The sequence below is a fragment of the Schistocerca cancellata genome, chromosome 8, assembly GCF_023864275.1.
Source record: "Schistocerca cancellata isolate TAMUIC-IGC-003103 chromosome 8, iqSchCanc2.1, whole genome shotgun sequence".
NCBI lineage: Eukaryota > Metazoa > Arthropoda > Insecta > Orthoptera > Acrididae > Schistocerca > Schistocerca cancellata.
This window is the reverse complement of record NC_064633.1, coordinates 271,520,506-271,664,684: the sequence shown is the minus strand read 5'-3', so window position 1 is coordinate 271,664,684 and position 144,179 is coordinate 271,520,506. Positions and strand designations below refer to the sequence as shown.

Below are 144,179 nucleotides of genomic sequence, written 5' to 3'. Positions count from 1 at the left end.
ATTTTTTGTAATATTCAACCACTTATCACTTTTAGTGAAAAGCGGCGAACGGTGAACAGACTAAGTTTTCTTTTAGTTGCCTATTTATCTTACTATGTTGATTCTATGTATATTCAAACTGAGTCAATTTTTTTGAGTCTTTGCCCGATTTCTAGGTTTATTACAGGAAGTAATACATGTGGCCGATCTTCCAATCTGCCCACAACTGAAACTGTCGCGTACATCAAAAGTAACAAATGTGTGACAAGAGGCAACGTCCTGCTGCAAGCAATAATAAAGATCGTTGTTGTTGTTGTGGTCTTCAGTCCTGCGACTGGTTTGATGCAGCTCTCCATGCTACTCTATCCTGTGCAAGCTTCTTCATCTCCCAGTACCTACTGCAACCTACATCCTTCTGAATCTGCTTAGTGTATTCATCTCTTGGTCTCCCTCTACGATTTTTACCCTCCACGCTGCCCTCCAATGCTAAATTTGTGATCCCTTGATGCCTCAAAACATGTCCTACCAACCGATCCCTTCTTCTAGTCAAGTTGTGCCACAAACTTCTCTTCTCCACAATCCTATTCAATACCTCCTCATTAGTTACGTGATCTACCCACCTTATCTTCAGCATTCTTTTGTAGCACCACATTTCGAAAGCTTCTATTCGATTCTTGTCCAAACTGGTTATCGTCCATGTTTCACTTCCATACATGGCTACACTCCATACAAATACTTTCAGAAACGACTTCCTGACACTTAAATCTATACTCGATGTTAACAAATTTCTCTTCTTCAGAAACGATTTCCTTGCCATTGCCAGTCTACGTTTTATATCCTCTCTACTTAGACCATCATCAGTTATTTTGCTCCCTAAATAGCAAAACTCCTTTACTACTTTAAGTGTCTCATTTCCTAATCTAATCCCCTCAGCATCACCCGATTTAATTTGACTACATTCCATTATCCTTGTTTTGCTTTTGTTGATGTTCATCTTATATCCTCCTTTCAAGACACTGTCCATTCCGTTCAACTGCTCTTCCAAGTCCTTCGCTGTCTCTGACAGAATTATAATGTCATCGGCGAACCTCAAAGTTTTTACTTCTTCTCCATGAATTTCAATACCTACTCCGAATTTTTCTTTTGTTTCCTTTACTGCTTGCTCAATATACAGATTGAATAACATCGGGGAGAGGCTACAACCCTGTCTCACTCCTCTCCCAACCACTGCTTCCCTTTCATGCCCCTCGAATCTTATAACTGCCATCTGGTTTCTGTACAAATTGTAAATAGCCTTTCGCTCCCTGTATTTCACCCCTGCCACCTTCAGAATTTGAAAGAGAGTATTCCAGTTAACGTTGTCAAAAGCTTTCTCTAAGTCTACAAATGCTAGAAACGTAGGTTTGCCTTTTCTTAATCTTTCTTCTAAGATAAGTCGTAAGGTTAGTATTGCCTCACGTGTTCCAACATTTCTACGGAATCCAAACTGATCTTCCCCGAGGTCCGCTTCTACCAGTTTTTCCATTCGTCTGTAAAGAATTCGCGTTAGTATTTTGCAGCTGTGACTTATTAAACTGATAGTTCGGTAATTTTCACATCTGTCAACACCTGCTTTCTTTGGGATTGGAATTATTATATTCTTCTTGAAGTCTGTGGGTATTTCGCCTGTCTCATACATCTTGCTCACCAGATGGTAGAGTTTTGTCATGACTGGCTCTCCCAAGGCCATCAGTAGTTCTAATGGAATGTTGTCTACTCCCGCGGCCTTGTTTCGACTCAGGTCTTTCAGTGCTCTGTCAAACTCTTCACGCAGTATTATATCTCCCATTTCATCTTCATCTACATCCTCTTCCATTTTCAGAATATTGTCCTCAAGTACATCGCCCTTGTATAAACGCTCTATATACTTCTTCCACCTTTCTGCCTTCCCTTCTTTGCTTAGAACTGGGTTGCCATCTGAGCTCTTGATATCCATACAAATGGTTCTCTTCTCTCCAAAGGTCTCTTTAATTTTCCTGTAGGCAGTATCTATCTTACCCCTAGTGAGACAAGCCTCTACATCCTTACATTTGTCCTCTAGCCATCCCTGCTTAGCCATTTTGCACTTCCTGTCGATCTCATTTTTGAGACGTTTGTATTCCTTTTTGCCTGCTTCATTTATTGCATTTTTGTATTTTCTCCTTTCATCAATTAAATTCAATATTTCTTCTGTTACCCAAGGATTTCTATTAGCCCTCGTCTTTTTACCTACTTGATCCTTTGCTGCCTTCACTACTTCATCCCTCAAAGCTACCCATTCTTCTTCTACTGTATTTCTTTCCCCCATTCCTGTCAATTCTTCCCTTATGCTCTCCCTGAAACTCTCTACAACCTCTGGTTCTTTCAGTTTATCCAGGTCCCATCTCCTTAAATTCCCACCTTTTTGCAGTTTCTTCAGTTTCAATCTGCAGTTCATAACCAATAGATTGTGGTCAGAATCCACATCTGCCCCTGGAAATGTCTTACAATTTAAAACCTGGTTCCTAAATCTCTGTCTTACCATTATATAATCTATCTGATACCTTTTAGTATCTCCAGGATTCTTCCAGGTATACAACCTTCTTTTATGATTCTTGAAACAAGTGTTAGCTATGATTAAGTTATGCTCTGTGCAAAATTCTACAAGGTGGCTTCCTCTTTCATTTCTTCCCCCCAATCCATATTCACCTACTATGTTTCCTTCTCTCCCTTTTCCTACTGACGAATTCCAGTCACCCATTACTATTAAATTTTCGTCTCCCCTCACTACCTGAATAATTTCTTTTATCTCGTCATACATTTCATCAATTTCTTCATTTTATCAATAAGGATCATCTCCCTCAAAAAGCGAAATAAGCTATGTAATGACGTCTTGACACACAACACCGTTCTGTGTTGTTTCCAGTAAAATAGGGTCCCACTATTCGACGATGCGATACGGCACAAAACACTCCAATTTGTTGACATTGTAAGGCGGTATCATGAAAGATTTGTGAATTTTAGACTGCCCAATTTCTACTGTTTTGGCTGTATTTCTACTGTTTTGGCTGTTTACGTATACACTTCGGTGAAAAAATGTCAACAATCAGAACTCGACGATAATGTCGACAAATGGCCAGAACCATGCAGTCCACAGTATGCTAGACGCTTTTCTCTATCCGACACCCATAGCTGCTGCCCACTACGAAGTTGATATGCACGAAATTTTAACTTTTGCATAACTTTATGATTACGAAATATGACACTGAACAGACAGTCTCGTTGTGCTTTTCGAAGGCGAACTCAACATCACATCACTCATCTTCAGCACCTGTCAAAATGTCGAAGGGATGGGTAAGGGGGGGGGGGGTCCGATTTGATCACAATTTTCTTTCGGGAGACCATCATACAAATAATACTTAAAAACTAAACTAAACTCCGTCCGAACAGGCCATGAAGACCCAACGGTACCGACAGGCCGCCGTGTCATCCTTAGCAGACAGGCGTCACTGGATGCGGATATGGAGGGGCATGTGGTCAGCACACCGCTCTCTCGGCCGTGTATCAGTTTACGAGACCACAAATAATACTGGGACTATAAAATTAAGTAAGGCAAGCTTTTCTTAAAAAATTGTAGCATACATTCTCAATAGCATATATAATCGGAGAAATACCCAAATATTTCTTTATTGAAAGTATTATTTTGCCCTTTGGACCACTGGCGATAGAATTTTGAGCAATTTTTTAAAGAATTGCAAACCATAGGTCGGGCAACACAGACTAATCAAAGTATATTTTTATGCGCCGATTTTAATTTAATGTTAATTTTAATCATGTTTACCGCTCCACTCCCTTGTGAAATACTGTTAACCCAATGTTCTACCAGTCTCCAAATAACGACCCCAGTGTTAATATTAAACTTCTATACATAGGTAATTAGGATACTATAGGAGTGCGTGCATATTTGTAACATACCGTAACGCTAGTGGACGAATCAAAATTGGTTTTCCTCTTCGTTCTTGTTGCAAGCTATCACAACGGCATTAAGCACAAAACGATAAACTGCAGCACTTACATTAAATTCAACTGCAAGTAAGAACTGAACTGATTAAGTAAACAACAACTGAGCTCAAATAAGGCCAACAATGTACAGTAATTTCTCTTGGCTAAAGTAGGAGAGGGCAATCGCCGATGGTGCTATCGATATATCGAGAGTTTAAATCTATCTATGGCCTTGTTTGCTATCGATAGTATGGGTCCCTTTTTCGTCGTATAATTGAAAAGCAAAATAACTTTCTGTTTCACTACACAATTAGATCGTGTGTAAAGTACATTTAGGTGATAAAGGAGGGGGGAGGACCCCCAAACACTTACTGATCCATTCTTCCGGAAATAGGCGCTTAAAATCTTCATTGCTGAATTTTTCAGCAGTGCAGCGTCTGGATATTTCCCACAAAATGCGCATACAACAGGTGCATACGAACGTTTGACAAAATACTAGAAAAATGAAAACTTGTTGCTCATAGGAAAGCAACATGTTCACATAGCAATGAAAAGCACAATACAATAGACATCATGTGATACATTGCACTGGCGCTCAGTTTGTTGTCGCAGTTTTGTCGGTAATACCTGTGGTGCTATCTTGCGATGGCTGATCGAATGAATGCAATGCAACTCCAATTTACGCACATTTCTTTTCATGTGTACGACTATTTAATCGATTTATATTCCTGCCATAGTTTAGTCCCGTGGAAGCAAAAAAAAAAAAAAAAAAAAAAAACAGAGTGTCGCCATTTTAAGTAGCCCAAAATATTAGCAGCGTACTGGTTACGAGTGCTTCCTTTTCGTTGTTTCTATCATGTGCACGTAATAACTGTTTTAAATACCATAATTATAGGGCTTGCATGAATAACATAGTGGCAGGAAGGCAATTTCGAACTTCCTTCTGTCCTTGAATGCGTATTTGCTTTAGTAATACGACACAGTCAGAGTGACATCCGCAGTGAACTATGGGAGTATGAATGCTGTGACCCTAATGTTTGGGGATAGTTAAGATGGCGGACATCGGTTTTAAGTACTTAAAGCCACCTCCCATCTTTTTTTAACTCCAAGTTTAGACCGCACAAAGACACAACGTTTCATTGGATGTCAAAGATGAAATAATATATGAATGCGACTGTATAATTTCCGTTACAAATGAATGGTGATATACAGAATACAATAGCCAATTTTTCCAAATTTTCTACAGACAGGTTCATGCATTTATCAGGTGGAACATAGAAAATGACCTTTCCGCGTCACAGGAAGTGATGGGTGCATAATCAGTGTAGAAATTTCGGACAAAATCAGATCAAGTTGAAAGATTTTTTTGCATTTTCACCACAAAATATATTTTGTCAACTTCATAAATTCAAAATCAGAATCTGATCTGATATCTTTGCTGCAACACCCAATTCTCCATAGGATGATTCCAAAGATTTTTCAACTTCTTCAATGATTTTTAGAGATCCCACCATTTACCTGTGGCTTACATCATTATCGCCGCAGGCAAACGTGAAAAATTTAATTTGTTGCTTCCATTCTGTTTTCTTTAATGGCACTTCTCGTCCTTAGCACAAGTTGCGTTAGTGGCTTCAATGGCTCTGAGCACTATGCTACTTAACTTCTGAGGTCATCAGTCGCCTAGAACTTAGAACTAATCAAACCTAACTAACCCAATGACATCACATACATCCATGCCCGAAGCAGGATTCGAACCTGCGACCGTAGCGGTCGCTCGGTTCCAGACTGTAGCGCCTAGAACCGCACGGCCACTCCGGTCGGCTTGGTGGCTTCAAAACTGTCTACCATCCAGAAGTGGAATAAAGCACTTAGGGAGTAGTAACCTTAGGCTTTTCAATAGAATGAAGCAAACAGATATTAACTTCAATAAATTTGTGGTAATTTGCGGTTTCTTACCGACTTAAGCCGGTCGTAGTGGACGAGCGGTTGTAGGCGCTTCAGTCCGGAACCGCGCGTCTGCTACTGTCGCAGGTTCGAATCCTGCCTCGGGCATGGACGTGTGTGATGTCCTTAGGTTAGTTAGGTTTAAGTAGTTCTAAGTTGTAGGGGACTGATGACCTCAGATGTTAAGTCCCATAGTGCTCAGAGACATTTGAACCATTTTACCGACTTAACTTCGACAAAATTATCACTGTAAAAGATGGTAGTATTCGCCCAGATACCGCATGTGGTTCAAATTGGTTGTGATGGCAAAGCTAAATCTGGCACCAGCAACACGTACACGTGCTTTCAAGAATACCTTCAATAGGATAAAAGTCAGCTTACGACTTAATTATTACTGTCGGAATTAACAAACCGTTGAATTTTATGTCTATTTACCTTGTTTGCGGAGGACATAAGCATTTTGAAATTGTCATGTTTGAGATGTGTTGTTTCAGCGACACAATGTAGCGCGCGTTTTGAACAGGTAACGCGCTTTAAGTTAGGATTAAATAAGAGATTTTAATTGCTTTCCCGGTCTTCATCAAATACTGGACAGCATTGCTTAGCACCATAGGACTCTTTTTTATTGAAATTTATTGACATATAGTATATTGACTTCTGCCAAGCCGAACTAGGATACTTGAGTTCAGTATGAAGTTTAGGGACAGGAACTTTTCTAGAAATTCCTCTTCATGTTCTGCACTTAGGGCTTAATTCATATGAAAAAAAACACCAATGGAGGGTGCTATCATGTAACTTACAGCAACACATGCACAGAGGCCACAATAATTGTGTAATATACTATTATAAATGTCTAAATACATGGAGTTTATCGATGAAATCTTCGAGATACGCATTTACTGCAGAAGTGGCCGAACGAGCAAACATGTTTGCAGCATGCATTTGCATGGCAGTCTGGGCTCTAATCGTTACGAATAAGACAACATCCCGGCATTAGTTTCCATTTTTTAAAAATATATTATGCCACTATCCGTCATTCAGTCTTGTCACGCCAACATATGGAGTTTGAAAGACGGCACACAACAGAACTAATGCACAATGGGACTTAAAATTAAAATTGCAGATTTGTTTATAAGCAACTGCACCTTTTTCAACAGTTTAGGAAGGAGGGCGAGATTACAATATAACGTCCTGTCGATGAATAGACAATCGGAAACCAAGTATACTATGTGCTCGGCGATGGGAATAATGGAGTCAGGAGATCATCAGTGCTTCTTTCAAAGAAACCATCCCGGCATTTGCCTTAAATTTTCTAGGGAAACCAGAGAAAACCTTGACGTGGATGGTTCCATGGAGGATCGACCCTGTCTTACCGCATGCACATCCATTGTCTTAATTATCTGAAATATTTCGCTCACCAGCAGTTTAATATCTTCGTGGTTCTTCTGCGAAATGTACGTTGGGGGTAGTAGAATCGGTCTGCAGTCGGCTTCAAATGCAGGTTCTCAAAATTTTCTCATTAGTGCTCCTCGAAAAGAAAGTCGCCATCCCTCCAGGGATTCCAACTGGTGTTTGCAAAGCATCATTGAGAAACATAGCAATGGATGTCTCGTAATGATATGCCGCATTTCCAAGTCCAGCAGAGATGAATGTCCAGCGATAACAGCTGTAATCTGGCGTTTCGTGAGTGAAATAGTCTGCTTTGCTGAAACGGCCTCCAACTTGACATTAAAAGCAATGGTGTAAATATTTGCGCACTGGTGTCACGATAACAATCGCCACTGTATCTGCAAAGAAGGTCGGTGTCAATAAGATAAGAAACTTAATCGAGGTAACACGAATGCTTTAGTTTTAAGAAATTCTTGAAGGTATAGTGCTGATAAAAGTCTTTTACTGAGCAACTTGATTACGTCACTATGGGAATTCCATTACATCTCCTTGTGTCAGTTCGTAATAAATTACAGTGTCTGTGACTTACGTTTCTTAATAGCAGCAGCACTAATTCCCTGCGAGGGAAAGATTTTTCACCAGCCGCTACCTGACAATGAAAAATTTCATCTACCCTATTCTTTCGATAGACTTCTGTTATACGACACAGCTTCGTAAAAGGAATAGACACTGTAAAAATTTGCGAATTTGGCATGACCATAGTTGTTTTCACTGCTTGTGAAGCTTTTTAAATCTGTAGTAAGTGATTAAAAGTGCTTCTACTGACAAAACTAAACTGATTTTGAACGAAATATATGTTCAAAATTTATGAAAAGTCTTTGATGCTTTATGCAACGTTGTATACGATATATTAAAATAGTTTCATGTTAATCAGCAATATGACCCAGACATAGAGTATATGAATTAAACATCTAGAGAAAAGATTATAAGACAAAAAGTAAGCATGTATAAGGTTATCCCAGAACGAGTAACACGTTCCAAATACCGTGAATACAACGTTCGAAATGATTACAATAATAATGAAACGATAAGGGGGATTTCTCGAAAACGTGTGAATCAGAAAAATTGGACGACGTTGCAGGAAATATAAGGAGTATTCAAATGAAAACGAAGCAGACAGGAAAACGTAAGTAAACTGTTTGTTATTTCAAAAGAAGTCGTCATAACTATTAACATATCCATTCCAACGTGAGGCAAAGACTGCCAGTGCCTTCATAGAAAAAGTTTTTGGTTGTCCACGGAACCATGATTGTACCCTAGAGTGCTCTTCTTCATCCGAAGCAAATCGAAGGCCTCGTCATCTTGTTTCAGGACCCCAAAAATATGAAAAATGCATGGGGAGAGAGGGGGACTTCATGGATGATGAATAAGGGCTTCCCAGCGATATTTCTGTAGCGTACTCGAAACAACCTTGGGAACTTGTATGTCTGTGCTTTTAACGAAATTAAGTTCCATAATCATAGAACAAAAACAATCACAGAATTTAAAATCTACTGCAAATCACAGATGTTAGCCCACAAATAGTAAAAGCTAACATTTTATACCAGATAGTTGATTTGAATAAAATTACTAAAATTTTATGTTCCAAAATTAACAAAGTAGAGAATGCAACAGCTAATGCACACTAGGAAGTGGCGAAACGCCTCAAAGTGGCCAGCCTTGGCACGATTCACATTCAAACGAAATGGCGTACCCGCTTCAGTCCCGAGATATAGTGTATTACGACACCTCTAGGTTTTATTTTTTCCTCGGCCGCATATGCTACTGAAGCTTCTCTGGCCTGTTGTGTGATACACGATACACGTCGCACTTGACACAACTCACTTGTGCGTCCTTCTGCCGAGAGCTACGAGGTGGCAGCACTGGCTGGAACTTTGGCATCTTCGGCTGCACGACTTGTCACAGCGAAATAAAGTTAAAGACATACCTTTTTTCTATTTACACATGATTTCGCTTGCTTTAAAAAGTGTTATAAGAATACAGACATTTCTTAGTTTGTTTTTTTTTTTGGGGGGGGGGGGGGGAGGGAGTCATCGGTCTATTTGCTGGATGTATTCCAATCTCTGTCTTCCTCTGCAATTTTTGCCCTCTACAGTTTCCTCTAGTACCATGGAAGTCATCCCCTCATGTCTTAACAGAAGTCCTATCATCCTGTCCCTTCTCCTTGTCAGTGTTTTCCACATATTCCTTTCATCTCCGATTCTACGCAGAACCACCTCATTCATTACCTTATCAGTCCACCTAATTTTCAACATTCGTCTGTAGCACTACATCTCAAGTGCATCGATTCTTCTGTTCCGGTTTTCCCACAGCCCATGTTTCGCTATCATAGAATGCTGCACTCCAGACGTACGTTCTCAGAAATTTCTTCCTCAAACTAAAGCCTATGTTTCATACTAGTAGACTTCTCTTGGCCAGAAATTCCCTTTTTTCCGTTGCTAGTCTGCTTTTGGTGTGCTCCTTCCATCATTGGTTATTTTACTGCCTAGGTAGCTGAATTCCTTAACTTCATCTACTTCGTGACCATCAATCCTGATGTTAAGTTTCTCGTTGTTCTCATTTCTGCTACATCTCATTACTTTCGTCTTTCTTCGATTTACTCTCAATCCATATTCTGTATTCATTAGATTGTTCATTCCATTCCGCAGATCTTGTAATTCTTATTCATTTTCACTCAGGATAGCAATGTCGTCAGCGAATCGTATCACTGATTTCCTTTCACCTTGAATTTTAATTCCATTCCTGAACCTTTCTTTTATTTCTATCTGCTATATAGCTAGAGAAGGCCGAAATGCACGCGTTTAACTCAAGCGGCTGGCGTGAGGTCTGAAACAGGATACGTAATGAATTCTATAAAGAAAAGTACGTAGCTGCTGGAATATTTAACTTTAATCCATCATTTGTATACAGCATTCTTGATGATACAAGTGAGACTCTCTCTAGAAATGGTTAATGGCGCCTTGCTAGGTCGTAGCCATGGACTTAGCTGAAGGCTATTCTAACTGTCTCTCGGCAAATGAGAGAAAGGCTTCGTCAGTGTAGTCGCTAGCAAAGTCGTCGTACAACTGGGGCGAGTGCTAGTACGTCTCTCTAGACCTGCCGTGTGGTGGCGCTCGGTCTGCAATTACTGACAGTGGCGACACGCGGGTCCGACATGTACTAATGGACCGCGGCCGATTTAAAGCTACCACCTAGCAAGTGTGGTGTCTGGCGGTGACACCACACTATCATTGCTTCTTCGATGTACAGATTGAACAGTTCGGGGGAAAGACTACATCCTTGTCTTACATCCTTTTTAATCGGAGCACTTCGTGCTTGGTCGTCCACTCTTATTATTCCCTCATGGCTCTTCTACATATTGCATATTATCCGCCTCTCCCTATAACTTGACCCCAATTTTCCTTTTCGAACACCTTGCACCATTTTACATTGTTGAAGACTTTTTCTAGGTCGACATATCCTATGAATATGTCTTGATTTTACTTTAGTCTTCCTTCCATTACCACCCTCAACGTCAGAATTGCCTCTCTAGTGCCTCCACCTTTTCTAAAGCCAAACTGATCGTCATCTAGCGCACCCTCAATGTTCTTTTCCATTCTTCTGTGTATTATTCTTGTCAGCAACTTGGATGCATGAGCTATTAAGCTGTTTGTGCGATAGATCTCGCACTTGTCAGCTCTTGCAGTCCTCGGAATTGTGTGGGTGATATTTTTCCGAAAGTCAGATGATATGTCGCCAGACTCAAACATTCTAGAGACCAACGTGAATAGTCGTCCTGTTTTCACTTCCACTAATGATTTTAGAAATTCTGATGGAATGTTATCTATCCCTTCTGCCTCATTTGATCTTAAGTCCTCCAAACCTCTTTTAAATTCTGATTCTAATACTGGGTCTCCTATATCTTCTAAATGGACTCCTGTTTCCTTTTCTACCCCATCATACAAATCCTCTCCCTCATAGAGACTTTCAGTTTATTCTTTCCACCTATCCGCTCTCTCCTTTGCATTTAGCAGTGGAATTCCCTTTGCACTCTTAATTCTGATAAGAACAAACCTGTCACTGAACTGTTCACAGTACCACACTCTCTGCCCTACCTTCCTATTCGTAACGAATCCTACTCCCGTTTTACCAGTTTCTGCTGCTGTTGATATTATCCTATACTCATCTGACCAGAAATCCTTGTCTTCTTTCCATTTCACTTCACTGACCCCTACTATATCTAGACTGAGCCTTTGCATTTCCCTTTTCAGATTTTCTAGTTTCCCTGCCACGTTCAAGCTTCTGACATTCTACGCCCCGTTAGCCTTTCGTTGATTATTCAATATTTTTCTCACCTCCCCCTTGGCAGTCTCCTCCCGGACATCCGAATGGGGGACTATTCCGTAATCTTTTGCCGATGGAGAAATCATCATGACACTTTTCAATTACAGACCACATGTCCTGTGGATACAAGTTACGTGTCTTTAATGCAGTGGTTTCCTTTGGCTTCTGCATCCTCATGCCGTTGATCACTGCCGATTGTTCCACCTTTAGGGGCATTTTTCCACACCTATGACAAGAGAGTGCCCTGAACCTCTGTTCGCTCCTCCGCCCTTTTTGACAAGGTTGTTGGCTGAATGAGGGTGACTTCCTATGCCGGAAGTCTTCGGCCGCCGCTGCTGATTATTAATCAAAATTTATGTAGTGGCGGGATTCGAACCCGGGACCGAGGACGTTTTGATTACTAATCAGCGACGCTACCCATTTTTTTTTAATCTCATTTTGTTCGCTTTTGTTCGTTGCGTCTACTCGGGGCGGACGTCGTAAGACATCCATTAATGGTCTTTGTTGATCGATTGACTCAGTTTTTTTTATTACAGAGGGCATGTAACGCTCTGACCGAGCACGCTGAGCTACCGTGCCGGCTAACCCTTAGACCTCACTTAATAGCAAAGTTCAAATGAACGTTATAAAGGATTTATAAGCTTTAAACTTTTGAGTATTTTGTATATATATATATATACTTGCCTGATAAAGCTATCGTTGAGTTGGTTGACAGAATTCATCTAGATGAGGCTGACATGGAGTTTGACAAATTTGATAAAGAAGATGAAGTCTTGATGCAATGAGATGAAAGTGAAAAAGGGCGTCAGAAGAATACTCAGTGTTTCTTGCTCAGATTCGAGAAATCCACATGTTATTTGGTCTCACACGTGCCGAAGTGCAGAGCCACGCCTCTTCACACAGCATTCTTCTATTGTACGCCACTGTATTTTGCTCTGTGGAATTCAAACGTGTATATTTTGTAACGGAAGACATCAACCATATATTCAGGACAGTGGAAATTAAAGTGTCCTGTGGTGCCTCTCCTGCTTTCAGTCGGTCGGTTTGACATTCCCCCCCCCCCCCAACCCCCCCTTAAGGGGAGACAGAAGGCAAGTGGGCTTCAAAAATTCGATTTTTAGATTTTAGGATATTTGAAATGCGTGGTCTCTCCTGCGTGAAACTGTTTTTGTTTTATATAAATACGACAACTTTTTTGTGAGATATGATTGTTTTCCTGACGCTCTGTGCAATCTGACATTTAAATGCCACGCCTTCCTTTTTGCGCCATGCAGAGATAATGCACAGCATTTTTTTACTCCTTGTATATTATTTCATTCTTCTATTGTTTTATCGCTTAAGTGTTTCCTACCCTGCATCTATTATCGATACTCGTTTATCCGATCGTGTTTGTTATTGTTTTCGAGCGTTAATGGTTGTACTTAGTGAAGTTTGTTGTGAATGAAGTATGTGTTGATTTGCATTTTCTTTGGTTCCGCGTGTTTTCATAAAAATGCTGCGAATAAAGAAATTCTTCATGGGAAAACCAAAAATTTAAATGAATGTGTGAATTCTGTCATTTGGAACTGGTTACAACCCTAAAATTTGCCGTTTATGATGCTATTTTATGCTTCAATGATGGTGTAATTAGAAAACTGGATGTTTTGGAGTTATTGGGCATAAAATCTAGTGGAAATACTGCAAAATCCTTGGTGCAAATAGATAAAGAGAATCTGCAAAGCAGATACTGCTAATTTAAAATCCACAAACGAAGCCAGACAGAAAAGGGGACCAGGAGAAGCAAAGGTGATCAATATGATTCAGATGATGCTCAGTATGGTGCAGGAAAATATTAGTGGTAAGTAATTCTCATTAATAACTATACTAGAATTGCTATATTAAACTTTAAACGGATTTTTCTCAAAACTACTTTTTTTGCTTTGATAAACTAATGGGGTTATAAACATGAAATTTGGTCACTTTGTACTGCATACGGTTATTACAAGTAAATTGAGAACCACCAAACAATCAGAAACTGTTTTCTAATAATTACTGTACAAAAAAGTTAAATTTTACTAGTGAAAGATTAAAATTTTTTTTCTTCAAAACCATAAGAGGTAATATGTTCATTTTACTTGTAAATTGAGGCATATATGTTATATATACATATGCAGCAAAAATTTCATTGTTTTATCACTTATAGTTCTTTTGAAAAGTGTACCTATTCAAAGGGTAAAATAGCATTGGCAGAATAGGGATAAAAATTGCCTTCCGTCTCCCCTTAAAAAACTCACAAATAATACTGGGTGGGATTATTTGTGACCGAGAGAATAAGAATTCTTCAAAAAATTTGCATTCTTTAATGTCTATTAGCTAATAACTTACTCTTATGTGTGACAAAATTAAATATAGGAAACATAAAACCAATAAAGACAAGACACGAGCAAGATAGTACACACTTCTTCAGTCCTCAGGTCCCACTATTTGTTTTCTCTCTAATCTTGCTATAGCTTTACACGAACTTTCTGTGAAAGTTCTATTACATCATCAAAGTTCGTCAAACGTTTTGCGACATGAAAAATTAAAACATCGTTTTCTAATACTGAAAAAAGCTGTTAATACGAATAGTACCCAAGACTGGTGTGGTTTCTCGATTTGATTACGTCTATTTTGACACTATCTGCTAGATAAAACGAAATAGGCCTTTCTAATACTGTAGCAATTATAACACAAGCCAAATAAGCGAGACTGTTTTGGCACAAATAATGATTCTTATCTACCTCATTTACATAACTAACACGACAGAATATAACCCACGAAGTACCAGTATCAAATGCCTATTAGGCCTACTACAGGCAAAAAGTTTTCTGTTAGGAAATAGTTTCACACATCATTCATGTGTTTCTCAAGCAAGAGATCGAAAAGTAGTAGTAGCACGAAATTATTATATAAATTTGGAATAGTCATATTCTTCCATATAATTTGTAGATGTTACGGTTTCTTCTCCTTCCTCGTTCTAACAAACTATCTTGTCATCAATAATTCTGTAACTATTCCTGCCATTGTCAAAACTTATTTTCTGGTTAACTTAACTAACCGTGCCAGACTCACCGGGTTAGTTATCCCGCGTTTATTCTCGGTTAGGCATCATTACGTATTCGTACAACGCGTTTTCCGCGCTATTGCGAGAATACAACTTAAGCGGCTACTAACCAGGCACTGTACAACTGGCCGTTTGTAGTCTAGCGATGTGGCAATAATTTTCTGTGAAAATTTCATTTTAGTGGATACACCGAGATGATAATATGTAATCCTTCTTACTTGTTATTCCTGTTAGTCGTATATTTCCACTCTGGTAGTCTGAGTCTATGGATTTCGCAAGTAATTATAACAACGCTAATCATTCGCACACCCAATCAACCATATTTCTAGATGGGTCGGGGATTCCCCTGGTAAAGGCATCACGTACACTATGCACGCATTCAAAAATCAACATATGATTCGTTCAGAAATCAACTTAGGATGTGTTCAAAAATGTTCAAACTAAGTGCGTGTGTCGATTTCGTCCACGTAGAGGAGTTCCGAAGCTTGTATTTTTGTTCACTAGCCGAACGAATTGGAGTATGCGTGTGTACATGGGAAAAGATTGATACCCCAGGTCACGCGTCATATCCGCCGCACTTTCACCAGTACTTCGCGATGATACAAAATGAGATACACTTCTCTAGCTTTTTTTCGATGTCCTCCATTACACGTATCTGGTAAGCTTGGTAAAAAGCTACTTCAATTTCCTGATTTTTAACGTTTCATGTAAAATTCGCAGGCAATTGTATTCTTTCAAAAAGTGTCTTCTTGTCATTATTTCTGTCTGTACTTCTTTCTGCTCTAAGAATAAGAATGTACTACAAAATCTGTAAACTTTTTATGCCACTCACATAAATTCTTTAACTAGCAATACTCATTTGCACCAGGGTGTCTTTTTATTAAGATCATACAATAGTGACATTTTCTTCTCTTCCTTTTTCAAGGCACAAATAGTTTCTTTCACTTGCAAAATCCGAAAATTCAGAACCATGGAAAGTAAAAAGAGAAGACTGGCAACTACCACTCACATGAGTAACTTAGAGAAACGCTGCCTTCTGAACTCCCAACTCTGTGTTCTAAGATAAGGCCTTCTGTTAAGAAAGCAGAGTCGAGAGCATATCAGAAATTATCCAACAGGCACACACCGTCAGGTGGCTTGCGGAGTATGGATGTAGATGTAGATATTTATCTAAAAGTGCTTGAAAAGCTGGTGCTAGCAAACAGTTGTTTTGTGGTGCCAATTTTAAATTTGAGAGTGACAGTCCTAAATAATGGAGAAGAAAACTGGGAAAAGGCTATAAAGATATCACTTTGACTTCCTCAATTTGACTTCCTCGCTCTGACTTCCTCAATTGCAAGTGTGATATTAAGCTTTGCTAGGATTTGAGGCTCCGTGTCCAGATGGTGCAGACTAAACTTGAAGCGCACGTCTTCTTCTCTTGTTCTAAGAATGTGATGATCCCTGTTAAAGATCTATTGTTTATTGAAGGTCAAAGAGAGGAGGTTGGATTTGCTGGATAGCATCAAATTGGGTTGCCAGATCTACCTGAGCAATGAAGACGAAAAGAAGAAGAGGCAAGAAGGTGATCTAAGAAGAATTTCTGAATATAAGTAGAAAAGGAAAGAAGAGTTAACATTACAAACAAATGAAACTTTTCTCCGAAGAAGATGGAGAAACAACTGATGCTAAAGATGAAGATCCTGAAAATCCTTTGCAGATACCATGTGATGATTCTGATGTACCTTGTACTTGAAGAACAAGTCAGTATAATACATTGCAATTGGGCTATGTTGCATTACCAAGTGTTAGGTATGGTTTGGGTCTACATACTACAGCTGTCATTATAACAGCGGCATATTTGGATAGTGATTAATAACTGAAGGAGACAGGAGACATGTGGCTGATCACAATAAAGCAAAAGAGGCCCAAAAGTCATGAAATCACTTGATGAAGAATTTAATGCTCAATACTGGACAGGCTAAATTGAATGTATCTCCTTTGATAGACGCCAAGTTTCCATTAAAGTTCCCTTACAAGCAGGTAACTCAAGTCGTCAGTTCTAAGTATTGTGAAAGAAGAGCATTACACTGTTTGCATTAACTCAGGTGGAAGGTATCTGCCATTTTACTCCAGAGAATGACTTACCAAAAAGCATACCTGCTGAAGTTATTGCTAACGAACTTGTGGATTTCATAAAGATAAACAGGATGATAAAAGTTTGCAGGCTACTGGTGGTGACTGTACGAATTTTAACGCTGATTAGGAAAGGGGAGTCATGCATTAGGATAAGACAAAGCTGAAATGTAAAGAGATCTGGTTGGTCTGTGCTCTTAATACTAATGAGCTACCTTTGTGCCAGTTGTTCAAACGCATGGGTGGGAAAACTTTGTCTAACAAGAATTAGAGTGGTAAGATTGGCAACTTGATACCGCAACAGAACTTCATTTTGTCAGAATATCTTTTCCAGAGCCTTTGGTTCCATTGAGTGACATTGTTGTTAAAGACCTCTCTACAGATCAAGCCTATGGTTACAGGATAACTCGACTATGAGGACAGGTGCACTTCCAACTGATGTAGTATTATCAGAACTTAGTCCTGCAAGCCAATCACAGTACTTAAAACTGCAAATAGGGTTTGGTCTTAAAGGCAACAACTTGAAGGCATTACAATTGCTTGTGGAATACATTGTTAGCGTTTGCTACCCCAGTTGGTTTACAATTCAATTGAAATTCTCTTGAGTGGAAGTAACCTGCCACATCCTTTGCCAACTGAAGCTCCCAAAAACCCAGAAGAACGCAGTAGCAGATATTGTTTTGCCAGCAATCAAACGTTCATCGTGGTTCACATTAAGTGAAATGCTTCAGGTTGTTTTATGCTCGAAAGGCCAAGAAGAAAGGAAAGCAGGGACCCAGAAAATAATTTAATAGAGGAATGAAAATGATGATACATCAGACTTATCTGTTCAGACTAGGAAAACACCTGCAGTAAATCCATATATTCATTTCTGGAGCTGATAAACTGGCCAGAAAAAGTGCATGAACCCCTACTTACTCGTGAACTCAAAATAGAAATAATAAAGATTGGTCAAGAGCCAGTAAAAGTTACAAAATGCCCATGCCATGGACAGTCCATGGAGAGGTTTTTGAAACGAGTAACACAAGCTTCTGGCAAAGTGTATACTCTTGAGAAACGTGAAGGTTGCGTTAGAGGCCAGGAAACAAGCAGAACAATGATGTCTAGGAATGAACCGAAGCAAAATTTGATGGATACTGTTGGTTGAGCTTTTTCACATTTTTTGCAGCGTATTTTCAGTGTTTGATGATAGAGGCAGAATGTAAAGGAGAATGTATGAGTTAGTTATACCACCTTTAGAGCAAATTTTGGTGAGGTTTATATTAATTCATACCCTTTTGTCGGAAATTTCAATATACATTATATCAAGCGCAAATTTGCCAAGTCAAATGTTTATTAATAAAGAAAAACCTTTTAAATTAGGATTTTACGCATCGCAAGGCATAGTTTTGGAAGCCTATCATTCACAAAAATCACGAAATTTTTATTTTCGCCCTCTAAAATGACACAGCCTAATGCTGTAATACTTCTGAAGAAGAGAAAAAGCGTTGTGTGGGCATACTCTTTTAGAAGATTTGTTGCAGCGACTAAATGTTCTGCCAGGAAAAATGCACTCTTTCACTCACCGTTACACGTGGTTTAAACGTAGTTATAGGGGTTAATCATGTTATTTCGCCCCGTTTTATGCGTCTGCAGAGATATTATTTACAACATGATATACATTTAGCAATATATAGTCATTACTAACTTAAACGAGGTATATTTCTATACAATGTTTGCCCAGTAGTAAAATGCAGAACTGCTGTAACACACAGCAGTACATATTAGCTTACATGATACTTTAGACATGAGGAACAAAGAAGATATGTAAACGTTTTGTCTGTTCTTCATACTTAACACTCCTTTAGAGATATGCAGTCAAAAATCCTATGGTATAACCAAAGTAACATAATGTGTGTATTACACATCTAAATATTTGTATACACACTCTGACTTCTCCCTGCATTGTGCTGCCACCTCGTGGGAACGAAGTAGATGCTGTGTCTATACACATCTTGAAGTAAGGTGGGATGAGAGAGGGGGGGGGGGGGCGCAGTGGGTGGATTCATATGATATAAACTAGCAGGGATAGCTGGGGGCATGGGTTGGTGCCAGGTGTCTGGTGCAGTCCTTACTTCACAACGTCACTACCGACAGGAATTTGTGAAGGCTATGAGCACTGGAAGAGTGTGGCCTTGCGCCTGGTTTTTATGTCCACTGGTCACAAGTCACAAGTGACATGCAAGATGCTAAATAATAAAAGTGTTATAATCTTTCCCTTCCTTTCCTTCCTTCTTTCCTACCAGATACAGTGGCAATTGCTCCATTATACATCATTTTTTTCAAAGTGTTATCGCTTGTTGCCTCCGTCAGGTAGCTGGAGACAACACACACAAAATGGAGCACTGCCTGGGGTCTGTTCGCACGGCTGCAACTGTGGGTGGTATATCAGCATGCTCTGAGCTCCACCCACGCCCTACTCTACTTACATCATACAGCATCGCTGTAGAGTAGTGGGGTCTCTGTCAATGCAATGCCTGTAGTCCGGCAAGATGGTGTGAGCCTCCCAGTGCATAGTTGTAGGTGATGAAACAATGCCTCATCGAGGATTCTCCCACTTCCTCCAGGCTACAGTCCGCCCCCCCCCCCCCCCCAACCTTTCGTAATTCCAGCAGCTGCTCGCAGGAGGGTGGCAGCAGAGGGGAGGTGGGGGTGTTGGAGACAGTGTGGTATTTGCTTAAATGAAGATGCGGTTGTATCCATCGTATCCTACTATGCTGGGCCGTACAGTGATAATTCTGAAACATGGAACAGGTGCTGTCAGTGTAATTCGTTCATCCGTCTACACTGTATAGTTGTTTCGTGGCAAGAGTGCACGTGATGTGTTATGTTTGGTTTGTCTATAGGCAGTGTGATAATGTGCTTCATCCACTGTGACAATAATTGGTTTAAGAGGCACTATTATGCGTTTTAAGGAATTCCCACTGTTCTTGGACAATTAATTATACTAAATGGGTGATAAATTATAGCGATCAGGGCACCACAGTGGTCCTAACTGGGTAATAAGCAGGGATAATAATTTATAGCAGAATAACTGGCTAATAAAAAAATAAGATGGGAGTGCAGTTTTCTGATAGGAATTTGGAACGACTATTTTTGGATGAAAAACTTGTCAGTCATTTTTGGATCATATATTATACTAATTAGGCAACAAACTATAAAAAAGGCTGTGGCTGAAATATATAAGACATGAGCGCAATGAAAGTGCAGATAGTAAATGGGACTCAGTTCACAAAATAGGAAAGGAATAACTATTGGGGGGGACCTTGGTGGCCAGTTCTGGGTAATAAATTACTCTCACCAGCTAGTAAGTCGTAGAGAGGATGTGACAGTCATAAATTATAGTAACAGGGCAGTAAATTATACAAGGAGTGTGAGTGAAAATAATATTACTAACTGGGTGTCCTCTTGGATAAATCTGGCTTCCATGCAGGTTGTACAAACTTTACTGACGAATAGGATAATGCATCTTTGAATTTCCCGCCATTTATAAGTCACTAAATTAGCATAGAGAAGGGGAGGGGCGAAGGGGAAAGAGGAAGAGTCATTGGGAAGGAGAAGGGTGGTGACCTTTGACCTTTACCTTGGAGAAATCAGTCAACAAGGTAGACTGTGCCAGCTTGTATCAGGCCCCATTACTGATGGTTATCTGGCATTGCTTGGTTCAACGTTCTCTATCCTACGCTGACCTTGCAAATTTGTCATCAGTTTTATAATTGATCAGATTCAGCCCACCACGAATTACTCTCTTGTGCCAACCTCTTCATCTCACAGTAACACTTGCACCCTACCTCCTCAGTTTCATTTGAATGTTTCCAATTTTCATTTGCCCCTGCATTTTTTTACCCTTTGCAGCTCCCTCTAGTATCATAGGTATATTTCCTAAAGCCTTAACAAATGTTCTTTCATCCAGTCTACTAGTCATATCTTTTTTTGCATATATTCTTTTCTCAACGAGCCTATGGAAAACCTCCTTGTTGTTTATCTTATCAGTGCCCTAATTTTCAACATCCCTCTATAGTAACACATCTCAAAAGCTTCGATTCTCTTCTTTTTTTGTTTTCCCACAGCCCATGATTCGCTACTATATTATGTTGTGTCCCATACACACCTTCTTAGAAATTTCTTATTCAAATGAAGACCTATGTTTGATACTGGTAAACCTCTTTGCTTCTGATAATCCTACTTGCTTTGTCCACCATGTGGTATTTTGCTTCCAAGGTAGCAGAATTCATTCACTTTGTCTCGTTCGTTGTCACGAATTTTGATGTTAAGCTTATCGCTAATCTCATTTCTGCTACATTTCGTTATTTTCATCTTTCTTCAGCTCACTCTCGATCTGTATTCTATACTCATTAGATTGCTCATTTCACTGAACAGATTCTCTAATTCTTCTTCACTTACACTGAGGACAGCATTGTCATTAGCGAATCTAATCATTGATATCTTTTCACCTAGAACGTTAATGCCACTCTTGCACCTTTTTTTTTTCTTGCTGCGTTTGCTTCCTCAGATGTTCAAATGTGTGTGAATTCCTAAGGGACCAAACTGCTGAGGTCATCGGTTCCTAGACTTATACACTACTTAAACTAACTTACGCTAAGGACAACACATACACCCGTGCCCGAGGGGGGACTCGAACCTCCGGCGGGAGGGGCCTCGCAATTCTGATATGGCGCCTCTAACCGCGAGGCCACTCCGCGTGGCTTGCTTCTTCGATGTATAGATGGAATAGTAGGGACGAGAGCCCAGAGCCCTGTCTTCGATTCTTTCGAATGCGATTATTTAGTTCTTGGTCTTCCACTTTTATTTTGCCTTCTTGGATTTTGTTCAAATTGTATATGACAGGCCTTTCCCTATAGCTTACTCCTGTTTCCCTGAGAATTGCAAACATATTGCACCATTTTAAATTTCGTTTCTAGTTCGACAGATTGCATGAACGTGTCTTGATTTTTCTTAAGTCTTCCTTCCATTATCAATCACAATGTCAGAGCTGTCCCTCTGAGGCCTTTTACCAGTCCGAAAGCCGAACTAATCATCGTGTCACAGTGTCTCAATTTTCTGATCCTATTATCAGCATGTATTTCTACCCTCCCTAATCGACGGATATGTATGATGTAGAGGTGGCTTCAGAAGCCAGAAGTTGCACTGCCACCGACGTTTCTACATTGTCCAATCACGCTAATGTGACCAGCTGCCAAAAGCATGCACATACCACAGCACAGACCGCAGCAAGACATGCTGGAAGAGAGGCAGTGAGGTTCTGGAAGGTACCGACGTGCCCATCTGCACTAGTTTTCTCTGTTAAGGATCCATGGCTCGAAGAAACTGATCGAGGTGGTCCCAAAGATGCTCGATTGCGTTTAAATCTGGAGGATTTAGTGGTCAGGGGAGTAAAATAAACCCATCCTCATGCTCTATCCTTGGGAGTGTTGATTCATTGTGGCTTCCATAAGAACGAGATCACCCAGGGAAAGCCACGAAAACATTTCCACCACCACAACATATGTTTGCTTTCAGATGTTCCATGCCATACATGCCAATTGTGCATATTGGAGCATAAAAAGTGATTAAACTGAAAAGACCAACTGTCGTCATTAAGTGTACGTCTAGTTGCGGTATTATCATGAAGGTTCCAGCCTTCGTCGCCGATGAGCGGCAGTCAGCATAGATGCATCAACCAGACGCCTGCTCTGGAGGCCTGTACATACCAAGGTTCACTGAACGGTCGTTGAAGATACACTGTTGGTAGCCACTCGATACATATGAGTGTTAATACTTTCGTATTAAATCAACAGGTCCAATCCTCCAAACTTGCGTTATTAGTAAATATAAACGTCGCATGGCATACTTGGCTGGGATATCCTGTAGGAGTGTAGGCGTTCAGGTGTCTAAAACGGAAAGATACTGGTATTTTATATTCTCTTCCATTGTGCATATTTCTTTCGCGAAGCTTGATGGTGTTTTCTAAGTGACTATTTAATTCAGGTGTCTGTGTTGAGTGTATGTGGAGAGTAGCTTCGTGTCTAGGGAGAGGTATATATTTTAATCCAGGACATTGGCGCAAAGTGTGATGATTAGAAACTTGACGCCACCTCACTTTTATACTTGTCGGTTGACTTTTAGTGGGGACGTTTTTTCCCACCACCAAGAGATGAACCGACTACCCTCGAGTTGGCGACTGTCGTAAAGTAACTATTGTTGGCCACGCCTACAGAGTGGAAATGGGGAAAACCCGCCGCTTAAAATCGATACCGGTATTTTAGTTCTGAATAACCGTTATTTTTAGGTGTTTGTTTAGTCTCGGTTTTGATAGGCTTTTTTTACCTACAACCGGGTAAAGAAAAAAAAACATATCAGTTTACCATAGCTGCAGGGCTAAAATTTTTGGTTTTGCGAATAACGTTTTCTCGTAAAATTTCCATTGCTTTGACTACTGGCTTGTTACAAAAAATATGAAAAGCGAACAGTGCTCTTATAATAACAACGCCGACCGTTAGAAACTAGCAACAAACACATGACAAGAATCGGTACAGCATTGCTGCGACAACGATGATCTGTTGCCTTGTGCCGTGGCCCATTAGACGGTATCAATGGCGCCCATACCATAGTCTGTAAGGGGGCGGGATGGACCTCGGGATATGGAGTACTTGTAACAGTTTTGGAAGACAGATGGCGACTTGTAAGTAGCCGTAAAAAGTTCTATTTCCGAGCTTGTTAGAAACCCGCGTAATACCGACTTTTAAAACGTTTTCCTGAAAGAAAAATACCTGACCACACTATATCTTTTTTTACCTTCTCTGAGTGCTAAGGTAGGGGGAGGTGGGCGGCGCTTGGGCAGTATGCGAATACGTGCATCGTGGAAGGCCTGCGTCCACATGGTCTATACATTAGTTGCTTGCTATCGCCCTAGGACATAGGTTGCAGAATGACACCATCTCTAGTTTGTAAATATTTTACGAAGTACAGTAGCAAGGAAGTACAATGCTCCATTTGCTTTAAAAGATTAAAAATGGGAGGAGACCCAACAAACCAACTACGTCATATAAGGAGAAATCACCCACAATGTTCCTTGAGAGAGAAGGTAAATTTGATTGATATACTTATAATTTTATTGAGATGCTATTAACTTGGGATAACAATTGAACCCTTAATTTTGTGGTTGCTTCAGGGTGAAAAATTGCTCTTCCAAACGTGCCGTTCCGCGCATGTCTCCTTCGCCTTTGTCGTCTTTGCTGGAGACAATGAGATCGAATTCTGTCACAACCTCATCCCCATATCGATGGAGATCTACTCCGTCACCTTCATCAGAATTTTTCAATTTTTCGTGCTGAAAAGAAAACGAAAATAGGTTATTTCAGAAACAGATTATTTTCAGCTGTTTTAACAGTCAGCTTAATCTGGAGTATAACCTAAAACCGATTGCTTCAGCGATAATCGCCATCCCTACTACAGAAGGTTTCAAATTTTCAAGCTGCAAACCTCGTTTGATGTCCCTTACGAACATATTTTCAATAGCAGGCGTCGATGTGTAAGTGAAGAAAAACGTTTCTGGATGCCTAGGAACATCGAATCCACTTACCATATTTTAAGGACTGTAAGACGCCCCTTAATTTTCAAGCAACTTTTTTTTAAAATAACAATTTTACCACTTTTATTATTAGATTGCAAAGCCAGGCTACAAAAATTCTCAGTTTGTAAAACCGAACTGACTCTTAGAATCCCTGAAAATCGTCGTATGAACTTTCTTCTTCTTCTACTTCCTCTTCGTCATCATCGTTGGTCTTCACTGCCATCGAGAACGCTACTTCTGCCGCACTTCTTGAAAGATTTAACAATAATGTCTTCTCTCACTCTAGATCACAACTGTTCCACCCGCTGACACACTTGTTTGATTTTAGGTGGTTTTAAAGCTCCCTTCTGGGTGAATTCATGTTGGGTTTCATTCATCATCCATTTGTTACATTCCTCTCTCGTATACACTTTATGAGACATCAAGAGGCTGCAATTGTGAAGTGAGTGCTGCCGGAATAACAGAAAGCTTTGTATTTCCCTGTCTCAATTTCTCTTTCACAGAATTTTTCAAATGACTACTAAACTGATCTATCAGAAGAACTCTTCTGCGATAAAGTTCCTTTCTATCTCTTCCACACTCTTTTAATCCATAATTTCACACCAGCTTCGTCCATCCAACCCTTGTCATGTACGGAAACACCTGGCGGTATTTCAGAAGATTTTGGCGTTGTTTTGCGCTTGAAAATGATCACTGGATTAAGTTTGGTACCGTTAGCATAACATGAAAGGACAACAGTGTAGTGCATTTCTTCTTGTCCACTTGTTTTATCGTTACAGTTTTATCACTTTTCATGGCAACAGTTCTGTTACTCGGCACCTCACATGCCAGAGAAGTTTCGTCCATATTCGTTATTTGGCTTACTTTCACATTGTTTTCTTTTGACGTTGAATAATAAAGCGACGGAAAGATATTACTTTCTCTTCATACTCTTGTGTCATGTTCTGAGATGTTTTGGTTTTGGTTCGCATGCTAAGCACATGAAGCTTCATAAACCTGTAGCACCAAGCAACTCCAGCCTTAAAATCTCTTTAGGTTCCACTCTAGCGCTGGCTTACGAGTGTGTATTTGAATGATTTTTGTATTAATTCTAATGTCCTTTTGACGGTGTCCTTGAATCCATTTCAATACGTCATCTACTAGTTGTGGCTATTTTGCATTCAATCCTCTATTTGTACATTTAGTATTTTTTCAGTTCTTCTTTAGCAGGCCGCCAAGAACGAATTTTTTTTTTCTGTTGGTGGAGGGCCGAAATGCCGCTCAGCCGCTCTGTTTCCATGTTCTTCTGTATATGCTATTACCGTACTTTCAGCTTATAGCCCGCATGATATGAATACCATTATTTTGTCCATTATGAAACTAGCTACTAACAAAAATATTGTACTGTTACAGGTAACAAAAACCACTTTCAGTTCAAGTTCATTGGCACCGTAAACTGTAGTGACACAGCATAGGCTAGACAATGTACTGGATTTGTGCTGGGGGGGGGGGGGGGGGGGGGAGCGGTAGGGAGACAGTGTTAGCGAGCTTGTGAATCCCCGTTACCATTTTTATAAAAGACATCGTATTTACGCCAGTGACTGTAACACTTTCTTTATTTCACGACAGCAATTTCGGTCTTAGGCCATTATCAAGTGAAGATGTTATGGCTACTAAGCCATGTCAACCTAAATGAACTGACACATTTATATGTCGTTGTCATTACCATTAAATACATTGGTGACGCTGTTCCATAGTGCGAGCACACAAATCCATATGTCATACTCATGTTCGTCGCATCGGTACGCTGCTGCCGCCAGTGGAATACACTGTTACTAGATAGAGATAGGTTGCTCGCGGTATCGAATATATGGCCATTTTTAAAACTGACGGGAATCTTAAATCAAACACTGGATATTTTTATATTAATGTTTCCATAAGGTGAGGTTCAACAGCCGTAAAGTATTTTATAAATTGCATTTTAACCGTCAGCTGTTCATTTGTCCCATTATTCATCTACCCGTCTTGTTTCTCCTGTGATGTCAGTTTGCTTGACATAAGATATGACTGTCGGTATTCTAAAAAAATTTGTTTGTACAATTGCATTGGATAATTTCGATATTGTTTAGCTTCAAAGGAATATGGGATGCTTTCAACTAATCTGTTGTACCCAAAAATATTTTTATTGCCAGAATGTTCTGGAACAAGTTAGAGGTAAATTATGTGAAGATGCAACAACGGTAACCTCTTATCAACAGCCTACCCTGTGTAGTCTCCTCGCATAGACAATGTTTACGACCATGTGTGCCGGTCATTCACCTACGGTACAGCACACCAACGTAAATCTCCACGTTTAGCAGCACGAAAAATCAGAGGCTCGTTAAAAGTAGAGTGACAGCAGTTTATTCACGGATGTAGGAGGGGGAGGGGGCGCTGTTACAAACCGGAGCCCATCCCCCCCCCCCACCTCCCCAGAAACGAACCCTAGACCCGTACCTGGCGCACAAGTCGTTCATGCACTACATGCATAGAACTGCGATACCGAGAAAGCCACATCGCCTCTCGTTCGTGTAGAGCAGACGATTAAAAAATTGGCGGGATTGAAAATCTCGCCAAATCTGCAATCTGTACTCGAATACGCTGTTTGGTGCCGGAAATCTGAAAGCTGGGGACGTTCGCTACGAAAAACCCCACCGAACTGAATGCGACATGAGGGAAGATGCGTGTCAGTTGTGTAGTTTGTGTAAGTGTCGAAGGACTAATGTACATTATAATGATGCAAGTGGCCGTCCATCTGTAGTCAGCAAAGAACTGGTGTAGAAAACTTACGGAAAAGCCAGTGGAAAGCGGCATAACCCAACCGTCGAATGACTTCCCGACCTTTTGTTTGTTTCGCAATAACGGTACCACAAAACTACTTTATGAGGACCACATAGCTCTATGGATGATTGAGTCTCTACTACTGAACAGAATAATGACCTTTTAAAGCACATGAAAAATGGCTTGACCCTCAAAGCTTTGACGTTATCTCTCAGATGTTGTCACAGGTAGCCTGCAATTTTAGGTGGCAGAATTTTATTCAGAGGGCGCCTCCCAAGTTGTTGAGAGATACGACAAATGCTTAAACGTAACTGGTAATTACGTAGAGAAGTAATACGAAGTTGTATTTTTACGATTTTTGTAATGATTTTGGCTCGTTCATTCCAGGTTTTTTTCTTTATAGCCCAAGAGAAGTTAGATTCGGGACAGAAGTGCAACTAACATGCTGACGCCGAACTTCGTCGCTAACTAACCCATCTGGAGAGTAGTCAAAGAAATCCTCCAGTTCTGAACGTTAGCACATTAGACTTTGAAATACAATATGTTTGGTGTGTGTAACCGCGAACTTGTGGCAGATTTATAGCGGGGTATCACGAAAATTGGAATTGACTAAGAAACACGTTGTAATAGCAAATGACGATATGACGAAAGATTATTTTTTTTAGCTAAAAATGAAGTTTCGATTTTGATCAGTGCACTTTACCAGCCGTGTTCCACCCACTATGAGAGATTCCAAAATATCCGTGTACGGCAGCCATAACGTTTCAGTCGGATTTACACGTTTACCTGTAATAAATTTCTTTAGAGGTGAGGATGTATGTTACCCAAAGTCGCCTTATCTATGTACTAGGGTGGATGTTACAACAATCACAGCCTCAAATCCCTCATTATTCTCACTGAGTAAGAATTGTTGTAGCAAGGTGTAGGTCTATTGTGCTGATGAAAGACGACTTTTTCTTTTGGAATCTGGGTTCATTCTCAAATACGCTTCCTTACAGTTGTTTCAGAGATAGGACTTACGAAATTTTTAAAAATATCGGGAATCCGATATATCGGTATTTAAAAAACTATCTTTAAAGGACATTGACATATCGAAAAATATGTAGACCTGTCGAAATATCGACGGACAAAATATCGGCGTACCGGCCTACAAAAACATCGGCAGCACCTTGTAAATACACTGCCAGTTTTAGACTTCTACATTTCAGAACTGATTTACTGTTAGGTATTCATTACATTAAGAAGCTACCAGCCTGCTTATTCCCCTTAGAGGAGTAATTGAAAGGAAGACGATGTACGTTCACGCTTGACGATAACCAGTTTGCTAACAATGGTAACTGCACTTAAGTGGCACAATACAAGGTGTCCGATGGATCCATCGTTGGGTTTCGTCACATATCGGGTTTGTCCGGAACACTTCATGTCGACTTCGCTGTTGTTTCATTTCTGCAACCGCCAATGACCTAGCAGTTGAAGTGACAAAATTGCGTGGTGAAGATAAATGTTACAGTTTCTGTTGGTAGAGCCGAGCGCCGATTACGTCAGCATTTCCCCTTACACGTCTCTGCCCACCGCAAAAGAGCAACCTTGTTATTTAGATTTTTGTTAATTTTCAGCGACTGTTTTTGAAGATTACCGATGTGAAGAAATAGCACACTAGTGGCGTTAATTTTTTTTTACCCAATTGGAGTGCTGTTTCTTCACAGCGGAAATCTAGTTATTGTATTCACTCCTCCATCCCCCCCCCCCTTTCCCCCATCCAGTGCAGTAGTGAAATCGGATTTCTTCTTTGTACCACCTGTACTTGTCCCACAGATAAAGACTGAGCTCAAAAACTAGTAAGACTCCTTCATACAATGAAAATAAAATTACGTTCTACTAAAATTTTAAAAGAACAGTTTCAAATATTTACCGAAAATGGCGATAGAAATGTAATATAAAATAAAAATGTCGGCACTCGATATTACCGTGTCGATATCGATATGTCGGGGTAAAAATATCGCCGATTTATATCGATACTTTTGGAAGAAAATATCCATTTATACATTTTTTATTAGCCGCCATGACCAGGAGACTTGTGTAGTATTCTCCGTTGCAAAGTAATCACTAACAGGAACCACCTTGCATCCAACGATACAAATGCCGTAATCTTTCTGGCAGACAAAAAGATCTTAGCTTTTTCGGTGCTCGGTCTCGGCTTGCTATACTGCTAGTTTATTTTTGGCGTGAAGTAGGGGACTAACATCTACGATAGCAAATCGGCGCCTAAGCCCAGAAGGCTTGTCTCGAAACGTTGGAAATATCACCAAGAAATTCGTTTTCACATTTACGCTTTGGAAACATTTAGTGAATGTGGTACCAGTTTTGTACCAAGTTTTCTCGTAGCCAATTGTTAATGTACCATAATCTTTTTTCGGACGCACCTATGCATCAGATATTTCATCACGCCTTGATCGTTGATCGTCCAATGCCATATTGTGCAGTTTCCGAATTTTTAATCTGTGGTTGTTGTTTCGGGACGTACTTGACGTGGATCATCAGCAAGATAGGTACGGCCACGTTGTATTCCGTCTCCCATTTCTTAACTGGTGAAAATAAAGGAGCAGATTCCATAAATTAGAATGGCTTTACGTTGGTGACAATTTTATGACGGCACGGCATTCCATTTCAACAATCTGAAACATGCACAATACGATTAATTTTAAGAAATCTAGTATCAAAACTATTCTGCATGTTATGTTTACACTTCATTACGGCACTGGACAATTTATACACACAGAACACAAGCAAAATGTTATTGATATCCATTTTACCTCGTTTCAGAATGACAAATTTTCACTTTGTCCACGTACATCGATAATCATGTTTGACGGGATGCGATTGTTCAGTACATGTAATACCAGACAAAACGACTGGACGGGAGCTGGGATCAATAGGACGTTGACGCTAGCGGCGCTGAGTCAGCTGGTCGGTACAGCTGTACTCGCTCTCTTCCTGTCACCTTGTCTGCGAGCATTGATCCATCGTAACCTGCTGCAGGCGTCCGAGACACTGTCATCTGTCTGCCTGATTATATATACATACACATACGAGGATAATCCAAACGAAACATTAATTATTCATTATTATGCATATGAGGTTATAAATTAGAGATATTTTATTTTTCGACGTAATCCTCATGACAAGTAATGTACGTAATTCATCGCTTTGGAAGTGCATGGCTACCTCATGAGAATAATTCCTTTGGTCGTGAATGCAACCATTCATGCACGCGGTTTTTATCTCGCCATCGCTTCAGAAATTCTTGTTTCCTAGCGCTTCACTGAGCCGTCCAAGCACGTGAAAGTCACCCGGGACAAGATCTGGTGAATAAGGGGGGAGGGGAGGGTTCGACACATCCAGATGTCATATTACATGTTGTAGCTACGGTTGGATGGGCAGAATCGGGACGAGCATTGTCGTGTTACAACAAAACACTTAGCATAATTGAACATAAATTAATGGTTATTTTTAATCCCATTTCCACGTAATTTACCACAATTGTCCCTTTTTCCGAAAAGAGAATGACTATGCATTAGCCTGTTGCTGGTTGAGTGTGGATTTTTTGTTTTGCTTTTGTTTTGGTCTAGAGCTTTGGCGCCATTCAGGTTGGTGATACTGTAACCTGGCATTATCCCCTGTAACTATTCTGTCCAGAAATCCGTTACCTTCGACCTGGATACGACGCATTTGTTGCTCACAGCCATAGATGCGACGATCTGTCTGCTCAGCAATCATCTAACGTAACAACCATCTTATGGATATTTTACTGAACCGCAATGCATTACGAACAATATCGCGTGTTGAACCAACGCTGTTATCCAAAAGAGTGGCTACTTCGTTTATAGTGATAAGCTGGTTTTCTTTCATAAGCTCTTACAAGGCGGCAAAGTTTTTGTCTGTCATTACGTGGTGTGGCTGTTCTGGGTGCGGAACGTGGAACGTCTTCCACAGAAGCTCTGTTTCTTTTAAACTTTCTGTCCTACTCGAACACTTGCGGAGGGAATACACAGTCACCGTACCATTCTGCGATGCATTTCCACACGTTTAACAACTTCACTATTAATACCACAACACAGATCGCTGTTCCAATTCAGTGGCAGTCGGCATTAGGGAGGCCGTCTTTGCACTGAGTCAGCCTCCTTTTCTGTGACGGAACAAAAGGCTGCCGAATGTTGGTCATTTTTCGAAACACAAGGATAACTCAGGCCAACTGTCAAATAGGAATTTTGTTACATTTGTAAGGCTTTCATTTGAGTCACTTTCGTATAATGAAGTACTGGACCAATTCGTGTTACGCAAGACATTATGCGTAATACAGAGAGATAATCGTAATTATACTACAATGTATCAATTATCAGAAATGCTCTTCTAATTAAGACTCTGACGACTGAACTGCTACAGATACCCCACAAGTGCAGCCACAAAAACAGGCTATTGCAGTTGCGAATACTTTTTAGTTTTCTCTTATAGATAATGTTTAATTACTACCTAAACCCTTCCTATTACACAACGTTCGTAGAGTTTTCCTTCTGTAAAATGTCAGGCAGCATGTACACATCTAAATTTAACACCCCGCATTCTGCCTCTCTTCATTCTAACCTAGACTTCCACTTTGCAGAGACATCTTTGTATAAGATTTTATTAAGAATTTTTTCATTACCTTATAATTTTTCTAAAGTGGCCTGGACATCTAGCCAGGGATTGTATACTTCTGTTCCTCTACCACTGAGATAGGAGATATATTGTGAGTTGCCCTCCCCCCCCCCCCCTTTTTTTTTCTTGTAGACACTGGTTGGTGTTTGAGGTGAGTAGCAATACTGTATGACGTATATTCACGTCAGATGATTACTTATACATACAGAGATGCTATAGGTATCTGTTCGTGTAGTGTTCATGTTGAAGGTTTTGTCGCTAAATGGTCCTTATAGAACTGTTTTGACATCTGGTGTTACGCTAGACACCTCGACAGTACATATTGAAATGAGACATGATTCTTATATGATGCACAGTGCTGTCTTTAGTTATGTTCTCATCCTGCAAATATTAAACATGCATAAGCTGTGTAATACCTGTAATCCTTCAATTGCAGCTAGACGTCTAGTGAATATTCATACGCCGAGAAAATTATGTTAACCTGATAATCACAGGTGTTCAGTATACATCATTAATACCCTTCTTTGCACATAATGTATTACGTCCCATATAAGATATAAAAGAAGACAACATTCGTATGGCATAGTATCTGAGGTTTGTATTGACACTTATATAATATTTGAAAAATGTAGCGTAGTAATTATGGACCATTGTTACAGACGTAAGGATGCATAAGCGTTCTTTGATGTTTATTACACTCTTCATTTGAAAAATTTTAAAAGGAAACTCGCCTAACGACGAACGTAAAACTACGGGACATCACACTAAAAGGCAAATACAGATGGTCGTCTTCAGATATTCGTCAGTGTATGTAAGGAAGTCGTCTAGATGTATATATTGCTTGGGAGATGAACTGGTATGGTTTCTCTTACACTTGGTCTTTTAGCCCTGATTCTGGTTAACATTTTACGTTTTTATGATTTATAATTTTATACATCGTATGTCACGCCAACGGTTTGCTTATGTACATTCCAGAGATACTGTGTCTTCTGTACCCAGCATTAATTTACGCTGAAGCGCCAAAGAAACTGGTATAGGCATGCGTATTCAAATACAGAGATATGTAATCAGGCAGAATACGTGGATACGGTCGGCAACGCCTATGTAAAACAACAAGTCTCTGGCGCAGTTGTTAAATCGGTTACTGCTGCTACAATGGCAGGTTATCAATATTTGAGTTTGAACGTGGTGTTACAGTCGGCGCACGAGCGATGGGGTACAGCATCTCAGAGGTGGCGATGAAGTCGGGATTTTCCCCCACGACCATTTCACAAGTGTACCGTGAATATCAGGTATCCGGTAAACATCAAATCTCCGACATCGCTGCGACCGGAAAAAGATCCTGCAAGAATGAGACCAATGACGACTGAAGAGAATCGTTCAACGTTACAGAAGTGCAACCCTTCCGCAAATTGCTCCAGATTTCAATGCTGGACCATCAACAAGGGTCACCGTGCGAACCACTCAATGAAACATCACCGATATGGGCTTTTGGAGCCGAAGGCTCGCTCGTGTACCCTTGATGACTGCACGACACGAAATTTTACGCCTCGCCTGGGCCTGCAAACCGACATTGGACTGTTGATGACTGGAAACACCTCATGAATCCATGGACCCTGCATGTCAGCAGGGGATTGTACAAGCTGGTGGAGGCTCTGTAATGGTGAGTGGCGTGTGCAGTTGGAGTGATATGGGACTCCTGATACGTCTAGATACGACTCTGACACGCAATACGTACGTAAGCTTCCTGTCTGATCACCTGCAATCATTCATTCCACTGTGCATGCTGACGGACATGGGCAATTCCAGCAGGACAATGCGACACCCCACACGTCCAGAATTGCTACAGAGTGACCCCAGGAACATCCTTCTAAGTTTAATCACTTCCTCTGGCCATCAAACTCCCCAGACATGAACATTATTGAGCATATCTGGGATGTCTTGCAATGTGCTTTTCAGAAGAAATCTCCATCCCCCGTGTTCTTACGGATTTATGGACAGCCAGGCAGGATTCATGGTGTCAATTCCCTCCAGCACTACTTCAGACATTAGTCGAGTCCATGTCACGTGGTGCTGCGGCACTTCTGCATGCTCGTGGCGGCCCTGCACAATATTAGGCAGGTTTACCAGTTTCTTTGGCTCTTCAGTGTTGGAGAGTTGTTGGAGTGCGACCGCCCCCTCTCCCTCTTTCACTTACATGTTTTTGCTTGATGTATGTTCGCATCAGCTGGCAGCATGCATACAGTGTGACGGTGCTAGATGTGTTTTTTCCTTAGCTCTCATGTGAGGGTTTGTCACTGAGGGGCCCTCATGGTCGATACATGTTTACATACCATTTGCTTCGACACGAGGTCAGACTGGATCCGCCTCCATGGAGCTCTCATAATAGGGACCTTTCGCTATACAATGTGGCAGGCAGTCGGTAATACGTTCCCTCGATCTTGTACACATGATATCTGTTATGCTTTTCAGTACTTGTAATCTGTTAATTATACTTAGATATCGAGCGACATACTTATATAATGGTAAGTTTATTGTTGAATAAACACAAGTGTTCTAAATACATCATTTACACCCTTCTTTGTATATTGTGTTATATCTGTATATAAGTTGTTAAGGAAGATAGGAATCGCATATTTCTCTTAATTTACATCATGTCGTTGGACGACAAGGAACTTATAATGACCCAATAAATTCTGAAAGTATAATGCAATAATATTGAATTATTGATTTAGATACAGAAAATGCATTAAACAGTTTTGAAAAGAAAAGACAGCATACTTCTTTTTCAGTGTGACGTTGTCGATAAAAAATGTTCAACATTTCTATGTATTTCTTAGATTTCTATTATTTCCTGTATAAATTCTAAATACAATTCGATAATATTTTAATTCCATTTGATGAGATAAATCATGATAAACGTTTCTCACTCATATCCCCATCAGGCGACGTATATGATGTTGATTAATATAGTAATTCCGTGGTTAAAATCACATATAAGGTTGTTATTTTTTAACTGTGGTCAGTTTATTATGTTATGTGTATATCATGGTTTTTCGAAAATAAAAAACTAAAAATACATTGCCTAACCATTATGATGAGAAATTCGAAACATAACTATGGACATTGAAATTTAAGTTGTGAACATGGCAAAGAGTACACCAGAGTACTGCCATCCTGCCTGAAGAATTTCTTTTCAAATTCTTTTCTCCCTTTAGCATTCTGCGAGCCTAGTTCTTGTTCCCTAAAATGTCATACACATCTTAACCTACAAAATTATCAGAGGTACATACATTGATTATATGCAAAATTTCTATAGTTCTCTGATTTGGATTGTATAATAATGTAAATAAAAACGGTCCTTAATGATGTATTACCAATTGTATGAAATTATATATCAATGTCTTACTCTGTATACAAGACGAATATCCAGTCAACCGCACCTGGTGGATGTACGTTGTGGTCGTTGTGTTTATACCACTCCTCTGTCAGTTGTCAGCTGGTGGTGAACAAGAATACTTGTTATCGGCGCAATATGCTTACGTTTATGTTTGTACATAATATTCTTACATTTGACATGGCGATGTCTAGTGATCTTCATGGTAGTGGGAAATGCATTTGCAATCTGAAGCGACTTTCAACACTGTTGGTCAATGTCTTGTGACAAAATAAGATATGTTATAATTCCATAGCTTATGTACTAAGACAGTTCATCAATTTATAACATCATGACTGTAAAATATTTCATATCAACTTCTGTTCATTCTATTGCAGCACAGCTCTGTCGAAACCGGTTATCCAATAAAATGATTTTTAGCGATCTTGGCTTGTAAACTTTCCGTATCTCAGTACCTCATAGCAATAACATGATTCCGGATGGCAATCACGGCCCTACATTGACACGATGGAACAGGAAGACTCCAATGCCTGGAATCGGAGTGTCTAATACGTGCGGCAGTTACGATCTGACGGCGGTCAGATGCGCTGGTATCGTGTGTCTTGGCCATCCTGCAATCGACAGTTATAGTAGTTAAAAAATGTTTCAAATGGATCTGACCACTATGGGACTTAACGTCTGAGGTCATCAGTCCCCTAGAACTTAGAACTAGTTAAACCTAACTAACCTAGGGACATCACACACATCCATGCCCGAGGCAGGATTCGAACCTGTGACCGTAGCGGTCGCGCAGTTCCAGACTGTAGCGCCTAGAACCGCTCGGCCACTTCGACCGGCATTATAGTAGTACTTGGTCTAACATCATCTCAGTCATGAGAGACCTTTAATTGTTCCGTTTGTCGAGGCGACTCTACCTCTCCAACACAGTGGCTATCTCTATTATCGTATAGCGCCCAACAGAAAATATCGCCAGCTTTTTCAGATTGTTCGTAGTTGACAAAGATGTTCGTAGAGATACATTCTCTTATGGCATTTGCTGAGACATTCAGAGGACTTGTCATGTATTCAGCAAATGTACTTCGCGTCAAATATAGGTTGCGGGAAGGGTACCCGTTACCACTGAAGTTGTTGTTATGAGGTAGTTGGCTTGCACGTAGTGCATATGCAGCCTTGTCACCCGGCTAAATAGGGTTAAACAACACTGTGATATAAGATGAAGGCAACACAGATTAGCAACAATTTACAGGAATTTTTGAATGGAAACATTACAAATACTTAACTGTACTACGACGGTGGTATGTGGCAGTAGATCAACGTTCACTTGCATTGCGCTTGTTTTAACTCTAGCCAAGTCCTGAATCCAGTGAATGATAATTACGATCACATGTAGAAAGTTTAGTTTGGCTCTACTTGACGGCAGCTGATGCTGTCTACAGATACTGTTGATTTTCCTAATACTGTCATTAATATTGTGGATGAAACCAACTGTGTGGGGTGGTGCATTGACTTATATCCACATTTGTTGGATAGATGTCCACTTGCGAACAGTTTGAGTGTCGTACAGCGGAAGCGTGAAAAAGGTCTTTCTTTCTGGTAACTAGCCTTAGCAGTTGTACCTCAATACGAGATAGTTTGGCGCTCTTCTATGTATAGCTGTGTGCCGTATCCTCTGGAGAACACAACAATTAGAAAACGATTAGAGCTTGATGATGCACTGTGTTGTTCGAATATGGAAGTGATGTATCATGTATAACTGTTGGCATCACTTACGTACCTCATTTAGAATGATTTAAATGTAAATTTAAGAAAGTACAAAATTATGGTCAGTAAATGAGACCCATGACAGACTGCAGTCTGTTCAGAGGCAGTAGCTAAGAAGACGTTCTCCATCTCAACTGCTTGTCAAGTGCTACTCTAATGCCATGCCAAGTTGGATTAACTGATAAATCGAAAATATCTAAGAAGGACCCCGTGATTTGTGGCAGGTTTATTTGCCGGTGTAAAAACATTTACAAAGATTCCAGCACGTGAAAAAGTGTCACGCAGAATATGGAGAGATACATTTAAAATTTAAAGGTTCTGTGTTTACCGAATATTCTATTACAGCTCACTACATACGAATCACAGACAGTCTGTAATGCCAAGTTAGAACGATTAGTTAACGCAGACAAACTCACAGTCATTTTTCCTGTGCTTTGTCCATGAATAACAAGGCAAGGATAGCATGGACCATATGCAATATGCACTGTGTGTGTTTACTAAGAATCGAAATGCGGGGTATGAACATGCATACAAAAAAAAAAAAATCACTCCGTCTTCAGGGTCACAAGTGGCCCATCGGGACCATCCGACCGCCGTGTCAGCCTCATCTGAGGAAGCGGATAGGAGGGGCGTGTGGTCAGCACACCGCTCTCCCGCTCGTTATTATGGTTTTCTTTGACCGGAGCCGCTACTATTCGGTCGAGTAGCTCCTCAATTGGCATCACGAGGCTGAGTGCACCCCAGATGCGTACAAGCTGCCTGACATTTTGTAGAAGGAAAACTCAGCAAGCGTTGTGTAACCAGAAGTGTCTGAGGTAGTACCTAAATATTATCTCTGAGAGGAAACTAAACAGTATACGCAACTATTACAACCTGTTTTTGTGGCTGCACCTATGTAGTTTCTGCAGCAGTGTAATCACCAGAGTCTTAATTAGAAGGGAATTTTTGATAACAGATATGTTGTAGTGTAATTACAGTTACTTGGTTGTAGTACGTATAATCTATCATGTAACACGAGAGCTGGTTCTGTATTTCAGTATATGAAGGTGACTCAATTGAAAACCTTACAACTGTAATATAAGTCCTATAAGTTGTAGAGTCGGTTTGACTGTTGACAGGAGTTATCCCTGTGTTTCGACAAATGATCAACAGTTGGCAGCCTTTTGTTGTACCACAGAAAAAGATGCTGTGTCAAGGCAAAGATGGCCGCCCCAAAGACAACTTCCACTGCGTTGGAGCAGCGATCTGTGTTGTCTTTTTTTTACTTTAAAATTTTTTCTTTAGTTAAGCTGTTAAACGTGTGGAAATGCACCACAGGATGATATCACAATACGGTGGCTTGCGTGTGCCCTTCAGCAAATACGTGCGTGGTGCATAATGATTAAAAGAGACACAACTTCTGTGGAAGACTATCCACGCCCAAGCCAGACACAGCGCCCACTGACGAATGAAAACTATGCTGCAATGGAAGAGTTTGTGAAGGATAAGCGGCTCGTTACTGTAAACGAATTAGCAACTGTTTTGGATATGAGTGTCGGTTGTGTGTGTGTGTGTGTGTGTATGTGTGTGTGTTGGGATCTTATGGGCACCCAACGGCGAGGTCATCAGCGCCCTTACACTTATTAAAACAAACGAATGATGAGTGTTGGTTGAACACACAATATTGTACGTGACGCGCTGCTATTCAGTAAAGTGTCCATAAGATGGTTGCCACGTCAAATGACTACTGAACTGACAGAGTGTCGCGCCTGTGCCTGAGAGGAACTTATACATCATATCCAGGTCGAAGGTAACGAATTTCTGGACTGAATTGTTACAGCATGGGTACACTACCTCCAACCTGAAACTAAAAAATCGAGCAAGCAAAAAGAAAAATCTACACTCAGCCATCAGCAGGATAAGGCATACTCACTCTGTTTGCGATTCAGGAGGGGAAATTTTGGCGCATTACGTGAAAATGTGATTAAAAATGTCCATTAATTCAAGTTCAACTCTGCTACGAGATCACATTCATCCTGCCATCAAGGACAAAGTGAGGACTTCTGAGTTCAGGTCTGTTGTTGCAACACGATAATGCTCATCCCCATATCGCCCATTCAATCGTAGCAACAATGCGGAATATAAAATATGAATGTGTCAAACACCCCATCGTACTACATCTTGTCCCGGGTGATTTTGCATGTGCTTGGATGGCTAGATGGGAGACAAACATATCAGAAGCGATGGAGAGATGAAAAATACGGTGCGCGGATGGCTGCAGTCACGACCAAAACAATTTTCTCATCAGGTATCCATGCACTTCTCAAGCGATGTATTGCATGCATTATGTGTCATTGGGTCTGTGTCGAATAATGATGTATCTGTAGTTTATCTGTGTAACCTCATATGCAGAATAACAATTAATTAGGGTCTTCATTTGAGTTATCCCCGCATGTTTATGTATATATAACCACACAGACAGATGAAAGTCTTTCTGACGTCTGTAACAGATGACAAAGGATCAGTGCTCGCAGACATGGCGACGAGAAGAGAGCGAGTACAACTGTACCGGCCAGCTGACTCAGCGCCGCTAGCATCAACTTGTGCTGACAGGAACAACACGACGAGTCATAAACCAAACTACTCAGGGATTGGTTCTTTGTTTCGTTCTACTGGATTCTCGTTCTCGTGTAGTCGTTTTGTCTTGTAATACATCAATGAATAACCGCATCATGTCAGATGTGACTAGCGATATGCCGGCCGCTGTGGCCGAGCGGTTCTAGGCGCTTCAGTCCGGACCCGCGGTGCTGCTACGGTCGCAGGTTCGAATCCTGCCTCGGGCATAGATGTGTGTGATATCGTTAGGTTTAAGTAGTTCAAAGTTTAGGGGACTGATGACCTCAGCTGTTAAGCCCCATAGTGCTTAGAGCCATTTGAACCATTTTTGTTAATTATCGACCAATGTCTGTGGCAGCATGTCAACTACATTGCTATCAGGAATCTGTTGGGTTACAAATCATTATGACTGAATAATAAAATAATAACGTTCTAGATGAGGTGGAGGTGGTTGGCGAGGGTGGTGGTGGGGGTGGGGGGTGGGGGGGTGGGGAGGCTGTACCGTCTACTGATACCCACAACTGCATTGGTAATGCATTTGCAAATTCTGCGAATGCTAGTTGATACAATTCCGCATTGTCTATAGTGCTTATGCATGACAACTGTAATATATATATACACTCCTGGAAATGGAAAAAAGAACACATTGACACCGGTGTGTCAGACCCACCATACCAGGAACCGCGGTGTTGGCCGTCGAATGGCGCCAGCTGCGCAGCATTTGTGCACCGCCGCCGTCAGTGTCAGCCAGTTTGCCGTGGCATACGGAGCTCCATCGCAGTCTTTAACACTGGTAGCATGCCGCGACAGCGTGGACGTGAACCGTATGTGCAGTTGACGGACTTTGAGCGAGGGCGTATAGTGGGCATGCGGGAGGCCTGGTGGACGTACCGCCGAATTGCTCAACACGTGGGGCGTGAGGTCTCCACAGTACATCGATGTTGTCGCCAGTGGTCGGCGGAAGGTGCACGTGCCCGTCGACCTGGGACCGGACCGCAGCGACGCACGGATGCACGCCAAGACCGTAGGATCCTACGCAGTGCCGTAGGGGACCGCACCGCCACTTCCCAGCAAATTAGGGACACTGTTGCTCCTGGGGTATCGGCGAGGACCATTCGCAACCGTCTCCATGAAGCTGGGCTACGGTCCCGCACACCGTTAGGCCGTCTTCCGCTCACGCCCCAACATCGTGCAGCCCGCCTCCAGTGGTGTCGCGACAGGCGTGAATGGAGGGACGAATGGAGACGTGTCGTCTTCAGCGATGAGAGTCGCTTCTGCCTTGGTGCCAATGATGGTCGTATGCGTGTTTGGCGCCGTGCAGGTGAGCGCCACAATCAGGACTGCATACGACCGATGCACACAGGGCCAACACCCGGCATCATGGTGTGGGGAGCGATCTCCTACACTGGCCGTACACCACTGGTGATCGTCGAGGGGACACTGAATAGTGCACGGTACATCCAAACCGTCATCGAACCCATCGTTCTACCATTCCTAGACCGGCAAGGGAACTTGCTGTTCCAACAGGACAATGCACGTCCGCATGCATCCGGTGCCACCCAACGTGCTCTAGAAGGTGTAAGTCAACTACCCTGGCCAGCAAGATCTCCGGATCTGTCCCCCATTGAGCATGTTTGGGACTGGATGAAGCGTCGTCTCACGCGGTCTGCACGTCCAGCACGAACGCTGGTCCAACTGAGGCGCCAGGTGGAAATGGCATGGCAAGCCGTTCCACAGGACTACATCCAGCATCTCTACGATCGTCTCCATGGGAGAATAGCAGCCTGCATTGCTGCGAAAGGTGGATATACACTGTACTAGTGCCGGCATTGTGCATGCTCTGTTGCCTGTGTCTATGTGCCTGTGGTTCTGTCAGTGTGATCATGTGATGTATCTGACCCCAGGAATGTGTCAATAAAGTTTCCCCTTCCTGGGACAATGAATTCACGGTGTTCTTATTTCAATTTCCAGGAGTGTATATGGAGCGATTCATAACAGGCTGGATTCTGCAGTGAGAAAAAAGCTTACAGGTTAATTCCCGGCGATGTATTTTCGCACTATTACGGCACACCATACTGATGTGTACAGAGAAGATTTTCACCTCCCGACAACCTCATATACAGCTACAATATTTCTCTCTTTCTCCATGTGAACATTCACACTCCGCGTTCGTAAGGCCTGACGCCGCATCCTCCTCCACTCCGCCCCACCCTCACCCCCCACTAACTCTCTCTCTCTGTCTCTCTTTAGGAGGGAGTCAGTGGCACCAGTGCTTTTTGAAATATGTCGTTCACTACTGTCGGAAGTCTGACCGACATTTTGATCGTAAATACACCTCAGATGACAACGACAGCGAGGAGTTGCAGTCACTTGATACAGAGATGGAATCAAGTTCTGGACTAGATCGCCCCGTAATATTGGATGATTAGTCTCCGACAGACAACGCTGGAGAGCAGTTAGTGGATAAATTCATCATACAGTGCTGCGCTCCATACACACGTTCATAGAAGTTCCCTCCACGTTTCCATTTTACTTTCAATCCATATTCATAAAGGAATCTTATGATTGACATGCACTGCACGTTATGCAGATTCCAACACGAAAATAGTTTACTGGTTGGTATGCGTGAGATATTCCAAATCAGGTATCTTTCCTGTGGCATCGCACATGACAATGGCTTTATTTTACAATTCAGAGCTCAAGGTCGAGTGACATGGAAAGAATCTGAGCAGATGTTCCCGAAATGTTACTAAATTATTGTGGTCTTCACTCCGAAGAGGCTCGTCCCACTATTCCATCCTGTGCTGGTCTCCATTAGAAACCCACTTACCGTATTCTGTCCACAATTTTTTTTTATTTACCATCCAATACCAAATTGGTGATCTCTTCTTCTAACTATACCATAAATTTCCTCTCTCTCTCTCTCCAGTTCGAGTCAGTACTCTATTCAAAATGGTTCAAATGGCTCTGAGCACTATGGGACTTAACGTCTGTGGTCATCAGTCCCCTAGAACTTAGAACTACTTAAACCTAACAAACCTAAGGACATCACACACATCCATGCCCGAGGCAGGATTCGAACCTGCGACCGTAGCAGTCTCGCGGTTCCGGACTGAGCGCCTTAACCGCGAGGCCACCGCGGCCGGCAGTACTCTATTATTAGTCACTCGATCTACTCATCTAATCTTTAGCATTCTTCTGTAGCACTCTCCTGTCTCATAGCATAAGGTATAGCTTACTCCTTTTTTGTCCTAGAGCCTTCCATGTTACCTGCTTACCTCATTAAAACAATCTGTGTTGTGGGAGAGGGGTATTAGTTATACTCATATATAAGGCATTGGCGTCGATGATGTATTCGAATTCGCGGATGCGCAAATGGATGAGTTACTGGAGATAGTTGAGTAAGACGTAACTGACACCCTACCACAATATATGGAAGCGTATCATGACGAAAATAAGGCGAATGTACTAATAATGAAAATCGATGAGTAGGAGGATGCGGAGTAGAGTATGGATGTTTCGTCCATGCCATTTATAACTTCTCAACTTGAATTATTCATAAAACTGCGATTTACTATATGTAATGGATTGGTGCACAAGTTCATAGCGTTTCTTCATAAATTTAACAAACATGACGGTGACACATAACAAGAGACTCTACTAATCAATAACATATTCTCCTTCACTATTTTCAACAGTCTGCCAACGCTGGCTAGCTTTTCGATTCCACTACTGTAGAAGTCACGTGGTTTTGAGTACGGAGAGCACTTTCACCCGGGAAGGAAGTTCCTTGAAGGCTGTTCGATAGAGAGAGGAAAAAGTGAAAATCTGAGGGCGCAGGGTCAGGTGAATAAGGTGAGTGTGGACGGCTTCCCCAGCCAGCTCCTGTACATCGTTTATTGCCAGTCAAGCAGCATGCGGGCGGGCGTTATCGTGGAGTAGCGTCAATTAACGCAGTCCCCCTGGTCATTGTTCTTGGACTGCGTCTGCAAGACGTCTCAGTTTTTGACTGAGGTGGTAACACCTCGGGGAAGCATCTCGTAGTTCACCACACTGCCACTGTTCTACCAGTTGCACAACATTATCTTCTATGGGTACGACGGCCGGAGTGCCCGAGGGTTCTAGGCGCTACAGTCTGGAACCGAACGACCGCTACGGTTGCAGGTTAGAATCCTGCCTCGGGCATGGATGTGTGTGATGTTCTTAGGTTAGTTAGGTTTCAGTAGTTCTAAGTTCTAGGGGACTGATGTCCTCAGATGTTGAGTCCCATAGCGCTCAGAGCCATTTGAACCATTTTTCTGTGGGTACGTATAGGTGTTTGTACGGCGAGTTGCTGCTTTGTTTGGGCTCAACCATTCCTTAGCTTTCCTTATGTTAGCATATAGACACCATTTCTCATCGCCAGTAACTATACATGATAGGAATGGTTGGTGTTGTCCACGATCCAAATTGATGACGAGCAAGTAGAGATGCACATATTGCCACCCGCTAGTTTTTGTGGTTGGAGCATGCGGCACCCATATACCTGATTTATAAACCTTCCCCATCACATGCAAATGCCTCACCAGATCACAGTTCATCACATTTGCTAGTTCTCGTTGCACTGACATGGGTCATTGTGTATTATTGCGTTTAAACGATCTTCATCCTACCCCGAAGGTCTTATGAACGTGGTGAGTCCCTAATGACAATGCTCCTTAAAACGAAAAAACCTTTTTCTTGCCGTTCTCTGTCCAATGGCATTGTCCCCTTACACGTCGCAAATGTTTCATGCTCCCTCCAGAATTGTCACCACTCTAGAGAACTCAAACAGAAGAATATGTTGGAAATGTTCCGATTTCCCGACTTAGCACTCCATTTTCTCCCATCCACAGCTCCAGTCACTATCTCCAAATGACAATAAGTAAATAGCAACAGTCTACTACAAATAAAAAATGATAATCGATAAATTAACCCTATCATCCAGAATACCAACATGCAAAACAAAAACGCTACGAACTTACGCATCTAATATCATGCCAATGCTGTGGAGTGCAGTGTCCTAGTGTTTTTTGTCTTTTCCTGGATACATTCTCAAATGAAAGGAGAAGGATGAGTTCTTTTTACAAACGTTGTTTTTGTAATGCATAAATAAAAAAAGTTTTTTTTGGTTTGACCATCTGAATAGCTGCGTAAAATGTAACTAGTACGATTTCCAAATCCCACTACGTCTAAAGAGGTTGAATGGTTTTAATGTGTTAATATAAATAGAGAAAAAAGTTCCTTACTAATCATAATTAGGGCATCAGACACTTACCTTAATTCAGGTGATAGTGTAGTCATTCTACCTATAGTTTTAAATATATACCTACAAACTAGGAGGAGATTGCAAGCACAAACAACGTGGGTGCTGTATTTTTTTAAGCTACAGAGACATTTTTTCTCCATCAATCCAGGATATTGATAACACACCACGAAATTCTATATAGAGACACCAAACTTGCATTTCAAGCATGTAGCACACTTCTGTAGTCCGCTGCAGAACATGATACAAGCTCTGAAAATGAAAGATGTAACTGAGGACTTGACATTATACAGTATATTTCAGCAATAGCAGGATCGTGGTTTAGTAGAATCTCTGACATCAATTAACAAGCGTTGTTATTTTTGCTTAACATTTATACCAATGGAAGGTGGTTACAAAGAGAATGTAATTAATTTATGGTCGAAATAATGTGTGATATGTATTCACACAATACATTCTTTTGACTAGATAGTTGGTGACAGTGAGGGTCGGGTTCTGAGTCTTACAACCATATCAACTAGCAGATCATTAATAGTATTCTGCTGTAGGTGATATATAAATATTATAGAAACTTTGCCAGTCTTAGAGGTATTGGTTGTATTTCATGGCGAGTCGGCTTATCATGGTACTGAAATTTCCTCAACATCGAGACGCTACATTGATCTTGATATCCGTGCGTCGCAGACATTACATTGCATAGTGGTTCGTAGAACTTAAAACGCACTGCACAGCTGACACATGCAGTGCGACCGCTCACTGAAGCAGTGGACGCCTGTGACCTGAATAAATAAATACAGAATATCATTTGTTGATAACTCTGAGGAATCGAACATGGAGGAAAAGAAGAAAGTTCACTTTCTGACTGATGAGTGTGCATCTGTTCATATATTCTTCAATATTCAGAGAGGAACGCACAGGTCCCTGGCTACATGCAGCCATCGATCGCAGTCATTTCTGACGCCACAGAGAGAATGTCTCTAAAATTATTACTCCAGTTCTTCATGAGCAGCATATGAAATATAGATCAAATACATGCCTGAAGCCTGTAAGTGATGTTATAGGGGAACAGAACGATAGAGTGGTGCTGATATCAGAAGATTTCGATGTTGAGCAAAGGCGGTTGTGCACGATCATAATGCAGCTGGTCTCAACACCCGAATGTACAGACTTCTGGCAAATTGAACTAAGTTTCTTTTTCTTCATTCAGATGGGTCAATATTCTCATACACAGGACGTCTACTGTGAGGAGGTGATAAGGTTACTTCAAGAAAGGAGTTTGTGACATCCTGAGGAATACAAGGACTGAAATTACAACTGTATTGGAGCACCCAAATAGGCAAAATCTTTAGCGGAAATTTTAGGCCTTGTATTATAAACTAAAAAAAAATTGATGATGTTGGAAGGGTTTTATACCTTAAAGTTTTTTTGCGGGGGCGGGGGTTGTGGTTGGTGGCTATTAGCTATCTACAAATTATTATTACTGCTTACTGACGTTAGTAGGGCAGTGATCTGTTATGAGGTGGTTTGAAAATGTGGGGTACCATATATAATTCCACTTTTCAGTCCTTGTGTTTGGAGTGTCTTATTGTAAAATTTAAATTTTGTCTGGTTTATCCAGTAATTAAGGAAAGGATGTACACTACTCACTGCCTTTTTGTTAAGGCAGATAACTCAGGGGAGTGATATAGCAACCAAAAAAAGGTGATGGTAGAGCTAGTTGCATTATTTATTTTAAAAGATGTATCATGGCTCAAGCATTATTATAAAGTTTTCTCCATTTATTGTGGGTGCATTTAGAATGGAGATATGACCACATTCAATCCCTGATTCAGTAATTCACTGTAGTTCAATATTTGATGTGTGAGGCATTGGGATAGGCCATCCTAAAAATACAACATATGAGCGAGGTTAGCTTTCTTCAAAGGCTGGCTGTTAGTTATTAAGCAGAGCCCTGAAAAACTAAGTGAGGCTGGATTCTTATATATAGGTGATGGGGTCCAGGCTGCATCCTCTTCTAGGGTTGCTAGGAAGAAACATTCGATCTGTGGGTTGAACATGCTGTTTGGTTTTCGAAGTGCCCGTTCATAATCGCTGTAAAGGTCAAAGAATTTGTGGATACTATTTGTCAGAACAAAGATGCGAAAATTATTGCAAGACAAGTGGCTTACATTAAACCTCAATATTTTTTTTCTTAAAACAGCATCTGAGTGTCACAAAACTGTAAGAGGTTCCATCACTACCCACCTGTGTAAAAGCTTCTCCCAGGAAGAAGTAGCAGTAATGTTCATCCCATGTAGGCATATTGTTGTTTGTGTTAAATGTGGACCTCCGCTTTCCTCGTCCTCTCTGTGCCAGAGACCTATTTCAGCAACTGTAAGAGCTTTTTTTGTAGGAATTAGCATTATTTTTACCATCTATTGCTGTTGAAATATGATCATAATAAACACATTAATTTTAGTGATACACAGTCACTTAAATACAGCTTTCCATGAGTTTATAGATATGTAAGCAGGGCCATCCTAGATGAATGTTTTTCTGTATATGAATCTAAATAAAAATAAAAATATGAGACTCCACATTATTATTAGTGTGTGTATGAACTACCCCCACACTAGATTAAATTTTTGATATGACGCTGAATGATTTTCTTTCTGTTCAAATGGCTTTGAGCACTATGCGACTTAACTTCTGAGGTCATCAGTCGCCTAGAACTTAGAACTAATTAAACATAACTAACCTAAGGACATCACACACATCCATACCCGAGGCAGGATTCGAACCTGCGACCGTAGCGGTCGCTCGGCTCCAGAATGTAGCGCCTAGATCCGCACGGCCACTTCGGCCGGCTTTCTTTCTGTCACACCAGAAACTGCTGCATATCTCATATGTAGACTGAGGGTCAACACATAGTTGGAGAGCTGGTACATAACCTCCTTGTCTTTATGGTAAGTATTAATATTTATTACAATGTTACAAGTCCAGGAAGTAAGGATCCAAAACAAATTCTCATGTTTTGCTCATGTTAGAGAGATGTGTGAATATTTTACCAGCTGGTACTGCAGCGCATTGCTCTGGTCCTCTATCCCCTCTAGACTCATGTGACGAATTCATGTAAAATCATCGTTAATAAAGCATTAGAATTACTATCTGCCGGATCTGGTTGATGGGGAATAAGACAATTTTGAACTAAAATATTTTTTTTATGCATCTGTAAAACCATACACTGAGGACAGTGAGTGATCATCTTTAGCAAAAAGCAGTGATAGTGGGAACACTTGTGCCATAGCACTGTCAGAGCTGCATCCTCCACAATATACATCTCTTGATTACAGAGTAAATCCAATAAAGTATCACCACATGTCTTTCCATACTCGATGCGTTCATTGCTACTTATTGTTTGGTGGCGATTTCAGAAATGGCAAATAGTTCCAGAAAATACAACACACTGTCTTGGGGAGCTCCCTCAGCTGAGTCATATTCATACCTTTCTGGTACAGTGACGTTGTTTCCTGAACAGTATTCGTGCTTATACATCTCCTAATTTCTGGGTATCCGAATAAACTGTCATGTGCTTTCCCATCATCACGTCTCTCTAGTCGTGCTAAAGGCACCTGAGAATACATTCCTCTGATGGATGCTTGCAGGAAAGTTCTCCCTACTCCACATAAGTGAATCATCAATTGGGCGCAGGTGATCTGGACAAGTGTACAAACAGTGAAGGAATAATGGAATTATCTGCAGTGTTGTAATTATTAACCCCTTTTTTCTATAATAAAAAATTAATATACACATCCGTAAGCAATGTAAATAAAAAAGAAAAAGTTATTATCAATAAAAGGACGTTCTCATGACTTGTTGGCCATAATATAGCACACTCACCGACTGTAATGCCAATATTGGTAAGAAGGCAACACTTCACCTCAATACACACATCCTTAAACTATGTTAGGAAAAAAGTAAAAAAAATACTATCAATAAAAGGAGGGTTCTTATGAGTAGTTGCCTGTAATATAGCAAACTTAAGAGTTGTAATGCCAATATTGGGAAGAAGGCAACACTTCGCCACATATGTTGTAAAACAGCCTGTGCTCTTGGAATCAATATACATGTCGTGGCTACTGATTATTAATGTTTGCTAGTAGAATTTTTTTCAGCATGAGGTAGAATGGTGCGTTATTTAATCGAGTGCTTTGATAGTTTATTTATCTTCACAGCACACAAGCTGGTGGTGACATGTAAAATTACAGGTATGAGGCGAGCTCATGGCATGTCTCTCATGGACGCATATCAGCATCTGCGCTATCTCCCCATGAGTCTGGCATCATTTTGCTCTGCTACATGCCTTGGATGTGTCACTTCACACACACACACACACACACACACACACACACACGCACGCACGCACGCACACACACACACACACACACACACACACACACATCATGCTGAGCATCTGATGAATAGTTAGCATAGTGTATTATTGTTTAACAAAAAGAACATTATGGCAGTGTCCCACCAAAGTGCATTATTTTCAACAAAGAATTCGAATACTTGGAGAGTTTATTTCCAATGATTTTTTTCTCTGGCTTCCTGAATTGGTGCTGTGTGAAGATGGGATGGTTGCTAAGTGCATGGAACTGATGTTGGCGGTACATGTGTGTCCTAACCAAGGTCATCGTGATCAGGGTGTAATATACTCTTCGCTGGCGACAATATCTCGACCACAAAAAACTGTTCGACACTTTCCATCATCTGGATCTGATATTTCTCTCTTCAACTTCACAATTATTTTATCTTAATGCTGTTACTGCCTATTTGACTTAAAAATGCTCACATCAACTCTTGTCAGTAGATGGAAATGAGCGTATGGCGTCAGTGGCCGGGAGTTCCCAGTCGGGAAGTTCGGCCGCCAAGTGCAGGTCTTAATTGAGTGCGACGCCACATTGGGCGACCTGCGCGTAAGCAATGGGGATGAAATTATGTTGAGTACAGCACAGCATCCAGTTTCTGAGGGGAGAAAATCTCTTTCCCCAGCCGAGAATCGAACCCAGGTCCCCCTGCATGGCAATCCAAAGCGCTGACCATTCAGCTAATATGGCGGACCTCGTCAGTAGATACAACCATACAACATTCTTCCAGTAATCAGACCCACTGGATTTATGTGCTCTTGAAAATGGAACTCACTTCCTTCCATTTGATTTTACTGATGCAAGGTTTTCTAGGGGCTTCTTGATTTCTCTAAGTATCTGTCAGACAGAAATGCAGGAGGACTATTTCATGATTGATTTTTAGTATGTTTTGTTCTGATTATATATAAGTGGGTATTTCCCAGATATTTAGCTTCTTCTCTGAAGCCTCCGTCAGTATCCATGCCTCGCTGCCATACATAAGAAATAGTTTGATCATTGTTTTGTAAAGTGTCAGCTTTGATTTTCTACTTAGGTTCTTACTTTTGAGCATGGAGTATTGTGCTCTATATGATCTGTTGGCAGCCTTAATTCGATTTGCTATATCTGCCTCCACTTTGTTTGCTGATGTTATTACTGAGCCAAGATATATAAAACTGTCTACTCCTCCAAAGCTGTACTCTTTTAACTGGATTTTTATCATCTATGTTTCGTCTAATTCTCTCAGTTACCATGAACTTAGATTTTGCCTCGCCAATTTCTAGACCAAGGTTCTTGGCAGCGGCTTCAAACTCTCTGAAAGCTGATGTAAAAGCCTCTGTAATTCTAGCACTGATTACCACATCATCTGCATATGCTACCCCATTATTACAGTGTATGGAAGTTCACTGTATCTGCCATCGATACTGGGTTCTTAGGTGCTCCTCAGTTGTCTATATGAAGGCGGTAGAGCAGCTTGTGATGGCTTTTTTCTTTTCTTTTTTTTTGAAATGATGAATACAATGTTCTCCAGCCTCCAAAAAACTTGCTGATTTATTATGTTATTTGTTGTAAAATAAATATTTATTGATGATTATGGCTTCAGTGACTTGACAAACACGCTGTTTTGGGAATGTAGTTACTCGCAGAATAGCCCTATAACAAAAATTCTTCCTTTCAATCTTTTTCTGCTGTTAGTGTTTCATAGCGGTCTTACACGGTGTTTATAACTAAACTTTCAAGACTTGAGCTAATGTAGACGAAAAAACTATTTCACCGTAAGAGCATCAAGCTTTATAGGGATGACATTCAGACTGTTTACCATTTGGTACAGTGAAACACATGCACACATTTAACACGAGTCTCTACAAGGTGAGCATGGCTTAGTTTCACTGGGCGGAGAGACTGTTTCTGCAGAAGAAAGCAACAATTTCCATTGATGCAGCACATAGATGATACCTCTCATCTAGGGATAACATTACTTCAATGTCACTATATCGTGGATTTTCGAATACTATCACTGCATAAAACTCACAACGCACATACAGATGTTCTTGTAAACAGCATTGTTTGTGATGAAATGAAAGTTCTCATGCAACTGGGTGGGTGATTTATCGATAGCTATTAATAAATTGTATTTAGTGGAGTGTTGGTAGCAATTTATTTCCAAATATAGATGTTAATGGATGCAAGGAAAATAATTATTTTTCCCTTTTTTTCCTCAAGCAACATTCTGGCCAGGAGTGACAATGACATAACCATTAATGCCGATTTCTCTCTTCTGTACTATCTCATGACACAAAATAACACTGTCCATGCCATTTCTGATTGTAATGCTCACTACATTCAACAAATTTGACGGTTCATTCTTCCATTTGTTGTAAAATAAAGTTACTTGACAACCACTCTGTTATAGAGTCTATGTGATCCTATAACTAGCTCATGTTAATGCTGCCATTCATTATACAGCTTGGCTATGTTGATATCAGGAACTATATATATATATATATATATATATATATATATATATATGAAATTACAGATTTACAGGAATAATGCGCTGTGGGCTCTAGGCAATGTAATTACAGACATCGCCACAAACTCGAGCATAAGTGGTGCACGGCGTAAGTGCAGCGTCGATGTCCACATCGATGCTGGCATCTTAGCAGTGCGAGAACATCCTTCCGTTGATTGGACAGTTTTTAAAAAATAATTTGTTACAAAAATTGATCAATTGTCCTCTCACAACAGAGAACAGATTTCGATTAATTTCTATTGGATGAGAACAAAATTGCAGTGTGTGTGTGCAGGGAGGAACTTAATTCACATTGGACAACCTCATCCTCCACCTTCATTCCATCCCCTCCTCTTGTCTCCCTTGGGTGGACTTGCCACATGGCGATAGTGACCTTCAGAATGAAATACAAAGCTGTAATATAACAACGCTCAACAACTGCTGAGTCAGCCGTTTGGGCTCTCTCTCCCACTGCCCCTTTACTCACCGGCCAATGGACGAGGCGGCTACATGTTTACGGTAGCTACCGTAAGACAGCCGTCGGAAGACGCACAAAGCGAGTGGCGAATATTATGGTCAGTATTATTCGCAAAGCGAGGCGCAGACACAGCCACAGTGGGAATTAGTGTTGTGACAAAGCAAAGTCGCTATCCAGTTAAAAACATTTTCGCTGTTAGCTCGCAGCCCAGCTACGAATTTGGTCGCGGAAAACGTCTTCGTGGGAAGTCGAGACGGCTTGCTATTACGTCATTAAATTTGTTGACGATGAGGAAGAAAAAAATGGTTTAAATGGCTCTAAGCACTATGGGACTTAACATCTGAGGTCATCAGTCCCCTAGACTTACAACTACTTAATCCTAACTAACCTAAGGACATCACACACAGCCATGCCCGAGGCAGGATTCGAACCTGCGATCGTAGCAGCAACGCTGTTCCGGACTGTAGCAATTAGAATCGTTCGGCCACAGCGGCCGGCGATGAGGAAGAAAAGAAGTGACGGAAAGTGCAAGAAAAATATTAAACATCAGTAATTTGCTAGTGTGCAACTAACGGTTGGAGGGTGACGATGCTGAGCGGATGTAGATTGGAGTATCTACCCCAAAGGAAAAGACGCAAAATACACGCAATAAATATTCCATTCGCACACTCATCCCTAAAATAAATGAGGACGCTGAGTGTAACCTTCTTCATTATCATGTAGCCAATGTTTTTTGGCCTTGGGTTTAATATTTTACGCAATGAACTAAAACTGTGTGTTTTTGCTCATTCACTGGAACCCAGTATTACCTTGGAGTGTTTTACACAAATGATCGATACTGAAAAATTCCTTACAACGGATATCTGTTTATTAAATTAGCTATTAATTTTTCACTATTTCAACTGTGTTACCACTCGTCATAACTGCATTAAAGGAATCACGCAGTCAACAACAATGAAGTAAGCTATCTCGTGAGGTCTCATTTAGTGAGGCTTTAACCTGAAGATATCAGTATGCTCCACACCGGTAGTTCTTTAGTTGAAGGGGGAATGCCCGAAGCCTGCTAAAGGGGTTGGACAGTAATATGGAAACACCAAAACAGCGCATTAATATGCCTAATACTGCGTAGGAAATCGGTAGGCATCAAAGCACCCTCCAGTCCTTTCGGAATGAATAATTACAAGTGCTGTATGCTTTTCAAGGGAATCTCATACCATTCTTCTTGCAAGATAGGGGCAAGTTGAGGTAACGATGATGCAGGTGGATAGCGATCACACATCCTGCTCTCCAAAGTACGTAGAGTCTACAGCTCGTGGTCTCGCTGTCGCGTTCTCGCTTCCCGAGCACGGGATCCTGGGTTCGATTCCTGGCGGGATCAGGGCTTTTCACCTGCCTCGAGATGAAAGGGTGTTTGTGTTGTCCTCATCATTTTATCATCACTCATGAAAGTGGCGAGTTTGGACTGAGCAAAGGTTGGGAATTTGTACGGCGCTGATAACCGCGCAGTTGAGCGCCCCACAAACCAAACATCATCCTCATCATCATACAAAGTAGACTACAAAGGCTCAATAATATTGAGAGCCGGTGACAGTGGCGGTCAGGAGAGATGCGACAGTACATCATCGTTCTCACAAAACCAGTCCTGGATGATGTGAGCCGTATGAACAGAGGTCTTGCCGTCTTGCGACATTGTACCATGACATAGAGCTCATCAGCTGAAATGGTCACTTACTCCTCCGCAATAACGCAGCCTTGTAGAGTAACCATGATGTCCGTTTGCGGTCAAATACAACAGCGATACCTACAGGCCCGGCTAGCAGCAGCATGTATGTTTAAGCACCCAGTTCTCGCAGTGTTCCCGTATTTTTGTCCAATTCGTGTACCTTGGCCGCAAGGAGAATATCTCCCATCATAATGGTCATCGGCGACAGTGTGGGAAAGGTGCTATGCACTTCGTGCCGCGTGCCGGAAGGGAGAAGGAACTCCGAGGCTATTTGAAAACACCCAACGGATGTGGGTAGGCAGTGTTATTTCCCTATTAATGGTAATGTACTTGGAAATTCACCTGGGTGCGTAAGGGAGCGAAGGGGGCGAAGTGACCAATATGAGCAGATCTCTGTGGATGTCTATGAGACAACCAATCAGCAGAGAGGCAAAGAATGTGTATTGAGGTATGAATGCTGTGAAGGGAAAGGGTGAGCTGGTGTTACATTGCTGTTGGTGACCCAAGGACAGATTTGAGAGGGTCGAGTGCGGCGAGAGACGTTGAGGCATCAGAGGGTACGCTGTATGAGAGAAGAAGATCTTTGGTAGAGGATTGGAGGATCCATAGTTTTGTGCTACTGTGAATAGTTTCCAGGAGAACCTACGAATTAGTGAGATTATTACTGAGACTTAGCAGCGTATTAGTACTACCTAAGTTAAGATATGAAGCCAGGAATAGCTGAGCATTACTGTAATCATTACTCTAATAGTGTAACTTTGGATTTGAAATTTAATAAAAGAAGTTTACTCTCAACTTACGTTGACGTTTTCTTATTAGTATAAGCGGTAGTCAATTGAAACGAAATAGATGAAGACACTTGTATGTCCATAACCTACACCAGTTATCCAAACAGGGATAGGGAACCTACAGTTTAACATGAAATTCGAACCACGTTTATTTCTGGCAAATTCTCACGCCGTCGAGAGGCGAAGGTCAGGTTAAACCTAAGGCTGAAATATCCGTAATAGGACCGAGACTTATTCCCACAACATCCATGGTTCGAGAACGCGCTTTACCGCCACACCATCAGGCCTGACATGTATACGGGTAGTTAATCTACAGGTTTTGACGAGAGTTTTCAAGTATCGAAATTATGTGACATAAATGGCCGTATCTTTTGAATGCATTGAATTAGAAACTTCATTTTTTTTACGCCGCCAATGAATCGTTGACCTTAATATGTGAGACAAAATTTTCAGCTTGACGCCTCCATCCGTTCCTGAGAAAAATGGGTCTTGACAGACAATAGATAGATGGACAACAAATTGATCCTATAAGGGTTCCGTTTTTACCGGCTGAGGCACGAAAACTAAGTAAACTATTTATTATTTCAAAAGTACTCGCCATAACTGTTAATACATTTACCGCACTGTGAGACAAGACGGACAGTGCTTTAATGGAAAAATGTTTGCAACCGCTTATGGAACCATGTTTGTACTCAGGCTTGCATTTCTTTGTCCGAAGCATATTAACGGCCTCGAATGTCTTTCTTCAGGGATCCAAAAATAAGGAAATCGCTTGGGAAGAGATCGCGACTGTATGGAGCCTGTACAGGGTGACAACTATTGAACTATGTGAAATAAAATCGTCATAATTTATGAACGGTTTGCGTTAGGACGTTGAAACTGCACGGTTGGCCGTGGGGCATGATGGGAATTGATATGCGCTGTTTGCTTTGGTTTAGCGACGAAGCCCACTTTCATGTGGATGGATTTGTCAATAAGGAAAACTGGCGCATTTGGGGGACTAAGAATCCGCATTTCGCGATCGAGAAGTCTCTTTACCCTCATCGCGTGACTGTATGGTGTGCTATGTCCAATCACAAAATAATCGGTGCGATATTCCTTGATGGCACGGTAACTAACGAACGGTACGTGTAGGTTTTGGAAGATTATTTCATCCCCATTATCCAAAGTGACCCTGATTTCGACAAGACGTGGTTCATGCAAGACGGAGTTCGTCTCCATCGCAGCAAGAGAGTGTTTGATGTTCTGGAGGAGTACTTTGGGGACCGTATTCTTGCTCTAGGACACCAAGAGGCTACGGGCACGGGCCTTGACTGGCCGCCATATTCTCCGGATCGAAAGACATGCGACTCCTTTTTGTGCGGCTATAATAAAGACAGGGTGTGGAGCAATAACCTCAAAACGATTTTTGAGCTGAAAACAGACATTCGGGAGGTCATCGACAGCATCGATGTTCCGACACTTCAGCGGGTCATGGAGAATTTCGCTATTCGTCTGCGCCACATCAGCGTCAATTATGTCAGGCATATCGAACATGTCATAACCTAAATCCAAATATCTGTAGTGACGTTTACATGTTGAATAAAGCGTGTGCACGCCGTTTTTTGTAACCAATTTACGTTTTTTTCATATAGTTCAACAATTGTCACCTTGTATAAGGGCTTTCCAGCGAAACTTCTGCAGCGAACTCTAAAGAACCTATAACCCTCCTATCTCTCCGACTAACTACGCTTTTCTACATGGTCGTGTACCTAAGTCCCTAATCTGTGGGGAAAAGGGATCTACTCCGAAGAATACAGCAAAACCGAGAGAAGTAGATGAAGCTATAACCGATTCGTCACTGCTCAGTACTTCACCAATGACGATTAGCAACATAGTTCGGTTAACTTTATATATTTTTATTACGTAAAGTAATTTTTAATTAACAATAGTTAGTGGAAAATTTGGGAAAAAAGATATTCAAAGTATGTCATTAATGAAAATAACCAACGGTCGCCAGTTCCTCACCTGAACAAGAATAATTAAATTGACACTGAACTTTATACTCGTAAGCAATTTTACTAAGAATGGTTATTGGCGGCATAACGTAGGAACCGTACCTAACGCACACTTTCATGTACTTCACACCACAAATGTCACAGTAGTCAAATAATAATCAAATAGCAAACATATAAAACATATTATATTAATCTTCAAAGATCAATTAAAGTATGATTGTTTACTGGCTGTGGACAGAAACGTTTTGTTCCGTTACTCACCGTAATACTGACTGTTCTAATTGTAGCAAACAGAAAGATTGTTTGAATTTACTCATTCGTAAAGACTGTCATTTACCTAGCAGTTACTCTGATATTTCTTTGCAATAAAAGTTATAAATTATGCCACAAGCTATAAAGTAGAAACTGCGCTTTGACAGTGAAATTTAGTGTTCAAGTTATGTAATTTTTTATTACGAAAGTAACTCTATTTTTAGGAAATAAATTAATACTGGCTTTTGCATCATTCTGTTTCTGACATTATTCATACTACAGCCAAAGATTTCATTATTACGTAATTGCCCAAAAGTCGGAAAAATTATCTTTTGATAATCTAATAAATTAATGTTCACTTTATTTTCAGTTCATTTTCCGATTATCTCGGTTCGTACAAAGGAATGGGATTGATACTACTTGAATAACGACATAGGAAAATAATTTACGTGACAATATGCACGAAAACAATGTTATTTAAGCAATAAAATTCCAACTACGCTGATCAGCCTATTACACTTATAGTTTATAAGTCTAGATCTTACATAACTTTATGATGCCGTTGGTTTGTCGAGCGGCTTCATTTGGCGGTAAAATAGGGCAGAGGTTGATCTTCTTGCCATACCATAGCCAATAACAAGGGCCTACAGTACTCTTGATGTTACGTGAATTACTGTTGCTGCATGTGTACTGTGCCCAGTAAATGCCTTATACATAGCTTGCCCATATTAAACATCCGCCAAAACAACTATTTCAGTTTTCACTGCTCCGCACTTCGGAGACAGACTTTGTATCTCCGCACTTTTGCATAGCCACACCGGCGAATACACGCAACCAACGACAACAACAGTTTCCTCACGACTCCGAACTGCTACTTTTGTGGCACGCTCGCACGCCCAACGATAATGCATTTACAGTTTATTATACTCTTTGACAATAGCTTTTCCCTGACTAGGCCAGCGTGTCTACTTACAAAATGTTAACGTCCCATACGTATTTTCTTTCTTAAATAACAAATAGCATTTGTTACTTGACAACATATTTACAAGAATAACATTCAGCACAACGAATAAAATAAACTTCGGAAAACACGTAGAAAATGTATGACCATCCACAGAGTTGTGGTGTTATAAACCTGCCGACAAAATGCCCGTCCACATGTTGACAAGGTTATTTTGATGACGCTGCAGAAGTCTTGCTGGGAAGTCATTGCACATCCTCCCTATAGTCCCGAACTCTACTCATGTAATTTCCGTATTTTTGGAGCCCTGAGGAAAGATATTCGTGGACGTCGATTTGCTTTGGACGAAGAGGTGCACGCATGCGTACAATCATGGTTCCGGTAGGCAACTGCAAACATTTTTCCATGAAGGCACTGACGGTATTTTCTCCCACTAGGATAAATGTATTAACAGTTATGACGATTAGTTTTGAAATAATAAACAGTTTGCTTCCTTTCTTTCTATCTGTCTCATTTTTATTTGACTATCTATCTATCGCTTGCGCCTTGTCCCGCGGTTACGCAGAGTCGGCCATAGTTAACCGGATTTGGCATGTTAATTGTAAGGAGTGGCCGGATGCCCTTCCTGCCGCCACCCCGTACCCCCCCAGGATGGAATAAGTGTACCCCAACTGTCTGTATCTAGTGTAAATCGTGAAATAGTGCGAACGTGTTTTCAGATGTCTGCGATGCGTATAACTGAGGCGGAATGTGGGGACCAGCCTGGTATTCACCTAGTGGGATGAGGAGAACCGCCTAAAAACCACATCCAGGCTGGCCGGCACACCGGCTCTCGTCGTTAATCCGCCGGGCGAATTTGATCCGGGGCCGGTGCACCTACCCGAGTCCAGGATGCAGCGCGTTAGCGCGCTCGGCTACCCTGGCGGGTGTCTCATTTTCATTTGACTGCCCCATATAATTAGTCTATCCTTCCTTTAAAATTTTTCAACTCTTTGTGTTGTCATCGCATTCCAATTTGTTCTGTAATAATTCGTGTGTAGCAGATCTTAATGAACAGAAGAGTTGTTAATTTAATCCGATATATAGTTGCGCAATTTCCATCGTTGATACCCCTACAGTTCGCCGATTCCTTTTATAGTGAGGCTGGCGAAATTGATATACAAAATTGATTTACAACGCTGCAGTAGTCTGGACTCTACCGAATCCAATTTGACGAAAGCTAAGGCGGTATTTTGGTGTCGCATATCGCAGCCAGCCTGGTGAGTTATCGACTCGAGTTACGCACGCAGTGTCCCCGAGACCCAGTTCGGCTATCAACAAGAGGGCCTCTGTCAGACGACTAACGCCGCGACCCCCAGGCTGAGCGGGGCAAAGCCGCACTGCTGGAGACAGAGGTGTACAAATTCTCCTTCCAGCCTGCCTGCCCGTGTCTCCGTCGTAGCCATTAAAGCAGCTCAACCTGCCGCATCCGAGATACACGAGTACACGTGTACCGAATCACAGCGGTCAAAGCAGGCCATCCTGGGTTTCCAGATACCTGGCGACTTTCACGGGACCCGTTCAGCCTGATGCACCTGACAACAGGTTGCACTTTCAATCCGGCTTGACTACAGAATAGCGTAGTAGATGTCTGCATAGGCAGTTTCACTGCAGCTCATTTAGCGTAACGGTGGAAGCAGCAAAATAAACTAACCATACTTACACGAGACTGAGGAGAAATAAAGAATTGACGAATATACAGGGTGTGGGGTGGCTGGCTAATTTTAGCACCAGCTGATGTCTCCCTCGAAAATTATCAACTTTGGATTCTACAAATTTTTTCGTGTAAAGCTTACTTTTCGAGTTATTCTGGTTTGTCAACTTAAAATTTACACCCTGTATACTAGTCACGAAAGAGAACCCAAGTCGAGCAGGGGAAGAGTCATCGTTTGTTAATGACTCAGCTTCAAATAAATCAATAGGTGTCGCGTAATGCAAATTGTGTAAAAAATTACTAAACTCTCATTCGGGAACCTCGGGTAGGTTACGACATGTTTCCAAACTTGATCATTTTCTTCTCTCCACAAATGTTTTGAAAGAGGACAAAGACTTAGTGGCTGACAAGTGTGTGAAATGCATATTAAGGTCTTGAGACCATTTAGCAGTATACAGGCTTTCTAAATTTAGGACACACATTAACTGATATAGGAAAAAAACATGGCTCAGTGGATATTAAAAATCACATTCTGGTTGTATCCGACGTAGTGTGAAGAAAGCTTATGATAAAAGAAAAGCTTTTTCTTTCAGACATGTGTTCTTTAAATTAATATAAAATGCAAAACTAACTTCGTGTTTGCAAAAACGCCTTTCGGAAATTTAGAATGAACTATTAGAATGAATTCAGCGAAACCAGAGTTCGCATCCTGGAAAAAAGTAGTTAAAATTGGTATAACTGGGTCTTATTTGGCTCGAAAACACCAACGTTACGGAAACTAGACTACCAAAACTCTACTTTAGTTGGCGTTGTATTATAACAGACATCTTCGGGTTCTTAGCTGCAAAGGATGGTTCTCATTACTAGGGGGTGTTCAAAAAGTCTCTCCGCAGTGTGCTGTATGCCGCAGTGGTTCAAATGGCTCTGAGCACTATGGGACTTAACCGCTGAGGTCATCAGTCCCCTAGAACTTAGAACTACTTAAACCTAACTAACCTAAGGACGTCACACACATCCATGCCCGAGGCAGGATTCGAACCTGCGACCGTAGCGGTGGCGCGGTTCCAGACTGTAGCGCCTAGAACCGCTCGGCCACTTCGGCAAGTTACTAATTTACTGAATATTCATTTTTAGTCACAAATTTTCACATTAAATGTTGAAAGTGTCCCCCCCCCCCCCCTGTTGTAGAATACACAGTTCAGTTCGTCTAATCATGTTTCCAAACACAAGCTGTAACATTTCTTCTGTAACAGAAGCATGAAAGTGGATATTGCAGTTTTCAATTCATCGATGCATTTTGGACGGTCTTTATAGACAGTTTCAGTCGCTGCACCCCAGAAGAAAAAGTCAGATGGTGTTAGGACAGGTGATCGTGGAGGCAAAAGTCCCTGTGAAATTATGCGATCACCTAAAACATCAGCAAGCAGTGACATTGAAACGCGAGCAGTATGCGCGGTTGCACCATCTTGTTGAAAATAAGCGTTCCGTATTTCTCTGGGTACAGAATATCAGTGCAATATCGTTGTGCGTTTATTATTTCATTGAAAAATATGTGACCCGCAATCCGACGTCTAGAAATTGCAACCTAAACTCCTATTTTCACAGAATAAAATGGTTCCTCATGAACACACAATGGATTTGCAGTACCCCACACAAGAGAATTTTGCGAGTTCATGTACCCGGATAAATGAAACAACGCCTCACCAGTGAAAAAAGTTTCATTAAGAATATCCCTTCCATTCAGTTGAACGAAATTTTTGAACCATTGACAACAATGCAGTTTCTTGCCATGATCAGTATTTTTCAGTTCTTGCACGTCATTTTGTATGGAAAAGTTCTAATTTTTTCCTTACAGCTAAATAATACGCCGAATAGGAAAAATGGGGCAAATAAAATCCACCACTTCAGTCCTACACTGACCCAAAATTAATACACATTCTGCTGAGTCTCGTCTTGTGATACTGGGGTAAAAAAGACTTTTCATCAAGTTCTGAGCCTTACTCATAACACTAGAATGGAGGCATACTGAATAAACTGCTACGTAGGCAGGGAAGCAAATAAGATTCCTGTAGCCTGCTTGGATGGGAGCAGAGCAGCCTGCCCGTTCTGCTGATAACGTGCGGCAGCTTGCCTGTCTGGCTAATACACAAACATGGGCAGGTTGAACGTGGGATGCGTACACATCTGGCTGGAGACTCTAACGGAGTGCAGGAGAGAAAGGGTTTCCATACGCCATTGGTTTGCATGCTATAGCTTTTTTATTTCTTAGTTTACTAGAGGAAGTTAAGGATGCAGAGATGCTTGGAAACTTTCTGCATATACATCAATACTACGCAAGTCACCTGATGGTGCGTGGCAGAAGGTACTTATACCGCTAACTGATTCCCCTTCCCCGTTCCACTCGCGAATGGCGCATGGGAAGAACGACTGTAGGGAAGCCTCTGTACTGGCGCTAATTCCTTGAATTTTCTGGTCGTGGTCCTGTCTCAAGATATACACTCCTGGAAATTGAAATAAGAACACCGTGAATTCATTGTCCCAGGAAGGGAAACTTTATTGACACATTCCTGGGGTCAGATACATCACATGATCACACTGACAGAACCACAGGCACATAGACACAGGCAACAGAGCATGCACAATGTCGGCACTAGTACAGTGTATATCCACCTTTCGCAGCAATGCAGGCTGCTATTCTCCCATGGAGACGATCGTAGAGATGCTGGATGTAGTCCTGTGGAACGGCTTGCCATGCCATTTCCACCTGGCGCCACAGTTGGACCAGCGTTCGTGCTGGACGTGCAGACCGCGTGAGACGACGCTTCATCCAGTCCCAAACATGCTCAATGGGGGACAGATCCGGAGATCTTGCTGGCCAGGGTAGTTGACTTACACCTTCTAGAGCACGTTTGGTGGCACGGGATACATGCGGACGTGCATTGTCCTGTTGGAACAGCAAGTTTCCTTGCCGGTCTAGGAATGGTAGAACGATGGGTTCGATGACGGTTTGGATGTACCGTGCACTATTCAGTGTCCCCTCGACGATCACCAGTGGTGTACGGCCAGTGTAGGAGATCGCTCCCCACACCATGATGCCGGGTGTTGGCCCTGTGTGCCTCGGTCGTATGCAGTCCTGATTGTGGCGCTCACCTGCACGGCGCCAAACACGCATACGACCATCATTGGCACCAAGGCAGAAGCGACTCTCATCGCTGAAGACGACACGTCTCCATTCGTCCCTCCATTCACGCCTGTCGCGACACCACTGGAGGCGGGCTGCACGATGTTCGGGCGTGAGCGGAAGACGGCCTAACGGTGTGCGGGACCGTAGCCCAGCTTCATGGAGACGGTTGCGAATGGTCCTCGCCGATACCCCAGGAGCAACAGTGACCCTAATTTGCTGGGAAGTGGCGGTGCGGTCCCCTACGGCACTGCGTAGGATCCTACGGTCTTGGCGTGCATCCATGCGTCGCTGCGGTCCGGTCCCAGGTCGACGGGCACGTGCACCTTCCGCCGACCACTGGCGACAACATCGATGTACTGTGGAGACCTCACGCCCCACGTGTTGAGCAATTCGGCGGTACGTCCACCCGGCCTCCAGCATGCCCACTATACGCCCTCGCTCAAAGTCCGTCAACTGCACATACGGTTCACGTCCACGCTGTCGCGGCATGCTACCAGTGTTAAAGACTGCGATGGAGCTCCGTATGCCACGGCAAACTGGCTGACACTGACGGCGGCGGTGCACAAATGCTGCGCAGCTAGCGCCATTCGACGGCCAACACCGCGGTTCCTGGTGTGTCCGCTGTGCCGTGCGTGTGATCATTGCTTGTACAGCCCTCTCGCAGTGTCCGGAGCAAGTATGGTGGGTCTGACACACCGGTGTCAATGTGTTCTTTTTTCCATTTCCAGGAGTGTATGTGGAAGGAAGTAAAATGTTGTTCGACTCTTACCGGAATGTACTCTTTCGAAACTTCAATAGTAAACCTCTCCGTGATGGACGACGCCTCTCTTGTAACGTCTGCTTCTGGCCGCGCGGAGTGGCCGTGAGGTTTAGGGCGCCATGTCACGGACTGCGCGACCCCTCCCGCTGGAGGTTCGAGTCCTCCCTCCGACATGGGTGTGTGTGTTGTTCTTAGCATAAGTTAGTTTAAAGTAGTATGTAAGTCTAGGGACTTAGCAGATTGGTCGCTTAGAAATTCACACACATTCGAACAATCTGCTATTGGAGCATCTCTGTAACGTTTTCAAGCCGACTAAACGATCCCGTGACGAAACGTACCGCTCTTCGTTGGATCTTCTCTATCTCTTCTATCAGTTCTAGCTGGCGAGGGTCCCAGATTGATGAACAAAACTGAAGAATCGGTCGAACTAGTGCCTTGTATGCCACCTACTTCGTGAATGAATACATTCCCTTACGGTTCTTCCTATGAGTCTCAGTGTGGCATCTGCTTTTCTTACAATTTGTTTTATGTGGTCATTTCACTTAAGGCCGTTCTGCATAGTTACTCTTAGAAATTTTATGCTTGTTACTTTATCGAGAAATTTGTCATCAATAGTGTAAATGGACAGTAGCACGTTTCTTTTCCTATATACGATCAATATATTACATTCATTTACGTTCAAGGTCAACTGTCAGAGCCTGCACCATTCATCAGTCTTCTCTAGGCCGTTCTGCAAATGGCTCAAATGGTTCAAATGGCTCTAAGCACTATGGGACTTAACATCTGAGGTCATCAGTCCCCGAGACTTAGAACTACGTAAACCTAACTAACCTAAGGACGTCACACACATCCATGCCCGAGGTAGGATTCGAACCTGCGACGGTAGCAGCCGCTTGGTTCCGGACTGAAGCGCCTAGAACCTCTCGGCCACAACGGACGGCGTTCTGCAAATGGATACTGTCTTTTGAGCCACCTAAACCATAACATACAAATAAAATCAAATAAAATCTGTTCCGGTGCTTTATCGCTAGTCATTCGTACTCTGCACTGTCTCAGACGCAATCATGTGTAGCCGCTTTGTAGTAAGAAATTCTGTCCCATTTACCATATTTTCCCGATGGCGGACCCAACATCTTCTTACTCGTTCCTCGCACCTGACAAAACGAAAAAAATAAAGAAACCGCAATATCTATGAGTACAATATCAGCGAGTCACAATTGTGAGTAGCCACTTCACGCAAATACCCAAGTTATAGGGCTATGAAATGGAGTGATAATATAAACTCGATAGTAGATAAAGCCAATGGCGTACTTCGACGCACGGTTAGAACACTCGGAAAAGTGCAGTCAGTCTACGAACGAGGTTGTTTGCGAACCACTCGTGCAAACCATTCTAGAATATTTCTCAGGCGTGTGTGACACATACAGAATAGGATGACAGGGGATAATGAACATATTCAAAGAAAGGCAGCACGTTTGGTTACAGGTTAGTCTGACCCATGGTAGAGCGTCACGAAGAAGCTGAGAAACATAGACTGGTAGACGCTTGAAGAGAGACTCCAACTACCTCCCTTAACTTACCAAACAACTTTCAAGATCCAGCATTATATGAGGAATACAGGAGTATACTAAAATCCTCTACGTATGATTCTGTAGGGAGCGTGAACACAAGATTAGACTACAGCGCACGCAGAGGTGTTTAAGCGACCCTTCTTCTTGTGCTCCATGCTTGCATGGAATGCGTAGACGACTTAATAGTTGGTGCAATGGAAGTACCCTCCACCAACTACTTTGTAGTGGTTTGTAGATTGTAGATGTAGACGTAAGAGTAGAAGAACAAACGGCGTGACGAGCAGTTTCAGTGCAAAATAATGGAGCAGAAGTAGCTCAACAATTCTGAGGAGTTATTCTGTTAGGGCGTCCACCTGATCATACAAAGACGTGCTGAAAAGTAATGCTCCCGAATTTCTTATTCTGTTATCGAAATCGGTTGAGGTGTTACATGTCATACACATTAGAGGTCTGCAGATTGGGAGTTTTGCTCGCTCGCATCCCCGCTCTCGAAACGGGCAGGCTGTGGTCGAACGAGGAGCCATGGGGAGCACAGCGCTTGGGACAATTTTGGTAGCAGTTCTGTGTCTGCAGGGTGGTGTTGGTTGTGACATACTCCCACAAGCTGGTGCATCTAAATTCTCGTCGCTTTAGTTACACTGTAGCCATAGATTTCTGGGTAGTAGTGCCTAATGCTGACGTCATTGTGGTCCATAAGAGAAAATAGCTTACTTTATTTAATAAAGAAAATTTCACAACTATTTGGAGTTTCACAGGAAAACTATGTAACTACCAACTTGTGTAATGAAAAAAGCACTCTGTCTTCAGGCCACAAGTGGCCCATCGGAACCATCCGACCGCCCTACTCAATTGGCATCACGAGGCTGAATGCACCCCGAAAAATGGCCACAGCGCATGGCGGCCGGAAGGTAATGAAAAATCGCATTGCTATTTTCTATAACACTATCTCTGTCATTGATTCAAATGTACTTATGTGAACTTGACCACCTAAGAAAGTAGAAATCTACCAGAAGGTAGTTTGTCTGCAGATTATTCCTTGTTACTGTAATTGCAATGAATCGACCCGTTTCGGCCATCCTGATTTAGGTTTTACGTGATTTGCCTAAATCACTTCAGGCAAATACCGGAATGGTTCCTTTGAAAGGCCACAGCCGACTTCTTTCCCCGTGCTTCCCTAATCGAATGGAACCGATGACCTGCTGTTTGGTCCCCTCTCCCAAATCAACCAACCAACCAACTCGTTTCGGAGCAAGAGATCACAAAAATATAAGACGTTACTAATGCCACGTCATAACTTTGTTCTAGCACATCAGCATTCCATCACACGTTTGACGCACTGTATGTAACACCTCATCGCTATCAGAAACAGACATTTTCAATACTGGGAAGTGCGACCACAAAAATGTTGCTATTCCGTGCAACGTCAAATTTCGTCTTTCTCCTCTATGACACGGAGACAGCGCTCTTTCATTGCTAGTATTATCTACAGTTAATAGACGGTAATGCGACAGTCATACTTTACAGCGAAAATACCTTTGACACTGAAGCTGGCGTTTTGCAATGAAGTGCAATTTTCATTTGCTAGACACACAGCCTATATTAAACTAGAAAATTGCGTCAGCAGCAATTTAAACGTTCCTCTTTATCTTAGGGGTCCTGTATTAAATCATTTTTCAGTTTGTGCACTCATAACAAAACAAACGAAACTGTTGGAAGTTTCACGCCTTCCAGTACTCCTATTGAATTTTTGAATGGCTCTCAAAATGTCACGTGATCTTTTGCAGGGTTGTTGTCGTAACCGGTAAGTTTTTCAAATGGTTCAAATGGCTCTGAGCACTATGGGACTTAACATCTGAGGTCATCAGTCCCCTAGAACTTAGAACTACTTAAATCTAACTAACCTAAGGACATCACACACATCTATGCCCGAGGCAGGATTTGAATGTGCGACCTTAGCGGTGGCGCGGTTCCAGACAGAAGCGCCTAGAACCGCTCGGCCACTCCGGCCGGCAGTGACGCCTCTTTCGGGGAGCATTTCCATAACTTTATCGTACCGCATAACCACAGACTGCAGTATTCTAAACAAGCTGTTCCACCGACTCTCCGTTTCTTGCTTCAAGCTCGTCTGCATCGAATTCACTTCACCAGTTTTCTTCATGAAATGTGAAGTATATCTGGCAGCATAAGTCGAACAAACCACTGCAACCTCGTTTATCAAATAATCGTCGTCGAAAATGTGTTTCAGAATTTTTTCCAAACGCTGAAAGGATGCAGTGTCTTGCATACATTAGCACCTCGGTCAGTGACAAATAAAATCTTACTAAATTACTGGGAATTTAGTCCTAACAATTAAATAATGTTTCCTCAATGTAATTCCTAATAAATTCATCAGATTTTTTCTTCACAGAAAAGAGACTTGCCACTGATATATTTCGCAGTGTAATCTTGATAAACAAAGTGCGCAGTAATAGATATGTAACACATTTTTCCGGTATGTATCGATCCAAATACCCGCTGTGCATCCGTATGCATTCAAGCCTATTGCCTGGATAATACTGGGAATCGTATTGGCCTATTTTTATCGACTTGTCTTTAAGTTTATCGTGAGACTGCCGTAGGATTAGGCAAAATATTCGAGACGCCTGCATGTCCCAATTCTGAACCGACGTTTTCAAGCTCCTGACGTGAAGCGCGAAATTCTTCACCAAATATTAATGTAATTGGACGAAGATCTCTGGTACTCATTTCTACGCACCTTTTTCTAAATTACCGTAGCTTTCAATGAAACTGGTAATGCTTCAGAACATACACTGTGTCATGTTCTGCAGACGTGTGGTGGTGGACTTGTATGACGGGAGAGCGGGGCACTTGCCACAGTGCATGTAGTCGACGTTCTCATCGGTCACTAATAAAACCGCCTCCCAGTCATTGTTTACAACCATCGTCTTTGACACTCAGAATATAATCTTTCGAAGCGAGTTTCACTTTCGCACTAACCTGGATCACAAGTTCACGCGTCATGATCCAACAGAGCGACTGAACAGCGCTGGGCTACTAGAATAGGCGGCTGGGCAAACCGAGCATGAGACGCTCGAAAGAGCGGTAAGAAGTCCTAGTGCAGTTTCTCTCTCAGTTCAAAGCGGCTGTATTGACATCTGCCGGACTTCCGCGGAAGTAAATGCACCGAGAAATTCGAGCGAGCGTAAACGTCAGACGCAGACCTCTAATTGACATTACTCGATCAACTTTCCTGCTTCGTTGATACAAGTCGCAGCCCTCTGCTGCTAGATGCCTCCGAGTTGTAGCGTGTAACATGGCAGTGTCTAACGCAACTATACTGGTGCGTGAGAAACAGCATACTGTAATCGAGTTTCCAACCGCAGTAGAGTAATTACACACGTGCAGCATGACGGTGTCAAACCACACACGAGCACTCAGACTTCTGTAACAATCGATGCATTGGTCCGGTGTCATTGATACCTAGCGAGGTAGCGCAGTGGTTATACACTGTAGTCGCATTCGGAAGAAAGACTGTTCAAACCCACGTCCGGCCATCCTGATTTAAGTTTCCCATGATTTCTCTAAATCGCTTCAGGCAAACTCCGGAATGGTCCCTTTGAAAGGGCATGGCCGACTTCCTTCGCCATCCTTCCCTAATCCCATGGGATCGATGACCTCGCTGTTTCATCGCCTCCCCCAAATCAACCACCAAACCATTATAGACCATCCTCACACAGTTCCGACCTGGACGCACCAGATTTTTATATGTTTCCAGAACTTAAAGAACACCTTACAAGACTTCACTTTGATAGTGATGAAGTGGTGTAAGCACAGGTGACGTTGTGGCTCCATCATCGAAGCCAATTTTCTACAGTGACGGTATCAACAAACTGGGTCTCTCGTTGGGAGAAATGTGTTCGTCGCCAGGGAGACCATATTGAGAAATAAATAAGCAGACATGAAGAATAAAGATGTAAAATGTTAATAATGTCTGTTTTATTTTAAAAAGTTTCAAGAGTTTTCACATAAAGAATTGGGAGGCAATACTTTTCAGCATGCCCTCTTAAGTCAGTGGGAGAAATTGTAACACAAAAGCCATCGAGTTGGTATTTATTTCAGCTGTTAATATAATTAACACAATTAGTAATTTTGGCTTCTGATTCTTGCTTATTTACAACCAGTAACTGGTTTCTTGCGAGGAGAATGTGCTAGAGCACTGAAAGGCATAAAATAGACGGCCTTCCCTCAGAATAATCAACATCCATGGGTGAAACAGCCATACCAGAACTGATGTGCAGGATACACGAGTATGACGAAATATCCTCCGAGTTCAAGATAAATCCTGACGTCAAAGAAGGCGGGTATTGACGAGTGTGAATATTAACCGGACCATTAGTTTAATAAGTCATGGTTGCAAAATATTACCTCGAGTGGTTTAGTGAAGAACGGAACGACTGACTGAAGTAGACATGGGATAAGACCAATGTCTGAGTTCCAAAGAAATATGGGAACTCACAGAGAATACCATTTCTATGACTAGAAGTGGTACATGTGCTATGCTATTTGGGGAGCAAAACAGCCGATGATGGCCGAAGTAGAGAGCTTATGAAATGTAGACTGACAACTGCAATGAAAGAATTTCTCTGAAAGAGTAATTTGTTAATATCGAATATATATTTAAACATCATGCACGCAAACACACAGCATAACAGCACTGTAGAACATGCACAACTAGATATCACTGAATATACGTGCAAAATTATATCATTGTACGACACATAGTGTGGGAGATATGGCGTCATAGACATTTAGATGCGTGAAAAACTTGCTTTTGCTTAAAATAAAGTGCAAATTAGCCAGACTATATTCACCCAGCGTTGCCTAATCAGAGCACTTAGCGACTTCCACCAAACTTTAAGGATAATTTCAAACCTTTTCTCAAATTTCTCTTACACTCCCAACGTCAAATTTCTCTTACACTCCCAACGTCAAATATTTCACGCATCAACTCACTTGCAAATTGATTAGACGTTTGAAGTTATTTTTTACATGGGAGTTCGATTTTTGAAAGACTCGCTGGTGCACTGGTTTGTTTTTAATAGAAAAAGACTATTTCTCGCCAGATTCGACACGAGTGAGAAGTTAGTTAATCCAAATCTTTCGTAGTGGAACGAAAATGAAGCTCTACAAGTAACTAATAAACTGAAAATATAGCTGCATTTAAGGACATGGCCACATGCTTCCCGCTTGTATCTCAGTAACGCCACAAGTCATCAGGACATATAAGGTTCCTCGATTTGCTGATATACCAATGTGAACTGTTCTACGTGTCTACGTGGACTAGTGAATCGCTCGCAGCCATGTTAACACGGCGTGAGAACAGTGGTCGTAAGAAGATCTCAATCGACGAGGACTAGAGACAAATGCCACGCCTTGTTAATAACAGTCACTTTCGAATCGGACAGGGACAGCTGCTGTCAGTGAATACAGATCCATCTCAACCAGTTTCCGAGCGATCATTGCGAAACGAACTACATGCAATGATATTTGGAACCGCGTTCCTCGCAGAAGGCCATTTCTCACAGTAGCACGTTCAGCTACACGTCACATATACACCAAATAACACAGGAATTTGACAGCAGCCGACTAACGGCGGGTAGTGAAATGGAAATAAGCGTTTGGCGTCATTGGCCGTGAGGCGCCTTGCGGAGCAGGTCCTGCCGCCGTGGTGCAAGTGTTATTATATTCGACGCCACATTGGGCGACCTGCGCGCCGGATGGGGATGAAATGATGATGAAGACAACACGACACCCAGTCCCTGAGCGGAGAAAATTCCCCGACCCAGCCGGGAATCGAATCCGGGCCCGTAGGACGGCAATCCGTCACGCTGACCATTCAGCGTGGCATGCACCATCGGTCCAATGGGCGTTTAACCCGCAATGTGTTGACGGTGTAGTTCAAGTTAGAGGTGGTTCTTGGATGCTATGGGACTGTTTTTCGAACCATGGTTTGACCCCACTCGTGCAGATTAATGTGAACATGAACCATCATCTGTATTTCAAATATTCTCAGTGAGCAGGAGTTGCATTTTCTTCCACATCTTCATGAAGAATAGTCTGGACACTCCCGCATGTCAACATTATAACAGCCGTGTTCCTAGGGCTTGCACGCATATGTTACTGGTTTCACGAACAATCAGCCTCCCTATCACACCTCGACTAGTCTACTGTGTCACCCGTTCCCATAGAAAATGTCTGGGACTGTTCGCAGCTGTGAATGTAACGTAACAATCAAGATTAACGCATTTTAGTAGCTGTGCTTATTAGTAATCACCAATAAGTGATTTTAGCTTGACATAGTATATTTGAAGAAACCTGTCACCTCCCTCCTTTGGTGAACTGACGCCATTATCAACGCTTAGAGGTGGTGTTGGACAGTATTCGCGTGATGTCTGATGGTGGTGATGATTTTTTTTTTCTGGAACGGTTACAATTGTACTAGGAGCGTTAAATAAGTAACGCAAAACATTTTTTTCTCGGCCAGTTTCGGTTGAAAAAATGAAGAATTTGTTGTGAGACATCGTGGAATATTCTCACTCCAGCCCCTATAGTTTCATGAAGCTCCGATGTTTGCCGCCGCTATATGTAGCCTTCAAATTAGCGCCTATAACGGAGGTGCGTTCCACCAGAGAGCTTTCAGTGAGTTTCTTTCAGCGAAAAACAAGAGCATCGCAGATGTTCATAGACACTTGCAGAATGGCTACGGAGACCTAGCAGTGAACAAAAGTACGGTGAGTCGTTGGGCGAGGTGTCTGTCAGCATCGCACAAGGCCGCGCAAAACCTATCCTATCACTCGCTTGCAGCCAGGCCACACACAGCTGTGTGGCTCCAGTAACGTTGCAACGTGCGGACACTCTCAATCGAGGCGATCGGTGGATGACAGGCGAACACTTCGCTGCTCAACCGGATGGCTCTGATGGTGGTGCTGCCACGCTCGCCCACCCGTTGGTGCACTCAAGGGCGTGTGGCTAGTGGGTTCCTCGCCGCCTAACAGAAGACTATAAAGAGGAACGAAGGACCATCTGTGCAGAATTCCTCGCACGTTACGAGGTTGACCGCGACAGCTTTTGTCGAACACCGACACAGACTATGAAACATGGGTTCATCACTTCGAACGGGGTAATCCATGGAGAGGCATCACATCTCCTCTCCGAAGAAAAGTTCACAGCTGCACTCTCAGCTGGTCTTCCCTTATGGCGCAACGATCAACTCTCAAGTGTTGCTACGCTCAGGATATTGAAGAAACGACGTCACCGTGTTCGTTTCCACAAAAATACAAATGAACGTCTCCTTCTCCATGACAACGGAAGTCACCACACAAGCCTGAGTACCCGAGCTCATAAAACTTCGTTGGACTGTTCTTCCTCATACACACTACAGTCCGGATATTGTATATTCCGACTTCCATCTGTTTGGCCCAATGGAGGAGGCATTTTGCGCGTAGCAGTAAATGGATGATGGGGAGGTTATTGATGCAGCAAGTCGTCGCTGGTTCCGACGTCGACCAGTAGAGTGATAGCATGAGGGCATACAACCGTACAGGTGGCGTGAGGCCGGAGATTATGTTGAAAAATATGATTTTGTAACAAAATAAGTGGGGAATAATATGGTGTATTGGAATAGTGAATGAAGTTATCCTGTTTTCAGAAAAATAATGTGTTGCATTACTAATTGAACGCCCTTGGTTCAAATGGCTCTGAGCACTGTGGGACTGAACATCTGAGGTCATCAGTCCCCTAGAACTCAGAACTACTTAAACCTAACTAACCTAAGGACATCACACACATCCATGCCCGAGGCAGGATTCGAACCTGCGACTGTAGCGGTCGCGCGGTTCCAGACTGAAGTGCCTAGAACTGCTCGGCCACAGAGGCCGGCAACGCCCTTGGTATTAAAAGCTTCATATCTTTGGGCTTTTCGCTACAAGCTCATGTCGATCAACCTTGCGGCTCTTGTTTTAAGTCAGTGTGAAATGCCACTGAAATAATAGGAATTTACGGTTGTACGGTGGGTTGCTGCGCCATGTGAACGAATGGAACAAGAACAGGATATGCATCTACATCTATAACTATACTCAGCGAATCACCGTGAGGTGCACGGCAGAGGCTACGTACCATTGTACCAGTTATTAGCGTTTCTTGCATTTCTGTTCACGTATGGACCGCAGGAAGAATGATTGTTTAAATGCCTCTGTGCGTACAGTAATTATTCTAATTATATCCTCACGATCCCTGCGTGTGCGATGCGTAGGGGATTGTTGTACATTCCTAGAGCCAATATTGAAAGCCGGTTGTTGAAATTCTGTTAATAGATTTTCTCGGGATGGCTTCTGTCTATATTCAAGAGTCTTCCAGTTCATTTCCTTCAATATTTCTGTGACACTCTCCCACGGGTCAAATAAACCTGTGACTATTCGTGCTGCCCTTTTCTGTACATGTTCAATATCCCCTGTTAGTCCTGTTTGGAACACTGCATTCACGCCACGCACCGTACTTTGGTTTCGATTTATGTATGTCGATGGTGAGTTCTAGCATTGCCCAGATTCGACTTCATTCTGGAAGTGGAACCAGTCTTAACAAGTCGCTGTCTGGGATATTACTGACAAATTGACGACCATTACACTGGCAGCTAAAAACTGAAGAGATGATAAATCAAGTCCTCAGGGAAGGATATACCTTTGTCATCGTTTAATATACAAATTGAGGATCTCATAAGAAAATGGAAGAATGAAGTACATGAAGACATACAAATGAAAAGAATCTATCATCTGAACGCCTTGTTGTATGCAGATGATATGGTGTTAGTACAGAATAACGAAGCAAATTTACAACATTCAGTCTATAGATTAAACTAGGAAGACAATGCTACAACCTGGCTCAAAATGGCTCTGAGCACTATGCGACTTAACTTCTAAGGTCATCAGTCGCCTAGAGCTTAGAACTACTTAAACTTAACTAACCTAAGGACATCACACACATCCATGCCCGAGGCAGGATTCGAACCTGCGACCGTAGCGGTCGCTCGGCTCCAGACTGTAGCGCCTACAACCGCACGGCTACTCCGGCCGGCGCTACAGCCTGGGAAGTATCCTCCAACAAAATTGGTATCCTATGAAAAACACCCAGTCAGATCAAAAATTATCACTGAAGGTAAGGCACTGGAAAAACTGTCAGTTTTAGATACTTAGGATGCGATATCAACTTAAATAACAATGATGATGCACAGAATACAATCAGCAATTTTCAGCATTTGTGTGGAACTATAAATAAAACCTTAAGGAACAAAATGAGGAACGACACAACATTTAAGTTTGACAGAAAATGGCTGTGCTTGTCTTTCTATACAGCAGTGAATCTTGGATTGAGAAACAAAAAGACAAAATGAGTGTACATTCGGCTGAAATGAGATTTTTAAGATCTGTGAAAGAAATGAGAAAAAAGATGAAAATTAGAAATACTGAACATAAGGGAAGGATCTGGTCGAGACCGATAAAAAATTGATTTTTTTGCATGATGTAGATCCTAAATGTACATAAATTATGCTTGCAAAAGAATTTTTTGTTCGTGAAACTATTTTTAGAAATCACGGCATGTTGAATGGAACTGTGCGTCGATCGAAATATAGGCAGCTGTAGGCGCTCGATGAAGTAGTTTAATAATTTATTTGACCAGCATACGAATTTCTGTCCAACGAAGATTTGCTGGAAGGATGCACTGATTCCACTATGCTTAATGACAAGGAGGGCTTGAACGATTGCTTATGGAAAGTGGTACCGAAACATTTTCATTGCGGGGCAAAAAATGTTGTAACAGTAGCATATATAGTTGCAGGTAGTTGTTAAAAGAGCCCGGATTGAAAAAAATTACGGTGCCATATTCAGAACCTGAGCATGTTTGGGGAAGAGGGAGGATGCCTATATTGTCCTGGCGTCATAGATTAACCGTAAGTCTTGAAACAACGTATTTTTTATTACTCCAAGCTTCAAAGCGTTTTTCTCGAAAAAACATTTCTCAGCGCGAAGCGCTCTGAAGGCTCCAAAGATCAACCGAGTCATCTGATTTTTAAAAAATGAAAGATAATTAAATTTAGGGGTCCTAGCGAGAGTTTTAACTGTTTTCGAATTTTAAATATTTCTTTTAGACATTTGAAATTAGAAATTGACATGTTTTTCAGATAGCTGCCATTTTTTTGTTTCGAGGATTTATCAGCCCCCCCCCCCTCCCAATTCATTATAATTTAAGACATTTCTATTTTTATGAGTTTCAGAAACAGCCACGAGTCTGTACACTGCTTCGCGCAAACCAGGATGCGCTGCGAGGCACATTCTTTGACAAGGGCTGCAGCTGCCATTTTTAATTGGTATGAGATACAAACGTATTTTTCATACATGAATGTTTGTCTAATAAAATAGAGATATCCACATTTTAATAAAAACAATTCTTGTATGAAAAAATTGTAAATTTCGCCCATTTTTCGTGCCTCTCGACCAGAATCTTCGCTTAAACGACAAAATGGAAGAATATAGAAAGAAATGGAGGCAAGATTTTAAACATATGGGCAAAGACAGAATTTTTATAATTGTGAACAAGTGCAGGCACTCAGGAAAAAGAGGCGTTGGAAGACAGAAAAAGACGGTCGTAATATGTGAAGTCAGGTCAGACTTAATAGGCTAAACTTTGAAGTGAGGAAGAAGATGGCAATTTAACCGCCTGGCCATATCTCTCAGAGTCTCACCCATAATTACAGCTCGACAGGTAAATGATCGCCATTGCTCAAGTTGATTTTCCCTCGTTGTCGTCAGCAACTACTGCCGTCCGAACGTTAAGATCTATTAAGATACAAACGAGGCAAGATGACTGCGGCGCCATTGGTCGCTGCTGTTTCTGTCATTTCCTCGTACTTCCAAACTTGTGGATACCAGCTTACTTAGGAGTTACCAGCACATAGTTCCCAGGTTTCTAGTGAAATTCCGGGACTTCAGGCTGCCAAACCTTTGTGTGTGACCACGGCAAATGATGATAATAATAATATACAGGCGCTATATCAGTGTGGTAGCCATTACATAGTTGCTGTTGTGTTGTGCAGTCAATTATTGCGTTTGTTATTGCGAAGTGAATAATGAAGCATTTTCTAATTGGGGGAACTGCCTGTAGGTCGAAGATGGCATTTTCATGAGACATTTTAGTATGTGCGATGCACAATAAGGTGACAAAAGTAATAGGATAGCGATATGCACATATACATACGGCAATAGTATCGCATTCACATGGTATAAAAGGGTAGTGCATTGGTGGAGCTGTCATTTGTAGTCAGGTGGTTCATGTGATTATGGCCGCACTGCGGGAACTGACGGACTTTAAACGCGGAATGGAATCGGAGATGGCTAGACGCATGCGACATTCCATTTCGGAAATCGTTAGGAAATCCAATGTTCCGAGATCGACAGTGTCAAGAAAGAGTGTGCCGATAATACCAATTTTCAGGCATTATCTCTCACCACGGGCAACGCACTGCCCGACTACCTTCACTTAACGACCGACAGCAGCGGCGTTTGCGAAGAGTTGTCACTGCTAACATACAAGCAACACTGCGTGAAATAACCGCAGAGATCAATGTAGGACGTACAACGAACGTATTCGTTCGGACAGTGCGGCGAAGTTCGGTGTTAATGGTCTTTGGTAACAGATAACCGACGTGAGTGCCTTTGCTAACAGCACGACATCATCTGCAGTGCCTCTCCTGGGCTCGTGGCCATATAGATTAGGCCCTAGACGACTAGAAAACCGTAGCCTGGTCAGATGAGTCCCGATTTCATTTGGTAATAGCTGACGGTAGGGTTCGAGTGCGGCGCACACACCACGAAGCCATGGACCCAAGATGTGAACAAGGCACTATGCAAGTTGGTGGCGGCTCCATAATGGTGTGGCTGTAAATGAACTGGGTCCTCTGGTCCAACTGAGCCGATTATTGACTAGAAATGATTATGTTCGGCTTCTTGGAGACAATTCATGGACTTCATGTTCCCAGAAAAGGATGAAATTTTTATGGATGACAATATGCCATGTCACTGGACTACAGTTATTCGCGATTGGTTTCAACAACATTCGACCACACAGATCGCTTGAGAAGAATTCCGTCGAACACTTATGGGATATAGTCGAGGGATCAGTCCGTGCACAAAATTCTGCACCAGCAACAGTTTCGCAATTATGGACGGCTATAGAGGCAAAATGGCTCATTATTTCTGCAGTGTCTTCCAACGACTTGTTGAGTCCATGCCACGAAGAGTTGCTGCACTTCCGATACGATATTAGGAGGTGTCACATAACTGTTGTCACCTCAGTATACAGGGATGTCTATTGATACTGACCGGGCCAAATGTCTCACTAAATAAGCATCAAACGAAAAAACTGCAAAGGACGAAACTCGTCTAGCTTGAAGGGGGAAACCAGATGGAGCTATGGTTGGCCCGCTAGATGGCGCTACCATAGGTCAAACGGATATCAACTGCGTTTTTTTAAATAGGAACCCCCATTTTTATTACATATTCTTGTATTACGTAAAGAAATGTGAATGTTTTAGTTGAACCACTTTTTCCGCTTTGTGATAGATGGCGCTGTAATAGTCACAAACGTATAAGTACGTGGTATCACGTAACATTCCGCCAGTGCGGTATTTGCTTCGTGATACATTACCCGTGTTGAAATGGACCGTTTACCAATTGCGGAAAAGGTCGATATCCTGTTGATGTATGGCTATTGTGATCAAAATGCCCAACGGGCGTGTGCTATGTATGCTGCTCGGTATCCTGGACGACATCATCCAAGTGGCCGGACCGTTCGCCGGATAGTTACGTCATTTAAGGAAACAGGAAATGTTCAGCCACATGTGAAACGTCAACCACGACTTACAACAAATGATGATGCCCAAGTAGGTGTTTTAGCTGCTGTCGCGGCTAATCCGCACATCAGTAGCAGACAAATTGCGCGAGAATCGGGAATCTCAAAAACGTCGGTGTTAAGAATGCTACATCAACATCGATTGCACCCGTACAATATTTCTATGCACCAGGAATTGCATAGAGACTACTTTGAACGTCGTGTACAGTTCTGCCACTGGGCACAAGAGAAATTACTGGACGTTGACAGATTTTTTGCACGCGTTCCATTTAGCGACGAAGCGTCATTCACCAACAGCGGTAACGTAAACCGGCATGATTTGCGCTATTCGACAACGGAAAATGCACGATGCCTGCGACAAGTGGAACATCAACGACCTTGGCGGGTTAATGCATGGTGCGGCATTATGGGAGGAAGGGTAATTGGCCCCCATTTTATCGATGTCAATCTAAATGATGCAATGTATGCTGATTTCCTATACGTAATGTTCTACCGATGTTACTACAAGATGTTTCACTGCACAACAGAATGGCGATGTACTTCCAACATGATGGATGTCCGGCACATAGCTCGCGTGCGGTTGAAGCGGTATTGAATAGCATATTTCATGAGAGGTGGATTGGTCGTCGAAGCACCATACCATGGCCCGCACGTTTACCGGGTCTGACGTCCCCGGATTTCTTTCTGTGGGGAAGTTGAAAGGTATTTGCTACCGTAATCCACCGACAACGCCTGACAACATGCGTTTGCGCATTGTCAATGCATGTGCGAACAGCCGGTCGGAGTGGCCGAGCGGTTCCAGGCGCTACAGTCTGGAACCGCGCGACTGCTACGGTCCCAGGTTCGAATCCTGCCTCGGGCATGGATGTGTGTGATGTCCTTAGGTTAGTTAGGTTTAAGTAGTTCTAAGTTCTAGGGGACTGATGACCTCAGATGTTAAGTCCCATAGTGCTCAGAGCCATTTTTAGCCATGTACGAACATTACGGAAGGCGAACTACTCGCTGTTGCGAGGAATGTCGTTACACGTATTGCCAAATGCACTGAGGTTGACGAACATCATTTTGAACATTTATTGCATTAATGTGGTATTTACAGGTAATCACGCTGAAACAGCATGCGTTCTCAATAATGATAAGTTCACAAAGGTACATGTATCACATTGAAACAACCGAAGTAAAATGTTCAAACGTACCTACGTTCTGTATTTTAATTTAAAAAACCTACGTGTTACCAACTGTTCGTCTAAAATTGTGAGCCATATGTTTGTGACTATTACAGCGCCATCTATCACAAAGCGAAAAAAGTGGTCCAACTAAAACATTCATATTTCTTTACGTACTACACGAATATGTAATAAAAATGAGGGTTCCTATTTAAAAAACGCATTTGATATCCGTTTGACCTATGTCAGCGCCATCTAGCGGGCCAACCATAGCGCCATCTGATTTCCCCCTTCAAGCTAGACAAGTTTCGTTCTTTGTAGTTTTTTCGTTTGACGCTTATGTGAGATATTTGGCCCGGTCACGATCAGTGGACCACCCTGTATATCTGTCAGTTTCACTGTTGTAAATCCATGCTAAAAAAGTACAAAATATTTGGGGTAGCGGATTGACAATGTGTGGAAGACGTTCACAAGCTGTAGCCTCCAGCACACTGTTTAACGCGTCAATGCTAATGATTTGAAAAAAATGTGCATATTGGTAAGTTTTGGAATGAGTATTTACACTCTTACGAATAGCGATAATGGTAATGATATTTTAAAAATTGTTTAGTTTGCTGGCAGAAACACGATTCAACCCTTTCGTTTCATCCCTCGAATATTACATTTTACCCCGCAGGCGGTAATTGCCCATAGGCTGGGAAGTGCCGTACTAGCGGCTATGCAATGCGGACAGACAGTTACTTAGTTGCTTGCACAACAGTTCGCTGCGCAGTACTCGCTGTCGGCGAGGAGTTGCGAAATTGCGGAAGGCGGGCAGCCAGCGGCGAGACGCCGTGCGTAGCGGGTGGGCGGTGCCCGGGCCCCGGCCTGCCTACGTCACGCCGCATCAGCCGGTCACGGCCGTGTCACGGTCGCCAGATTTTCGGCTGTCGTTCCAGGCGGCCTCCCGTCTGCAGACGCATCTCTCACTCGATTTGTTTCTTATTTACTCCGAAATAGCTCGTATTGCGTGGAGATATTACGACCAGCGGGATGACCCTGACATGCTGATGAGAGCACTAATTATTCTTCCATTAGATAATGCCGTCAGAATGGAGGTAACATTTTCATAGTTTCATAAAGGCATCATGAATAATTTGTGATTACTGTGTAATTCACCTCACCGAAGCATAATGTTGTTTCACTTAACAAACATTTACGCGCAGTTTCATTCTGCATCAGTTAGTCCTACTACTTCGTCAACACATGTAAGCCAACAATTATCTAAAATCTAGTCTGTCCACCACAAAGGTCCACAGGTCATAGCTCTACCTAAAAAAGAGCTTATCCAAGAGCTTGTGAAACTGAGGCAAAATGGTAATTCACATTTTCATAAATTTTTGCCAAACGATTTATGTGACATTAAACGCTACGAAAACATAGACTATCTGTCTAAACAATGAACCACTGTAACAAAGATGGTTCAAATGGCTCTGAGCACTATGGGACTTAACATCTGAGGTCATCAGTCCCCTAGAACTTAGAACTACTTAAACATAACTAACCTAAGGACATCACACTCATCTACGCCCGAGGCAGGATTCGAACCTGCGACTGTAGCAGTCGCGCGGCTCCAGACTGAAGTGCCTAGAACCGCTCGGCCACAGCGGCCGGCGAACCACTGTAACAAAATAAACAAAATATTACAGGTGGGTGAAAGAGAATTACCACACTCTGAAGTTTAAGGGCATTGAAATAATTCAAAGGTGATTAGTGAAAATTTGTGACGGATGGGACTTGAACACATACTTCCTATTTTACGCGAGCAGTCATCTTAACCACTTCGACTATCCAAGCACGCTTCACGTCCGACTCAAATTCCCAACTTGTTGCACATTACTTCTGTAGCTCCCCCCCCCCCCCCCCCCCCCCTCCCAGCTCCCCCTGCATTTTCCTCATTGCTCGCAGCATTTCGCATGATTCCCGTAAGAGGTCCAGCCTACGCCGTATACACACTGAAGATATCATGAGATGCTGTCAACACTAACATATTACTATTATATGTGTGGTGTCTATTCTTTCAGACGCTTCCTAAAGAACAGACACCGCACAATCACGATTCTTTCGCCATAGATACACAACAAAAAAGATAAATACCAATGTCAGCTGCTGAATGGCACTGAAATTTGGGTCGAACTTGAAGAGTCCTCTGACAGCCGAGCGGTTAATGTGATTGCTCGTGTAAAGTTCGAGTCCCAGGCCGGCACAAATTTTCACCTGTCGGCTTTGAACTATTTCAGTGCGATGCCCTTAACTGACTGACGTCGGTATTTCTCTTTCATCGCACTTATACGGGGTGAATCAAGAATATATGAAAATAATTTAAAATGTTAATGTTATACTACAAGTAAAACTAAAGAAAAAAGTTCATATAAACATAGGTCCGCAAATGTTTAGTTACGGGGTTACGGCTAATAAAAGATTTTGCCTGAAATTTAACAACTTCGCTAGTATGAAGCCATCACAGAACTGTACGAGGTTAAAGTAAAGCACCATTTCCATTTATTTTGTTGTTATTGATCTGGTGAATCTAATAAAACATGTGCCAGACGTGTATCTGCAGCAGTTTTCCCGAACATCCAGAGTAGCAAAGAGGTAATTTCATAAAATGTTTAATATATTATCTATTTGGCCCAATTTGTTTTTTAAATTCCAGACAATTGAACAAAGTTTTCAACAGAAGTCGTAGAGAATTTAATTTTGGAAAAATGATGGTAACAACGTTAACTGAAACTGTATGAATGTGTCAGGTAATCTGCTTTAATTAATACCATAGCATACGTGAATTCATGTTAAACGGGAAAAAATAAACATTCACAATACATGTTCGATGCATTTAGCTGCACGTGTATGAACATTCGAAATACTCCGCTAATGGTTCGTGCATTCGAAATCCTCCGAGTTGGATAACGTATGCGATATTCTTTAACTGCATCAGTAGCATTACCATCACATTTGCAATAAATAAACACCATATCGGCGTATTCCTCTGTCGTAAATTTGAAAGGAATCCCTGTTTCATAAATAATCTACAAACTACAACAGTTACTATGTGGTTTCACTTAAATACACAGTTGTTATTATGTTCTTTCAATCAACAGTACAGAAAACTATCTCGCTTCAAGGCTAGGAAGCCGGCCGGTGTGGCCGTGCGGTTCTAGGCGCTTCAGTCTGGAACCGCGTGACCACTACGGTCGCAGGTTCGAATCCTGCCTCGGGCATGGATGTGTGTGATGTCCTTAGGTTAGTTAGGTTTAATTAGTTCTAAGTTCTAGGCGACTGATGACCTCAGAAGTTAAGTCGCATAGTGCTCAGAGCCAAGGCTAGGAAACGACTGAAACAACTCACTATCGGTTGCCAACTATAACATAAACGTTTCTACATTCTAACAAATTTACTTGGATAATAATTTCTGCTTCTCTGGATGTTCTGGAAAACTACTGCAGATAGGCGTCTGGGACATGTTTTATTAGATTCACCTGACAAATAAAAACAAAATAAATGGAAATTGTGCTTTACTTTAACCTCGTACAATTTTGTGATGGCTTCATACTAGCGAAGATGCTAAATTTCAAGCAAAATCTTTTATTAGCCGTAATCCCGTTACTAAACATTTGCGGATCTATGTTTATATGAACTTTTTTCTTTAGTTTTACTTGTAGAATAATATATTAAAATATTTGCATATCTTCGTGAATCACCCTGTATACGACCGCAGAATCATGACTGTGTTGGTTCTGTTCTTTAGGACATGTCCGAAAGAACATACATCACAAATGTAATTGTAACATTAGAGGTGTTGGCCGTATTGGAATTATGAGACGCGTAATGTAAATAATGTTGCAAAACAGTTAGCTGACCCATACATTTACAGTTGTTCCTCTGGAATTGTTATTTCTGTAGCAAAGCCCACTACTTAAGTCCGTGTTTATTTGAAGAATACATAGGTTTGGAAGATTATGCCTTGCGCAAGACACAATTCCTACTTTTTTTCTCCTCACCCAATACATTTTTCGATGATTTTACTATATCATCAATGGTTTTTTGTTATACTTAACAGCTCATTACGTTGTCATAGTAGCTATGTGCTTTCTGAATACTAAACTATCAACTATACTAATCACATAGCAATCTTAACAACATGTGTGGCGTCATCCGAAGAGCGAGTTGCCACAGCAATGTTGGGATCGAGTGAGGTGGCGCGTTGGTTAGCACACTGGTCTCGTATTCTGGAGGATGACAGTCCAAACCCGCGTCCGGCCATTCTGATTTAGGTTTCCTGTGAGTTCCACATCGCTTCAGGTAAATTCCAGGACGGTTCCTGTGAAAGGGCACGGCCGACTTCCTTCCCCATCCATCCCTAATCCGATGGGATCGATGTCCTCGCTGTTTGATCCACTTCCCCAAATCAACCATTCAACCAAGCAAGGTTGGCACCTCGCGACAGAGCCACAACGAAACAGAGTTGTTGCCACAACCAACGACGCATCAGCTCACTCGCTTACATCTTATAGGTAGGCTGTTTAGGTTTTTATGTTGGTAACGCCAAGTAGCGCCTGTATGAAAATCGCTGACTGTGCTGTGTGTGATCTGTGGCTGGTTGCCATTGTTGGAATATTCGCTATTGTAGTGTTGGGCAGTTGGATGTAGAGATGGGCAAACTGAAACACTTAACTGTTTCGAAACAAATGAAACAGTACAATGTAATGTTTCGATACGCTGTTTCGAAACAGTGAAACAGTTTGTGTTTTGTAATCTAATAAACCTACACATTTTATCATCTCGAATGTCTACTGTATAAGTATGTCCATATAAACACAAATAAGGTGCGAGAGCGCTAATCATTTCGCAGAAAGTATGAAACTATCACTTGGGCGTCTTGGCAGTTTCGTATTTCCTGCAGAAAAATGTGCTGCTTTCGTGTTGTGTGACTTTAATACTTTTCAATTGGCTGAGGACAGCCATAGCTGAAGACAGAACCACCACGAACGGAACTGGAAGGAGGAGCAAACTGCAGAAACAACAGATATGCTACTGGGATTCCCACATTCCGTTAGTATGGGTAATATACCCATCCTGCTAATTTCCATGTACACAAAGGGAATCATTGTGGATAATAGGCAAAGTGACTATAGACTCACAAATAACGCCAAATAATTCGAATAAATAACAAAATATAACAGAAAAAATTTTGTCTTTCAAGGTGTTTCGAACCGTTACTATAAAGTCACCATGCTTCCCAGCCCTTCCCATTCACCATTACACTATCAGTGATACGTCAAACAGATTGCTTGCAATTATACCTTGATCAAATTTATGTATATATCTAATAACTGTCACTCTACGCCTTTCTTTATTCAAAATGTTGTAGGCTTACTTGCGTTTCTTAATACGATTACTGTACATGAAAAGAGAAGCGTATGTTATAAAAAAAAGTGTAATTTAATCGAATGATTTTCACATATTTATTATTTTGAATGTGAATAGTAATACGTTGTTTTATTGTTTAGTTAGTGTTTATAAAGCAGATGTTACGCCATTTCGTAATAGGACAGTCAGCTAGAAACGAAGCTTCACTTTCGGATATCTTAAGCTTCATTGTATTGCTTGTCAAAAAGATTTCGACACTCTTGAAAGTGTTTCATGAAGTGTTATGTTGTGTTTCAGTATCTGTGCCGAGCCCGAATCTCGTACGACACAGAGCGGAATGAAACATCACTGTTTCGATACAATTAGTCAGTTCCAAGCGCAGGTGGACTGAAACAGCCTTATTTTGAAACAACGATACAGTTTCTGTGTCTGGCTCGAGATCGAATCTGGTGCGGTTATCCGGGACAGGGGCGGAATGAAACAGTGGTGTTTCGAAACAGTGAACCACAACCGTTCCGAAACACTGAAACAGTTCCACGTATCGATACACTGTATCGAAACATAGAAACAGTGGCCAAGTCTAGTTGGATGTGAACAGCGCTGAGCGTTGCGCAGTTAGAGGTGAGCCGCCAGCAGTGGTGGATGTGGGAAGAGAGGTGGCAGAGTTTTGAGAGCGGACGATCTGAAAGTGTGTCCGTCAGAAAAACGAAATTTGTAAGACTAGATGTCATGAACTATATAATGACTTTTGAACACTATTAAGGTAAATGCATTGTTTGTTCTCTATCAAAATCTTTCATTTGCTAACTATGCCTATCAGTAGTTAGTGCCTTCAGTAATTAGAATCGTTTATTTGGCTGGCAGTATTGGTGCTCGCTGTATTGCAGTAGTTCGAGTAACGAAGATTTTTGTGAGGTAAGTGATTCACGAAAGGTATAGGTTATTGTTAGGCGGGGCCATTTTTTTTGTAGGGGTTATTGAAAGTCAGATTGCGTTGCGCTAAAAATATTGTGTGTCAGTTTAGTGTTGATCAGAATGAGTAAAGAAAGAAATGTCTGAATACGTTCAGTTTTGCTCAGCTGTTTGAAAATCAAATAACGTGAGAGGCTTACCAGCACAGTAATTCATAAATTTTTCGAAGGGGATGTTTCAATCTGAGCGCAGTGCTGTACAACTCAGTCATCAATCACACCGAAGACGACGGCATCGTCTCTCTACCGAGGGAGCAGTGCAACAGTTTTGCTAGACAGAACTCTGCATAAAAATTTGTACTCAACAGTGCTATATGAGAAAAGACTAGTATCTTGTCTGTATCAAATAATACACTAATCTTGAGTGACGGTATGAATACCCATGACATTCCTGTGGACATGGATCGTACAAAGTTAGGTGGTTCGTCTTGTTCAAATTATAATTAAAGTGAGCTGATATTTTATATGTTGCAATATCATCTCGGCCCCTCCAGAAGTAAAGCTAAGAACCCACCACTACACTGACGAGTGTTGTTTCTTCCGGTAGAACAACAGATGCTGTTAAGTAAGAAGAAATGGAAACACAGTGATGATGGCAAAGTATCATCGAAACTTACGCTGGCCGATAAAAAAGTGAGGCACCCAGAAGAGAGGGACAAACGGATAAAACTTTACGTCTTAACAGGCTATATGATGTTAATTCCGTGATTATAAAATCGAACCGCAGTTAAAAGGAATTTGTCGAGATGACCCCGATTATCAGCATGACGTCCGACCTACTCTGGTCTCGATGCATGCACTGATTCCGTTGGGAAGTAGCTGTATACTCTCCTGAAGAAAACTGGCCCACAACTGTTGTAACTGGTCCTTGATATCCTGGGTGCTGGCACTAGGAAACCAAACAGCAAAGTAATGATTTGAGGTGCGAGAAAACCGTGATCCTAATAAAAGGAAACAGTTAAGTTTTCAGTATATTAAGCAGAAATTCAGACGAAAGCAATAGCGTTTCATTAAAAAAAAGCCAGTTGTGAGTTAAGCAGAGAGAACAGAAGACAAAAGAAGAGAAGGTACACCCACATAATTTCTGCTTCCTGACTTCGTCCGAACAGACAGTGGAAGGCCCATCGGTACCGACCGACCATCGTGTCACCCTGAGCTGGTAGGCGTCACTGCATGCGGATATGGAGGGACATGTGGTCAGCACATCCCTCTGCCGGCCGTTGTCAGTTTTCGTGAGCGGAGCCGCTACCTCTCAGTCAAGCGGCTCGTCAATTGGCCTTACAAGGGCTTAGTGGACCCCGCATGCCAACAGTGCTCTCGTACGTTACCTCGCCCCACAGCACTTAGCTTCAGTGATCTGACGGGAACGGGTGATTCCGTTGCGGCAAGACCGTTGGCTCTGCTTCCAGAAGAGCCCTTAAAATTCTTGAACAAATCATTTTATATACAACCAGTCTGGACACGGCCCAGACAACGAACATATATAAATTATTGTTCGGAGCATCTAAAACACACCTGATGTAGAAATTATGGGCAGAAATATAACCTATAATATGCCTGCATATCTGCGATTATTTCTCAAGAAATAACACTTTCTCTTTCTGCCGTCACAGCCAAATTAAAAAAAATTCTCCTCGGTTATTCAGAAGAATATCTATGTTATGGCAGCATTAAGTAAATGTAATTGAAATAATATTTAATTTACTGGCAATTCGTCGTCTGTGAAATACAGCGATATGTGAACCTTGTGTCCATTAACATTATTGCACAGTGTAATGCATACACTCATGACACTCTCTGGAGCGAAAGTTATCGTTCGACAGCTGGAGCGACAATAGCGCTCCAAGCGGTCAGAAAGCAGACAGTCACATGTGTCGTAAAGATAATGTTCGTTTTAAATTATTTTCTACTCATTTGTCGAAATAGTTGTCATATATTTGCGTTCCATGCGTTAGTTAGTTACCAAGAGACATGAATTATCGTGAAACACATGTAAAAACTGCCGAATCACATTGATTCTATGACATAAGCTACAACTCTTTCATTTGAAGAAAAGCTTTTGAATATGTCTATATTCGCAGCTTATTCTGCTGATAACAAGAAAATATAAACATTTCATTAATATTTTTCTGTTGTTGTCTGTTGTTATTATTACAGGCACTTCCCTTGGCAATTAAATTTTTTTTTACGGAGTGGTTCATGGTGTGGGTTCCTGTAGTCATGTCCTAGTTCATGAACCACGGGCAACGTATGAGTGGCCAAGTAAGTGGTCCCGACAGTCGGGATACCAGTTACTTTGGAATAAGGCTGGGCATCTCGGACATATTCTGAGTCGTGGTCACCTTTGTGCTCATACGGCAAAGACTACCAAATCCACCGGTTAGTCCCTCAGCCGTTAGGGGTAAAACCCAATGGGACTCGGCGCAAGTAAGGCTAGCAACCTGCTTCCCTGGTACTTTAAATATGATGCTGGCAACAATCAGAGCAAAACGCCTCGGACCTTTGGAGGTGACGGAGTCCCACCTCTAACTGACAAACCAGGGACTCCTAAGATACGACTTGGCAAACAAATGTTAATGAGATGGGGAGCTATTAATATCAATGGGGACTACTCTGCGAAGAAGGTAGAGCTGGCAGAGGCTGCAAGTAAGATGGGGCTGGACGTTTTAGCTTTTAGTGACATTCGGGTAAGGGGTGAGAAAGAAGAGGAAGTGGGAGAATACAAGGTCTACCTGTCAGGAGTCAAAGCAGGAATAGCACAATGGGGTGTAGGGCTTTACATCAGGAAAGAAATGGAACCCAGCGTAGTTGCAATAAGGTATGTAAACGAACGACTGATGTGGATAGATTTGACAGTGTCTAGCAAAAAAATTAGGATTGTGTCAGTATATTCGCATTGTGAAGGGACAGATCAAGATAAGATGGATAGTTTTTATGAGGCACTCAGAGATGTAGTTGTTAGAGTAAAGGACAAGGACAGTGTTCTGCTCATGGTTGATTTTAACGCCAGGATTGGAAATCGAACAGAAGGGTTTGAAAAGGTTATGGGTAAATTTGGAGAGGATATGGAGGCCAATAGGAACGGGAAACAACTCTTGGATTTCTGTGCCAGTATGGGCTTAGTAATCACAAACTCCTTTTTTTAAACATAAGAACATTCACCGGTATACTTGGGAAGGCAGGGGAACCAGATCTGTCATTGACTATATAATAACAGATCAGGAATTCAGGAAGGCTGTGAGGGACACACGTGTATTCAGGGGATTCTTTGATGACACTGATCATTATTTAATCTGCAGTGAAATTGGGATTGTGAGGCCGGAAGTGCAGGAGTTCAGGTCCATATGTAGGAGGATAAGAGTGGAGAAACTTCAGGATAAGGAAATCAGGCACAAGTACATCTCAGAAAGGTACCGGTTAGTTGAATGTAGTCAATTACAGTCATTGGAAAAGGAATGGACAAGGTACAGGGACACAGTACTAGAAGTAGCTAAAGAATGTCTTGGAACAGTAGTGTGTAAAAGTAGGATGAAGCAAACAGCTTGGTGGAATGATACAGTCAAGGCAGCCTGTAAAAGGGAAAAGAAGGCGTATCAAAAATGGCTACATACCAGAACCCAGGTAGACAGAGAAAGTTATGTTGAAGAAAGAAACAAAGCCAAACAGATAATTGCAGCATCCAAGAAGAAATCGTGGGAAGACTTTGGAAACAGGTTGGAGACTATGGGTCAAGCTGCTGGAAAACCATTCTGGAGTGTAATTAGCAGTCTTCGAAAGGGAGGTAAGAAGGAAATGACAAGTATTTTGGACAGGACAGGAAAACTGCAGGTGAATCCTGTGGATGCCTTGGGCAGATGGAGGGAATATTTTGAAGAGTTGCTCAATGTAGGTGAAAATGCGATCAGTAATGCTTCAGATTTCGAGGTAGAATGGGATAGGAATGATGATGGAAATAGGATCACATTTGAGGAAGTGGAAAAAATGGTCAATAGATTGCAGTGCAATAAAGCGGCTGGGGTGGATGAAATTAAGTCGGAACTCATCAAATACAGTGGAATGTCAGGTCTTAAATGGCTACACAGGATAATTGAAATGGCCTGGGAGTCGGGACAGGTGCCATCAGACTGGACAAAAGCAGTAATCACACCAATCTTTAAACATGGCAACAGAAAAGATTGTAACAACTACAGAGGTATCTCTTTAATCAGTGTTGTGGGTAAAATCTTCTCAGGTATTGTTGAAAGGAAAGTGCGAGTATTAGTTGAGGACCAATTGGATGAAAATCGGTGTGGGTTTAGGCCTCTTAGAGGTTGTCAGGACCAGATCTTTAGCTTACGGCAAATAATGGAGAAGTGGTATGAGTGGAACAGGGAATTGTATCTATGCTTTATAGATCTAGAAAAGGCATATGACCGGGTTCCTAGGAGGAAGTTATTGTCTGTTCTACAAGATTATGGAATAGGAGGCAAACTTTTGCAAGCAATTAAAGGTCTTTACATGGATAGTCAGGCAGCAGTTAGAGTTGACGGTAAATTGAGTTCATGGTTCAGAGTAGTTTCAGGGGTAAGACAAGGCTGCAACCTGTCTCCACTGTTGTTCATATTATTTATGGATCATATGTTGAAAACAATAGACTGGCTGGGTGAGATTAAGATATGTGAACACAAAATAAGCAGTCTTGCATATGCGGATGACTTAGTTGTGATGGCAGATTCGATTGAAAGTTTGCAAAGTAATATTTCAGAGCTAGATCAGAAATGTAAGGACTATGGTATGAAGATTAGCATCTCCAAAACGAAAGTAATGTCAGTGGGAAAGAGAGATAACTGGATTGAGTGCCAAATAGGAGGAACAAAGTTAGAACAGGTGGACGGTTTCAAGTACTTAGGATGCATATTCTCACAGGATGGCAACATAGTGAAAGAACTGGAAGCGAGGTGTAGCAAAGCTAATGCAGTGAGTGCTCAGCTACGATCTACTCTCTTCTGCAAGAAGGAAGTCAGTACCAAGACTAACTTATCTGTGCACCGTTCAATCTTTCGACCAATTTTGTTGTATGGGAGCGAAAGCTGGGTGGATTCAGGTTACCTTATCAACAAGGTTGAGGTTACGGATTTGAAAGTAGCTAGGATGATTGCAGGTACTAGTAGATGGGAACAATGGCAGGAGGGTGTCCACAATGAGGAAATCAAAGAAAAACTGGGAATGAACTCTATAGATGTAGCAGTCAGGGCGAACAGGCTTAGATGGTTGGGTCATGTTACACGCATGGGAGAAGCAAGGTTATCCAAGAGACTCATGGATTCAGCAGTAGAGGGTAGGAGGAGTCGGGGCAGACCGAGGAGAAGGTACCTGGATTCGGTTAAGAATGATTTTGAAGTAATAGGTTTAACATCAGAAGAGGCACCAATGTTAGCACTGAATAGGGGATCATGGATGAACTGTATGAGGGGGGCTATGCTCCAGACTGAACGCTGAAAGGCATAATCAGTCTTAAATGATGACGATGATGATGATGATGAGTTCGATGATTCGCCCTTTCTTACACTTCAGTCGACTTTCTACCACACGAATTTTTTTTGTAAGCGTAATTACATTTGCTTCAAAATCAAATGTATTGAAGATACTTGCCGTTTGTGGCTCAGATTTAGCAACAATTGTGGAATTGATTTCTCCTGTGTTGGGAAACAGTTCTTTTGCTTTCGACGATTTCTTATCGCGTCTCTGTGGTTTTCCGCTAAGCTACAGTTGTGGTGGCTTATTTGGTACGTTAAATAATGTACGTATAATATTCTATATAGGATTCCTATGTTCCACATTCACTGATTGGCTGGAAGTGTAGCTAACGAAACTCTGCTTTGTCGTATAGATATACGATGTCTTTCTGTAAAAGGTTAGGTCTTCTAATGTTTACTTGGAATTTTTTGTTATTAAAGGAAAACGATGTTGTTCAGTACATGTCAGTAAGTAACAAGAGAATCCTATATAAACTGTCCTGTAATGAACTGTTCCGTATCTCCTAGGGCGTTAGGTAACTAAATAATCTCAAATGTGGTGTCATTTTGTGTGAAAGCTATGTTACAAATCAATATGAACTTTAATATTACCACTCATACGATATCGTATTTAGAAATGTGGCCGCCTGGGGCGCTGCTGTTGATGTGGGTAACAAAAACGAGAAGGTGAGTCGCGGCTATTATATTAGACTGTAATTATCGTTAGTAAAAAAACAAAGATATTAATGTTAATTAATGACACATCAATGCAAAAAGAGACACTACTTCCGTATCGCTTGACTGATGCCTATTGTCACAGAGCTGTTTTATTTAATGAGAGTCTTATTCCCGAGTATGGATCAAATGCGCATTAAAAAGTCTAAGCATATTTCTTGCATTATGACTTCTCTTCCATTCCCGATCAGAATAAAAGCTCATTATTTTCAGTAAAAGTGATACTTTTAAATATAGAATCTTTTCGTTTGGCTACGATCATTTCAAACACCATTTGGCGCGTACGTATTGTTTTCTTATTGCATTCATTAGAGCCCGCAATCATTTAATGTCACGAAGTCTCTGATATTTATGAACACAATTCTTCCGAAAGGAAACTTAATTTTTTTACGGTCATTCAAATTATCAAACAAAATGTTTCCACGCTGTGGGCCGTGTCTATATTTTTCAGTTTTAAAGTAACTGAGAGGTTAACAGCATTCTTGATTTTTTTACGAAAGCAGCAGGAATCAGAGATCAATTTTCTTATAACGTTACCGCCAAAGATAAATAATTTTACGTGAGAATCAATGCTTTTGAATAGCAGATTCTGAATTTAAAGTCAATTTCACCACAACTGTAGGCGGTGATGTTGTATCTTACACAAATTTTACATTACGACCAATAACATGGCAGCAGTGTGCGTATAATTATGTATGTCACCTCAAAAAACATCTGCTGCTGTACGCGTCTATGCTATTCAAATGGCTCTGAGCACTATGGGACTCAACTGCTGTGGTCATAAGTCCCCTAGAACTTAGAACTACTTAAACCTAACTAACCTAAGGACAGCACACAACACCCAGCCATCACGAGGCAGAGAAAATCCCTGACCCCGCCGGGAATCGAACCCGGGAACCCGGGCGTGGGAAGCGAGAACGCTACCGCACGACCACGAGATGCGGGCACGTCTATGCTATCGGAGTAACTGTACAAAATAACAGCTAAACTTCGTAAATGCTTACAACTGTGCATGAAATTTTGCATTCGATGTTTCTTGCATAACCAAGCAGGAAACTAGTACATTACAGAAATAGCTTGTATTCGGCTTCGTCTGGAGTTTTGTGTAATGAAGACTTAATGGGCCCCACAGGGAAAGATCGAGAAGAGCGATTGCCCTTGCTGTCTGATGCGACTGGCCTTTCCCATATGCTTGCTGTGGAGACATACGGCTGGGGTCTATGATGCTTTCTTTCCAAGCATAAAATCGAGCAGTTGTTTCGTTATTGATTTAAGGGAATACACTGCTTATGTTGCTGTGCCAGATAGAAGTGGGGGTACAGACGGGAAGCAGTCGTTCTGACCCTGGAGCCTTATTTCTGTGCACGTAGTAATCGAACCAGGTACCTCGTACGTTTGATTTCCTGTTCCATATTGTCCAGCTTGGATCCCAATACCAGCTAATTCGCTTTGACCTAAAAGATAAGATGAAATCTGTGCGAGGCATCTAAGAGCAGTGCGATTAATTTCCAGTGAATTTCATAATTAATTTTTATCAAACAACGAATACTGTCGTATCTTCTCGTTGGAATAACATAATCTAACGTGAAAATAAGATTGGGTGAACCGCCGAGATATGTGACAAGGACGATGCTGTTTGAATCACATATAAATGATGCAATAATTAATGTAAAAAGCTCTGTAAGTGGTACTGTAGAGGGTGTTCGACAAGGACGGATTCAATTTGAGAAAACTATATCTGTTAGATGAATGAAGACAGGAACTTGGGATGAATTTTAAACTTTTTAGATTCAAAAGGGTAATTTTTTTTACATCTACGCATATACAAACTTGGGATGTGTTTCACAATTACGTTTGGGACCAAAGTTTTCCTTTACCTTTCACAAATATTCAATGCGCTCTCCACCGGATGCACAACAAACATCAAGATAGTTTTTCGAGCATGTCTGGAGTTAACTGCAATCACTGCTTTTCTTATGCGGTATGGCAGTTCACTGAAATTTGGAAGGTGAGACACACAGACGGAGGCTTTCATAGAGGGCGTACCTTTCTTCGGTTTTGTTCCGGGGAACTATGGACCTGTTCTGGAGAAACAGAGTACAAAAAGCAATAGAAAGTGTTCAAGAACAGGGTACATTTCAATCTCACACACAGGATCGTCTCAGGTGTAATGATTTAATGATGCAGAAGACATCGGTCCTTTAGAATCAGTGGACAAAGAAAGCAGTGGAAATTTGAAGGAAAAGATTTATTAATCAGTCACAATTTGGAAAGAAAAATATTCTTCTTTTGCTTTCTTTTCAATACACTATTTCGAAACACAGCTTTACTTATCTTTCACTTTTCCCCCTTCCCTTTCTGCAAAATTTGCGCTGTTTACAAACTGCGTTACGAAACTAGGCGCTCACGTTGGTACGTAAGAAACAGCGGCGGATAAGAATGTCTCAGTGGGCCAATTTCTATAAACAAACCACTTGGCGATTTTTCTTGACCCTGACCATGACTCGCTGCTGATTTCCTGGCCAAATCTGCGAAGCGAACGCGCCACCCCACGGATTGACGTCAGAGAACCGTTACGCCTTGTCTTCTGCGGTCGGTTTGAGACGATGCTTGTATTTTATTTTTCTTGTTCAAGGAATATTATTTTTTGTCTTTTTTTAATTACATGCGCCAGCAGCCTAGTCTCTATGTAAGACTTCTGCTTATGTATTAGGGATATATTTGTGGTATGATCCACTGCGTAAGTTATTTTAATGGAAAGGTGACTACAGAATAAATGTAGATTTTCATCCCATGCTTTTACAGTATTTAAGCAAAACGTACGATTTTGTTTAATCTTTCGGCCGCACTGATTAGCTGGGATTACAGCTTCCCTGGGGAGGTGGTGTTTTACTACGACAAAGTCTTCCCGGAACAACTATAAATAATGTAGCTCCATGGAATAGTTTTAGTCTAGCAGGTGAGCTATAGAGAGTATCCCAGAATGTTTACCTAATTAACATCGATAAAGTCGCAGCATTTGACACATGCATACAGACAATCATAAAGTTTTCAGTTGTATGTAATATCATTTAAAACACTCAATATGGCAGCTGCTGGTGACAAGCAAAATATCTAAACGGTATTCTGTCTAACACCACGCATTCTGTAGCATGTAAGGGGGAACGGTTTGAATGATGTGTTTATGTAATGTGAGCATATCCGCTTCAGGTGTTGCATACACGAGTTATTAATGCGTCCCGCGTACCCCCCCCCCCCCCCCCCCCCCAAAAAAGGCAATGCACTGGGGTAATGTCTCGCGGCCATGGTGGAAAAGGTATTGGGCCATCATTTCCAATCCACCGACACAGAAATTCTTCATCAAAAAATTTCTGACAACTTTTGTTCAATGAGATGGTCCTCTATCTAGTTGAAATGTTACATGCGCTCCTCGGTACCTGGGGCTGACGTGTTGTTCACCTCAGTGATCTGGACGGAGAACGTGTTAACACTGGTCAGATGTTCCTGACTGCCTCTGCAGGTGTAGGAGTCGGCAGCTTTTCCTCTTTTCAACGATACCCTAACTAGAAAGAATTGCATCCATTTCCAGGAAGTTGTGCTGAACTTTTGTCACACCATGACCGGAGATTTCGTCTGGGCCAGCCACAAAACACATGTACTTTTTCTTGTACTGATGCCACCATTTCATGGTTTAATCTATAATGGCGCTCCCGTAAATAAATTCAGGAGCTGAAACACACCATCATGAAACCTTAATGACTAAACAGGCTTGATAATATATGGTGTAAGTAAATACTTAGGGTCTTCAGAAAGTAACTTAACGCTTGTCGTCCCGCGCTAAGGCCATTGCGGCTAAAGAGTGCCACATTCTCAGATAAGAGTACATGTTCCAAGTTTTTTTAAGACACAGTTCTTTCCGGTATGGATAACAGGTGCATCACAGTTTGGGAATGAAACGGCACAACAACCTGAAATGTACGCCAAAGATGAATACGAGATATAATGACTCTTGTGGGTATAGCGTCCAGATTGGACACAGGTGAAATTCTGGTGGTGTTCGGGTCAAATGTACTGTCGCTTCCAGTTTGACCAAGGTCGCACAGACCTGGGTAATGCTAATGGGGAGGTCCATATCCTGTATCACGCGATTTCCGTATTTTCAGCAAAGTGAAAGAACATCTGGGGGCAAACAGATTTTCCAACCCAGAGGACATTTACACAGCGCTTCTCGAATGGCTCCATGGCCAAGGAGCGGATTTCTATTCTCGAGGAACTGAACGATTTGTAGAACATCCCGATCGTTTTTTGCAGAGAATTGGTCACTATGCAGAAGAATAGTGTCATGTATCTGTTTAATCTGAATTGTAGCACAGCACTCAACAAAAGTTACGTGGACTACCATAATAATATGTAAGTCTCCTCGTAGTAATATCTTTTTAAGATCTGGGTAAACAATCTGTGACACTCTGTACGCTACAGAAATCAACAAAATTTACCATCTAGAAGAACACACCGGAGAATCGTACAAACATACCGTCGTTTTTGTTTTCCAGACTCCTGTATGGAAGGCATAATAATAAGCATCCCTGGCATAGAGAAATAACTGAAGGAGTTGAAAACAAATAAGTCACCAGATCCGAATGGATCCTCAGTTCGGTTTTTCAAAAAGTATTCTGCGGTATTAGGCCCTTACTTAGCTTGTAGTCATCGCGAATCTCTCGCCCAGCGTAAAGTGTCAAGCGACTGGAAAAAGCGTATGTGACTCCTGTGTATAAGAAGAACAAAAATGGATCTGCGGAATTACAGATCAATATCCCTAACATCGGTTGGCTGCAGAATCCTTGAATATATTCTCAGTTCGAATATAAAAAATTCTCTTGGGACCGAGAAGCTTATGTTCACAAATCAACATGGTTTTAGAAAGCATCTCTTCTGCGAAACTCAGCTAGCCCTTTCCTCACATGATGTACTGCGAACTACGAGGTGCATTCAAGTTCTAAGGCCCCCAATTTTTTTTCTCCGGACTGGAAAGAGGTAGAAACATGCGCATTGTTTTAAAATGAGGCCGCGTTCATTGTCAATACGTCCCAGAGATGGCAGCACCGTACGGCAGATGGAATTTTACCGCCAGTGGCGAGAATGAGAACTGTTTTAAATACTTAAAATGGCGACGTTTTCTTTACTTGAACAGCGTGCAATTATTCGTTTTCTGAATTTGCGTGGTGTGAAACCAACTGAAATTCATCGACAGTTGAAGAAGACATATGGTGATGGAGTTATGGATGTGTCGAAAGTGCGTTCTTGGGTGCGACAGTTTAATGAAGGCAGAACATCGTGTGACAACAAACCGAAACAACCTCGGGCTCGCACAAGCCAGTCTGACGACATGATCGAGAAAGTGGAGAGAATTGTTTTGGGGGATCGCCGAATTACTGTTGAACAGATCGCCTCCAGAGTTGGCATTTCTGTGGGTTCTGTGCACACAATCCTGCATGAGGACCTGAAAATGCGAAAAGTGTCATCCAGGTGGGTACCACGAATGCTGACGGACGACCACATGGCTGCCCGTGTGGCATGTTGCCAAGCAATGTTGACGTGCAACGACAGCATGAATGGGAACTTCTTTTCGTCGGTTGTGACAATGGATGAGACGTGGATGCCATTTTTCAATCCAGAAACAAAGCGCCAGTCAGCTCAATGGAAGCACACAGATTCACCGCCACCAAAAAAATTTCGGGTAACTGTCAGTGCTGAAAAAATGATGGTGTCCATGTTCTGGGACAGCGAGGGCGTAATCCTTACCTATTGCGTTCCAAAGGGCACTACGGTAACAGGTGCATCCTACGAAAATGTTTTGAAGAACAAATTCCTTCCTGCACTGCAACAAAAACGTCTGGGAAGGGCTGCGCGTGTGCTGTTTCACCAAGACAATGCACCCGCACATCGAGCTAACGTTATGCAACAGTTTCTTCGTGATAACAACTTGAAGTGATTCCTCATGCTCCCTACTCACCTGACCTGGCTCCTAGTGACTTTTGGCTTTTTCTAACAATGAAAGACACTCTCCGTGGCCGCACATTCACCAGCCGTGCTGCTATTGCCTCAGCGATTTTCCAGTGGTCAAAACAGACTCCTAAAGAAGCCTTCGCCGCTGCCATGGAATCATGGCGTCAGCGTTGTGAAAAATGTGTACGTGTGCAGGGCGATTACGTCGAGAAGTAACGCCAGTTTCATCGATTTCAGGTGAGTAGTTAATTAGAAAAAAAAAATCGGAGGCCTTAGAACTTGAATGCACCTCGTACAAATGAAGGGCAACAGGCAGACTCCATATTTCTAAATTTCTGGAAAGCGTTTGAAACGGTCCCCACTTGCAGGCTGTTGAAGAAGGTGAGAGCATCTGGGATAGGATCACAAAGATGAGAGTGGCTCGAAGGCTTCTTAAGTTGTAATACGCAGTATGTTGTCCTCGACGGCGAGTCTTCACCAGAGACAAGTGCCCCAGGGAAGTGTGACAGGACGGCTGTCATTCTCTGTATACATTAATGATTTGGCAGTCAGGACGGGCAGCAATCTGCGATTGTTTGCTGATGATGCTCTCTCGCTGGTGGCAGTTAAATTTAAGTGTAGAAAAACATAAGTTAATGCGGATGAGTAGGAAAAACAAACCCGTAAGTTCGGACACAACATTAGCAGTTTCCTGTTTGACACAGTCACATCGTTTAAATATCTTGGCGTAACGCTGCAAAGCGATATGAAATGGAACGAGCATGTGTGGGTTGCGATAGGAATGGCGAATGGTCGACTTCGGTTAATTGGAAGAATTCTACGCAAGAGCGGTTCATCTGTAAAAGAGACCCCATTTACGACGCTAGTGCAATCTATTCTTGATTACTGGTCCAGTGTCTGGGATCCGCAACAGGTCGAACTGAAGGAGGAAGACATCGAAGCACTTCAGATTTATTACCGATGGGTTCAAAGAACTCGTACGTTTTAGGGAGATGCCTCGGGAACTCAAATAGGAATCGCTGGAGGTAAGCCGAAGTTCTTTCCGAGGAACATTATTGTAAACACATAGAGAACCGGCATTTGAAGCTGACTACAGAACGATCCTACAGCAACCAACATCCATTTTGGGTAAGATAAGATTCGAGAAATTAGGGCTCATTCGGAGGCATGTAGACAATCGTTTTTTCCTCGTTCTGTTAGTGAGTGGACAAGGAAAGGAAATGACTAGTGTTTGTACTGGGTACCCTCCGCCATGCGTCGTAAGTTGGACTGCTGAGTATAATAATAATAATAATAATAATAATAATAATAATAATAATAATACACACCAGTGGCAAGACGCAATCAATACCTTCACTGCTCTATAACAATGGTGAAGTCACTAACGGCAGTGCCACTAAAGCAGAACGTGAATAAAAAAACCCAACAAAATGAACATTAACTCTACTGCTCGGACACACTACAACAGGTACCGTTCGGTAGCTACTGCAATACAGGTATTGCTACCATTACTATTACTACTACTGTCAAGAAAAGCGATTGGGCAATGTGATCTCAGTTTTTTTCCACAAGACTGCTGTAACACTGCCACACCACCATCGGCAATTACACTGTATTAATGTGAATTACGTCGAACGAACTGAGTAACAGTTTAAATTATTTAGACGACATCGATTGCGTGTAAACATTTGATAGTGTATGAATAAATAAATGGAATAAAACTTTAAATAATAATAATAATAATAATACACACCAGTGGCAAGACGCAATCAATACCTTCACTGCGCGATAACAACGGTGAAGTCACTAATGGCAGTACCACTAAAGCAGAGTTGTTAAACACGGTTTTCCGAATCTCCTTCACCAAAGAAGAAGAAGTAAATCTTCCTGAATTCCGATCAAGAGCAACTGCCAGGTTGAGAAACATAGACGTAGATATCCTCGGTGTAGCAAAGCAGCTTAAATCATTTAATAAAGCCATGGACTCCGGTCCAGATTGTTTACCAGTCAGGTTCCTCTCAGAGTATGCTGATACAATAGCTCCATATTCAGCAATTACATACAACCGCTCGGTCGTAGAAAGATCTGTACCTAAAGACTGGAAAATTGCTCAAGTCACACCAATACCCAAAAAGGGAAGCAGGAGTAATCCGTTAGATTACAGGCCCAAATCACTAACCTCGATTTTCAGTAGGGTTTTGGAACATATGCTGTATTCGAACATTATGAAGTACCGCGAAGAAAACGATTTATTGTCACATAGTCAGCACGAATTAAGAAAATATCATTCTTGCGAAACACAACTAGCTCTTTATACTCATGAAGTAATGAGTGCTATCGACGGGGATGTCAAATTGATTCCATATTTTTATATTTCCAGAGGCTTTCGTCACCGTTCCTCACAATTGTCTTCTAACCAAAGTGCGTGCGTATGGAATATCGCCTCAGTTGTGCGACTGGATTCGTGGTTTCCTGTCAGAAAGGTCACAGTTCGTAGTAATAGACGGAAAGTCATCGAGTGACAGTCAGAGAGCTGGTTGGCCTCTGTAATAAAAAACTGAGTGAAAGGATCAACAACGAACTTAAACGGCTGACATGTGACGTCCGCAACGACCAAACACAACGACCAACAACGAACATAACGCAAAAAAAACGGTAAGGCGACCGTTCGCGACAAGCGGGAAATTCGGGTTCGAGTCCCAGTCCGGGACAAATTTTCATTGATGTCATTCCATTCTACAGCTGATGGTTGTCATTATTCGGAATTGCGAATACATTTAATGTATAGACGACAGGGGTGAACTACGGCAGCAGAGATGAGTACAGGCGAATAGATGTGTAGCTGCTGAACAACTGACAGCCCAAATGAACCAAGGGGCTACCAGTTATGTCTCCTCAAAGACCGTTTAGCGAACGTTCCTGCCTATGGGCCCCAGCAGTAAACGCCTGGTTCTTGATTCATGCTGACTGCTCTTCATCGGCGACGAAGACTGGAATTTGCACGCCAGTACCTCAAATGGACGTCCACCGAGTGGCGAGAGGTGATCATTTCAGATGAATCACATTTTATGATCCATCAGACAGATGGTGGTTGCGTGTACGGCGTGAAATGTCTGAAAGCAGATACCCTGCAGCAGGAGGGAGTGTTATGGTCTGGCGATTGTTTTCGTTGGATTCCCTGGTCACTCTGGAAGGCACAATGGATGAACACCAGTATGCATCTTTCCTTGGGGACTATGCCCACCTCTACGGGTAGCCTGTTTTCCCCTCGGCACAATGGCATCTATCAGCAATGGCATCTATCAGCAAAGCACGAGGATAGTTTACCGTAGACCCCAGGCTACCAAACCCTTGGATTTAAATCCAGTCTAAAATCTGTGGGAGTTCCTCGATCAGGCTGTTAGTGCCACGAATCCTCAGCTGAGAAACCTACTGCAGCTGGGCACGGCACTGGAATAAGCTCCACATTCCTGTCAGCACCTTCCAGAACCTCGTCAACTCTCGTCTTGCATGTCTTGCACTACAGAAGGTGGTTATTCAGGCTTTTGACAGATAGTCACTTTACTGAGACAGGACAGTGCAGTAAACACGCTGACATTTGGCTGCAGAGTGTTGAGAAATCAATGCAAACCATAGATGAGAATGGTTACACTAGGTAACTAACCTGAATATCCAGTGCAAGAACAATATTCCCTTAATTCAATAATTCATTTTAGTACCTCAATCTGCTGTTAGAAAGATTTTCTAAGCCTTCGCTGCAGTTGTCTCGCCCATGATATTGTCTTACAGGTGTACACATATTTCAGAATGAGCAGAGGTCGTCGGCAGCAGGGCTGGAGTGAGAGTTATCATATTAGTCCCAAGAAGACAATAAAGCCTTTTGTATTGCTTAATTGTTCACATATCAGAAAATCCAAAATATTTCTGGTCATACGTAAACCTCTCCAGCGCCACGAAAGTCGATTTCCAGACTCTTATGGATAGCACAGGAACTGAATTTGAGAATAGCAGAGCAAAAGAAGAAGTGCAGAACTCCTTTTTCAAGTCTTTCCTTATTAAGGAAGATCCAGGAGTAAAGTCCTAGTTTAATTTCCACTCCACTGCAAGGATAGCTGATAGACGAGTGCTGTTCGTTTAGGATCAGATCGGTCACTAAATGGAAACTACATTGAAAATCCGATGAAGCTTTGCACAGATGTGTTGGACAGCGTCTCTAGTATGCCTGCCGGTCGCGTCATGTCGCTCTTTTCAGTTCTGAGTACACAGTGAGCACGCAAAGATGCTTAGAAAAATAGTGTCTCCCACCTAGTAGGAGTACCTGCTGAGAGATTTCGCTTTATTTCATGGAGCCCACATAACGTAACTGTCACGCATTACCTTCCTCATGACTATTCTCGGCCGCATACTGCAGGGTCAATGAGGTCGCTCCTGGAGCTTTTTCGATGAGAAGTGTTGATCATCAACTATACAGCCTGGCTTTGTCCCCGTCTGAGTTTCATCTGTGCCCCCATTGTAAGGTGGCTTAATTACTCACGTAGCACCAACCTACAAATTTCATTCATATTTTTATGCTGTAATAGTGCTTTATAATAGTACTATTAACATAAAGAATGTGTAACTGAGATGGTCTTTTCGTAATTCGCATTACTATATGCAAAGTGCATACGCAATTACACATATTATTGGGGGTCAAGCTAGGAACTGAATTAGCTGTTCACTTCGTTTTGTGAGAAGCTGTGTTTTTCCGTTTATTCAGCACAGCAGCCTAGCAGAAAGATAAACGGCAAGGGGCGCAAGCGTTCGACGATCACCACAGCCATAAACGTATAGCTTTAAGTAGTCCTCAGGGCAGGGCCAATGCAGCCTTCACCCTTGCGCTTCTCCCAGTGTGGTGGCCACATTAACGCAGTGGCAGGTAACGCACTGGGCGGCTTGAAAGTGCTCGTGCAATGACGTGATGCCTACATGGAGGAATGTCTTCTTAACTTAAAGAAAGCAGCAGTCGGAACTTTTCCGTGGGAACGGCAAGACGCAGAGTCTCAATGGCTACTCCGGAACACGGCTAGAAAAAAAATAGCTTCTGCCCTTATCGGTGGCCAAAAGATGAACAAAAAAACTGATTCTTGCTGGCGCTCTGTCGAAATCCTGAAATTTCATTGGGGCAGTGGTCGCAATCTCGGCAAAACTTGGGTAGAGAATGGATGGGGCACGGAATCGTTACAGTTGTTGGTGGATGAGTTGGAGCTTTTTGAAAACTTGAGAGATAAGGTAGAATTTCAGTTTTGACACAGTCAGCTTCCTGCCTGCTGGCATCCTCGCGGACCGCACTGTGAAGATGTGGCAGAACGCTGTTGACTCCCGCTTCATGAAAGTGGAGCACGCAGCCAAGTTGTTTCGCTAACTGTTGAACGAACTTAGTTGTTCGATTTGCAGGATGCACTTTACATCTGTGAACGGTGTTTGTTCTTCCGAGTTCACTTTTCGTTAGTTCTTTCTGACACGTTCTTTGCTTGACCATTGGCAGTATTCATTTCGCGATACTAAAATTGTTAATGGTTCAAATGGCTCTGAGCACTATGGGACTTAACATCTGAGGTCATCAGTCCCCTACACTTAGAACTACTTAAACCTAACTAACCTAAGGACATCACACACATCCATGTCCGATGCAGGATTCGAACCTGCGACCGCAGCAGCAGCTTGGTTCCAGACTGAAGCGCCTAGAACCGCCCCTCCACCGCGGCCGGCCTGAAATTGTTACCACGATCGGAATCAGACATAATCGTCTCCTCAACTTTGCAGTCATTGTTATCTTGTTGAAGTTTTTCCCACTTGACTGCACGTTAAGGGGAATAAACAGCATCTTTTATAAGCGTGCATTTTCATTCACTAGTTAGATGTCTCCCTTAATTAAAATGTGATGTCGTGTGATGGCCGACCTGTGTATTTCATGCATGACTATTAACTTTTAAAGGTGGGCCTACTCTTGTTAAATTCGGATTTAATAAGACGTTATCCGTTGCCTGACTTTTTTCGTTATCTTTCAAAACTAAATTCGCATGGTTGCATAGGGAGCTTCACTGTGTTTTCTGATCACGAGAACTTTAATTTTGCACCTGAGGGATATGCACCACTACACCCTAAACCACCCCACCTCACAAAAGGAACCGCTGAGTGTGAAGACAACATTTTTCCACAGACAACGAGCTGCAAACCAGTGTAGAGAATTGGCAGAAAGCATAGTCAGCTGCCTTCTATGAGGAGGGTGTTGGGAAGTTTCTACAACGCTGCAACAAATGTCTAAGCCGGAGTGGAGACTGTGTAGGAAAGTAGATGGAAGGTGCAGCTAACTGTTGTCACTAAAACATTTTTGATTTTTGCTGTGGTTTGCATTTCACTACCGATCAAACCTTAACAAGTGAATAGCCCTGGTTGCCAGTGGCATTGAGAAACCGCCTAAATCATTAAATCTCAACAACGCCCAGGATAGTAGGGAAACCCTATCACATCATATTCATAATCTGCAGCAGAGTTAACCCCTTTCTTAACCTTAATGTATCGTAGATAACTCGAACAAATAATTGTGCACAGTGGTCTGAGAAAGCACACGTTATACCATGGATAGTGCGACCAGCATAGGTTCCTCGCCTGACACAGCATTCCCGTCATGAATATATATGCCACTGCCGGACTGACTTAGGAAATGCCTTCCGAAATGCCTTCACAAAAGAAGACGAAGTAAATATTCCAGAACTCGAATCGAAAACAGCTGCCAACATGAGTAACGTAGAAGTGAATATCCTTGGAATAGTGAAGCAACTTAAATCACTTAATAAAAGCAAGTCTTCTGGTCCAGACTGCATACCAGTTAGGTTCCTTTCGGAGTGTGGTGATGCATTATGATATAGGACCGTTCGCTCGACGAAAGATCCGTATCAAAAGACTGGAAAGTTGCACAGGTCACACCAATATTCAAGAAAGGTAGTAGGAGTAATCCACTAAATTACAGGCCCATATCGTTAACGTCGATATGCAGCAGGATTTTGGAACATATATTGTGTTCGAACATTATGAATTACCTCGAAGAAAACGGTCTATTGACTCACAGTCAACATGGGTTTAGAAAACATCGTTCCTGTGAAACACAACTAGCTCTTTATTCACATGAAATGGTGAGTGCTATTGACAAGGGATTTCAGATCGATTCCGTATTTCTGGATTTCCGGAAGGCTTTTGACACTGTACCACAAAAGCGGCTCGTAGTGAAACTGCGTGCTTATGGAATATTCTGTTAGAGAGGTCACAGTTCGTAGTAATTGACGGAAAGTCATCGAGTGAAACAGAAGTGATTTCTGGCGCTCCCCAAGATAGTGTTATAGGCCTTTTGCTGTTCCTTATCTGAGCAGCCGTCTTCGGTTGTTTGCAGATGACGCTGTTATTTATCGACTAATAAAGTCATCAGAAAATCAAAACAAATTGCAAAACGATTTAGAAAAGATATCTGAATGGTGCGAAAAGTGGCAGTTGACCCAAAATAATGAAAAGGGTGAGGTCATCCATATGAGTGCAAAAAGGAACTCGTTAAACTACGGTTACACGATAAATGAGTCTAATCTAAAAGCTGTTAATTCAACTAAATACCTAGATATTACAATTACGAACAACTTAAATTGGAAGGAACACATAAAAAATGTTGTGGGGAAGACTAACCAAAGGCTGCGTTTTATTGGCAGGACAGACCTACTACGGAGACTGCCTACACTACACTTGTCCGTCCTCTTTTAGAATACTGCTGCGCGGTGTAGGATCCTTACCAGATAGGACTGACGGGGTACATCTAAAAAGTTCAAAGAAAGGTTGCACGTTCTGTATTATCGCGAAAATGGGAGAGTGTGTCACAAAAATGACACAGGATATGGGCTGGACATCATTAAAAGAAAGGCATTTTTCGTTGCGACGAAATCTTCTCACGAAATTCCGATCACCAATTCTCCTTCTAATGCTAAAATATTTTGTTGACACTGACCTACATAGCGAGGAACGATCACCACGATAAAATAAGGGAAATCAGAGTTCGTACGGAAAGATATGTGTGTTCATTCTTTCCACGCGCTATACGAGATTGTAATAATAGAGAATTGTGAAGGTGGTTCGATGAACCCTCTGCCAGGCACTTAAATGTGATTTGCAGAGTATCTATGTAGACGTAGCTGTAGATGTAGATGAAAATTTGCTCCTCCCATGGACCATTAGTTCTAATACGACACAGCTCGTATGCAACGCGCTGGGGAGTTCGAGAAGATCGTCCAGCCTTCTACAGATAGTGCTGTGCTGCCTGTCACAGTCACGTCGATTAAATATTCGGGCGTAACGTTGCAAAGCGATATGAAATGAAATGAGCATGTAAGGTCGGCAGAAGAGAAACGAATGGTCGACTTCAGATTATTGGAAATTTTTTTAGGAAAATGTGGCTCATCTATAAAGGGGACAATGTACAGAGCACATGTGCGACTCATTCTTGAGAACTAGTTGAGTGTTTGGATCTCCACCAGGTCGGATTATAGTAAGATACTGAAGAAATTCAGTGGCATGCTGCTAGATACGTCACCAGTAGATTCGATAAACACGTGAGTGCACTGAAGAAAAAAATTCGCAGTAACAAAAAATAATCAGTTTAGAGCAACGAAATTTCGGGAATACATTTGCATAGGTAAAATATTTAAGTGATTAACATTGCAAGACCACACGTTAATGCAAGCCCGGGATAAGCTATTGCAAATGTGGAACACTGGTACATTAATAAACTGTGTAACCGTCAGAATGTTTGATGCAAGCATGCAGACGTGCATGCGTTGTGTTGTACAGGTGCCGAATGTCAGTTTGTGGGATGGAGTTCATCCCTGTTGCACTTGGTTGGTCAATACAGGGACGGTTAATGCTGTTTATGGATGACGCTGGAGTTGTCGTCCGATTATGTCCCATACGTGATCGATTGGAGATAGATCTCGTGATCCAGCAGGCCAAGGCAACATGTCGACAATGTAGAGAATGTTGCGTTACAACAGCGATATGTGGTCGAGCGTTAACTTGTTGGAAAATACCCTCTGGAATGCTGTTCATGAATGGCAGCACAACAGATCGAATCACTAGATTGACGCACAGATTTGCAATCAGGATGCGTGAGATAATCACGAGAGCGCTCTGCTGTCATAGGAACTTGTACCCCAGACCATAACTCCAGGTGTAGGTTCTAACAATACCACCACTTGCAATGTGGGTTAGAAATCAGATTAATAATGTTGCTCACGCAGCATATGTTCGCTTAATCGGGCAACAACAAAGTTACTGACTGTGGATGGTATCGTCAGAATGGAAATAATGAAGTCACTGTAAAAAAGTCATTAATTTTGGCACTTATCTTGTACGAATTCCCACTTAGATTTCGTCGAAGTTGTTATGGCTCATCTTGTTGATTCTAGGGTGATTCCACTTTGACTGCTAGAAGGTCCAGATCTGTATTTTAGCAATATTTGAAGACCTAACAAATTCGTTTTTCAGGAAATTCTTAATGACCAAACAATCCCAGATCTGAACAATGGTTTGGTATAAATAATTTTTGACTTGGTGTTCACGATCAATCTTTTTATTAAACTTCTTGTAAATTCACATATACTTCTTCTTAATTGTCACATCATGAAGAAAACAGTTTTGTATCAATCTTCATATATTTCTACATCTACATCTACATCTACATCTACATGATTACCCTGCGATTCACATTTAAGTGCTTGGCAGAGCGTTCATCGAACCACAATCATACTACCTCTCTACCATTCCACTCCCGAACAACGCGCGGGAAAAACGAACACCTAAACCTTTCTGTTCGAGCTCTGATTTCTCTTATTTTATTTTGATGATCATTCCTACCTATGTAGGTTGGGCTCAAGAGAAAGTTGGTGACTGAAATTTCGTAAATAGATCTCGCCGCGACGAAAAACGTCTTTGCTTTAATGACTTCCATCCCAACTCGCGTATCATATCTGCCTCACTCTCTCCCCTATTACGTGATAATACAAAACGAGCTGCCCTTTTTTGCAGCCTTTCGATGTCCTCCGTCAATCCCACCTGGTAAGGATCCCACACCGCGCAGCAATATTCTAACAGAGGACGAACGAGTGTAGTGTAAGCTGTCTCTTTAGTGGGCTTGTTGCATCTTCTAAGTGTCCTGCCCATGAAACGCAACCTTTGGCTCGCCTTACCCACAATATTATCTATGTGGTCTTTCCAACTGAAGTTGTTCGTAATTTTTACACCCAGGTACTTAGTTGAATTGACAGCCTTGAGAACTGTACTATTTATCGAGTAATCGAATTCCAACGGATTTCTTTTGGAACTCATGTGGATGACCTCACACTTTTCGTTATTTAGCGTCAACTGCCACCTGCCACACCATACAGCAATCTTTTCCAAATCGCTTTGCAACTGATACTGGTCTTCGGATGACCTTGCTAGAGGGTAAATTACACCATCATCTGCGAACAACCTAAGAGAACTGCTCAGTTCCACTTTTCCACTTTAACGAAACACAAGACTTGACTGTTCTTTTACAAAGCGAAATAACAACTTAACTTCTGAAAAGTGAAACAAAGACTGCTCTGTGCGCATTCGCGCCAAAACGGTTACAAGTAAGTCAAAGATTATGTAAGTGTCACAGAAATGAATACACAGAAGAACCGTATCACTGTAATATATCGATACATCGGAGTACCTATACATTAATAAAACCAAATGCGAATATTGTCACAAAAATATGTCTGTTACTTTGCAGAAAAGTAGTATGATATTACTGGTATCGAGAACTGGGGTTGGAGTGCCGTAATGGTCACGTAAATAAAGAACCAGTACAAGGTCCAGCATGCCTAGCACTCAGACAGGCTGGTTGCTGACCCTCAACAGGTCTCCTAAGCAACACCCGGCCATCACTGGCACCGAGGCAGAAACAGCTTTCATCACACAACACAACAGACTTCCATTCTGTCCGCCAATGATCTCTCACTTGACACGCGAATGGCGGTGGTTTGACGTCAGTGGAATGCACACTACACGGCGTCTGGCTTGGAGCTGTCCTTGTAGTAACCGATTTGTAACAGCTCGTTGTGTCACTGTGGTGCCAACTGCTGCTGAAATTGCTGCTGCAGATGCAGTGCAATGCGTCAGAGCTAAACGCCGAACACTATGGTCTTCTCTCTAGGTAGTGCCACACGGCCGTCCGGTACCCGGTCTTGTTGCGGCCGTACATTCTCGTGACCACCGCTGCCAGCAATCATGTACAATGGCTATATTCCTGCCAAATTTTTCTGCAGTATCACTTAAGGAATGCGCAGCTTCTTGCAGCCCTGCTGCAAGACCTCGTTCAAACTCAGTGAGGTGTTGATAATGGCGTCTTCGCCACCTTAAAAGCTACTCTTGACTAGCATAGACTCACCAAGTCCAATCTGAAACCGAGCGAGGTGGCGCAGTGGTTAGCACACTGGACTCGCATTCGGGAGGACAACGGTTCAATCCCGTCTCCGGCCATCCTGATTTAGGTTTTCCGTGATTTCCCTAAATCGCCTCAGGCAAATGCCGGGATGGTTCCTTTGAAAGGGCACGGCCGATTTCCTTCCCCATCCTTCCCTCACCCGAGCTTGCGCTCCGTCTCTAATGACCTCGTTGTCGACGGGACGTTAAACACTAATCTCCTCCTCCTCCTCCTCCAATCTGAAAGGTAACTGACGCTCATGACCGTTAAAGCCTGCATTTAAACTAAACCTGATTTGCATCCTAATAGTAACATTACTAGCGCCATCCTTGTGCGACAGACGCGAAATTTGAATAGACATCATCTTTCAGATGTAGAAACACGCCTACCAACTTTCGTTTATGTCGCACAACTCTTTCTTGGTGATGTGCGTGTGGTTTTTTTTTCAGTGTATTACGGTGATGCATCACGAACTCAAATGGGAATCGGTGGAAGAAAAACAATCTACTTTTCCAAAACACTTTTGAGAGAAGTTACGGAAATGGCAATTGTGGCTGACTGCAAAGTGATTCTACTGCCATTGTTGTAAATGTTGTGTAAGGACCGCAAAGAGAAGATATAAGAAATTAGGGTTCTTATGGAGGCGCATAGACAGTAGTTCCCTTGTTCCATGTGCGAGTGGAACAGGAAAAGGAATGACAAGTAGTGGTTGTGGAGTATGCATGTTGACGTAGATGTAGGTGTATATATAGATGTACGTGCTGGCGAATAGCTGGTAAGTTCTGCGATCCATGCTGCTCCCTGCAATGCATCTCTAGAACTCTCATATCTAGTGAAAATGGTTCAAATGGCTCTGAGTACTATGGGACTTAACATCGAAGGTCATCAGTCCCCTACAACTTAGAACTACTTAAACCTAACTAATCTAAGGACATCACACACATCCATGCCCGAGGCAGGATTCGAACCTGCGACCGTAGCATTCCGGACTGAAGCGCCTAGAACCGCTCGGCCACCACGGCCGGCTGTCTAGTGAAAAAAACCCGGTCTCTGTATAGTTTTCCCACATGTGTATTTGAAATTCGAACCATTTTAATTGTTTCCTATGCAAGCAGCGTAGTTACTTGATCTGCTGCCATTTTGTCGTTCAGCTTTAACATGTTACGGGCTACAGTAAACGAACTTTTCTACCTCTTTAATACATTTTCGTTTCATTTGTTTTCCCATGTGTAAAAGAGATATTTCCGTTCATAACCCAATATTGTCGATTAGTGGTTCCCATAGCAGTAAGGCTATCTAAACTTTTATTTGTGTTGAGGAATATAGTTAAATCACATAAAAAATTCTCGTAACTTTTTTTCTGTAACCAACCAAATCGTTCTGTATATTCATAAGGCAAATTTCGGCAGAAACACGTGCAGTACGATGAGATGTCCGACGTTGATCTTGTCAGGGTGACAGGAGAATTTCTGTGGAGGTAAGAAATTGCTTATCTGACAGTAAGGAAGGAAGTGACAGAGATAGCCCGTCCCCAAGATTTATGTAGTAATGCTGCAGTGTCCGGTATCATACGATACTATGTCGAATAAGCTCCTTCTTTTGTTGTAAAATATGAACACCTATCAACGGGGACTCACCTAACAGGCTGCAGATGTGTGAAAAGCGCTAAGCGCACACAGTTGTGGATGTGACCACCTCGCCTGTCAGGATGCGAAACTTTCCTCTTACCCTTTGTATACGCACACAGTGGTCGCACGCTACCAAGAACGTCAGATGTTTCCTCCGCCCCTGATATGTCTGATTTTCAATCCACAAATAGTTACATTACCGAAGACGTCATTACATTTACGCAGGAATTTTCCACAAGGACAGACTGTCACACGCTGTGGACAGACGCAAACAGGATTGCGCAACTGCTCTCCACAAAGTGAAACAGTCTCATTCAGAAGCCCTATAGTGCTACGAAGCAGGTTACTAGATGCTAGCAGATCGTCCAGCTGTTCGTGATAAACTGCCGTAGCGTTCTAGACGTTTCACTGATAACTAATTCATTCTGTAAACTTCGTATCATATTACTTGTGCTTGTTTCAATCAAGTTCAACGAATGGTCTTCATTAAAATTAGAACAGAGTTATTAAATTTTCAACTAATCACATGGCCTCTATTATTACGCTTCTTCTTTAGAGTTACTTTGACTATTTTTGCACTTACGTGTCTACATAGTATAGCGCACAAACCTTAGGACAACCACGGTAGTCGTATTCGTACGCCAAGTACGTGACTAATTACTTTAATTACCATTTCTTCTTGTCACTAATCTCAGAGACATACTATCTTCACTTATGATGATAAATGTTGCTCTTACTTGTTATCCAATGTCATCTACTCGCTTTCCGTATGCCGGTCGCTTTGGGATTTTCTTGTTTCTTCGAATTCAGCAAAGCACTTCTTAATCAATCACTCATCCATCAATGAATCTATAGATCCCGCTCACTTCAATTTGAACTTAACAGCGTCCATAACTGTACCCTCTGATCAAAAGTATCCGTACAACTCTATGTAATGCGAAACTGACCACTAGATGCCACCAGAGGCGGACACACCAGTATTAAAGGATACATTAAATGTATTCGCAGTTGCGAATATGGACAACCATAAGATATATGTAATGAAATGATGACAATGAAAATTTGTACCGGACAGAGACTCGAATCCGGATTTCCAGCTTATCAAAAGCGGTCTCCTTACCATTAGGCTATACGAGCGCGAATCAGGGTCAGAGCCAGACTACTGTCAACCTACGATCTACACTTTTTTTGTTTTTTTTTCTTTATTGTGATTTTAATACCAGTAGAACAGGTAGGCTGGCAGCAGCACAATACGCCGCTCTTCACCCAAGGATAGTACAATGATAAAACAGAGAAGACACATGACTTGGAACAAAACGGCGGGGAAAAAACAGTAGACACATGAACATAAAAAAAACATGAAGCCGTTCACACTCGATGACAGTCCACACTACAAACTGTTGACACAAAGCACAAACACTGAAGATGTCGATGGCACTGGTGAACGATGGAGTGTGACGTTGAACACTGAACACTAAACACGACGGCACACACGAGACACTGATGGCGATGATCTCCGGCGCGCGAATGTCCACTTAGCATGTGCAAGTCCGGGGACCTGCCAAGAGGGGAATAAGGGTGAGGTGAGGGAGAGGGGAGAACAAGGATGCCAATGGCTGAGGAGATGGGGGAGGAGGAGGAGAGGGACAGGGGAGGGGAAGCCTGGGGGAGGAGTGGGGAGAAATGGAGGAGGGAGGGAAGAGGGAGAGAAGGGAGGGAGGGTGCCCAGAGGAGCAAACACAGGAGGAGGGTGGGAGGATAAAAGTTGGTAGGAGGGGTAGATGGAGGGGAGGAGGGCATCATCAGGGAGAGGGAGCTGGCGGAAGCCACCTTGGGAGAGGGTAAGGAGGGTGGAGAGATGGAGACCGGATGGGACGTGGGAATACAGGCGTGGCAGCGGTCGGGGGTGGGAGAGGATGGGTGAGACAAGCGGGTGAGGAGGATCGAGTTTGCGGGAGGTGTACAGGATACGGATCCTTTCAGGGAAAAGGAGGAGGTGGGGGAAAGGGATGAGATCGTACAAAATCCACGTGGGGGAGGGGAGACGGATGCGATAGGCGAGGCGGAAAGCATGGTGTTCAAGGATTTGGAGTGATTTATAAAAGGTAGGGGGGGGTGGAGATCCAGGCCGGATGGGCGTAACAAAGGATAGGGCGGATGAGGGATTTATAGGTGTGGAGGATGGTGGAGGGGTCCAGACCCCACGTACGGCCGGAAAGGAGCTTGAGGAGATGGAGTCGGGAGCGTGCCTTGGCTTGGATTGTCCGGAGATGGGGAGTCCAGGAGAGGCGACGGTCGAGGGTGACGCCAAGGTACTTAAGGGTGGAAGTGAGGGCGATAGGATGGCCATAGATGGTTAGATAGAAATCAAGGAGGCGGAAGGAAGGGGTGGTTTTACCTACAATGATCGCCTGGGTTTTGGAGGGATTGACCTTGAGCAACCACTGGTTGCACCAAGCGGTGAACCAGTCAAGATGGGATTGGAGAAGGTGTTGGGAGCGCTGCAGGGTGGGGGCAAGGGCAAGGAAGGCGGTGTCATCGGCAAACTGGAGAAGGTGGACGGGGGGTGACGGCGGCGGCAAGTCCGCCGTATACAAAAGGTACAGAAGGGGGGAGAGGATGGAGCCTTGGGGCACATCGGCGGAGAGGGAAAAGGTGTAGGAATCTGTGTTATGGATGGTGACGTAGGAAGGACGGTGGGAGAGAAAGGAGCCGATCAGACGGACATAGTTAATGGGAAGGGCGAAGGTTTGGAGCTTGAAGAGGAGACCGGAATGCCATACGCGGTCATAAGCTCGTTCGAAGTCCAGAGAGAGGAAGATTGCGGAGCGACGGGAATTAAACTGGTCGGAAAGGAGATGAGTGAGGTGAAGGAGAAGGAGAAGGTCGTCGGAAGAGAAGGACGGCCGAAAGCCACACTGGGTAACGGGAAGGAGGCGGTGCTGGCGGAGATGCTAGTGGATGCGGTGGGTGAGGATAGATTCCAAGACCTTGCTGAAGACCGAGGTAAGGCTGATGGGATGGTAGGAGGTGACGGCGGACGGCGGTTTTCCAGGTTTAAGGAACATCAGGATACGGGAGGTTTTCCACAGGTCGGGGTAGTAAGCGGTGGACAGGACTACATTGTAGAGCCTGGCCAGGGTGGAGAGGAAAAAGACAGGAGCTTCACGAAGGTGACGGCAGGTGACACGATCGTGACCAGGAGCGGTGTTGCGTTTTGTGCGGAGTGTAGTAACGAGATCCTGTGTAGTGATAGGGGCATTGACTTCCGTGTGTGCAATGTTGTCCAAATACTGGAAACCAGGTGTGAGGAGAGGGACAGAGGTGTCAGTTCGATCGCGGACATCCGGGAAGAGGGAGTAATCGAACTGGGGATCATCGGGGATGGAAAACACATCGGAGAGGTAGGAGGCAAAGTGATTGGCCTTACTAAGGGTGTCAGGGAAGGGGTGATCATCATGGAGAAGACAATCTGCATACGTACTTTTATACACTCCTGGAAATTGAAATAAGAACACCGTGAATTCATTGTCCCAGGAAGGGGAAACTTTATTGACACATTCCTGGGGTCAGATACATCACATGATCACACTGACAGAACCACAGGCACATAGACACAGGCAACAGAGCATGCACAATGTCGGCACTAGTACAGTGTATATCCACCTTTCGCAGCAATGCAGGCTGCTATTCTCCCACGGAGACGATCGTAGAGATGCTGGATGTAGTCCTGTGGAACGGCTTGCCATGCCATTTCCACCTGGCGCCTCAGTTGGACGTGCAGACCGCGTGAGACGACGCTTCATCCAGTCCCAAACATGCTCAATGGGGGACAGATCCGGAGATCTTGCTGGCCAGGGTAGTTGACTTACACCTTCTAGAGCACGTTGGGTGGCACGGGATACATGCGGACGTGCATTGTCCTGTTGGAACAGCAAGTTCCCTTGCCGGTCTAGGAATGGTAGAACGATGGGTTCGATGACGGTTTGGATGTACCTTGCACTATTCAGTGTCCCCTCGACGATCACCAGTGGTGTACGGCCAGTATAGGAGATCGCTCCCCACACCATGATGCCGGGTGTTGGCCCTGTGTGCCTCGGTCGTATGCAGTCCTGATTGTGGCGCTCCTTACCTGCACGGTGCCAAACACGCATACGACCATCATTGGCACCAAGGCAGAAGCGACTCTCATCGCTGAAGACGACACGTCTCCATTCGTCCCTCCATTCACGCCTGTCGCGACACCACTGGAGGCGGGCTGCACGATGTTGGGGCGTGAGCGGAAGACGGCCTAACGGTGTGCGGGACCGTAGCCCAGCTTGATGGAGACGGTTGCGAATGGTCCTCGCCGATACCCCAGGAGCAACAGTGTCCCTAATTTTCTGGGAAGTGGCGGTGCGGTCCCCTACGGCACTGCGTAGGATCCTACGGTCTTGGCGTGCATCCGTGCGTCGCTGCGGTCCGGTCCCAGGTCGACGGGCACGTGCACCTTCCGCCGACCACTGGCGACAACATCGATGTACTGTGGAGACCTCATGCCCCACGTGTTGAGCAATTCGGCGGTACGTCCACCCGGCCTCCCGCATGCCCACTATACGCCCTCGCTCAAAGTCCGTCAACTGCACATACGGTTCACGTCCACGCTGTCGCGGCATGCTACCAGTGTTAAAGACTGCGATGGAGCTCCGTATGCCACGGCAAACTGGCTGACACTGACGGCGGCGATGCACAATTGCTGCGCAGCTAGCGCCATTCGACGGCCAACACCGCGGTTCCTGGTGTGTTCGCTGTGCCATGCGTGTGATCATTGCTTGCACAGCCCTCTCGCAGTGTCCGGAGCAAGTATGGTGAGTCTGACACACCGGTGTCAATGTGTTCTTTTTTCCATTTCCAGGAGTGTATTTAAATTCCCGTACAGGTCAGACAGTGAAACATTTCAGTTAAGATTTCCATGCCCGGTGCCGGCAGATAACTACGATATTGCAGTGCCTGTCTTGTTCAGAAGTACAATGCAATACATATGATTACACGAGTGCTGACTGTAGACACATGGTGACGACGTATACAGGGTGGTCCATTGGTAGTGCCCAGTCAAAATATCTCACGAAATAAGCATCAAACGAAAAAACTACAAAGAACGAAACTCATCTAGCTTGAAGGGGAAACCAGATGGCACTATGGTTGGCCCGCTAGATGGCGCTGCCATAGGTCAAACGGGTATCAACTGCGTTTTTTTTAAATAGGAACTCCCATTTTTATTGCTTATTCGTGTAGTACGTACAGATATATGAATGTTTTAGTTGGGCCACTTTCTTCGCTTTGTGGTAGATGGCGCTGTAATAGTCACAAACGTGTAAGTACGTGGTATCACGTAACATTCCGCCAGTGCGGACGATATTTGCTTCGTGATATATTACCCGTGTTAAAATGGATCTTTTACCAATTGCGGAAAAGGTCGATATCCTGTTGATGTATGGCTATTGTGATCAAAATGCCCAACGGGCGTGTGCTATGTATGCTGCTCGGTATTCTGGACGACATCATCCAAGTGCCCGGACCGTTCGCTGGATAGTTACGTTATTTAAGGAAACAGGAATGTTCAGCCACATGAGAAACGTCAACCATGACCTGCAACAAATGATGATGCCCAAGTAGGTGTTTTAGCTGCTGTCGCGGCTAATCCGCACATCAGTAGCAGACAAATTGCGCGAGAATCGGGAATCTCAAAAGTGTCGGTGTTGAGAATGCTACATCAACATCGATTGCACCCGTACCATATTTCTATGCACCAGGAATTGCATGACGACGACTTTGAACGTCGTGTACAGTTCTGCCACTGGGCAGAAGAGAAATTACTGGACGATGACAGATTTTTTGCATGCGTTCTACTTAGCGACGAAGAGTCATTCACCAACAGCGGTGACGTAAACCGGCATAATATGCACTATTGGGCAACGGAAAATCCACAGCGACATCAGCGACCTTGGCGTGTTAATGTATGGTGCGACATTATGGGAGGAAGGATAATTGGCCCCCGTTTTATCGATGTCAATCTAAATGGTGCAATGTATGCTGATTTCCTACACGTAATGTTCTACCGATGTTACTACAAGATGTTTCACTGCATGACAGAATGGCAATGTACTTCCAACATGATGGATGTCCGGCACATAGGTCGCGTGCAGTTGAAGCGGTATTGAATAGCATATTTCATGACAGGTGGTTTGGTCGTCGAAACACCATACCACGGCCCGCACGTTCACCGGGTCTGACGTCCCCGGATTTCTTTCTGTGTGGAAAGTTGAAGGAAATTTGCTACCGTGATCCACCGACAACGCCTGACAACATGCGTCAGCGCATTGTCAATGCATGTGCGAACATTATGGAAGGCGAACTACTCGCTGTTGAGAGGAATGTCGATACACGTATTGCCAAATGCATTGAGGTTAACGGACATCATTTTGAGCATTTATTCCATGTATGTGGTACTTACAGGTTATCACGCTGTAACAGCATGCGTTCTCAGAAATGATTAGTTCACAAAGGTGCATGTATCACATTGGAACAACCGAAATAAAATGTTCAAACGTACCTACGTTCTGTGTTTTAATTTATAAAAGCTACCTGTTACCAACTGTTCGTCTAAAAGTGTGAGCCGTATATCTGTGACTATTACAGCGCCATCTATCACAAAGGGAAATAAGTGATCCAACTAAAACATTCATATTTCTTAACGTACTACACGAATATATAATAAAAATGGGGGTTCCTATTTAAAAATAGTTTCGTTCTTTGTAGTTTTATCGTTTGACGCTCATTTCGTGAGATATTCGTCCCGGTCACGATCAATGGACCACTCTGTAGAAGTTTGGATACGGTAAGGCGACCGCTCGCGGTAAGCGGGAAATCCGAGTTCGAGTCCCGGTCCGACACAAATTTTCATTGTCGTCATTTCATTATACACTACTGGCCATTAAAATTGCGACACCAACAAGAAATGCAGATGATAAACGGATATTCAGTGGACAAATATATTATACTAGAACTGACATGTGATTACATTTTCACTCAGTTTGGGTGCATAGATCCTGAGAAATCAGTATCCAGAACAGCCACCTCTGGCCGTAATAACGGCTTTGATACGCCTGGGCATTGAGTCAAACAGAGCTTGGATGGCGTGTACAGGTACAGCTGCCCATGCAGCTTCAACACGATACCACAGTTCATCAAGAGTAGTGACTGGCGTATTGTGACGAGCCAGTTGCTCGGCCACCATTGACCAGACGTTTTCAGTTGGTGAAAGATCTGGAGAATGTGCTGTCCAGGGCAGCAGTCGAACATTTTCTGTATCCAGAAAGGCCCGTACAGGACCTGGAACATCCGGTCGTGCATTATCCTGCTGAAATGTAGGGTTTCGCAGGGATCGAATGAAGGGTAGAGTCACGGGTCGTAACACATCTGAAATGTGACGTCCACCGTTCAAAGTGCCGTCAATGCGAGCAAGGGGTGAGCGAGACGTGTTACCAATGGCACCTCATACCATCACGCCAGGTGATACACCAGTATGGCGATGACGAATACACGCTTCTAATGTGCGTTCACCGCGATTTCGCCAAACACGGATGCGGCCATCATGATGCTGTAAACAGAACATGGATTCATACGAAAAAATGACGTTTTGCCATTCGTGCACCCAGGTTCGTCGTTGAGTACACCATCTCAGGCGCTCCTGTCTGTGATGCAGCGTCAAGGTTAACCGCAGCCATGGTCTCCGAGCTGATAGTCCATGCTGCTGCAAACGTCGTCGAACTGTTGGTGCAGGTGGTTGTTGCCACTGTTGACTCAGGGATCGAGACGTGGCTGCACGGTCTGTTACAGCCATGCGGATAAGATGCCTGTTATCTCGACTGCTAGTGATACGAGGCCGTTGGGATCCAGCACGGCGTTCCGTATTACCCTCCTGAATCCACCGATTGCATATTCTGCTAACCATCTTTGCATCTCGACCAACGCGAGCAGCAAGGTCGCGATACGATAAACAGCAATCGCGATAGGCTACAATCCGACCTTTATCAAAGTCGGAAATGTGATGGTACGCATTTCTCCTCCTTAGACGAGGCATCACAACAACGTTTCACCAGGAAACGCCGGTCAACTGCTGTTTGTGTATGAGAAATCGGTTGGAAACTTTCCTCATGTGAGAACGTTGTAGGTGTCACCACCGGCGCCAACCTTGTGTGAATGCTCTGAAAAGCTAATCATTTGCATATCACAGCATCTTCTTCCTGTCGGTTAAATTTCGAGTGTGCAACACGTCATCTTCGTGCTGTAGCAATTTTAATAGCCAGTAGTGTTGAAACGTCCCCTTAGAAAAATTTATGAATGACTGTGCTGATAAACCTATTACATTATTTGCTTTTCAAACACCTGAGCAAAACTGAACGTACTCAGACATTACTCTCTTTACTTATTCTTTTCAACACTAACCTGACACACAATATTTTTAGCGCAACGCTATCTGACTTTTAATAATCCCTACAAAAGAATGGCCCTGACTAACAATAACCTATAGCTTTCATGAATCACTTACCTCACAAAAATCTTCGTTACTCGAACTACTGCAATACAGCGAGCGCCAATACTGACAGCATAATAAAAGAGTCTAACTACTGAAGTCACTAACTACTGATAGGCATAGTTAGCAAATGAAAGATTTTGATAAAGAACAAACAATGTATTTACCTTAGTAGTGTTCAAAAGTCATTATATATATATATATATATATATATATATATATATATATATATATATATATATATATATATCAGTTCATGACATCCAGTCTTACAAATTTACTGTCTCTGATGGACACACGTCCAGATAATCCGCTCTCAAAACTCCGCCATCTCTCTCCCCACATACACCACTGCTGGCGGCTCACCTCCAACTGAGCAATGCTACGCGCTGTTCACATCCAACTGCTCAACACTACAATAGCGAATATTACAATAATGCTAACCAGCCACAGACTGCACACAGCACAGCCAGTGATTTTCATACAGAGCGCTACGTGGCGTTACCAATATAAAAACCTAAACAGCCTACTTACAATGTATATAGCTGATAGTTGTCCATATTCGCGATTGCGAACACATTTAATGCATTTCATAACTGCCATAGAACCAGCAATGTATGTCCGAAGGGACATTACATTGCATTTCTGTATAACACGGGCACTGCAATATCTTAGTGTAAGAGGAGGCGGGGAGTACTGTGTTGTCAGTAGAGAAACAGGAACAGCAGAATATGCCGGTCAGCAGCACACAGTGATTTGAAACGTGGACTGGAGTTTGTTACCTGTGTAATAAACCCATCAGGGACATTTCAACCCTTCTAAGGATGTTAAGTCGACTGTTGATAATGTTATCGTAAAGTGAAAACGCGAAGGAAGAACCACAGATAAATCAAGACCAGACCCGCCCGGCTAGCCGTTTGGTCTAACGCACTGCTTCCCGAGCGGGAAGGCGCCGGTCCCCGGTACAAATCCGCCCAACGGATTAATGTCGAGGTCCGGTGTGCCGGCCAGTCTGTGGATGGTTTTTAAGGCGGTTTGCCATCTGCCTCGGCGAATGCGGGCTTGTTCTCCTATGTCGGCGATTGCTGCGCAAACACTGTCTCCACGTAAGCGTACACCATAATTACTCTACCACGAAAACATTTGGGGTTACACTCGTCTATTATGAGACGTTCCCGGAAGGGGAGGGAAGGGGGGGGGGTCCGCTGGGGGCCGAACCGCACAATAACCCTGGGTTCAGTGTGGGACGGCAGTGGGGTGAGCGGACTGCTGTAGCCTGTTGTGGGGTTGTGAACCACTGAGGGATATGGCGGAGACGACGCCCCTCCATCGTTTCTAGTTCCCCAGTTCAATACAATACAATACAATACACCAAGACCAGCTAGACCTCATGTACCGATGGACAGGGAGTCCCACTGTGCTACCAGAAGTCCAGCTAGCGGCACTAGTGTGAGTGAAGAGTTCAAAAAAATGGGCTACATCGTCGAGCAGCTGCTCGTAAGTCAGATATTTCAGTAGTCAGTTCCAAGCGACGCTTGGGATGGTGTAAGTAGTGACGCCACTGGACAACGACAACAGTTGGACAAACCGGACAAAGGCAATAGTTTGCGGAAAATAACATTCCTGAAATAGTCTGACCTGCTCATAGTCCCGACCTGACCTGAACCCAATGGAACACCTTTGGGATGAGTTAGAATGTCGACTTAGCTCCAGAGCCTAGCATCCAACATCACGCCCTTCTCTGGTTTCGGCTATTGAGGAAGAATGGGCTGTATTCCTCCACAGACGTCGTTACTTTTCATTATAAATGTTTCTCGCAGAGTTCCAGCCGTCGTAAGGGTGGAGGGCAGACAAACTTCATGTTAATTTCCACTAAGAGGTGTTCGGCCACAGTTGATGAGATAGTGTATGTCTTTCACTCTAGTAGATTCTCGGATCCACCTCTTTGTTTTCCTTTCTCTCCTCGTAAGTCTCAACAGATATCTCTCCATCACTCATATAATTTTTGGATAATTTTCACATTAAAGGTCTATGCCTCACTGTCATAAGTCAAAACCGGCAAGCCTCCCCGCAAATTTTCCTTCTCAGACATATCGGAAACTTAACGTAAAAGTTTCCGCGTATATAGCCACATAATATTGTAAAATAAGCGTGTTGTCAAGGGTCCACTTACATTTCATCATGATCCCCCAACTGTGAATGACATTACGTCACCATTTTAACTGTTGATATGATAGAGTTCCTACTGAGGAAACTGTCATTTGTTCCCGTGGCGGGAGGCGTGGGAATCTGCTGTTATCCATTGCCCCCATTCAGTCTGAGTAATGAGTGACAGTCTACTCCAGTGAGATGTTAAGTTCTAATCTTACATCGTATTTTAGAGTACCCATTGCGCCATTTGACATAATCGACCACAGAAATCCTAAATATGAGCCGGCAGGTGTGGCCGAGCGGTTCTAGACGCTACAGTCTGGAACCGCGCGACCGCTACGGTCGCAGGTTCGAATCCTGCCTCGGGCATGGATGTGTGTGATGTTCTTAGGTTAGTTAGGTTTAAGTAGTTCTAAGTTCTAGGGGACTGATGACCTCAGAAGTAAAGTCCCATAGTGCTCAGAGCCATTTGAACCATTTGAATCTAAATATGATCGACTGGATGAATATTTGATGCTCACTCTTACTGAATATATAGTCAGTGTCTTCAAATTGAACTACTTCGATCGGTCAAAAGCCAAACCAGATAATGTAGCTCCAAATAGTCACACGAATCCTCACCAAACTTCTCCTCGTCACAAAACAAGTATTCATCGCTCGTCAGGTCCACAGGTGCCGCACTTGGAACATTTTTCATCCATGACGATATCGTCTATACCGCCTTGAGTGCCATCTTCCAATCGTTCTTGTGATCGGTCGTTTAGAGACAGGACCACAACTATGAAGAAAGGAGTCCTGTCACCAATAAGGAGCTCGTTCTGTAACTAAATTTAGCTGAGCTACTTTCAAGCATTGTAATCATTTTACTTGTTACACCAATCACAGCAATTTAGCGGCTTTCAGAGCTTCATAACAACTCTGACAGTTTTCAGATAGATTATATAATGGTAAGACATTTCCTGGGGCAGATGTGGACTCTGACCACAATCTATTAGTTATGAACTGTAGATTAAAACTGAAGAAACTGCAAAAAGGTGAGAATTTAAGGAGATGTGACCTGTATAAACTGACTAAACCAGAGGTTGTACAGAGTTTCAGGGAGACCATAAGATAACAATTGACAGGAATTGGGGAAAGAAATACGGTAGAAGAAGAATGGGCAGCTTTGAGGGATGAAGTAATGAAGGCAGCGCAGGATCAAGTAGGTAAAAAGACGAGGGTTAGTAGAAATCCTTGGGTAACAGAAGAGATACTGAATTTAATTGATGAAAGGAGAAAATACAAAAATGCAGTAAGTGAAGCAGGCAAAAAGGAATACAAACGTCTCGAAAATGAGATCGACAGGAAGTGCAAAATGGCTAAGCAGGGATGGCTAGAGGACAAATGTAAGGATGTAGAGGGTTATCTCACTAGGGGTAAGATAGATACTGCCTACAGGAAAATTAAACAGACCTTTGGAGAAAAGAGAACCACTCGTATCAACACTAAGAGCTCAGATGGAAACCTAGTTCTAAGCAAGGAAGGGAAAGCAGAAAGGTGGAAGGAGTATATAGAGGGTCTATACAAGGGCGATGTACTTGAGGACAATATTATGGCAATGGAAGAGGATGTAGATGAAGATGAAATGGGAGATATGATTCTGCGTGAAGAGTTTGACAGAGCACTGAAAGATCTAAGTCAAAACAAGGCCCCGGGAGTAGACAACGGTCCCTTAGAACTACTGACAGTCTTGGGAGAGCCAGTCCTTACAAAACTCTACCATCTAGTGAGCAAGATGTATGAGACAGATGAAATACCCTCAGACTTCAAGAAGAATATCATAATTCCAATCCCAAAGAAAGCAGGTGTTGACAGATGTGACAATTACCGAACAATCAGTTTAATAAGCCACAGCTGCAAAATACTAACGCGAATTCTTTACTGACGAATGGAAAAACTAGTAGAAGCCAACCTTGGGGAAGATCAGTTTGAATTCCGTAGAAATGTTGGAACACGTGAGGCAATACTGACCCTACGACTTATCTTAGAAGCTAGATTAAGGAAAGGCAAACCTACGTTTCTAGCATTTGTAGACTTAGAGAAAGCTTTTGACAATGTTGACTGGAATACTCTCTTTCAAATTCTGAAGGTGGCAGGGGTAAAATACAGGGAGCGAAAGGCTATTTACAATTTGTGCAGAAAGAAGATGGCAGTTATAAGAGTCGAGGGACATGAAAGGTAAGCAGTGGTTGGGAAGGGAGTGAGACAGGGTTGTAGCCTCTCCCCGATGCTATTCAATCTGTATATTGAGCAAACAGTAAAGGAAACAAAAGAAAAATTCGGAGTAGGAATTAAAATCCATGGAGAAGAAATTAAAACTTTGAGGTTCGCCGATGACATTGTAATTCTGTCAGAGGCAGCAAAGGACTTGGAAGAACAGTTGAATGGAATGGACAGTGTCTTGAAAGGAGGGTATAAGATGAACATCAACAAAAGCAAAACGAGGATAATGGAATGTAGTCGAATTAAGTCGGGTGATGCTGAGGGAATTACATTAGAAAATGAGACACTTAAAGTAGTAAATGAGTTTTGCTATTTTCGGAGCAAAATAACTGATGATGGTCGAAGTAGAGAGGATATAAAATGTAGACTGGCAATGGCCAGGAAAGCGTTTCTGAAGAAGAGAAATTTGTTAACATCGAGTATAAATTTAAGTGTCAGGAAGTCGTTTCTGAAAGTATTTTTATGGAGTGTAGCCATGTATGGAAGTGAAACATCGACGATAAATAGTTTAGACAAGAAGAGAATAGAAGCTTTTGAAATGTGGTGCTACAGAAGAATGCTGAAGATTAGATGGGTAGATCACATAACTGATGAGGAGGTATTGAATAGGATGGGGAAGATGAGTAGTTTGTGGCACAACTTGACTAGAAGAAGGTATCGGTTGGTAGGACATGTTCTGAGGCATCAAGGGATCACCAATTTATTACTGGAGGGCAGCGTGGAGGGTAAAAATCGTAGAGGGAGACCAAGAGATGAATACACTAAGCAGATTTAGAAGGATGTAGGTTGCAGTAGGTATTGGGAGATGAAGAAGCTTGCACAGGATAGAGCAGCATGGAGAGCTGCATCAAACCAGTCTCAGGACTGAAGACAACAACAACAACTCTGGTAACAGATATTGCTGTACCTCGTATAAAATCTCTGTCCGAGTGTCTGAAGTTGAGACCTTAAACTATTCCATGTTCGTAGTCAACTGTTTTCGTTGACCCTATCTGACCGAAAACGTGTCTACGATGTTGACTTACACATGTATACAGCAGAATGCTCAGCCTTATATGATGCATGAGACGTAGGTTAGTGTTCGGGGACAATTTTGCTCACCTCTGCTGCCAGACAAAAATTGAAACACCCAAAAAAATAGGATGGGCTCGAATGTCAAAGTAACTTCGAAGTCGTACACATCATTGACGGATATGAAAATGATGAAAGTTACAATTCTCTTTGACAAGTAAAAAGGTTACCAGAGTGCATTATTGTTGTTCGTTTTTACAAAGGAATACAAGGGACATGAACAGTGTCAGATGTTGAGTAATCACTGTGAAGGACAAGGAGATATCACGAACACGATTGAGACAGCATTATCAGCACTTAAAAGAGTTTAAAGAGATCTCATTGTTGGGATCTGTTTGGGCGCCTGGTCAAATATTGCAATATCCAGATTGGTAGGGAACTGGGATGTGACAATGGCCCGATGTTGGACAGCATGGGAACGTGAGGGCACCCGTACGCGTCGTTAAGGTTCCGGGTGACCACGCCTGACTACCACAAGGAACGGTCGTCGTATTGTGCAGCAAACACATCGTAACTCCTTCACATCTGCGTTAGCCATTTGAGGACAATCAATGGACTCCCTGGGAGATTCTTTATAATCCTACACTATTGGTCGGAACTTAGCAGCAGCTGGTTACGTAATTACCGTCCCATATGTAGGTTGCTGTTAACACTGCATTAGAAATGGTTGCGTTTCGAGTCGAGTCGACACCGACACCGGGATCATGGACTGCTGACGAATGACGTCACATTATATTCAGAGACGAATCTCGGTCCTGGAAAACTCCAGATTACCATCTTCGGCGAGTATGGAGACGACTTTAGGAGATATCCCATTTGTCCATTGTTCTGGAGAGCATAGTGTCGTTACTGCTGGGAGCATGGGGAGGGGAGACATTTGGTATGACTTCTGTTCACGGTTGGTAGTGATAAAGTGAACTCTGATCGGATAACTGTACGTCATCGACAGTCTACGTCCTCATGTGTTATCTCTCATTCGACTATCGTGGTGTCATTTTTGAACAGCACAGTGCTCATTGACACATAGCAGACGTCTCCATCAACTGTCTTCCTGATTTTGAGGTACTCACGTAGCCATCACTACCCCAAAATCTGTCCTCGGTAGAACATGTAGGGATCAACGCAGACGTCGACATCATCACACTGTCGGTATCGAAGATATCGAGGAGCAGTCAGGAGAAAAGACAACGGCTTTATGACACCATTCCCAATCGAATCAGTGCATGCATACAGCCAAGACGGAGTGCAATGTTACACTGATAAGTGGACTGATACCGCAAAGTTCTTCGTAAATTTGACTTGATTTTGCAAGCGTTGAAATAAAGTTACATACCCTAAAAAAAACCGAAGTATCATTTCTTTTCCTCCTCCTTTTCTGGAAGTTTCACTTTTAGTCAGGAGGTGTAGTTTATCTGAACTGCCTTAGCACAGAGGGTGGAACAAAAACATCTGAAAGAACGTTCTCTCCTTCTCTTTCAAGGTAGCTAGAGCACCGAAGAGTTCGAAGCGATTGGAAAGAAGCACAAGGCTATTGCGCAACATGTTCTATACTCACACTTTGTTTAATTTTTGGAGGGTAAAAATCTCCTCTACAATACATAAATTCCAGAAACAGAGATTTTGCGAAACAGCTCGCTCTGTTCATCCATGATATTTAGAGCGGTAGACAACGGTGCTCTGGATGATCCTGCGTTTCTTGATTTCAGGAAGGCATTCGACACAGTTCTGTACTGTAGTTTATTGACTGAAACACGAACCTACCAAGAATCGGAGCAGATTTGTAACGATACGAAGTATACAGACGTAAGATAATTTCGAGAGTATTCCGATGGAGTTGTGTGTCGTTGATCTATTAGGTAATGTCGGAAGCTTCATCTATTGCGCTTAAAAGGAGAAAATATCCACTACTGTTCGATCACGCTGTTGGTGAAAAATCAGTGGAAATAGTAATAACTGTAAAATTCATAGGACTAACCACATAAAACTAATTGTAGGGAAAGCAGATCCCAGGCTGAGATTCACTGGATGACTCTTAAGGAAATACAATTCATCCGCGTATGAAGTGTTTTCCAAAAGATGCGTAAGGCCGATTCTTAAGTATTGCCCACTAGTTTGGGACCCTTATCTGATTGAATTAATAGTAGAGAGAGGGAGGAAGGGATGGCAGGATCAAGGGGGGGGGGAGGAAGAGAGGGAGGGAGCGAGAGAGACAGAGAGAGAGAGAGAGAGAGAACCAATGAAGAGCAGTACGTTTCGTAACGGTATCGTAAGTGTTACGGAGATGATCAACAAACTTCAGTGGCAGACTCTACAACAGTGGCGTTGTGCATCACGGAGTGGTTTCCCGTAAAAATTCCAAAATCGTAAGTTCCGAGAAGAGAAGGGCAACATTTTAACTTCTCCCACATACGTCTAGCGAAATGATCGCAACTAGAAAATCAGATCTCATGCGAAGATTTACCAAGTGTGTCGTCGTTCTCCACGCACCATCCGTGAATGGAGCAGAGAGGGAGTACGGGTGGGGGGGGGGGGGTACCAGAATACCCTCCGACATAGACCATAAAGTGGCTTGCGGGACGTAGGTGTAGATAAGACGCCTATGAAAGATTTGGGTTCGACGTTAGAACGGCAGCAGCTTCTTCAGATAACTATAGAGGTCTCTGGTCGAAGTAATGAAGATTATCAGTGGGCTTTTAAATGCTTTATATCTGTAGACGCAGTAGAATGACGTAATAATCGTTTATTTCCGTAAAGCAAGCCGCCGAACATGAACCCTTTCATAGTTAAAATTTATTTTGCATATATTTGAAAATTAAAAGGTCAAAAAGTGTCTAGCTTTGGCATAAATAATACGCTTTTAGTACCAAAATTTTAAGCTGAACAATTTTGATTATCGGTGAAGTGGGGCACTTGTGTCCCACGAGCCTAGCTCGATCCATGTTTTCATATGAATCTAGGATTTTCAAGATTAAATTTTTGTTTCTATAATTATTTTTTCAGGATGACAAATATGCAAGAAAGTATAACAAATCAGTATCAAAGCACATTTATTTTAGTCTCCCCCAGATGAAGTATCACGCATAAGCTTTCAACATAAAGTTCAAGATGGCTTTGACTTACCGTATATCATGTTCAAAAAATAGCTCTGAGCGCTATTGGACGTAACGTCTGAGGTCATCAGTCCCCTGCAATTAGAACTACTTAAACCTAACTGACCTAAGGACATCACACACGTCCATGCCCGAGGCAGAATTCGAACCTGCGACCGTAGCAACAGTGCGGTTCCGGACTGAAGCTCTCTGGCCAAACACGCTGAGTTACCGTGCCGGCACCAACTGAGCTACCCAAGCACGACTCACGCCCCGTCCTCACAGCTTTAGAGTACTTGCCCGCGAAAGGCAAAGGTCCGACACACAGTTTTAATCTTCCAGAAGGATTCATCAATTTGCTTGGTAAATGCACACTTCCAAGCATACATTGTGGAGACTATTGATGGGGAAGAAATTATAATTCTACAGTAAACAACGTGTACAAGCGAAACCAATTAAAACCCAGAGTGCTATTCTATCAACGTATTATGTTATAATAACTCATAAAATTTTGAGACTGGTGTTCGTCATTTTAACTACTGATATGAACTTCAATTTTCACTATAAATAGATAGTTTTCTACAGTGTGACTGAAATACATTCTTCGCAATTCTGAACGCAGCAGGGGTAGAAACAGGGAGCAAAAGCTATCTACGACTTGTATAGAAAACAGACTGGACTGACAACAGTCGAAAAGTATGGAAGAGAAGAAGTAGTTGGGGAGGGAGTAAGACAGGGCAGTAGTCTTCCCCCGATGTTTTTCAGTCTGTGAGCTGAGCAAGCAGAAATGGAAACGAAGGACCAATTTGGAAAGGGAATTCAAGTTCAGAGAGAAGAAGTAAAAGGTTTGACGCTTTCTCATAAAATTGTAATAACACTAGAGATACCAAAGGAGTTGTAAGGTCAGTGGGTCGGAAAGGATAATGTCTTGGAATTATATTACAAGATGAACACCAACAAAAGTAAAACGGGAGGTGTGGCATGCAGTCGAATTAATTCAGGCGATACTGATAAAATTAGATGGGAAACGAGACACTTAAAATGGTCCACGAGTTTTGCTATTTTGATACCAAAGTAACAGATACTGGCCGAATTAGAAAGTATATAAAATGCAGACTGATAATAGCAAGAAAAGCTTTCGGATAAAAAAAAAACAGAAGTTCCGTAAAAAAATTTGTTAAATTTAAGTGTTAGGAAGTCTTTTCTGAAGGTACTGAAATGTGGAGCTACAGAAGAATGATGAAGATTGTATGGGTAGATCGAAAATTAATGAAGAGGAACTGAATCAAGCTGGGAACAAAATAAACTTTTGGAGCAACTTGATTAAAAGAAGAGATCGGGGGATAGGATTCCATTAAAGAATACTTAAGTTGGCAGTGAAGAGGAACGCGGATGAACAGATATCGAAGAGGGAGGCCAAAGCTTGACTACTCTACGCAGGTTCATATGGAGGCAGGTTTCAATAGTTACGCAGAGAAGAAGAGACTTGAACTGGATAGACTAATGTGGAGACCTGCATCAAATCAGTCTTAGGACTGAAGCTCACAACAACATGAAGTATTGAGTCCTTTATGTCAGGAAAAAGTAAACATTTACTTCCGACTATTTTCTCAAAGTACACAGCATAAGGTTCTTCACCAGATATATAATTTTGAAACTAAAAGTTTAGGACAAACTCTATTTATATTTCGTGTGCTACCTAAATACGTAATCAAAGTGCCTTTCGTTGGTTGCTTGCTTCTGGGGGAGGGGACCGAACAGCGAGGTCATCGGCCCCATTGGATTAGGTAAGGGTGGGGAAGGAAGTCGGCCATGCAGATTCAAAGGAACCATCGCACCATTTGCCTGAAGTGGTTTACGGAAACCACTGAAAACCTCAATCAGGATGGCCGGACGCGGGTTTGAACCGTCGGTATCCCGAATGCGAGTTCAGTGTGCTAACCACTGCGGCATCTCGCTCAGTAAAAGCGCCTTTGGCCCGCTTCAGTTTCTACTAGAGCAAGATGACGCGTACACATAATAGGCGAGGTTTTCGTATCTACTGCGCAGTGTGTTTACAGGAATGCATCTACTGTACAATTGTGTAGAAGCTACGTCTGAAACATTCTCCATTGTCCTCTTCCTGCCGCGTGGGATTAGCCGAGCGGTCTAGGGCGCTGCAGTCACGGACTGTGCGGCTGGTCCCGGCGGAGGTTCGAGTCCTCCCTCGGGCAGGGGTGTGTGTGTTTGTCCTTAGGATAATTTAGGGCCGGCCGTGGTGGCCCAGCGGTTAAAGGCGCTACAGTCTGGAACCGCGCGGCCGCTACGGTCGCAGGTTCGAATCCTGCCTCGGGCATGGATGTGTGTGATGTCCTTAGGTTAGTTAGGTTTAAGTAGTTCTAAGTTCTAGGGGACTTATGACCTAAGATGTTGAGTCCCATAGTGCTCAGAGCCATTTGAACCATTTGATAATTTAGGTTAAGTAGTGTGTAAGCTTAGGGACTGATGACCTTAGCAGTTAAGTCCCATAAGATTTCTCACGCATTTGAACATTTGTCCTCTTCCTTGTGATATTTTCTAGTCAGAGGCTGGTGTGGAGGTGTGCGCGGTTGTAGGAAAAGTAGGTTAGACGTACAGCCACAGTAAAACATCGAGGTAGTGTGTTATTCGTTCACGGGTCATCCAAATGAAACAGCTTTTTATGTGAAACGAAAGGGTGGGTAATCGATTACTGACTCGGCATGTGACTTTATAGACAACTAGCTTTAGTTGATCTCTTGTTTGCGTTGAGGTACCCAGGCATGATTGGAACGGTGAATGATGAACGAGCACTTTCCACATCTACTAGGTATCAAGCTACAATTTCGCATTGAGCATTTGCCACCCGGATGCCGAAGTGAAGGAACGCGGTGTATATGACACGATCTGAATTTCAATAAAATTATGGAGAAATTTTCTCGTTTGAGAAGCCAGACTCGTCATCTAGATAGGCGATGGCTTGTCATGACCGATACGTCCCTAACAGAGGGATTAGCTATGAGATTATGTGAATACCTGCGCATTAGTCACTTGATATCAGCACAACGGGAACTGCGTCATAAAATTTTTCTTGAGCTAGTGAGTCTTCGCACAACACTAATATACCGCTCTTTGTAAAGTACTGCATTCGTTGTGCGAGTATTATTAAATAAACTGAGTTTAAAGAAACACCGGTTAGTGGAATAGAATCCTAGCTTTGCTGACTCAAGAAGTATCCTTCAACAACTGGAACATAGCAAGGCGGTTCCGCACACCAGCGGGGACATGTATGGCATTAGTAAAGCAATCCAGTCAGTAAGAAATGAAGACAAAACAGTTCGTCTTACATGGATAAGGGATCACTCCAGCACATTTAGCAATGAAACAGGGGCGAAGTAGCGAAAGAGAGCATTCGTGTTTCTAGAAGACACTAGACACAGTTCCCACACGTGGGATTATTATACAGAGTGAAAGAAGAAACCAACCACCGACAATTCAGAGAGTGGAACGCAACACAGCACGCAAGACCAAGACTTTATATTACCCTTCAATCCAACATGGCTAAATGATCCTGGTGCAGTCAAATTTAACAAGAAGACATTCTATCTCCATCATTAGCTAGAGATTAGATGAGGCACATTACGCAGTCCATCTTTCCCGAATAGAAGTTATCGAATCGGACAACTGGCAGTGTCTTGTGGTGAAAGCAGAAGATCTAAACCATTTAATCATTGGTTGAACTAGGTTCGCCGCTCATTGAGCGAAACTATGTGTGACTTTAAGAAGACCTGGCGTCCCTCATCCTTTCTTCTGGACCACATTGCTGCATACATCGAACAAACAGCGTAAAACGCCATGAGAAATAAATATTTATGAGCGACACACATAACATTCCTATTACAAAAGTAATGCATCAGTGGGAGCTAAACTTAGCGCTACAGCGAAACTGAGTGTTAACTTAACGTGTCTACATTCAAATACAGCACTAAGCTATCATTGTTTTAATTTTTATTTCAAGTTGTAAACAAGGAAAACGAAAGGACTTTCCATGAGTTATTATGTACACTGAAGCGCCAAAGAAACTTGTATATGCATGCGTATTCAAATACAGAGATCCATAAACAGTTAGGAGATGGGGCTGCGGTCGGCAACGCCTGTATAAGACAACAAGTGTCTGGCGCAGTTGTTAGATCGGCTACTGCTGTTACAATGGCAGCTTATCAAGATTTAACTGAGTTTGAGCGTGGTGTTATAGTCGGCGCACGAGGGATGCGACACAGCATCTCCGAGGTAGCGATGAAGTGGGGATTTTCCCGTATTATAATTTCATGGGTGTATCGTGAATATCAGGTATCCGGTAAAACATCAAATCTCCAACATCGCTGCGGCCGGAAAAAGATCCTGTAAGAACGGGACCAAAGACGACTGAAGAGAATCGTTCAACGTGGCAGAAGTGCAATCCTTCCGCAAATTGCTGAAGATGTGAATGCTGGGTCACCAACAAGTGTGAGCGTGCGAACCATTCAAGGAAACATAGTCGATATGGGCTTTCGGAGCTGAAGGCTCACTCCTGTACCCTTGATAACTGCACGACACAAAGCTTTACGTCTCGCCTGGGCCCGTCAATACCGACTTTGGACTGTTGATGACTGGAAACATATTGCCCGGTCGGACGAGTCTCGTTTCAGATTGTATCGAGCGTATGGACGTGTACGGGTATGGAGACAACCTTATGAATCCATGGACCTGCATGTCAGCAGGGGACTGTTCAAGCTGGTGGAGGCTTTGTAATTGTGTGGGGGGTGCGCAGTTGGAGTGATGTGGGACCCCTGATACGTCTAGATACAACTCTGACAGGCATTACGTACGTATGCATTCTGTCTGACCGCCTGCATCCATTCACGTTCATTGTGCTTTCCGACGGACTTGGGCAATTCCAGCAGGACAATGCGACACCCCACATGTCCTGAATTGCTACAGAGCGGCTCCAGAAACGCTCTTCTGAGTTTAATCACTTCAGCTGGCCACCAAACTCCCCAGGCATGAACACTATTGAGCATATCTGGGATGCCTTGCAACGTGCTGTTCAGAAAAGATCTCCACCTACTCGTACTCTTACGGACTGACGGACAGTCCTGCACGAATCATGGTGTCAATCCCTCCAGCGCTACTTCAGACATTAGTCATGCCGTGTTACGGCACTTCTGCGTGCTCGCGGGGGCCCTACTCTATATTAGGCAAGCATACCAGTCTTTGGCTCTTCAGTGTATATGTAAGTAGCATGATTCAGGAGGAATAGTAATATTTTAGGAGATGGTACTATAGACTAATTCAAATAAAATAGTCCGTATAACATGTGTCCAATTTTTGTTGGCCACAGAGATACAGCTGTTAGAATGTAACCCAAACAAAGGCAGAAGGTGTTAAGCAAAGGCAAATGATTAAATTCAAAGCTGATTTTCGTAGACAAGGCCATAATTCCTTCACTGGCTGGCAAGTTAGGGGGTAGTGTGCGAAGGAAGTAAAGGAGCTCAGAACGATCGTGAAAATCGATTAAACCCACACCAAGTAGTACAGTAGCCTTTACAGAAAATCCGAAACGCTTTGCGGATCTGTTAATGGAAATATCCGTTCGCTTCGAAGATAGTCTTCAGACGTCAGAGTTCATGCAGCAGGGAGCCTTTGTCAGAGAAACTGAGTGACCTATGCATCAAAGTTTTGAGGTCATCAATTGTTTCTGAAGAGTCATGGTAACTGCAGGTCATACGCGTGTTTTTTGATAAACTGCCTATCCTAATGTCGCATCAACTTTACGACGAACAAGAACGTCCAGAAACGGGGGATAGCAATGTTACTACTATTTCCATGGAGAACTGAGTACTTGCATCAATTTAATTGAAATGCTCCAAAAACCGGTCCAATGACTCTTTTTCCTGGGGGCATACGACAAGCGTGTCGTTTCCAGGAAATCATTGGTTTAAAACTTACTGAGTCCAGATCTTTTCTTCGACGTCTTCCATAAATGAATTCGCCACCAGTGGTCACAGAGGACTTCCAGTGCGACTACGTCATTTTTTCATAACATATTTGGGAGTACAAGCCCAATTCGCGCACGTCGTGGAATATAAAACGAAAATTCACATATTTTTAAAATTAATAATAAAATAAATTTTCATTATTGTCCGTTTTCGTCAAGACAATACGAATTTGTACTAAGGCACCATAGTGACGGAGCGACTGGAGTCTATAGCTAACAATTTCTCCAAAAAATATGATTCATCTGGGACAATCGAAATTGGAAGACTTGTGCACCACATTACATAATCGACAACAATGACGAGACACCAGATCCTAACGTTCTAAATGATTTTCAGTCACTCCTCAACGAACACATGGTTATGTGAGTGTGTTGCAAACATTCGACTATGGAATAAAAGGCCTTATAACGTCAGAGAAGTTACCAAGCACCCTGGTTACAAAAGTAAACTAATGGCTTTCTTCTTGAAAAAATGCTCGTTCTCCCTTTATCTACCGCTGAGCCCATCAAGATAGTAATGAAAAGTTTCGAAATTAAGAAATATTTCGGGACAAGACGGGTCAACGTGTTACAACTATTAAGCCAGATTAAAGGCAGACCTACGCTGACATTGTACTTTGACTTCATCACTTCATCACCTTTTTTCTCTTGAATGCTCACCACCTCACCAGGACACTACGGAAACTATTACTGCAATTTTGGTGTTTAATGATGCTCTCCTTACTGTTTGTCGGCTAATGGCTTTGTTGCACACACACTATTATACGAGTTTTTAATAGAAAGCCGAATATGTATATTATAAACAATTACACGTTAAGTACTGATTTTATAGCTATATACTGCTTTATTATTCATCTACCAAACATGATATAATTTTACAATAATACGTATTTGCATCTCAATACGTCTGAGGGAGCCGAATAAAAATGAAAATAAATAAATATTCTTACGCAAAACCTTGGATATATTTTAATACTTATTTCTTTTTCCTCTTCCTCCTTTTTTTCTACACACCTGTTCTCACCATCTGTTTGAAAGGTTTGATTTTATATACTTATTACACCATAAGCAAAGTCCTGTTGGTAATTGTTACACATGTAGGATAGTTTACGTTGTAACAACTATTTATACGTTCCATACCGTCAACACTTTTAGCTATTTGAGATCTATTGCTGGATAAAGACTTCCTGTAAACTTTTCCATGCATTGCAGACTTCAGCCATGTGGTTCCCACGCTATCTGATGCCAGTTACTCACTCTCACTTAAACCGTCGTTTTCTTTTTCTTGTTATTGTGGTCTTCAGACCAAAGACTGGTTTGATACAGAGCTTCACGTTAGTTTATCCTGCGCAAGCCTCTTTATCTCTGAATTATTACTGCAACCTACATGCATTTGAACCTGCTTACTGTATCCATGCCTTGGTCACCCTCTACAATTTTTACCCACAACACTTGCATGCATTATCAAACTGGCAATTCCTTTACTCCTCAGGACGTGTCCTATTTACGAATGCCTTCTTTTAGTCAGGTTTTGCCATTAATCTCTTTTTCCCCAATTCGATTCAGTACTTCTCCTTTAGATATTAGATGTACCCACCTAGTTTTCAATATTCTTCTGTAGCACCGCACTTAAACTTCCATTCTTTTCTTGTCTGACCTGCTTATCGTCCACGTTTTACTTCCGTACAAGGCTACACCCCAGGCAGATACCACCGGAAAAGACTTGCTAACATTTAAATTTATATTCGATGCTAACGAATTTCTTTTTTACAGACATGCTTCTCGTGCAGTTACATCCTCGCTGCTTCGTCCATCTTCAGTTATTTTGTTGCCCAAATAGCAAAACTCATCTACTGTAGTAGTTTTGCTACTTATTTCCTAATCTAATTCTATCAGCATCACCTGATTTAATTCAACTCATTCTATTACCCTTGTTTTACTTTATTTGATATTAATCTCATTCCTCTTTTCAAGACATTATCAAGTCTGTTCCTCGTCCTTAGGCGCCTTCGATAGCATTGCAATGTCATCGGCAAACCACAAAGTCTTTATTTCTTCTCCCTGAATTTTAATTCTCTTTCCGATTTCTTCTTGGTTTCCATTACTTCTTACTCATTGTACAAATTGAATAACATCAGGGAGAGTTTACAATCCTCTATCACTTCCTGTTCAACTACCGTTCCTCTTTCGTGTTCTTCGACAACTATAACTGCAGTCTGGGAGCTGTACAAGTCGTAAATAGCTTTTCGCTCCCTATATTTTAACCTTGCTAACGAAAGAAGATCAGTTTGGATTCCGTAGAAATGTTGGAACACGTGAGGCAATACTGACCCTCCGACTTATCTTAGAAGAAAGATTAAGGAAAGGCAAACCTACGTTTCTAGTATTTGTAGACTTAGAGAAAGCTTTTGACAATGTCGATTGGAATACTCTCTTTCAAATTCTGAAGGTGGCAGGGTAAAATACAGGGAGCAAAAGGCTATTTACAATTTGTACAGAAACCAGATGGCAGTTATAAGAGTCGAGGGGTATGAAAGGGAAGCAGTGGTTGGGAAGGGAGTGAGACAGGGTTGTAGCCTATCCCCGATGTTATTCAATCTGTATATTGAGCAAGCAATAAAGGAAACAAAAGAAAAGTTTGGAATAGGTATTAAAATCCATGGAGAAGAAATAAAAACTTTGAGGTTCGCCGATGACATTCTAATTCTGTCAGAGACAACAAAGGACTTGGAAGAACAGTTGAATGGAATGGACAGTGTCTTGAAAGGAGTGTATAAGATGAATATCAACAAAAGCAAAACGAGGATAATGGAATGTAGTCGAATTAAGACGGGTGATGCTGCGGGAATTACATTAGGAAATGAGACACTTAAAGTAGTAAAGGAGTTTTGCTATTTGGGGAGCAAAATAACTGATGATGGTCGAAGTAGAGAGGATATAAAATGTAGACTGGTAATGGCAAGGAAAGCGTTTCTGAAGAAGAAAAATTTATTAACATCGAGTATAGATTTAAATGTCAGAAGTCGTTTCTGAAAGTATTTGTGTGGAGTGTAGCCATGTATGGAAGTGAAACGTGGACGATAAATAGTTTAGACAAGAATAGAATAGAAGCTTTCGAAATGTGGTGTTACAGAAGAATGCTGAAGATTAGATGGGTAGATCACATAACTAATGAGGAGGTATTGAATAGAATTGGGGAGAAAGGGAGCTTTTGGCACAACTTGACTGGAAGAAGGGATGGGTTGGTAGGACATGTTCTGAGACATCGAGGGATCACCAATTTAGTACTGGAGGGCAGAGTGGAGGGTAAAAATCATAGAGGGAGACCAAGAGATGAATACACTAAACAGATTCAGAAGGATGTAGGCTTCAGTAGGTACTGGGAGATGAAGATGCTTGCACAAGATAGAGTAGCATGGAGAGCTGCATCAAACCAGTCTCAGGACTGAAGACCATAACAACAACAACAACAACAAAACTACTAAAAATTTCAAAGAGTGTATTCTAGTCAGCGTTTTCAGTAGTTTTCTGTAAATGTAGAAATGCCATAAAAGCAGGTTTGTCTTTCTTTAGCCTGTTTTCTAAGATAATGAATGAGGGATTAGTACGGCGTCCCATTTTCCTATTTCTCTGGAACACAAACTGATCTTTCCCGAGGTCAGCTTCTATCAGCTTTTTCATTCTTCTGTAAATAATTCGTGTCAGTATTTTCCTACCGCGACTTATTTCTTTTCCTGTATCTTGGAATTCAACAAGAAAGTCCATGGTCCTTACACTCACTGTTCATTTGGTTAACTGTCTCGCCCAGCTCTACTTCATTTACATTATTTTTGTGATTACTCTTTACAGTCAAGCCTGTCTTCTGGCTGATTTGCTTCTCCTAAGTAGTTTCAACATACATCTCTCCATTTCCTGCTAAGTAATACTCAGTTTTTGAACGGTTTTCGCTTTAAAAATCTCTGTCACACTGCCAGAAGACACTAGCTGTAAACATGTGTTTCCAGACACTTCAATAGCTCGCGTCTCAAGTTGTGTACGATCTGCCAGTCTACATCAACCTTGAAGCTCGCCTCACATGGAGTAAGATTCGCTGTAAGCTTATTTACTGGCTCACGTAACGTCTTCGATGTAGGCTCTGTCAAGTGCTAGGCTTTTTCCTGCAGGGAGTTTCGCATGTTTTTGCGTGTTAGCTCCGATGCTATTTCCCTTGTAGAGTATTCCGAATGCTACCTGCGCTGACTAATCAGGAGGCATGTCGGCATGTGACATCACAGCGTAGACGCGGCCTCACTGCAAATGCGGTCGCGCTAGGACGGCGTTCGGCTGGAATATAACGTCGAAGTAGGTTTTAGTTACCGCTGATGTTTCCACTGTGGACCAGGTTAAGTATCACAGCTTTAGCTGATGCACACAGGGAAGTGTTGCTCTTATGCTGAAAAAACACCCTGTTATTCTAACAAACACGTATTCTTCTCTCTGTTGTGGGGTTCCTACAGCTGTCGCTACATTACGCATGTTGTGGGGTTCCTATAATTGTCGCTGCATCACACATACACTGATTAGCTAGAACATTGTGACCACCGACTTATCATTGATATAAACCCGTCCAGGCGATAGCAGCGTCACCTGGCGAGAAATGACTGCTAGTTAGACACACACACCGTGAATGTACGAGGTGCATTCAAGTTCTAAGGTCTCCGATTTTTTTTCTCCGGACTGGAAAGAGATAGAAACATGCGCATTGTTTTAAAATGTCAAATGTTCATTGTCAATACGTCCCAGAGATGGCAGCACCGTACGGCAGATGGAATTTTACCGCCAGCGGCGAGAATAAGAACTGTTTTAAATACTTAAAATGGCGACGTTTTCCTTACTTGAACAGCGTGCAATCATTCGTTTTCTAAATTTGCGTGGTGTGAAACCAATTGAAATTCATCGACAGTTGAAGGAACCATGTGGTGATGGAGTTATGGATGTGTCTAAAGTGCGTTCGTGGGTGCGACAGTTTAATGAAGGCAGAACATCGTGTGACAACAAACCGAAACAACCTCGGGCTCGCACAAGCCGGTCTGACGACATGATCGAGAAAGTGGCGAGAATTGTTTTGGGGGATCGCCGAATGACCATTTCTGTGGGTTCTGTGCACACAATCCTGCACGACGACCTGAAAATGCGAAAAGTGTTATCCAGGAGGGTGCCACAAATGCTGACGGACGACCATATGGCTGCCCGTGTGGCATGTTGCCAAGCAATGTTGACGCGCAATGACAGCATGAATGGGACTTTCTTTTCGTCGGTTGTGACAATGGATGAGACATGGATGCCATTTTTCAATCCAGAAACAAAGCGCCAGTCAGCTCAATGGAAGCACACAGATTCACCGCCACCAAAAAAATTTCGGGTAACCGCCAGTGCTGAAAAAATGATGGTGTCCATGTTCTAGGACAGCGAGGGCGTAATCCTTACCTATTGTGTTCCAAAGGGCACTACGGTAACAGGTGCATCCTACGAAAATGTTTTGAAGAACAAATTCTTTCCTGCACTGCAACAAAAACGTCCGGGAAGGGCTGCGCGTGTGCTGTTTCACCAAGACAACGCACTCGCACATCGAGCTAACGTTACGCAACAGTTTCTTCGTGATAACAACTTGAAGTGATTCCTCATGCTCCCTACTCACCAGACCTGGCTCCTAGTGACTTTTGGCTTTTTCCAACAATGAAAGACACTCTCCGTGGCCGCACATTCACCAGCCATGCTGCTATTGCCTCAGCGATTTTCCAGTGGTCAAAACAAACTCCTAAAGAAGCCTTCGCCGCTGCCATGGAATCATGGCGTCAGCGTTGTGAAAAATGTGTACGTCTGCAGGGCGATTACGTCGAGAAGTAACGCCAGTTTCATCGATTTCGGGCGAGTAGTTAATTAGAAAAAAAATCGGAGGCCTTAGAACTTGAATGCACCTCGTAGTATTAATTACCGTGCTGCCCGTGTGTAGAATGGGGAAGGCGCGCCATCTACCTGAGATTGACTGAGGGCAGATTGTGATGGCCCAGAGGTTCGGCCCGAGCGTTTCGGAAAATACACGACTTGTCGGGTATCCGAGAAGCGCAGTGGTGAGTGTCTTCGACACGTGGCGAAACCAAGGTGAAACCATGCCCAGACGTTGTGGGGTTGGGTAGCCATGACTTATTACAGATTTTGGACGTCGTAGGCTGGGAAGACTGATAAAACAGGACAGGCGGCGCACTCAGGTGGAACTGACATCAGACTTTAAAGCTAGGCAGAGCACAAATGTGTGTGAAAACATAGTGCACCGAACACTCCTAACGACGGGCCTCTGCAGCGGGCAACCCATGCATGTGCCAGTGTTAACATCACGACAGCGGCAATTACCACTGAAATGGGCACGTGACCATCGGCACTGACGTTGGCGCAGTGGCAGAACGTTGAATGGTCTGATGAATTCCGATACCTTCTTAATCATGTCTATGAGAGAGCGCGAATCCGTGGTCTTCCAGGGGAACGGTTCCTTGACACCTGTACTGCGGCACGAAGACAAGCTGGCGGCGGCTCCATTATACTCAGAGGAACGTTCACGCGGGCATCCATGGGTCCAGTGGAGCTCGTGCAAGGCACCATTACGGCCAAGGAGTATCACTCACTGGTTTCAGACCACGTACACCCTTTCATGACTATTATGTTTCTCGACGGTAGCGGTATTTTTCAACAAGAAAATGCGCCATGTCTCATGGCCAGGAGTGTGCAAGGTGGCGAGTTCGGTTGATGTGTTGGCCCCCAATTCGCCGGATCTGAACCCTACAGAACACATCTGGAGTGTGATTGAACGTGGCGTCAGAGCACAACGCCCCCTGCCCGGAATTTACGTGATTTACGTGCCTTGTGTATGCAGATGTGGTGCCAACTCCTTCCAGCGCCCTACCAAAACCTCACTGCTTCCATGCCACGACGCGTCACTGCTGTTAAAAAAATGGCTCTAAGCACTATGGGACTTAACATCTATGGTCATCAGTCCCCTAGAACTTAGAACTACTTAAACCTAACTAACCTAAGGACATCACACACATCCATGCCCGAGGCAGGATTCGAACCTGCGACCATAGCAGTCGCGCGGCTCCGGACTAAGCGCCTAGAACCGCTAGACCACCGCGGCCGGCACTGCTGTTATCCGTGCCAAAGGTGGACATACCGGCTAATACGTAGGTGGTCATAATGTTCTGGTTGATCACTGTACCTGTCGCTACGCGTTTCCGTGTTCCCGTGCATCTCGTCTTCTCCTATTTCTCTTCTTCTCACGGCCTCCTTTATTCCACCTAGCCAGGCAACCTTCGGTCTTCCTCTTCTCCTGAGGATAGTACATCAAGATCTTGTTTGACCACCTGTCGTCTGTCATTCGCATTGTATGTTCATACCAGGTATAGCTCACCCGATAAGCTACGGAGGGGACAGAAGCTAAAATATTATTTATCTTTTTAAAGAATTGAGAAATTTGCTGATGTAGCGTTCTTCCGAATTTTAACTGCTCGGAAGTCAGGATGAGTCACAGTGATCACCGCAGGAATTGAACAGGAAACTCATAACTGAACAAAATAAATTACGGTGTACAAAATTTCTACTGCGGATGGTCTGCGATGATTAATTTGCTCATCTGCTTTGCTGACTGCTAGGTTCCGAATCGTTGTTGGCGAGCAGATAAGTTTGGTGATGGCGATCGTGTTTTTATTAAATACAATGCAATAAATTATTTTGCATCACACTGAATAACAAAGATCGAACTTAGTGTAGTAAATATAGATTGCAAAGATTGGACTTTTATGTGATGTGCAAATCTGAGCATAATGGCGCGTGGTTGGCACGCAAATCGACACGTCAGCAAACTGATCTCCTTCTAGCACCAATTACTCTGAAATATAGATACTTTTTATATCATTAGTGACAAGGGGCAATAACAGTTTTCTTTAAATGAAATATGGACAAAAGCAGAGGCTACTATAATTATTACCCAACTGCTCAAATGTAATTACACTGATGCTAAGGTGTTGCAAGAGAGAAGGCCAAAGGAGAGGTGACAAAAGATAGAAGCCGAATAGTACCTGTCTTATTTACAAAAGAATGTCGCAATTCACACCAGCGACTACTGTAGGAATGTAGTGGCAACATCCTAGGTTTACTTTGCTATCGAAGTATTTACTTAGACAAATGAGCTATCGTCATACTCTATCTCTGAAGCGTTCTTGAGTCTGCGTCTTTTCTCCAGTTGTATTTCTTCCGTGGTCCCGCTGAGATATTCTACACAATTTTCTGATATACTTCATTTCTACAACTCTCAATTAGTTTTTATTTTTTACAGTAAGTTTCTAGCACTCGTATCCACAGGTCGTTACAGGCTCTACAATACTTCCATAGAGCATCTTCTTTATTTTACAAGTTATTTTAGAAGACCGTAACAGAGAGTTGAGACGCTGCCCTCCCGTGGGCCACCCTTCACTGTGGCCTGCAGTTACCTGCTCTGTCCGCCGACAGGATGCTACCCAAATATTTCAGGTTTTTACGTGCCTTGCTAAGCTGGCCCTCTACTATTGAGTTTACTACATTTTATCCATTGCATAGGAATTCTGTCTTTTGAAAATTTACTTTCAGTCGCCAATTTTCATATTATTTTAGTAATTTTCGTAGCATAAAGCAGTATCAACTTCTTCACTTGCCACCACTATCTGATCACCTGCGAAGAACAAGGTGTACAAACGTTGATCCTTTGTTATGTAAAGGACCATTCCTGTACATTTCCTATTTTTACGGTAGGAATCTTGCTACGATACAACTTGCATCAGACTTACACCGTGTGAGCACTTGGCCATGCGAAGCTTGGCTTCTCCACTCCATGCTAACCAACAATTTAATTGCAATTTTAGGCGAGCTAAGTCGGTGTGAGACGGGCTTAAGGTCCAGGCTGTGTTAGGCTCTGCCGTGGAGACAGATGCTCTCCACACGACGGACAGCTGCAGATGGGCTGAGTGCGGAGAAGTGCACGTCGGCCAAATCGACAGGCCATTAGCGACGCACATCCGGGAATACGAGCCCTTCATTAGGTTAGGGCAGCACAGCAAATTAGCGGTGGCCGAGCACCAGAAAGAGACCAGCGGACCGCCCAAACAGCCATCGCCACACAGATTGTGCATTTTTAAAATTAAGAGCCTGAGAGAAGGATCGAAGGCAAAGAGGGCTGGGGACGTCTTCCGAGACCTGGCCTCAATGTACCGTGCATCCGAACGTTGAGCGTTGAGCGTGCCAAGTTTCTGACGTCATAGCGTGAAATACCACGTACGGGAGTCTTTCCGAATGTGCAGAGCAATAACTAGCATGTCAGATATTCTGAACGTGCGTCTGAGCGTTGACCAATGAGATGGCAGAACGTCACTTACGTCACACGCACGCCATCTCCCTTCAGCACAGAGCTGTGAGGCGCCATATTGGCATTCATTTCAAGCCTATACGTATATATGCCGTTTCTGAGTACCAGCAAATTGAGAATCACTCAAAACACGTTGTTAACTGTGTGATTCGTTCCAATAAAATAATGAGAAACATCATATTCGTGGCAAAAGAATTATTGTAACTATACCATTTGAAGGCAACTACACACTAAGGATCAATTTGTTATAATTAAATTTAAATTAGTAACATAGCTACGATTAAAGCTCTTAGCAAGTGGTAAAATTGGAAGGGGCCCAGGAAATGACCCGGGGGGTCTCT

At 42.6% G+C, this 144,179-nt stretch overlaps 1 long non-coding RNA gene across 2 annotated transcripts; it reads right to left on the bottom strand.

The window, feature by feature from the left end:
- Nucleotides 1-46,702: 46,702 nt before the first annotated feature.
- LOC126095179 (uncharacterized) lies at nt 46,703-111,303 on the bottom strand. Of its 2 annotated transcripts, none has more exons than XR_007521918.1 (3): nt 111,239-111,303; nt 47,279-47,393; nt 46,703-47,125 (listed from the first exon to the last, which is right to left on the bottom strand). It is a non-coding gene; the product is annotated as an uncharacterized LOC126095179 (long non-coding RNA). The 2 variants fall into 2 exon arrangements; XR_007521919.1 differs by lacking the exon at nt 111,239-111,303 and adding an exon at nt 81,009-81,126.
- Nucleotides 111,304-144,179: the final 32,876 nt, after the last annotated feature.